We start from the raw sequence: 144,179 nt of genomic DNA on the forward strand, positions 1-144,179 counted from the left end.
CAATCTTGTCCCTGACATCCTTGGAGAGCTCTTTGGTCTTGGCCATGGTGGAGATTTTGGAATCTGATTGATTGATTGCTTCTGTGGACAGGTGTCTTTTATACAGGTAACAAGCTGAGATTAGGAGCACTCCCTTTAAGAGTGTGCTCCTAATCTCAGCTCGTTACCTGTATAAAAGACACCTGGGAGCCAGAAATCTTTCTGATTGAGAGGGGGTCAAATACTTATTTCCCTCATTAAAATGCAAATCAATGTATAACATTTTTGACATGCGTTTTCTGGATTTTTTTGTTGTTATTCTGTCTCTCACTGTTCAAATAAACCTACCATTAAAATTATAGACTGATTATTTATTTGTCAGTGGGCAAATGTACAAAATCAGCAGGGGATCAAATACTTGTTTCCCTCACTGTATATTTTAGAGTGACCTTATTGTCCCCAGCACAAGGTGCACCTGTGTAATGATCATGCTGTTTAATCAGCTTCTTGACATGCCACACCTGTCAGGTGGATGGATTATCTTGGCAAAAGGAGAAATGCTCACTAACAGTGTTATAAACAAATTTGTGAAAAACAATTGAGAGAAATAAGCTTTTTGAGCATATGGAACTTTCTGGGATCTTTTATTTCAGCTCATGAAACATGGGACCAACACTTTATATGTTGCGTTTATATTTTTCTTCAGTGTATAATGCAAGACAGTATTTCAATAACATACAGTGGGGAAAAAAAGTATTTAGTCAGCCACCAGTTGTGCAAGTTCTCCCACTTAAAAAGATGAGAGAGGTCTGTAATTTTCATCATAGGTACACGTCAACTATGACAGACAAAATGAGAAAAAAAAATCCAGAAAATCACATTGTAGGATTTTTAATGAATTTATTTGCAAATTATGGTGGAAAATAAGTATTTGGTCAATAACAAAAGTTTCTCAATACTTCGTTATATACCCTTTGTTGGCAATGACACAGGTCAAACGTTTTCTGTAAGTCTTCACAAGGTTTTCACACACTGTTGCTGGTATTTTGGCCCATTCCTCCATGCAGATCTCCTCTAGAGCAGTGATGTTTTGGGGCTGTCGCTGGGCAACACGGACTTTCAACTCCCTCCAAAGATTTTCTATGGGGTTGAGATCTGGAGACTGGCTAGGCCACTCCAGGACCTTGAAATGCTTCTTACGAAGCCACTCCTTCGTTGCCCGGGCGGTGTGTTTGGGATCATTGTAATGCTGAAAGACCCAGCCACGTTTCATCTTCAATGCCCTTGCTGATGGAAGGAGGTTTTCACTCAAAATCTCACGATACATGGCCCCATTCATTCTTTCCTTTACACGGATCAGTCGTCCTGGTCCCTTTGCAGAAAAACAGCCCCAAAGCATGATGTTTCCACCCCCATGCTTCACAGTAGGTATGGTGTTCCTTGGATGCAACTCAGCATTCTTTGTCCTCCAAACACGACGAGTTGAGTTTTTACCAAAAAGTTCTATTTTGGTTTCATCTGACCATATGACATTCTCCCAATTCTCTTCTGGATCATCCAAATGCACTCTAGCAAACTTCAGACGGGCCTGGACATGTACTGGCTTAAGCAGGGGGACACGTCTGGCACTGCAGGATTTGAGTCCCTGGCGGCGTAGTGTGTTACTGATGGTAGGCTTTGTTACTTTGGTCCCAGCTCTCTGCAGGTCATTCACTAGGTCCCCCCGTGTGGTTCTGGGATTTTTGCTCACCGTTCTTGTGATCATTTTGACCCCACGGGGTGAGATCTTGCATGGAGCCCCAGATCGAGGGAGATTATCAGTGGTCTTGTATGTCTTCCATTTCCTAATAATTGCTCCCACAGTTGATTTCTTCAAACCAAGCTGCTTACCTATTGCAGATTCAGTCTTCCCAGCCTGGTGCAGGTCTACAATTTTGTTTCTGGTGTCTTTTGACAGCTCTTTGGTCTTGGCCATATTGGAGTTTGGAGTGTGACTGTTTGAGGTTGTGGACAGGTGTCTTTTATACTGATAAGTTCAAACAGGTGCCATTAATACAGGTAACGAGTGGAGGACAGAGGAGCCTCTTAAAGAAGAAGTTACAGGTCTGTGAGAGCCAGAAATCTTGCTTGTTTGTAGGTGACCAAATACTTATTTTCCACCATAATTTGCAAATAAATTCATTAAAAATCCTACAATGTGATTTTCTGGATTTTTTTCTCTCGATTTGTCTGTCATAGTTGACGTGTACCTATGATGAAAATTACAGGCCTCTCTCATCTTTTTAAGTGGGAAAACTTGCACAATTGGTGGCTGACTAAATACTTTTTTCCCCCACTGTACATAAGAATTGGTGCCGGCACTTCAGTAGCTATAATTTTTCGCATTTAACAGGCATCACATTTTTTGTCTTTAATTAATAGAAAATGCATTGTAACTGTGTTTAAATGTACGCTATTCAGTTATTGATGTTGTCCTAATTGAAAGGCAGGTTGAAAATAAATAACATCAACGAGGCCTTATTTCACTAGATGTACATACAAAACAAATCGAAATAATAATAATACAAAAGCTTTATGTACAGCCCTCTAAAGAATCACAATCAGTAATATACAGTTGAGCGCTGCGCTAGTCTAGTACTGACAAATACTGAAGAGGACATATTGCTAGGCTAGCTACAATATTGTCTGACTAAATACGATCAACAATTAAATATTCTTAGAGCACTTCCTAATCTCTCATTGGTTAAAGTTTTTAAAGCAATTTTTATATATACAAAACTCGAATGTCTGGTGTACTTAGATCATCTTTACAATTTTGTCCCAAAAATGATTATCGATACCATAAAGTGATTTTTTCCCCCATAATAAACCAGTTACTGTTCTGGTCAGGTACAGATTAATTAATTGTATTATTTTGTCCATATCTATTCCCTGCATGTATTGATATATGTATTAATCTAGAAGTCATAGCCCTATTGCAAGCAGTACTTGCTATTTGAACAGAACACTGATTATAGGCAAGGGTTCAAAGGTTAAGCGTGTTTCTCCATTTGTACTGGTTTACAGCAGGTGCGCTTATGACGCATGCCCCTCCTTCTGCTAGTGTCTTATGCCAGGATGCCCTGTGGATCCATGGCCTGACACTGCCCCTCCTCAGCCCTGGCAGAGCCTGTGTCTAGCTGCAGGGTCAGCTGGAGCCTAGTCCAGGCCAGGGGGTCTCCACTGCCCAGGGCCTCCACAAACAGATCTGTCTGCTCCTGCAGCTGCTTCAGATGGCCCTGGGTGCGCCGGTTCTGCCTGATCAGCTCCTTGATGCGTAGCGTTATGCCCAGCAGGCCAGAGTTGTTGAGGATGTTGTAGGTGTTGCTGAAGCGTTTACCTTTGTTGTTGTCTGTGGAGAGGCCGTCTTGGCAGCTGTCGTTGTCGCCCTGGCAACTGCTCGCCTCTGACACAGATGCAAATTCATTGGAGATTAGAGCAGTGGCCTCAGTGCCCAGGGAGTGAGGCATGCCTAGGAACTGAGGTATTGGCAGCTTCTGAGAGCTGGCCAGCTGTGTTTGTTTGTCTACAACCTCTAAGCTGGCCACTGTTTGGAGGGGTGTCAGAGGCCTTGACTGGGGGCTATGGAGGCTGTTCAGCTTGTCGCCATGGTGATGATGCCTCCGGTTACGCCTCCCGTGATACCCAGTTGTGGAACTTCCCCTCTCAGCAGAATAGGCCCCCTGCTTCCTGGAGGAGCTCTCCCCAGGGTGTGGGGCGATTTTGGGATAAGATTTCAGTATGGGCAGGTAGTTATTCCTAGAGTCCCGGTGCTTGTCTGAGGAACTCTTTGGAGAGATGTTGTTACTGATGGTGTTGCTGCCGTTGGGGACCATGGGATGGAGGAGGACCACCTGGGACTGAGGGAGAATCTCCAGGGAGGAGGGGACGCCCCAGGGCTTTACTGCTGGAGACATTCGGCTTGGCTGGGGGCATCATAATATCATCTCACTCATTAGATCATACAGAAATGGAGTGCAAAAAGATCAGAATTGACAAAGAATAATAAAGTACTGTAATTTTTCACTGTATTAAAGGAATATAGGGCTCTACAGTGTTACCATTTTAGGGGCATATACTCCTAACTATTTGCTGTGCTGGAACCATTGCCCCTAGATTTAAAAGAAAATCACCAAGGTAATAACTGTTGTAATGATTTATTCGCTGTCCCTCAGCCTCAGTAGTACGCAAACATGTCGTAGGCACAGAAAGAAAGGAAAAGGTAGAGCTTCTTCAGGAGATCAGCTTCAAAAGTAGCTGGATTCATATAGGCCAAATGTAGGATATACAGTGGGGAGAACAAGTATTTGATACACTGCCGATTTTGCAGGTTTTGCTACTTACAAAGCATGTAGAGGTCTTTAATTTTTATCATAGGTACACTTCAACTGTGAGCGACGGAATCTAAAACAAAAATCTAGAAAATCACATTGTATGATTTTTAAGTAATTATTTTGCATTTTATTGCATGACATAAGTATTTGATCACCTACCAACCAGTAAGAATTCCGGCTCTCACAGACCTGTTAGTTTTTCTTTAAGAAGCCCTCTTGTTCTCCACTCATTACCTGTATTAACTGCACCTGTTTGAACTCGTTACCTGTATAAAAGACACCTGTCCACACACTCAATCAAACAGACTCCAACGTCTCCACAATGGCCAACACCAGAGAGCTGTGTAAGGACATCAGGGATACAATTGTAGACCTGCACAAGGCTGGGATGGGCTACAGGACAATAGGCAAGCAGCTTGGTGAGAAGGCAACAACTGTTGGCGCAATTATTAGAAAATGGAAGAAGTTCAAGATGACGGTCAATCACCCTCGGTCTGGGGCTCCATGCAAGATCTCACCTCGTGGGGCATCAATGATCATGAGGAAGGTGAGGGATCAGCCCAGAACTACACAGCAGGACCTGGCCAATGACCTGAAGAGAGCTGGGACCACAGTCTCAAAGAAAACCATTAGTAACACACTACACCGTCATGGATTAAAATCCTGCAGCGCACGCAAGGTCCCCCTGCTCAAGCCAGCGCATGTCCAGGCCCGTCTGAAGTTTGCCAATGACCATCTGGATGATCCAGAGGAGGAATGGGAGAAGGTCATGTGGTCTGATGAGACAGAAATATAGCTTTTTGGTCTAAACTCCACTCGCATTGTTTGGAGGAAGAAGAAGGATGAGTACAACCCCAAGAACACCATCCCAACCGTGAAGCATGGAGGTGGAAACATCATTCTTTGGGGATGCTTTTCTGCAAAGGGGACAGGACGACTGCACCGTATTGAGAGGAGGATGGATGGGGCCATGTATCGCGAGATCTTGGCCAACAACCTCCTTCCCTCAGTAAGAGCATTGAAGATGGGTCGTGGCTGGGTCTTCCAGCATGACAACGACCCGAAACACACAGCCAGGGCAACTAAGGAGTGGCTCCGTAAGAAGCATCTCAAGGTCCTGGAGTGGCCTAGCCAGTCTCCAGACCTGAACCCAATAGAAAATCTTTGGAGGGAGCTGAAAGTCCGTATTGCCCAGCGACAGCCCCGAAACCTGAAGGATCTGGAGAAGGTCTGTATGGAGGAGTGGGCTAAAATCCCTGCTGCAGTGTGTGCAAACCTGATCAAGACCTACAGGAAACGTATGATCTCTGTAATTGCAAACAAAGGTTTCTGTACCAAATATTAAGTTCTGCTTTTCTGATGTATCAAATACTTATGTCATGCAATAAAATGCAAATTAATTACTTAAAAATCATACAATGTGATTTTCTGGATTTTTGATTCTTGATTCCGTCTCTCACAGTTGAAGTGTACCTATGATAAAAATGACAGACCTCTACATGCTTTGTAAGTAGGAAAACCTGCAAAATCGGCAGCGTATCAAATACTTGTTCTCCCCACTGTATCTCAATTGTAAAAATCAAATTTTCTGGTGCTACTAACACTGTATGTTGTAATTGCTGGCAATTTTTATAATTAAAGGGGCAATCTGCACTTACTACATCCATTTTTGGACTTATATATTAATGATATAAACCCATTGATTCTTGAAGAACATAACTTATTAATGCCCCATGAGCTTAGTTCAACCGTCTTACCCAATCAGAAGCCAAATTATAAATGTGTTTTTCCAATGTTTGTAAACAAAGTAAATGTAAACAAACACCGTATAGCCTCAAAACATGGTTAAAACTATAATTTTGATATCATGTATGGTCAGTCCTGGCATTCATTGCTCTGTCTATGATTTTGAGGGTGGTTACACGTCTCCAGCCCCGTCCCTCAACCTTTTACCGAAACACTGGTGGGGAAAATGCTTTGCTATTGTTTCAACTATGGATTGCCGCTTTAATACCTCAAATATTTTTCATTGTGCTCCTAATTCTTTCTGGTGTGATCCTACAGTTTTACACTTAGGAGCACATGTGCTCCTTGTAAAAAAAGGTCACTGTAGAGCCCTGGAATATTGAAGCTAATAAACCCAACCACAGTACAATTGAACTACAAGCTAAGCAGAGAATAACAGCACATAGAGCACAAACAAGGCATAGTGTAGTGTACAGTACCTGATTTAGGATTATGTTGTTCATGATGATCATGGGGGAGAGGCCAGGGTAGGATCCTCTGGCTACAGCCACCTGGGGACCTGGGGCCCTCACCATGTCCTCAGAGTCGGTTTGGTCCATCGCACTCAGGTACCCAGAGCTGGCATCTGGAGAGGAGAAAAACAGATTGTCAGAATGGCCACCTAGAGGGAGCAGCAGACCAACGCCAAATGTAAAGTTAATAGAAACACCACCAATAGCTTTTGTTTTCTTTTGCGCTAAGACCTTGAAGAGCAATTTTGGAAACGTTTGCAAGGGTAACGGAGAGATAACAACTTGAGGTTATAACGCCACAGCCAAAGTAAAGATTCCATGGGAATCATGCCCTGACCTAGTCATAGCGGAGTTAACCCACACCAGAAAACCAGGTCAACACTCCTGGTGCTCAAAACAACCATTTTGTCAGGTTGCCATGTATACTGAAACTGAGGAAATGGTGGTGGCCTAGATTTCTGGATTTGAGTTGATAGAGAGGTAGAGTGTACATTTGTGTGTGTGTATGTGTGTGTGTGTGACACCTGAGAAACCGGAGTCCCTCTCAGACTCTGGCTTAGATGCTCTCAGGTGGTACATCATAGTGGATGAGGGCCTCCTGTGGCTCTGTGGTTTGCTCATCTTTGCTCTTCCTTGACAGGTGTAGGTTGCGTGGGACCTCTCAAACCAAACCATCTACAATGGGGTTGAATTGTCCTAATCATAGAAATAAAATAAGTTATAGTTAGAGCGGATAATCACAGTGTAGTAAGACTACACATCACATTAAACATTTAATCACAGTTACAACCTAGCTAGATAGCGGCATATGGAGTAAAATTCACTAGGCAAGCAATCAAGCTAACGTTAGCAGACAGTAACAAACAACAAACAGCTAGCCACAATAATCACGCTTTACCATTAGCTTACTAGCGATCCACCTCATTTTCGAACGTTGCAATGGGCAAAGCCAAACAACGGAAGTGATGCATTCGACTTCTGCTCTACTGCAGCACACCGATGGCAAACTTGCCAGAGTCAATTATTTAAAGGAGTCAATTTATAGAGTATAAAAGTCAAGTAAACAAGTATAAGTGTAATTATATATTTATTTCATTCAAATTTGCTAACTATAATGATAAACTATAGGTTACATAACTATAAAACATTGGTGAGCATCCACACTAGAGGAAAGTTTATAGTTTTACAGTCCTACACCTGTCAATCAACTGATCAAGGCATCCTACTGCACGCTGCCTATTAATAAGGTGGCAACACAAGACCATTCATGAGGTCTAACGCACAGATACTGGTTCAGACCATTCAGTGCATTCAAGGTGTGTTCATTGTCATAGTGACAACTGCAAGTAATACTTCAATGTACATGTAGGCCTAATGAAAAATAATAATGTAATTGCTCAAGTGGTTTGCAATTGATTACCATGTTTCTAATGGTATGTCAATTCCTTTGGGTCTTCGTTTTCACTGAGCTCATCTCTCTGTCTATCCTGTGCAACTATTTGCAATGCATCAGTGCAACAATGTTATCATAACAGGCCAAAAGTGATCACACCAATGCACTTTCTCTCCTAAACTTAACCCCAACATGCATTTTCTATGCTGTAGGCCTGTTTTACATTCAGCAATTAGCAAGAGCAAGCCTTCTTCTCTCCCTGAATAGACTATTAGGCCTAGTATAAAAAAATTATAAATGTCCTATAGCTTTTGCAGGCTATAGCTTTTCCTGGGATTTCATGAGAAGAGGCCTATAGTGGAGAGGCTTGCGTAGCCTGTTGCGCATGGGAAGCTGGAAGAGAGAGGCTATGATATGTAGTGTAGCTGAATTAAGAAGATACATATTATCTAGATATTAGGCTATTCATTAGCTAAATATTTGGGCTATAGGCTAAATATTTACCTGTCAAAGTCCCCCCCCCCTAAAAAAAGTTCACAGATTATTAAATGCAGATCTGTAGTGCGTTCCTCCAGTCTGCGCTCTGTGGTCCCCGTGAACGCAAAGCTTCACTATTGATTAGGCCTAGGCCTATGTTTTTAGACAAGAAAAGTATTATACCTGGGCTACAACAACAATGAGGAATTTATTGTTATCAAGTGAGTACACAATTATTGTCCAAAGGCTGTAAACTGCAGTGATTTAGACTACAGTGGCAAGAAAAAGTATGTGAACCCTTTGGAATTACCTGGATTTTTGCATAAATTGGTCATAAAATTTGATCTGATCTTCATCTAAGTCACAACAATAGACAAACACAGTGTGCTTAAACTAATAACATAAACAATTATACGTTTTCATGTCTTTATTGAACACACCGTGTAAACATTCACAGTGCAGGGTAGAAACAGTATGTGAACCCTTGGATTTAATAACTGCTTGACCCTCCTTTGGCAGAAATAACCTCAACCAAACGTTTTCTGTAGTTGCAGACCTGCACATCTGTCAGGAGGAATTTTGGACCATTCCTCTTTACAAAACTGTTTCAGGTCAGCAATATTCTTGGGATGTCTGGTGTGAACCGCTCTTGAGGTCATGCCACATCATCTCAATCGGGTTGAGGTCAGGACTCTGACTGGGCCACTCCAGAAGGCGTATTTTCTTCTGTTGAAGCTATTCTGTTGTTGATTTACTTCTGTGTTTTGGGTTGTTGTCCTGTTGCATCACCCAACGTCTGTTGAGCTTCAATTGGCGCACAGATACCCTTACATTCTCCTGCAAAATGTCTTGATAAACTTGGGAATTAATTTTTCCGTCGACGATAGCAAGCTTTCCAGGCCCTGAGGCAGCAAAGCAGCCCCACACCATGATGCTCCCTCCACCATACTTTACAGTTGGGAAGAGGTTTTGATGTTGGTGTGCTGTCTTTTCCTGGGACTCCACAAGATTTAAGAGGAATAGCCGTGGTAGCGGAGAGGCCAGGTGTGTAATTGCGCAGCAGAAGAATGATGACAGACAGGCTGGAGATGTAGCCTATAGCCTAAGAAGCGAATGCATATTTGCCATTAATTCAGAGTTCAACGTTAGGCTTAATACTGCAGTGAATATATCCAGTCAATTTACACAGCGCAAATAAAAAAAAGTTTATCAGATAATGAAATCATAGGTAGCCTCTACACTATGTGCGCTCCTGAGGCTGGGCTAAGTGCGCTCCCTCCCAGTCCCCGGATACGCATGCAGCTCGAAAAGCTACCCTATTGTTTCAGGGACAAGACATGTATCGTAACTAGGCTACAACACAATGTCATGAAGAACATTATTGTTTTCAAGTGAGTACAAAACTCTAGTCTAGGCTGTAAACTGCAGTGAATAGCCAATGTTATTTGAATAGCCAATGTTATTTGAATAACCGCTCAAAAGCCAGGCGTTTTGAATACATATTCATTGTGAAATAACTTAATCTAGCCTGCTTGATTGGGCAACCATTTGGGTCAGTTATGGGGGTTTTCTCAGCAATTTAGCCTACAAGGTCCAGGCACATTATCAGCAGTGGCGACCCGTCATTCAGGGTAGGTGGGGCAGAGCCACACCTGTTTTGAGCCCCACCTGCTTAGCAAAATAAATAAATATATATATAATATATACAGTACCAGTCAAAAGTTTGGACACACCTACTCATTCCAGGGTTATTCTTTATTTTTTTTACTATTTTCAACATTGTAGAATAATAGTGAAGACATCAAAACTATGAAATAACACATATGGAATCATGTAGTAACCAAAAAAGTGTTAAACAAATCAAAATACATTTTATATTTGAGATTCTTCAAAGTAGCCACCCTTTGCCTTGAGGACAGCTTTGCACACTCTTGGCATTCTCTCAACCAACTTCACCTGGAATGCTTTTCCAACAGTCTTGAAGGAGTTCCCACATATGCTGAGCACTTGTTGGCTGCTTTTCCTTCACTCTGCGGTCCAACTCATCCCAAACCATCTCAGTTGGGTTGAGGTCGGGTGATTGTGGAGGCCAGGTCATTTGATGCAGCACTCCATCACTCTCCTTCTTTGTAAAATAACCCTTACACAGCCTGGAGGTGTGTTGGGTCATTGTCCTGTTGAAAAACAAACGATAGTCCCACGAAGCGCAAACCAGATGGGATGGCGTATCGCTGCAGAATTCTGTGCTAGCCATGCTGGTTAAGTGTGCCTTGAATTCTAAATAAATCACAGACAGTGTCACGAGCAAAGCACCCCCACACTATCACACCTCCCCCTCCATGCTTCATGGTGGGAAACACACATGCGTCTCACAAAGACATGGCAGTTGGAACCCAAAATCTCACATTTGGACTCATCAGACCAAATGACAGATTTCCACCGGTCTAATGTCCATTGCTCGTGTTTCTTGGCCCAAGCAAGTCTCTTCTTCTTATTAGTGGCCTTTAGTAGTGGTTTCTTTGTAGCAATTCGACCATGAAGGCCTGATTCATTCAGTCTCCTCTGAACAGTTGATGTTGAGATTTGTCTGTTACTTGAACTCTGTGAAGCATTTATTTGGGCTCTTACACAGCCTGGAGGTGTGTTGGGTCATTGTCCTGTTGAAAAACAAATGATAGTCCCACTAAGCCCAAACCAGATGGGATGGCGTATCACTGCAGAATGCTGTGGTAGCCATGCTGGTTAAGTGTGCCTTGAATTCGAAATAAATCACAAACACAGTGTCACCAGCAAAGCACGGCCACACCATAACACCTCCTCCTCCATGCTTTATGGTGGGAAATACACATGCAGAGATCATCCGTTCACCCACACTGCGTCTCACAAAAGACAAATGGCGGTTGGAACCAAAAATCTCCAATTTGGACTCCAGACCAAAGGACAAGTTTCCACCGGTCTAATGTCCATTGCTCGTGTTTCTTGACCCAAGCAGCTCTCTTCTTCTTATTGGTGTCCTTTAGTACTGGTTTCTTTGCAGCAATTCGATCATGAAGGCCTGATTCACACAGTCCCCTCTGAACAGTTGATGTTAAGATGTGTCTGTTCCTTGAACTCTGTGAAGCATTTATTTGGGCTGCAATTTCTGAGGCTGGTAACTAATGAACTTATCCTCTGCAGCAGAGGTAACTCTGGGTCTTCCTTTCCTGTGCCGGTCCACATGAGAGCCAGTTTCATCATAGCGGTTGATGGTTTTTGCGACTGCCCTTAAAGAAACTTTCAAAGTTCTTGACATTTTCCAGATTGACTGACCTTCATGTCTTAAAGTAGTGATGTACTGTCGTTTCTCTTTGCTTATTTGAGCTGTTCTTGCCATAATATGGACTTGGTCTTTTACCAAATAGGGCTATCTTCTGTATACCCCCCCTACCTTGTCACAACACAACTGATTGGCTCAATGGCATTAAGAAGGAAAGAAATTCCACAAATTAACTTTTAACAAGGCACACCTGTTAATTGAAATGCATTCCTACCTCATGACGTTGGTTGAGAGAATGCCAAGAGTGTACAAAGCTGTCATCAAGGCAAAGGGTGGTACTTTGAAGAATCTCAAACATATTTTGATTTGTTTAACACTTTTTTGGTTACTACATGACTCCATATGTGTTATTTCATAGTTGTAGAAAATAGTACAAATAAAGAAAAACCCTTGAATGAGTAGGTGTGCCCAAACTTTTGACTGTTACTGTATATACAGTGGGGAGAACAAGTATTTGATACACTGTCGATTTTGCAGGTTTTCCTACTTACAAAGCATGTAGAGGTCTGTAATTTTTATCATAGGTACACTTCAACTGTGAAAGACGGAATCTAAAACCAAAATCCAGAAAATTACATTGTATGATTTTTAAGTAATTCATTTGCATTTTATTGCATGACATACAGTGAGGGAAAAAAGTATTTGATCCCCTGCTGATTTTGTACGTTTGCCCACTGACAAAGAAATGATCAGTCTATAATTTTAATGGTAGATTTATATGAACAGTGAGAGACAGAATAACAACAACAAAATCCAGAAAAACACATGTCAAAAATGTTATAAAATGATTTGCATTTTAATGAGGGAAATAAGTATTTGACCCCTCTGCAAAACATGACTTAGTACTTGGTGGCAAAACCCTTGTTGGCAATCACAGAGGTCAGACGTTTCTTGTAGTGGGCCACCCGGTTTGCACACATCTCAGGAGGGATTTTGTTCCACTCCTCTTTGCAGATCTTCTCCAAGTCATTAAGGTTTCGAGGCTGACGTTTGGCAACTCGAACCTTCAGCTCCCTCCACAGATATTCTATGGGATTAAGGTCTGGAGACTGGCTAGGCCACTCCAGGACCTTAATGTGCTTCTTCTTGAGCCACTCCTTTGTTGCCTTGGCCGTGTGTTTTGGGTCATTGTCATGCTGGAATACCCATCCACGACCCATTTTCAATGCCCTGGCTGAGGGAAGGAGGTTCTCACCCAAGATTTGACGGTACATGGCCCCGTCCATCGTCCATTTGATGCAGTGAAGTTGTCCTGTCCCCTTAGCAGAAAAACACCCCCAAAACATAATGTTTCCACCTCCATGTTTGACGGTGGGGATGGTGTTCTTGGGGTCATAGGCAGCATTCCTCCTCCTCCAAACACAGCGAGTTGAGTTGATGCCAAAGAGCTCAATTTTGGTCTCATCTGACCACAACACTTTCACCCAGTTCTCCTCTGAATCATTCAGATGTTCATTGGAAAACTTCAGACAGCCCTGTATATGTGCTTTCTTGAGCAGGGGGTCCTTGCGTGCGCTGCAGGATTTCAGTCCTTCACGGTGTAGTGTGTTACCAATTGTTTTCTTGGTGACTATGGTCCCAGCTGCCTTGAGATCATTGACAAGATCCTCCCGTGTAGTTCTGGGCTGATTCCTCACCGTTCTCATGATCATTGCAACTCCATGAGGTGAGATCTTGCATGGAGCCCCAGACCGAGGAGATTGACAGTTATTTTGTGTTTCTTCCATTTGCCAATAATCGCACCAACTGTTGTCACCTTCTCACCAAGCTGCTTGGCGATGGTCTTGTAGCCCATTCCAGCCTTGTGTAGGTCTACAATCTTGTCCCTGACATCCTTGGAGAGCTCTTTGGTCTTGGCCATGGTGGAGAGTTTGGAATCTGATTGATTGATTGCTTCTGTGGACAGGTGTCTTTTATACAGGTAACAAGCTGAGATTAGGAGCACTCCCTTTAAGAGTGTGCTCCTAATCTCAGCTCGTTACCTGTATAAAAGACACCTGGGAGCCAGAAATCTTTCTGATTGAGAGGGGGTCAAATACTTATTTCCCTCATTAAAATGCAAATTAATTTATAAAAATGTTTACATGCGTTTTTCTGGATTTTGTTGTTGTTATTCTGTCTCTCACTGTTCAAATAAACCTACCATTAAAATTATAGACTGATCATTTCTTTGTCAGTGGGCAAATGTACAAAATCAGCAGGGGATCAAATACTTTTTTCCCTCACTGTAAGTATTTGATACATCAGAAAATCAGAACGTATTATTTGGTACAGAAACCTTTGTTTGCAATTACAGAGATCATACGTTTCCTGTAGGTCTTGACCAGGTTTGCAAACACTGTAGCAGGGATTTTGGCCCACTCCTCCATACAGACCTTCTCCAGATCCTTCAGGTTTCGGGGCTGTCGCTGGGCAATACAGACTTTCAGCTCCCTCCAAAGATTTTCTATTGGGTTCAGGTCTGGAGACTGGCTAGGCCACTCCAGGACCTTGAGATGCTTCTTACGGAGCCACTCCTTAGTTGCACTGGCTGTGTGTTTCGGGTCGTTGTCATGCTGGAAGACCCAGCCACGACCCATCTTCAATGCTCTTACTGAGGGAAGGAGGTTGTTGGCCAAGATCTCGTGATACATGGCCCCATCCATCCTCCCCTCAATACGGTGCAGTCGTCTTGTCCCCTTTGCAGAAAAGCATCCCCAAAGAATGATGTTTCCACCTCCATGCTTCACGGTTGGGATGGTGTTCTTGGGGTTGTACTCATCCTTCTTCTTCCTCCAAACACGGTGAGTGGAGTTTAGACCAAAAAGCTCAATTTTTGTCTCATCAGACCACATGACCTTCTCCCATTCCTCCTCTAGATCATCCAGATGGTCATTGGCAAACTTCAGACGGGCCTGGACATGCGCTGGCTTGAGCAGGGGGACCTTGCGTGCGCTGCAGGATTTTAATCCATGACGGCGTAGTGTGTTACTAATGGTTTTCTTTGAGACTGTGGTCCCAGCTCTCTTCAGGTCATTGACCAGGTCCTGCCGTGTAGTTCTGGGCTGATCCCTCACCTTCCTCATGATCATTGATGCCCCACGAGGTGAGATCTTGCATGGAGCCCCAGACCGAGGGTGATTGACCGTCATCTTGAACTTCTTCCATTTTCTAATAATTGCGCCAACAGTTGTTGCCTTCTCACCAAGCTGCTTGCCTATTGTCCTGTAGCCCATCCCAGCCTTGTGCAGGTCTACAATTTTATCCCTGATGTCCTTACACAGCTCTCGGGTCTTGGCCATTGTGGAGAGGTTGGAGTCTGTTTGATTGAGTGTGTGGATAGGTGTCTTTTATACAGGTAACGAGTTCAAACAGGTGCAGTTAATACAGGTAATGAGTGGAGAACAGGAGGGCTTCTTAAAGAAAAACTAACAGGTCTGTGAGAGCCGGAATTCTTACTGGTTGGTAGGTGATCAAATACTTATGTCATTCAATAAAATGCAAATTAATTACTTACAAATCATACAATGTGATTTTCTGGATTTTTTTTTAGATTTCGTCTCTCACAGTTGAAGTGTACCTATGATAAAAATTACAGACCTCTACATGCTTTGTAAGTAGGAAAACCTGCAAAATCTGCAGTGTATCAAATACTTGTTCTCCCCACTGTATATATAAAAATGCCTGTTTTGCATGTTGTTTTGGCATTAATACGTGTCACATATCAGTTTGCAAACAATGTTTTTTTTTTTTTTTTTCAGTTAATAAAGCCGCATACAAACATGGTCTCTTTTTGCTTTCTTGAGTAAGGCAGCTCCAAAATGCTGCTGTTTCAGCCTAGCTCAGTGCTTTCTGTGGTAATGTTCTCTAGTTGCACCGTGATTGGCTCAGTTGTTCTGTCACTCATGGGGACACTACGTCACAGCAAAATCTATGGGGGGAGCTCTAAAATTCAAGCCGCTTGGGTGCTGCCATAGAGTTACATTAGAAGTGCCCATACAATAAGGCTTAAAGTCATCGGCCACAGATAAAATGACGTCAAATCACGTTATATCTCCAGTAGCTTTGATTGGACTGATCATGTCAACATCATACTTTCAAAATCTTAACTAGCAAGTTAGACAAGCAGTAATCATCATGAATCACGTCGACAATCTACTGGCAAATCCTTTTCAATCCTTGTCATATGAAGAAAAATTATAGATAAAACGTATCGGTGCTCATCGGCCATTGGACATAAACAACACGTTGGAACAACACGTTGGAAATCGCAAATTCAACACTGAGTGGTTTGGAAGGAATCAGTGGCTAACTGCAAATGTTGCAAAGCAATCACTAGCCTGCTATTCAGCGGAGTGTGGTCCAAGTCTGGGTTTAAGTCCTCTTTTCCAAGCTTAAAAGGATAATCATTCACATGCCATGGGCCAGAAAACTGTCAATCCAGCATGACATTTGCCGCATTCAAAACAACTGGAAACTCGGAACTGGGAAATCTGACTTTATATTTACATTTAAGTCATTTAGCAGACGCTCTTATCCAGAGCGACTTACAGTTAGTGAATGCATACATGTTTTTTTTTTTTTTTTTTTTCCCCATACTGGCCCCCCGTGGGAAACGAACCCACATCCCTGCCGGCCAAACCCTCCCCTACCTTGGACGACGCTGGACCAATTGTGCGCCGCCCATGGGTCTCCCGGTAAATTATGTAATATGCCAGGGAGATACAGTTGAAGTCGGAAGTTTACATAGTCATTAAAACTTGTTTTTCAACCACTCCACAAGTTTCTTGTTAACAAACTATAGTTTTAGCAAGTCGGTTAGGACATCTACTTTGTGCATGGCACAAGTAATTTTTCCAACAATTGTTTACAGACAGATTATTTTACTTATAATTCACTGTATCACAATTCCAGTGGGTTAGAAGTTTACATACACTAAGTTGACTGTGCCTTTAAACAGCTTGGAAAATTCCAGAAAATTATGTCATGGCTTTAGAAGCTTCTGATAGGCTAATTGACATCATTTGAGTCAATTGGAGGTGTACCTGTGGATGTATTTCAAGGCCTACCTTCAAACTCAGTGCCTCTTTGCTTGACATCATGGGAAAATCAAAAGAAATCAGCCAAGACCTCAGAAAAAAATGGTAGACCTCCACAAGTCTGGTTCATCCTTGGGAGCAATTTTCAAACGCCTGAAGGTTCCACGTTCATCTGTACAAACAATAGTACGCAAGTATAAACACCATGGGACCACGCAGCCGTCATATCGCTCAGGAAGGAGACGCGTTCTGTCTCCTAGGGATGAACGTACTTTGGTGTGAAACGTGCAAATCAATCCCAGAACAACAGCAAAGGACCTTGTGAATATGCTGTAGGAAACAGGTCCAAAATATCTATATCCACAGTAAAACTAGTCCTATATCGACCTAACCTGAAAGGCTGCTCAGCAAGGAAGAAGCCACTGCTCCAAAACCACCATAAAAAAGCCAGACTATGGTTTGCAACTGCACATGGGGACAAAACTCATACTTTTTGGAGAAATGTCCTCTGGTCTGATGAAACAAAAATATAACTGTTTGGCCATAATGACCATCGTTATGTTTGGAGGAAAAAGGGGGTGCCTTGCAAGCCGACGAACACCATCCCAACCGTGAAGCATGGGGGTGGCAGCATCATGCTGTGGGGGTGATTTGCTGCAGGAGGGTCTGGTGCACTTCACAAAATAGATGGCATCATGAGGAAGGAAAATGATGTGGATATATTGAAGCAACATCTCAAGACATCAGTCAGGAAGTTAAAGCTTGGTCGCAAATGGGTCTTCCAAATGGACAATGTTGCATTTTTTATTTTACCTTTATTTAACTAGGCAAGTCAGTTAAGAACAAATTCTTATTTACAATGATGGCCTACACCGGCCAAACCCGGTTGACGCTGGGCCAATTATGTGCCGCCCTATGGGACTCCCAACAGCCTGGAATCGAACCAGGGGGTCTGTAGTGACGCCTCAAGCCTTAGACCACTGCGCCACTCGGGAGCCCATACTTCCAAAGTTGTGGCAAAATGGCTTAAGGACAACAAAGTCAAGGTATTGGAGTGGCCATCACAAAGACCTCAATCCTATAGAAAATTTGTGGGCAGAACTGAAAAAGCGTGTGCGAGCAAGGAGGCCTACAAACCTGACTCAGTTACACCAGCTCTGTCAGGAGGAATGGGCCAAAATTCACCCAACTTATTGTGGGAAGCTTGTGGAAGGCTAACCGAAACGTTTGACCCAAGTTAAACAATTTAAAGGCAATGCTACCAAATACTAATTGAGTGTATGTACACTTCTGACCCACTGGACATGTGATGAAAGAAATAAAAGCTGAAATAAATCATTCTCTCCATTATTATTCTGACATTTCACATTCTTAAAATAAAGTGGTGATCCTAACTGACCTAAGACAGGGAATTTTTACTAGGATTAAAATGTCAGGAATTTTGAAAAACTGAGTTTAAATGTATTTGGCTAAGGTGTATGTAAACTTCCGACTTCAACATAAGTGTATGTTGTGTAGTAAGCTGTTAGTAGCCCATGTGCCTCACCCTAATACTTTGGTCCCTTTCCCCCTCATAACTTAGTCTACTGTTCTGACTTGGTGGTGCACATGTAGCCCATAGCCTGTTTTAGAGAAATGTAATCATCGAATATTGTAAGAGTTTTCATTGTCTGTTTATATGCCCCCTTTATGTATCCTACAGTTCTGACTTGGTGTACAGGGAGAATACTGTAAGAACGGCCCAGGTTCTGACTTGGTGTACAGGGAGAATACTGTAAGAACGGCCCAGGTTCTGACTTGGTGAGAATACTGTAAGAACAGCCCAGGTTCTGAATTCTGTCGCTGTACATTTAAAAAGTGCTGAACAAATAGTTATATTGACTACATCCATCCTAGCTCACTCATTAATGTCTTAATCGAAATTACGGATTGCCTCTTATCCGCTCGTTGTCCCCTTATGCCATGGTTTGTACATCTCAATTGTCAGTAGAAACCACATTTGTTTAAGCAAGTCAGCCATTTCAGCTATGTTTTTTTTAAAGGCAGTAAATGAGGCTGAATGAACTGCCAGACAAGGCTCCGCTGATAGCCATATGTAAGTAAGCCAGTGGTAAGGATTCACTCCATGGTGCTGAAAAGAAAGCTATGCTGTTGGGACAGCTTTATCTAGGCCCTAACAGTTTGTGGGCACCGTTTGTCACCGTTATAGTGCAATTAATGTATTGTTTAGTGTTGTGTAGTGGCTTTTTTGGCATGCATCTTTTAAAAAATGGTTGAGTTTGCCCCACTAAGATTTCCATGCTAAAATCGCCACTGATTTTCAGGCCAGTAATATGGTGTATTCTGTCAGGATTTATCAGCTAACAGAAACATGCTACTTCAGGGATTTCTAATGGCACGCATATTAATTATGATAATACGCGAGCACAAGGGGAAGTTGTATCCATAGTTTGCACGTTTGGCTTCCGTGTTTTAAAAGCGTTCGAAAATGAGGTGGATATCACACTCTATAGTTAGATACCTAGCTAACTGCAATAGTCAGCTGTCATCTGTTGTTACTAGCTAGTCGTTTACGCTGCGGCCCTTCGCCCGCCATGTCTGGACTGGTTGTACTGAGATCGTTGTTGTCCGGCTCTGCTCAGTCAAAACACGGTGCTGTGTAGGCTACATGGGACTTTGAAAGTGGCGGAGCACTGCCAATGCAATGCAATCACGAGATCACAAAATCAAAGATATCGTTTTGTACCTACTTTAAGTGTTGAGTCCTCTTGAAAATTGGACAACGTTGACGTGTTCACATTCGCAACTATTTAACAGAAAGAGCTCGCGATGCTTTCGCTTCGATGAAAAACCAAAACTTTTCAACTCAACACGGATCCACGACTTGTCAGCAGGCGTTGCTAAGGAAACTGTGAAAACGTCACTCCCTCGATTTTTTCAAGCGTTCCTATTGGTGTACAACATTGGCATTGCGACCAGAGCCATGTATTTAGGAAACGTGACCCACGTGATAGGGCTTGATCAGAACCAAGATGAACATCTGATCATAAATGCGATGTGTAGTATAAGATGGAACTGTCTGTGCCATTATTATCCTGTATACCGACCGATACCGGTAGGTATAATCCTAAACAGATTGAGCTGTGATCATATCTCTCTCTCTCTCTCGCTCTCTCTCTCTCTCTCTCTCTCTCTCTCACACACACACACCACCCTCCCAACAAATGGTTTCTCACGAAAATTATGATATTTGAGCCACATAAGACAATGATATATTTCTTTATTAACTGTTGCACACTCTTCACAGATATAATATATCTATATATATTTACAATATATAATATTCACTCAGATGTTTGGGCATATCCTTTATCATAATTTTATTTTGAGATAAAATAGGCATACACTTCTCCTGAACAAATGTGTTCTTAGTCATATTAATTGACATTGAAGATCTTAGTCCTCAAGCTGTCTAATAAATACACAACAAGCACAAATGATGAAACAATTGTCTACTCTTAAGTGTAAAACGTAATTCACATCAACCCACACATGTGCCACTTCTTTATTCAACAGATAATACACAAAAAGGCCAAAATGAAAGTAATGTTAAAAACAGACCCACCACAGGTGGAGGGCAATGTGATAATGTGCTGGATTAGTGTGTTGATTGTAAAATTACTTGAGGTGAGTGGATGACAGAGGGGAATAGAAAACATTGAAACCCTATGAGCAGCAACTCATTTTAATATTTGGTTCAGCTGTGAAATAATCAGAAACACAAACTAGTCTGAAAAAAGCACAATAACGCCATAAGTCAAGAAACAGAAATGAGGGCAGGAGTTATAGGCCTATAAATGAAATAGAGAAACAAGGAGCCCACCTAGTCTGAGGGTCTTGATCACCAAGTTAAAATGTTAACAGAGTTTATATGGTCCAATTAGCCCTTTTTACAGCAACCAGTCAGTTCAAGTTCCATGATTGTTCATAGCTTAAGTTGGTTGAACTCAGCTCTTTCTAACGCAGCTCCTTAAATTGATACTGGAGTATACGTCTACTTGCAGTGTAGGTCTACTTGCAGGTCTACTTGTAGGTCTACTTGCTTTGGAGTTATTTACTATTATGTTATATGGCCAATGACTTGTTGCCTGATTTTTTAACACTAAGATGAAAAATATGAGGTGCATGTTACAGTATATTGCATAGCCTACATGTATGTTCATTTTGTGGTTCTTTTATGATTGTTTCTATTTAATTCCATAAAAGTACACCAACACATTGTCCTATGAAAAAAGTATTATAGACATAACTGTACCTATTATATCAATAATATAATTCTATACTTCATCCTAAACAAACCTCTTTTAAATAAATTACTCTGAAAATGCCCTTTGTAACCACTGGAGGGAGATATTCTTCTAGTATAGTCCTGTTGCTGCTGCAGTGACTACTGAGCACTTAGTACATCCTAGTCTCCACATAAGGCTGAAAAGTCACTGACTGTACTAGTCCATAGTCCATGTATGACTATACAATGTTTTAAACCACAACACAAAAAGTGAAATATAACTCATTCAGTTTGGGAAAGGAGTTGCTAGTCTACTAATGAACCTACAGTCGTGGTCAAAAGTTTTGAGAATGACACAAATATTAATTTTCACAAAGTCTGCTGCCTCAGTTTTTATGATGGCAATTTGCATATACTCCAGAATGTTATGAAGAGTGATCAGATGAATTGCAATTAATTGCAAAGTCCCTCTTTGCCATGAAAATCAACTTAATCCCCCAAAAACATTTCCACTGCATTTCAGCCCTGCCACAAAAGGACCAGCTGACATCATGTCAGTGATTCTCCCGTTAACACAGGTGAGAGTGTTGACGAGGACAAGGCTGGAGATCACTCTGTCATGCTGATTGAGTTAGAATAACAGACTGGAAGCTTTAAAAGGAGGGTGGTGCTTGAAATCATTGTTCTTCCTCTGTTAACCATGGTTACCTGCAAGGAAACATGTGCCATCATCATTGCTTTGCACAAAAAGGGCTTCACAGGCAAGGATATTGCTGCTAGTAAGATTGCACCTAAATCAACCATTTATCGGATCATCAAGAACTTCAAGGAGAGAGGTTCAATTGTTGTGAAGAAGGCTTCAGGGCGCCCAAGAAAGTCCAGCAAGCACCAGGACCATCTCCTAAAGTTGATTCAGCTGCGGGATCGGGGCACCACCAGTGCAGAGCTTGCTCAGGAATGGCAGCAGGCAGGTGTGAATGCATCTGCACGTACAGTGAGGCGAAGACTTTTGGAGGATGGCCTGGTTTCAAGAAGGGCAGCGAGGAAGCCACTTCTCTCCAGGAAAAACATCAGCGACAGACTGATATTCTGCAAAAGGTACAGGGATTGGACTGCTGAGGACTGGGGTAAAGTCATTTTCTCTGATGAATCCCCTTTCCAATTGTTTGGGGCATCCGGAAAAAAGCTTGTCCGGAGAAGACAAGGTGAGCGCTACCATCAGTCCTGTGTCATGCCAACAGTAAAGCATCCTGAGACCATTCACGTGTGGGGTTGCTTCTCAGCCAAGGGAGTGGGATCACTCACAATTTTGCCTAAGAACACAGCCATGAATAAAGAATGGTACCAACACATCCTCCGAGAGCAACTTCTCCCAACCATCCAAGAACAGTTTGGTGACGAACAATGCCTTTTCCAGCATGATAGAGCACCTTGCCATGAGGCAAAAGTGATAACTAAGTGGCTCGGGGAACAAAACATCGAAATGTTGGGTCCATGGCCAGGAAACTCCTCAGACCTTAATCCCATTGAGAACTTGTGGTCAATCCTCAAGAGCCGGGTGGACAAACAAAAACCCACAAATTCTGACAAACTCCAAGCATTGATTATGCAAGAATGGGCTGCCATCAGTCAGGATGTGGCCCAGAAGTTAATTGACAGCATGCCAGGGCGGATTGCAGAGGTCTTGAAAAAGAAGGGTCAACACTGCAAATATTGACTCTTTGCATAAACTTAATGTAATTGTCAATAAAAGCCTTTGACACTTATGGAATGCTTGTAATTATACTTCAGTATACCATAGTAACATCTGACAAAAATATCTAAAAACACTGAAGCAGCAAACTTTTTGAAGACCAAAACTTGTGTCATTACATTTACATTTTAGTCATTTAGCAGACGCTCTTATCCAGAGCGACTTACAGTTAGTGAATACATATATATTTTTTTTATACTGTCCCCCTGTGGGAATCGAACCCACAACCCTGGCGTTGCAAACGCCATGCTCTATCAACTGAGCTACATCCCTGCCGGCCATTCCCTCCCCTACCCTGGACCAATTGTGCGCCGCCCATGAGTCTCCCGGTCACGGCCGGCTGCGACAGAGCCTGGATTCGAACCAGGATCTAGTGGCACAGTTAGCACTGCGATGCAGTGCCTTAGACCACTGCGCCACTCAGGAGACATTCTCAAAACTTTTGACCACGACTGTACTTGCCATGAGAGGACCACTAGTATTTGGTTAGTTAGTTAGTCCTAAAGATTTAATGAAACAACATTGCAATTTCATGAATGGACACATTTAACCATAAATATACCTATTCATGTTAAATGGGATAAGCAGCTAAAACAACCACAGCAAAATAATAAACACTAAACAATAATAATAATGTAATTATGCAAAACATACAACTTTTAAATGTTTGGTCTTCAATTGCACTGCTTCACAGAAATGTATGTCAGGTCAGTTGTCACCAAGGTGTTTTTTTCACCAAGCAACATGTGCTTCCTGTGGAACCTAAGTTAGAAACACTCCCCTACAGCAAGAGGGCCTGTCACCATAACAACCCAGCTGCTTGAGTCTCTAGGTGCATGGAGACACACAGTATTGATGCATTTGTTTTGAAGACTCTTGATACTGTTAGCGCTGGGCAGGGAATAAATAGAGATGCCGGTTGCAACAGGTGTAGGGCTGCTACTGCAGTTACCTGCGAGGTGGCTGACACCTTGGACACAAACGAGATAGATGACACATTAACATGTGGGGCATTTATACTTCACATAGAAAGATGTAATGTATGGTCGATGGACAAATGTTTTGCTTAATTTTCCAGACGTATTACTCACCTGTCACAATCTTTCACTCTCTGTCTCTCCTTTCTTTTCTTTCCTCTTCCTCTCTGTCTCCTTCTGCAGAAAGATATCAGCAATATGAGCTCAACTATGTATTATAGAGACAGCAACATTTCTGTCCCACTATCTAACTTTACAATGGACATTATGACAATTGATATGCTCACCTTTCACTTTTCACCACAGCCTTCCTGATTCTAGGAATTAAATATGAACAACACTGATTAATTATATAAAAGTCAGTCATATCATTAAGCATAATATCATATTACAATGCAACTGGTTTACAGTGACCAAACACATACTATCAAAGCATGAAGTCTTTTTTTCTCTTACCTACATTCACATGTCTGGTGCTCCACAAAAGTCATTTCAACGTATTCTTGACCCTGCTCCGCTGGCTTGATTTTCAACAGCTGAGAATGAACACGTTGTTGAACAAGTTGCAGGGGAAAAAGTAGAAAAAAGCATTTTCCTTGTCTTGGCATACAAATATCAAATACACTGACGACCTCACAACATGGCAGCCATCCTCAGAAGGGACGTGCCCTATTACCTGCATGGTGACATTAGAGGTCCGAGTCGGACGGCACTCCAGGTTCTCATCGCCACAGCAACCAGCACAGCGCACCAGGGGCACGCAGGAGGGGCTGTAGATGTGCTCCACCTCCCCTGGGTACTCTTGGACCACCTCCACCAGCTTCTCTATGGTCCGGCAGAAACTACGGCCCCACACGTCCTGGAACATTAACACTGGGGAAGAGGAGAGAGGAAAGGAGTGGAGAGGAGAGGAGAGGTGGTGATACAACTGTCCATCACAGGACATATGGATAGTGGCTCATAAAGCCATTGTACAGTTCCCTGGATGCCCCAACCACATCCACCCATGCCTCTTGGCAGCTCCCCAGCCTGATGGATCTGGACTGTAGGAGAGATGGCTGGTGTGATGGCTGGTGCTGAAACTGCACGTAGAAGGGATTACCCGTTTCAACCCTTCAGGCGAGAGAGACGCACACTTGCACAATTACAGTGGGCCTCATTAGCCTGGTCTGATATCATCTGTCACACTGTGCAATTCAACGAGCAGAGTTTTACACCAACCGGCTGAGGTTTGTGTGTGTGTGTGTGTTGTCTGCCAGCTTAATTCTGAGTTGGCACAACATCCTTCCTTAATATTTCCCAGTCTGCCTACTGTTTTTTCTCCATCATGTCTATGTTATCACAACCACTGGGCAAAAAACAGAGCCATCTGCAAATCAATTCAAAAAGACTTAGGACACTCATCAAATGTAGTTGCTAAAACATTTTTTTTAAACACTGTGATATGCCTGGTGTCTATCCTGTTTTCATTTTTAAGAAAAATCATGTGTAATAAGAGCTTTCCTGTGGGAGCATATGTGTGAAAGTGTCCCCATAACATTGTCAGTAAAGAAAAACAACGGCCAACTCTGCCCGAACAAACAGAGAGGAAAGAGAAAACAAACACTGGAAAATGTTTTCCATGAACAGAACCTGCCCGGAGCAGAGCTGAGCTGCCCCCCAGGCACCTCTGGGATCTGGCTGACCCTGGGGTCACCGCATGGAGCCCGGCACCACAACAGCTGTTTATAAAAGCAGACAGGTCAGTGGGAGCCAGGCCGGGCCAGGGAGGGGTGCAGGAGATGTTGTCTCAATCCTCCTAACAGGCTATAGGTGCACATTACATTAAGTCACACATTCCTTGTCTTTTTCACTGGTGTTGCAGTGATTTACAATATAGTGGGGAGAGAGGATGTGAGAGGAAGGGGTTTAAGGGTGTCCTCAGTACCTCATTTATCAGCCCCTGCATTACTCCTTCTGAGAGCTGGGGGAACACAGTGACCTTGGGTAATCCCTAGTTGCTTATCCTAATTTCCCCCTTCGACCCTGAAACCTCAACCCTCAGTGCGTATTAACTGACCTGACGTCCTCCTCTGTAATCAAGGATCATTCATTAATGCCTTTCAACCATATCTATATTTAAACTGCTAATAGATTAATCAATTCTGATTCAGAGGGTTCAGAGAAAACAAGCTACAGAGAGTGCTGTGGTACTTTGTGTATTTCAACATGGAAATATCTCACTGTACTAAATGGCTATGCAGCATGGGAGGAAGAGAAGGGAAAGCACCCATGGTTTAGGGCAGAAGGATGTAGACTGTAAAAATAGTGAGCTTCAGCCTCTCTTTCACCAATCTGTCTGTCTGTCAGCAAGACAAGCTGCATAGATGGGTCTCCTTCAGTGGAGGAAGGGGAGGACCATCCTCCTCAGTGAATTTCATAAAAATGGTAAAACATTAAAAAAGTTATCTTTTTAAGATAAAACTATACTAAATATATTCACGTCACCAAATAATTGATTAAAATACATTGCTTTGCAATGAAGGTCTACAGTAGCCTCAACAGCACTCTGTAGGGTAGCACCATGGTGTAGCCAGAGGACAGCTAGCTTCCCTCCTCCTCTGGGTACATTGACTTCAACACAAAACCTAGGAGGCTCATGGTTCTCACCCCCTTCCATAGACTTAAACAGTAATTATGACAACTTCTGGAGGACGTCCTCCAACCTATCAGAGCTCTTGGAGCATGAACTGACGTTATCCACCCAATCAAAGGATCAGAGAATGAATCTAGTACTGAAAGCTTAAGCTACAGCTAGCTAGCACTGCAGTGCATAACATGTGGTGAGTAGTTGACTCAAAGAGAGAGAAAGACAATAGTTTAACAGTTATGAACAAATTAATTTATTCCAAAATGAAGGAGAAGCAAGAGAGAGAGAAAGAGAGAGAGAGACAATACGTCCTTTTTTCACTTTCAGTTTCACTTTCTTAGCTAGCAAATGCAGCTAGCTAGCTAGCCTTCTCAAACACCCTGCTCAAAGAGAGGGATGCTATGTTAGCTAGCTGGCTATGACTATCCAACACAACACTGGAACTCTTCCAAGTCAAGGTAAGCTTTTGGTTTTACTAATTTATTGCCACGTGGCCCGCCGGTGTAAGTGCTAAACTGCTTACTGACTGTACACTGTAACGTTACTGTATGATTGTAGCGGGTTTACTAACGCGTTAGTTCTATTAGCTATGTTGACTATGACGTTACTTTAGCTAATATGGTGACAACGATGTAGGCTGTGTGTAGCGGTTATGATATGGTTTGGAAAGTTTTTTTTGCCTGGTCACATACAGCTGATGTGTTGTGCATTGAAGTCCATAAGCGAAGGGAAAAGGTGAGAGGAGGAGAGCGCGAGAAGGAATAAAATGTGGTTGCTATGAAAGTGGACTGTGTTTACGCGTGATCAGGGGTGTATTCATTCCGCCGATTCTGTTGAAAAACATTTCTTAAACAGAAGCAAAACGGGGATAAACATACCTGAATTTGTCCAATATAAACTCTAGTTTGCAACTGTTGGACTAATGATTACACCCTAGATCAGCTAGATGCAGGCAAGAGTGTGCAAGGCAGTATTGAATGTGTCACTGTCTGTCCATGTGTCACTGTCTGTCACCTCAAATTTGTCTCTCGACCTGTGTGCACCTACGTTGTAAACTTTCATCCATAGGCTAGGTTGTAGAAACTTCATGATGGGTATAGGGAAAATGTGAGTATCATGTCATAGCCTAAACCTATCGCTGTTACATTAAACTGGGTGAATAGAATATGATGACAGTCATCCAATATGCTGTAATTGAAATAAGGACATGCTCATGAGAAAAAAAAGTGTCCTCCCTCATCTTAAACGGCACCGACCGCCACTGGTCTCCTTGATTACCTAAGCTCTCTTTTGCCATACAGTACAACAGTGAGCAGGACATCAGCGGTATGGGATCCCAGAAATAAAATTTATGTGAACCAGAAATGGATATTCAGCATCACCTGTAGGCTAGCTACTCTTGTCAACAGAACACACACATAAATCAGGAAATATATGTTTCTTTTAAATATATATGATCAACATTATCTCATTTGTGCAGTAAAAATGCAGAAAAGATTCTTACCTCCAGTTGTGCTGTTTGCACTGGGTGAGAGAGTACTCTGCAAAACAAAACAGACAAGGACTTAAGGGTTTAAAAAAGCACCTGGACATGATCATTTATTTCAGACAAATAAAACCCTTTCCAGCCATCTCAGACAGTATATAGGGACTTGGAAGATCTACTGCGCTGCCAGAAGCTACATATACTATATGCTTGTCTTGGATAGTTATAGTTCTTGGAAAAGAGAGTGTCATACAGTAACATGCTAAATGTATTGGCCTGACTTTACTGTAATAAAGCTATGTTCTCTAGTGGTTAAGGTTGGAATTGCAAGGAGACAGGGACATCTTGCAGAAAGAGCATTTTTTTTGTGATTCCTTCAATGGAAAACTCTCTTTGACAAGCACCAGATCCAGAGTCTCTTATATACCACATTCCTCTCGGTGCCCAACTGTTTAGGTTCAAAACCTGTTTCCTGTGGTGTAAGATTCAGCTCTCTATTTATTTTCCCGTTGGCGGCTTCCCCCTCTGTCTTGATTTTTCCCATCGTCCAATGATAAACAGTATGCGTTTCTCATTGGGCTGAAATAACACAAAACCTCTGGGTGACTCCATCGCATGAGCTCAGGAAGAAAAACCTCTATTTGTTCAAATATCCTCCAGCAGGACCACTGGACAGACAGGCGACGATCAACTTGCTTCCTCATTCTGTCATCTACACCAGTGTTGAGTTTCACAGGCTGATTGTCTGTGATGAGTACCTGATGACAAGTATTTTGATACACTGTCTGGCAGTGGAGGCTCCTCAGAGGAGGAAGGGGAGGACTATCCTCCTCAGTCAATTTCACGAAAATTAAAAACATTTAAAAACTATACTAAATATAATCACGTCACCAAATAATTGATTAAAACACATTATGTTGCAAAGAAGGTCTACAGTAGCCTCAACAGCACTCTGTAGGGTAGCACCAGGGTGTAGCCGGAGGACAGCGAGCTTCTGTCCTCCTCTGAGTACATTGACTTCAATACAAAACCTAGGAGGCTCATGGTTCTCACCCCCTTCCATAGACTTACACAGTAATTATGACAACTTCCGGAAGACGTCCTCCAACCTATCAGAGCTCTTGCAGCATGAACTGACATGTTGTCCACCCAATCAAAATGTCAGAGAATTAATCTAGTACTGAAAGCATAAGCTACAGCTAACTAGCACTGCAGTGCATAACATGTGGTGAGTAGTTGACTCAAATAGAGAGAAAGAAAATAGTTGAACAGTTTTTAACAAATAAATGTCTTACTAAATGAAGGAGAAGCAAGAGAGAAATAGAGAGAGAGAGAGATTGTCATTTATTTTCACTTTCAGTTTCACTTACTTAGCTAGCAAATGCAGCTAGCTAGTTTAGCCTACTCAAACACCCTGTTCAAACAGAGGGATGCTATGTTAGCTAGCTGGCTATGATTATCCAACACAACACTGGAACTCTTCCAAGTCAAGGTAAGCTTTTGGTTTGATTAATTTATTGCCACCGGTGCACACCGGGTGTAACTGCTTACTGACTGTACACTGTAACATTACTGCATGATTGTAGCGGGTTTACTAACGCGTTAGTTCTATTATCTATAGTGACTATGACGTTACTTTAGCTAATATGGTGACAACGATGTAGGCTGTGTGTATCGGTTTGGCTTGGAAAGGTTTTTTCGCCTGGTCACATACAGCTGATGTGTTGTGCATTGAAGTCCACAAGCAAAGGGAAGAGGTGAAAGGAGGAGAGCGCATAACCTAGATGCGAGAAGGAATACAACGTGGCTGCTCTGAAACTGTGAACTGTGTTTACGCGTGATCAGGGGGGTATTCATTCCGCCGATTCTGTTGAAAAATGTTTCTTAAACAGAAGCAAACGGAACAAAACGGGGATAAACATACCTGAATTTGTCCAATAGACACTCTCGTTAGCAACTGTTGGATGAGGCCCTGGGTCTGAACCCCACCATGTCCTGGACTTCCCGACAGGCCGTCCCAGGTGGTGAAGGTAGGAAACAACATCTCCACTTCGCTGATCCTCAACACTGGGGCCCCACAAGGGTGCGTGCTCAGCCCCCTCCTGTACTCCCTGTTCACCCATGACTGCATGGCCAAGCACGCCTCCAACTCAATCATCAAGTTTGCAGACGACACAACAGTAGTAGGCTTGATTACCAACAATGACGAGACAGCCTACAGGGAGGAGGTGAGGGCTCTGGGAGTGTGGTGCCAGGAAAACAACCTCTCACTCAATGTCAACAAAACAAAGGAGATGATCGTGGACTTCAGGAAACAGCAGAGGGTGCACCCCCCTATCCAAATCGATGGGACCGCAGTGGAGAAGGTAAAAGCTTCAAGTTCCTTGGCGTACACATCACTGACAAACTGAAATGGTCCACCACGCAGACAGTGTTGTGAAGAAGGCGCAACAGAGCCTCTTCAACCTCAGGAGGCTGAATAAATTTGGCTTGGCACCTAAAACCCTCACAAACATTTACAGATGCACAATTGAGAGCATCCTGTCGGGCTGTATCACCGCCTGGTATGGCAACTGCACCGCCCGCAACCGCAGGGCTCTCCAGAGGGTGGTGCGGTCTGCCGAACGCATTACCGGGGGCAATCTACCTGCCCTCCAGGACACCTACAGCACCCGATGTCACAGGAAGGCCAAAAAGCTCATCAAGGACATCAACCACCCGAGCCACTGCCTGTTCACCCCGCTATCATCCAGAAGGCGAGGTCAGTACAGGTGCATCAAAGCTGGGACCGAGAGAATGAAAAACAGCTTCTATCTCAAGGCCATCAGACTGTTAAATAGCCATCACTAGCACATTAGAGGCTGCTGCTGCCTATTGAAATCACTAGTCACTTTAATCATGTTTACATATCTTGCACTACTCATCTCATATGTATATACTGTATTCTATAATATTCTACTGTATCTTAGTCCATGTCGCTCTGTCATTGCTTGTCCATATATGTATATATACTTAAATTCCATTATTTACTTAAATTTGTGTGTATTGGGTATATGTTGTGAAATTGTTAGATATTACTTGTTAGATATGACTGCACTGTCGGAGCTAGAAGCACAAGCATTTCGCTACACCCGCAATAACATCTGCTAAACACGTGTATGTGACAAATACAATTTGATTTGATTTGACTAATGATTACACCCACTATCAGCTAGATGCAGGCAAGAGTGTGCAAGGTGGTATTGCATGGCACTGTCTGTCCATGTGTCACTCTCTGCCACACCAAATTTGTCTCGCGACCTGTGTGCACCTATAGTACCAGTTAAAAGTTTGGACACACCTACTCAATCCAGGGTTTTTCTTTATTTTTACTATTTTCTACATTGTAGAATAATAGTGAAGACATCAAAACTATGAAATGACACATGGAATCCTGTGGTAACCAAAAAAGTGTTAAACAAATCAAAATACATTTCATATTTGAGAATCTTCAAATAGCCACACTTTGCCTTTATGGCAGCTTTGTTTGCACATTCTTGGCATTCTCTCAACCAGCTTCACCTGGAATACTTTTCCAACAGTCTTGAAGGAGTTCCCACATATGATGAGCACTTGGCTGCTTTTCCTTCACTCTGCTGTCCGACTCATCCCAAACCATCTCAATTGGGTTGAGGTCGGGGGATTGTGGAGGCCAGGTCATCTGATGCAGCTCTCCATCACTCTGCTTCTTGGTAAAATAGCCCTTACACAGCCTAGAGGTTTGTCGGGTCATTGTCCTGTTGAAAAACAAATGATAGTCCCACTAAGCCCAAACCAGATGGGATGGCGTATCGCTGCAGAATGCTGTGGTAGCCATGCTGGTTAAGTGTGCCTTGAATTCTAAATAAATCACAGACAGTGTCACCAGCAAAGCACCCCCACACCATAACACCTCCTCCTCCATGCTTTACGGTGGGAACTACACATGCAGAGATCATCCGTTCACCTACTCTGCGTCTCACAAAGACACGGCGGTTGGAACCAAAAATCTCAAATTTGGACTCCAGACCAAAGGACACATTTCCACCGGTCTAATGTCCATTGCTCGTTTCTTGGCCCAAGCAGGTCTCTTCTTCTTATTGGTGTCCTTTAGTAGTGGTTTCCTTGCAGCAATTCGACCATAAAGGCCTGATTCACACAGTCCCCTCTGAACAGTTAATGTTGAGATGTGTCTGTGACTTGAACTCTGTGAAGCATTTATTTTGGCTGCAATTTCTGAGGCTGGTAACTCTAATGAACTTATCCTCTGCAGCAGAGGTAACTCTGGGTCTTCCATTCCTGTGGCGGTCCTCATGAGAGCCAGTTTCATCATAGCGCTTGATGGTTTTTGCGACTGCACCTGAAGAAACTTTTAAAGTTCTTGAAATGTTCCGTATTGACTGACCTTCATGTCTTAAAAGTAATGATGGACTGTCGTTTCTCTTTGCTTATTTGAGCTGTTCTTGCCATAATATGGACTTTGTCTTTGACCAAATAGGGCCATCTTCTGTATACCACCCCTACCTTGTCACAACACAACTGATTGGCTCAAATGCATTAAGAAGGAATGAAATTCCACAAATTAACGTTTAACAAGGCACACCTGTTAATTGAAATGCATTCCAGGTGACTACCTCATGAAGCTGGTTGGGAGAATGCCAAGAGTGTGCAAAGCTGTCATCAAGGTAAAGGGTGGCTTATTCTACAATGTAAAATTTTTTATAAATAAAGAAAAACCCTTCAATGAGTAGGTGTGTCCAAACTTTTCACTGGTAGTGTACGTTGTAAACTTTCATTCATAGGGTAGGTTGTAGCAACCTCATGATGGGTATAGGGAAAATTAGTATCATGTAGTAGCCTAACCCTATCGCTGTTACATTTAACTGGGTGAATGGAATATGAATGACAGTCATCCAATATGCTGTTATAGAAATAAGGCCATGCTCATGAAAAAAAAAGTGTCCTCCCTTATCTGAAACGGCACTGATCGCCACTGCTGTCTGGGTATCCATCCAACTACTTTGAGTGTAACACTGGCCAACAGTTACCATTGCCTACAATGGAAAATAACGGCACACGAGCAAAGAGACAAAGGACAGGCAGATGGAATAAAGCTGAAGTCTGTTTAATACCCTGTTAAAACCATATATTAGAGGCCTCCCGAGTGGCGCAGCGGTCTAAGATACTGCATCGCAGTGCTTGAGGCATCACTACAGACCCGGGTTTGATCCCAGGCTGTGTCATAACCGGCCGTGACCGGGAGTCCCATAGGGCGGCGCACAATTGGCCCAGCGTCGTCCGGGTTAGGGCAGGTTTTGGGGCCGGGGGGGCTTTACTTGGCTCATCGTGCTCTAGTGACTCCTTGTGGTGGGCCGGGTGCCTGCAGGCTGACTTCGGTCGTCAGTTGAACGGTGTTTCCTCTGCACATTGGTGCTGCTGGCTTCCGGGTTAAGTGGGCGGGTGTTAAGAAGCACGATTAGGCGGGTCATGTTTCGGAGGATGCATGACTTGACCTTCACCTCTCCCGAGCCCGTTGGGGAGTTGCAGTGATGAGACAAGATCGCAGTTAAAGGGGTAAAAAAAAAACATATATTAGAAACATTGGGACTATACTTGCAGTTGCAAACAATCGAAAAAGTTTACGTTTAAGTTTAAGGATCAGCCAATTAAAATCGTCAATGTAGTTCCATGTGATCAAAGTCTACATGTTTGCTGTTTCCATTACATAACCTGTCACATTCAGCTCTATGCTAACCTCACCAGGTGGCCGTAAATATTTCCTGTAACAAATTCAGCTTTTTTTGTGATGCCGGACATCTCTTCTATGGCATGCAGGGCATTTCCCACCATGGATTAAAGATAGGCATCGGCCTCGGAATGATTGTTTCTGGGAGGTTGCTATGGTACCGTGAGTAACAGTGGGTTTTCCTATTCATTTGCTGAACCATTCCTCGTGCCTCCATTGAGATCAAACGCGCGCCAACGTTAGCTTGCAAGCTTGCTAGGTCGAACAAGTTCAGTGACTAAGTTTTAATAGTGCATTCTATACCCGCATTTCTATTTTATTTATATATTGTGACCAATATTCCCCACTAAGCTGTGCACGTGCGTGGGCACGCAGTTCCCCTGGGACTGCCACAGCAGAAGAAATATCAGCGCTCGCAGAGAAGCGCAAGATTGAACTTAAAATCAAATCAAATCACATTTTATTTGTCACATGCGCCGAATACAACAGGTGTAGACGGGGGGGGGGGTCAATGCAAATAGTCTGGGTAGCCATTTGGTTAGCTGTTCAGGAGTCTTATGGCTTGGGGGTAGAAGCTGTTAAGAAGCCTTTTGGACCTAGACTTGGCGCTCCAGTACCGCTTGCCATGCGGTAGCAGAGAGAACAGTCTATGACTAGGGTGGCTAGAGTCTTTGGCAATTTTTATGGCCTTCCTCTGACACTGTCTAGTATAGAGGTCCTGGATGGCAGGAAGCTTGGCCCCAGTGATGTACTGGGCCGAACGCACTACCCTCTGTAGTGCCTTGCGGTCGGAGGCCGAGAAGTTGCAATACCAGGCAGTGATGCAACCAGTCAGGATGCTCTCGATGGTGCAGCTGTATAACTTTTTGAGGATCTGAGGACACATGCCAAATCTTTTCAGTCTCCTGAGGGGGAATAGGCTTTGTTGTGCCCTATTCACGGCTGTCTTGGTGTGTTTGGAACATGATAATTTGTTGGTGATGTGGACACCAAGGTACTTGAAGCTCTCAACCTGCTCCACTACAGCCCAGTCGATGAGAATGGGGGCGTGCTCTGTCCTCCTTTGTCTTGATCACGTTAAGGGAGAGGTTGATATCTTATCACCACACGGCCAGGTCTCTGACCTCCTCCCTATAGGCTGTCTCATTGTTGTCGGTGATCAGGCCTACAACTGTTATGTCGTCGGCAAACTTATTGATGGTGTTGGAGTCGTGCCTGGCCATGCAGTCATGGGTGAACAGGGAGTACAGGAGGGGACTGAGCACGCACCCCTGATTGCCCCCCGTGTTGAGGATCAGCGTGGCAGATGTGTCGTTACCTACCCTTACCACCTGGGGGCGGCCCGCCAGGAAGTCCAGGATCCAGTTGCAGAGGGAGGTGTTTAGTCCCAGGGTTCTTAGCTTAGTGATGAGCTTTGAGGGCACTATGGTGTTGAACGCTGAGCTGTAGTCAATGAATAGCATTCTCATGTAGGTGTTCCTTTTGTCCAGGTGGAAAAGGGCAGTGTGGAGTGCAATAGAGATTGCATCATCTGTGGATCTGTTGGGGCGGTATGCAAATTGGAGTGGGTCTAGGGTATCTGGGATATTGGTGTTGATGTGAGCCATGACCAGCCTTTCAAAGCACTTGAAACCTGCCTAAATGTAGTCATTTGGGCAGGTTACCATAGTGTTCTTGGGCACAGGGACTATGGTGGTCTGCTTGGTATTACAGACTTAGTCAGGGACAGGTTGAAAATGTCAGTGAAGACACTTGCAAGCTGGTCAGCGCATGCTCAGAGTAAACGTCCTGGTAATCCGCCTGGCCTTGCGGCCTTGTGAATATTGACCTGTTTAAAGGTCTTACCCACATCGGCTACGGAGAGCGTGATCACACAGTCATTTGGAACAGCTGATGCTCTCATTCATGCTTCAGTGTTGCTTGCCTCGAAGCAAGCATAGAAGTAATTTAGCATGTCTGATAAGCTCGTGTCACTGGGAAGCTTGCGGCTGTGCTTCCCTTTGTAGTCTATAATAGTTTCCAAGCCCTGCCACATCCGACGAGCGTCAGAGCCGGTGTAGTATGATTCAATCTTAGTCCTGTATTGACGCTTCGCCTGTTTGATGGTTCGTCGGAGGGCATAGCGGGATTTCTTATAAGCGTCCGGGTTAGAGTCCCACTCCTTGAAAGCGGCAGTTTTTGCTTGTAAGCAGGAATCAGGAGGATAGAATTATGTTCAGATTTGCAAATGGAGGGTGAGGGAGAGTGTCGTACGCGTCTCTGTGTGTGGAGTAAAGGTGGTCTAGAGTTTTTTTCCTCATTTAACATGCTGGTAGAAAATAGGTAAAACGGGTTTAAGTTTGCCTGCATTAAAGTCCCCTGCTACTAGGAGCGCCGCCTCTGGGTGAGCGTTTTCCTGTTTGCTTATGGCCTTATACAGTTCATTGAGTGCGGTCTTAGTGCCAGCATCAGTTTGTAGTTGTAAATAGACAGCTATGAAAAATATAGATGAAAACTCTCTTGGTAAATTGTGTGGTCTACAGCTTATCATGAGATAGTCTACCTCAGGCAGGCAAAACCTTGAGACTTCCTTAATATTAGATTTCGTGCACCAGCTGTTGTTTACAAATATACACAGACCACCACCCCTTGTCTTACCAGAAGCGGCTGTTCTATCTTGCCAATGCAGCGTAAACCCCGCCAGCTGTATGTTATCCATGTCGTCGTTCAGCCACAACTCGGTGAAACATAAGGTATTACAGTTTTTAATGTCCCGTTGGTAGGATATTCGTGATCGTAGCTCTTCTATTTTGTTATCCAATGATTGTACATTGGCTAATAGGACTGATGGTAGAGGCAGATTACCCACTCGCTGTCGGATCCTTACAAGGCACCCCGACCTACGGCCCCGATATCTCTGTCTCTTTCTCCTGCGAATGACGGGGATTTGGGACTTGTCGGGTGTCTGAAGTAAATCCTTTGCGTCCAACTCGTGTGCTGATATCCAGAAGCTCTTTTCGGTCATAAGAGACGGTGGCAGAAACATTATGTACAAAATAAGTTACAAATAACGCGAAAAAACTCACACAATAGCAGAATTGGTTAGGAGCCCGTAAAACGGCAGCCATCTCCTCCGGCGCCATTTCTAGAGTTTTCCCCTTTAGTTTCCCCCTTTAGTTAACACTATCAACATATCACTATCAAGTTTTTTGTTGTTGTTGTCTTAAACAGGCAGTGTTGTATTTTGAGACAGGCTTGAATAAGTAGCCAATAGGCAGAGGGTAGCATAATTTGTCTGATTCTTTGTAATAATGCTATGGGTATAATTATCCATTTTATTTTGTAAAGTGGTTTCTTGATTCAAACAACACAACAACATTTTCAGTCACCTCCTTGTCTGAAGGACAAGTGGATAAACAGTTTAATGTCAACCGCTGCAGGTTTTTCTCTAAAGTCTCGTGGAATGTAGTCCTACATTGGACACAACACATTGGCTGCTACTGTAGGCTAAACGATAGAACAGCTATTTCCATGTTAAAATGTTATGGGATGCATTTTCTCCATTGTTTTTGATGGTAGGCCTCTCTGGTAGTCCTACATTATGATCAAATAGCCACGGTACCCTACCATTGTTAAAACTAACTTAAAGTGGGTACAACCTCAGTGGCACAGCATTTTCACAACGTTCAAGTTTGTGCTCAGTAGACCTGAAATTTGCTCAGTGACTAAAATAATTACAGGGAACATTGATTGATAAACATTGATTTATTACCTAGCTAATACATTCAAGTCAAATTGCATTCCGTGTGTGGTTGTATTTACAGTTGAAGTCGGAAGTTTACATACACCTTAGCCAAATACATTTAAACTCAGTTTTTCACAATTCCTGACATTTAATCCTAGTAAAAATTCCCTGTCTTAGGTCAGTTAGGATCACCACTTTATTTGAAGAATGTGAAATGTCAGAATAATAATAGAGATAATTATTTATTTCAGCTTTTATTTCTTTCATCACATTCCCAGTGGGTCAGAAGTTTACATACTGTCACGATCGTTCTGAAAAGCGGACCAAGGCGCAGCGTGATATGCGTACATACTTTTATTACAGTACACAACACGAACCAAAACAACAAAACAAACGGTACGTGAAGTCCTGGGTTGAACACAAACCTTCCGGAACAAGATCCCACAATAAACTGTGCCAAACAGGCTGCCTAAGTATGGTCCCCAATCAGAGACAACAAGCTACAGCTGCCTCTGATTGGGAACCACCCTGGCCAACATAGATATACACGAACTAGAACACAACATAGAAAACTATAACATAGAAAAATCCACACCCTGGCTCAACATATAAGAGTCCCCAGAGCCAGGGCGTGACAGTACCCCCCCCCAAAGGCGCGGACTGCGACTGCGCCACACAAACACAAGAGGGTAGGGGCCGGGTGGGCATTCCGCCTCGGAGGCGGATCCGGCTCCGGGCGTGACCACCCCTCTATCTCTACCCCTGTAGCGCCCCTGGTCTGGACCGGCCCCGCTGGAGCAGCTGACCGGTGCCGGACCAGACACCGGTGGAACAGGCACGGACCGTGCCGGACTGACGACGCGCACCACTGGCTTGGTGCGGGGAGCAGGAATGGGCCGGACCGGGCTGACGACGCGCACCACTGGCTTGGTGCGGGGAGCAGGAACGGACCGGACCGGGCTGACGACGCGCACCACTGGCTTGGTGCGGGGAGCAGGAACGGACCGGACCGGGCTGACGACGCGCACCATTGGCTTGGTGCGGGGAGCAGGAACAGGCCGGACCGGGCTGGCGACGCGCACCACTGGCTTGGTGCGGGGAGCAGGAACAGGCCGGACCGGGCTGGCGACGCGCACCACAGGCTTAGTGCGGGGAGCAGGAACGGGCCTGACCGTACTGGGAACACACACCACAGGCTTAGTGCGGGGAGCAGGAACGGGCCTGACCGTACTGGTGACACACACCACTTGCTTGGTGCGAGGATCGGGACTGGGACTCTGCTGCCTACTCAGTTCCTCTCGCCGTGCCTCCACACTCTCCTTCTCCCTCGTGACCAGTGGCCCCCGTAACCTAGCGGCCTCCTCTGCTAACCGGCTGAACCGCTCTATCGCGGCCTCCTGCTGCCTCGTCGTCCACGGCATGAGCCCCCCCCCTAAAATGTTTTGGGGCTTGTCTCTCCCCCGTGCTCATTGCCTCCATCCCTCTTGCCAGACTCTCACTCATCTCCTCCCAGGTCCATCCTCTCTCCTCGTCACGCTGCTTGATCCAGTCGAGGTGGGATCTTCTGTCACGATCGTTCTGAAAAGCGGACCAAGGCGCAGCGTGATATGCGTACATACTTTTATTACAGTACACAACACAAACCAAAACAACAAAACAAACGATACGTGAAGTCCTGGGTTGAACACAAACCTTCCGGAACAAGATCCCACAATAAACTGTGCCAAACAGGCTGCCTAAGTATGGTCCCCAATCAGAGACAACAAGCTACAGCTGCCTCTGATTGGGAACCACCCTGGCCAACATAGATATACACGAACTAGAACACAACATAGAAAACTATAACATAGAAAAATCCACACCCTGGCTCAACATATAAGAGTCCCCAGAGCCAGGGCGTGACAGTACCCCCCCCCAAAGGCGCGGACTGCGACCGCGCCACACAAACACAAGAGGGTAGGGGCCGGGTGGGCATTCCGCCTCGGAGGCGGATCCGGCTCCGGGCGTGACCACCCCTCCATCTCTACCCCCCTGTAGCGCCCCTGGTCTGGACCGGCCCCGCTGGAGCAGCTGACCGGTGCCGGACCAGACACCGGTGGAACAGGAACGGACCGGACCGGGCTGACGATGCGCACCAAAACAACAAAACAAACGATACGTGAAGTCCTGGGTTGAACACAAACCTTCCGGAACAAGATCCCACAATAAACTGTGCCAAACAGGCTGCCTAAGTATGGTCCCCAATCAGAGACAACAAGCTACAGCTTCCTCTGATTGGGAACCACCCTGGCCAACATAGATATACACGAACTAGAACACAACATAGAAAACTATAACATAGAAAAATCCACACCCTGGCTCAACATATAAGAGTCCCCAGAGCCAGGGCGTGACACATACACTCAATTAGTATTTGGTAGCATTGCCTTTAAATTGTTTAACTTGGATCAAACGTTTTGGGTAGCCTTCCACAAGCTTCCCACAATAAGTTGGGTGAATTTTGGCCCATTCCTCCTGACAGAGCTGGTGTAACTGAGTCAGGTTTGTAGGCCTCCTTGCTCACACACGCTTTTTCAGTTCTGCCCACAGATTTTCTATAGGATTGAGGTCAGGGCTTTGTGATGGCCACTCCAATACCTTGACTTTGTTGTCCTTAAGCCATTTTGCCACAACTTTGGAAGTATGCTTGGGGTCATTGTCCATTTGGAAGACCTGTTTCCGATCAAGCTTTAACCTCCTGACTGATGTCTTGAGATGTTGCTTCAATATATCCACATAATTCTCCTTCCTCATGATGCCATCTATTTTGTGAAGTGCACCAGTCCCTCCTGCAGCAAAGCACCCCCACAGCATGATGCTGCCACCCCCGTGCTTCACGGTTGGGATGGTGTTCTTCGGCTTGCAAGCCATCCCCCTTTTTCCTCCAAACATAACGATGGTCATTATGGCCAAACAGTTATATTTTTGTTTCATCAGACCAGAGGACATTTCTTCAAAAAGTACGATCTTTGTCCCCATGTGCAGTTGCAAACCGTAGTCTGGCTTTTTTATGGTGGTTTTGGAGCAGTGGCTTCTTCCTTGCTGAGCGGCCTTTCAGGTTATGTCGATATAGGACTCGCTTTACTGTGGATATAGATACTTTTGTACCTGTTTCCTCCAGCAAGGTCCTTTGCTGTTGTTCTGGGATTGATTAATATTTTTCGCACCAAAGTACGTTCATCTCTAGGAGACAGAACGTGTCTCCTTCCTGAGCAGTTTGACGGCTGCGTGGTCCCATGGTGTTTATACTTGCGTACTATTGTTTGTACAGAAGAACGTGGTACTTTCAGGCGTTTGGAAATTGCTCCCAAAGATGAACCAGACTTGTGGAGGTCTACACTTATTTTGCTGATTTCTTTTGATTTTCCCATGATGTCAAGCAAAGAGGCACTGAGTTTGAAGGTAGGCCTTGAAATACATCCACAGGTACACCTCCAATTGACTCAAATGATGTCAATTAGCTTATCAGAAGCTTCTAAAGCCATGACATCATTTTCTGGAATTTTCCAAGCTGTTTGAAGTCACAGTCAAATTACTGTATGTAAACTTCTGACCCACTGGAATTGTGATACCGTGAATTATAAGTGAAATATTCTGTCTGTAAACAATTGTTGGAAAAATTACTTGTGTCATGCACAAAGTAGATGTCCTAACCGACTTGCCAAAACTGTAGTTTGTTAACGAGAAATTTGTGGAGTGCTTGAAAAACGAGTTTTAATGACTCAAATCTAAGTGTATGTAAACTTCCGACTTCAACTGTATTGGTTCATTCTGATTTCATGGGAGAACATTGTGAAAAAAGTTATCTAAGTCTTTATATACAGTTCATTCAGAAAGTATTCATACCCCTTGACTTTTTCCACATTTTGTTGTGTTACGGCCTGAATTTAAAATAGATTAAATAAAGATTTTTCCTACAAACAATACCCCATAATGTCAAATTGTAATTATGTTTTTAGACATTTTTACAAATTAATTAAAAAGAAAAAGCTGAGTCAATAAGTATTCAACCCCTTTGTTATGGGAAGCCTAAATATGTTCAGGAGTAAGAAGTCACATAATAAGTTGCATGGACTCACTTTGTGTGCAATAATGGTTTTTAACATGATTTTTGAATGACTACCTCATCTCTGTACCCCACACATACAATTATCTATAAGGTCCCTCAGTCGAGCAGTGAATTTCAAACACAGATTCAACCACAAAGACCAGGGAGTTTTTCCAATGCCTCGCAAAGAAGGGCACCTATTGGTAGATGGGTAAAAATGAAGAAAACATTGAATATCCCTTTGAGCATGGTGAAGTTATTAATTACACTTTGGATGGTATATCAATACACCCAGCAGTGGAGTGTATTCATGGATGCCAAGGGAAGCCAGGCGTCCCAAAAAAATGGACAAAGAATTGACATTGTTTTTTAGAAAACACATATGAAATAATTATTATTTCGTCTCATTGTGTTTTCATAATTTTCCTTCAATTCACAAAAGGCTGAATGTACTGTATCTCACCGGAGAAAGCATCTGAGCGAGCGAAACAGCGCCCCTCTGTCTCTGTATGTGTAGGCCATCTATCTGATACTGTCTGGTCATAAAGAGTATGACATTGTTGCAGCCTGTAGCATTGAACACAAGGGAAGCCAGCGAGCATTTGGCCTCCCTTGATAAAAAAAGGTATAAAATAATAGCCAATCAATGTTGAGCTAAACTGAGTGAGTTCAACTCTGAATGGTCCTGGCGCACCAAAATAAAGTGTCAAGGGAAGACAGTTTGGATTGGGCTTCACTTCTATCACATCACATCAAGAGAAATACGTCATTGACAGAAACAACTTGAACTGTTGCATCTGGTTGTGTTGTTTTCCTCCAGTGGCTAGCTAGCTAGCAACATTTTTCCTTTTCCTAAATTAGCCATGGATGGAGATAGGTTTTTGGACTTGTGGTTTTACTTAATTTTCTGTACTGGCCAATGATTATAATGGCGATTCTGATCCAACCATAAATTCATACATTGTGCCCCTGGACTGAGAGGATGTAAGTTCAATATGTAGCTAGATGTAGAAGGCTAATGTTAACTAGCTAACGTTGCCCATGAAAGGAAGTTAGGCTAGCGAGCAAGCATTTTAGCCAGGTAGCCAGGGACAACAAAACATAAAAGTGTGTACTGTATGACAGTCATAGACCGTTTCGTCAACAAGAAAGAGAGGAGGATGGCATTGGCGTTTCTTTGCAAGTAAGGTGAGTCAGCATGTTTTTTCTACTTGCACGAACGCACGCATACACACACACGCACACGCGCACACGCGCACACACACACACAAATCAGTACCATGGACAGCCACATCATATTTAGCTTACGTTGATTGGACTAAATTGTTTTTGGTATCTTTTAGTTGTCACTGTATTAGACTAAGCATAGGTGATATGATGATGTTGAAATGTTGAAGTTGAAATGGTTCTGGAATAGTGGAAGCAGCTCCTGTTTTCTTTGTGACTCTCGGTAACTCTCCGTGGTTCCAAATCAATAGTTGTTTAGTAGTCCGAAAATGTCGGAAACATTAACTTGCTTGACCATGCTGTAGGTCATGTAACTGTTTGTTACATGCAATATGCTTTGTGGAATTCACTGTACAGAGGTTGCTCTCCGGTTTTGTGATGAAACAAAAGTGTGGGTGAATTTATTCTGCCACTGTGTCTTCTTATTGTCTCAGCCTTAGACCTATATATCATGGTCGTAAGGCATATTAACTAACAGGTTATAGAGCAAACAACGCAATTATCACCACGAGCACGCCCCCATTCTCATCGACGGGGCTGTAGTGGAGCAGGTTGAGAGCTTCAAGTTCCTTGGTGTCCACATCACCAACAAACTATCATGGTCCAAACACACCAAGACAGTCGTGAAGAGGGCATGACAATGCCTATTCCCCCTCAGGAGACAGAAAAGATTTGGCATGGGTCCTCAGATCCTCAAAACTTTCTACAGCTGCACCATCGAGAGCATCCTGACTGGTTGCATCACCGCCTGGTATGGCAACTGCTCGGCCTCCGACCGCAAGGCGCTACAGAGGGTAGTGCGTACGGCCCAATATATCACTGGAGCCAAGCTTCATGCCAACCAGGACCTCTATACCAGGCGGTGTCAGAGGAAGGCCCTCAAAATTGCCAAAGACTCCAGCCAACCTCTCTGCTACCGCACAGCAAGCGGTACCGGAGCGCCATGTCTAGGTCCAAAAGGCTTCTTAAAGTTTCTACCCCCAAGCCATAAAACTGCTGAACAGCTAATCAAATTGCTACCCGGACTATCTGCATTGACCCCCTCGACTAACCTGTACCCCCGCACATTGACTCGGTACCGGTACCGCCTGTATATAGCCTCGTTATTGTTATTTTATTGTTGCTCTTTTATTTTTAACTTCAGTTTATTTAGTAAATATTTTTCTTAACTCTTATTTTTCTTAAAACTGCATTGTTGGTTAAGGGCTTGTAAGTATGCATTTCACGGTAAGGTCTACACCTGTTGTATTCGGCGCATGTGACAAATAACATTTTATTTTATTTGATAGGTTTAAAATGGCTTTTGTTTGATTGCCCAGTGATTTTACCCAAGCACCGCTACTGACACCCAGTCCCTACAAAGATGCAGGCGTCCTTCGTAACTAAGTTGCCAGAGAGGATGGAAACCGCTTAGGGATTTCCCCATGAGGCCAATGGTGACATTAAAACAGTTACAGAGTTTAATGGCTGTGATAAGATAAAAATGTGGATGGATCAACAACATTGTAGTTTGTCCACAATACTAACCTAAATGGCAGAGTGAAAAGAAGGAAGCCTGTACAGAATAAAAATATTCCAAAACATGCATCCTGTTTGCAATAAGGCACTAAAGTAAAACTGCAAACAAATGTGGCAAATAAATTAATTTTATGTCCTGAATACAAAGTATTATGTTTGGGGAAAATCCAACACAACACATCACTGTCCCACTCTTCATATTTTCAAGCATGGTGGTGGCTGCATTATGTTATGGGTATGCTTGTAATTGGCAAGGGATTTTTTAGGATAAAAAGAAAAGGAATAGAGCTAAGCACAGGCAAAATCCTAGAGGAAAACCTGGTTCAGTCTGCTTTCCAACAAACACTGGGAGACAAATTCACCTTTCAGCAGGACAATAAGGCCAAATATACACTGGAGTTGCTTACCAAGACAACATTGAATGTTCCTGAGTGGCCTAGTTACGGTTTTGACTTAAATTGGCTTGAAAATCTATGGCAAGACTTAAATGGCTGTCTAGCAATGATCAACAACCAACTTGTCAGAGCTTGAAGACATTTTAAGAGAACAATGTTTTACAGATATTTTACAATCCATGTGTGCAACGCTCTTAGAGACTTACCCAGAAAGACTCACAGCTGTAATCGCTGCCAAAGGTGATTCTAACATGTATTGACTCAGGGGTGTGAATACTTATGTAAATAAGATATTTCTGTATTTAATTTTCAAAAATTCGCTAACATTTCTAAAACTTTATCATTATGGGGTACTATGTGTAGATGGGTGAGAAAAAATATATATATTTAATCCATTTGGAATTCAGGCTGTAACACAACAAAATGTGGAATAATTCAAGGGTTATGAGTACTTTCTGAATGCACTGTATATAGTAATAATATCCATAGCCTCTTGTTTCCCCCCTAGCGAGTCAATTTCATACAAGTTAATTTACTGAGATGTTATTTTCACCAGTATTCCCATGCTGATTTATCCACATTTTTGGTGAGATTTTTGACACTAACTGATCATCACAGAAATGCCTTCCTTCCTGTTGTGGACCAGAATAAGTCAGATAGGGAGGATAATAGCTGTCAGTGGTTCGCTGCGGTCAGCCAAATATGTCCAAACAATGTGAATGAAGAGGAATGTCCTGCTTTCATAATGATGATCCATCTGTTATCGTGACAGCAGACGCCTGACACACACACTTCCTCCTAAGTGCCTTTCATTTTCCTGTGGAAGCCAGGCCTTGGCTGAAGAGGGTTCAGGATATCTCTGCTCAACATCAGGAGACATTACAGAAATACAAGAGATATTACAAAGTCACAAGCAGGGAGCACAGAAACCACGAAACCTGCTAGTCCTCCCAATCTCTCCTGACATTCTGCACACCATGGTAAAGGCAGAGTTCACCAGCGTTTTTGTTCAAGTAATTTCCCACTCAGCGGGGTATTGATTAATGTCTTTATATGCTGAGGTCATAACATAAATTGTTTCCCAGTGTTAATTGGCATATGATTTTGGCCTCTTTTTTTCATGCGGTTTGGGAGGAGCTCCACTCCACCACATCACAAGGGCTTTTTGTCCAAGGTCTGGCATGCCTTTGGGTGTGTGATGGGGCGGGGAGGATTTGGTTTGGATTTTCCAAGCCTGGCGTAAGCCTGGAGTCTAGACATGACAAGGCAGCCTCTTGGCACCTTCTGTGGCCGTGAGCAGGGGAGCGAGGTTTTGGCAGATTAGCAAGGCTGCATGAAGATCCTCACGTAGCAACTCCTTACTCCTTGGATGTGTGAGTATGTGAGAAAGAGCAAGGTTTGGGAGATGATTCAGATCTAAGGAAAAACACTGTCCCACTGGTCTGATTCCGAAATGACTTAGTATAAACTGGGAAACTGTTATTAGTTTTGTCCCACTCTAGACTCTTGTCTCATTCCTTCAGCGTGTCTGAGACACATAGACAGACCCCCCTGGCGTAGAATAAGACCATAGCCCACATTTGTATGTGCTGTAGTAACAGGTATTGAACAGCTAACCTGTGCCCTATGAGGGTATCAGAAGAGAATTCAATATCAATTCCTTGGGGATTTCAGAAGCAGTAGGACTAATACAACACTAAAGGAGTCGGTCAATGGGCTGGATGAGGGAGAGGTCTGTCTGCCGGTCAATAGGCTGGTGTTGGGCCAGAGTGCTCCCAGAGAGAGGCAATTCTCACTGTCTGGTTAGCATGCTGGAGGAGAAGCAGGATTCAAGCTCCTCCATGCCTTTACCTGTATTCATTGGACAGGTTTGCATGGTAATCTCTTCACATCCGTTTCTCCAGGCCACTGTGCTGAGTGGTACTGTAGTCAATACTTAACTGCTCCCTCTGACAGGACACTAGTGCTCTTCACACATTACATCTGCTAATTTCCTTTGTTTGGAAACTCAGGTTTCGCTCAGATATTGTCACCCATTAAATAACTTTATAGTACACACAGATACTTTGAAATGATTCACATTCTCTTAGGGGAAAAAAATATATAAACTACTGGAACCAAGACTTAAGAACTGGTATTGGCAGAAGATGGAGGGAATGTTGGAACATAACTAACGAAATTACAGTTAACTAACATTTTTGCCTATGTTATTTTTGCTTATGTATATAATTTATTACACAAGAGACAAAATTCACAAATTCTACAGCCCAACAGCAGAGTCATGTCTGAAGTGTAAAACTAACAATAACTCGATAATTCATGCATTCTGGGAATGCTATAAAGTTCAAAAGTTATGTGAGGAGTTAGAAAGTTGGCTGTCAGAAGTATTACAATGTCAATTTACTTTTAATCCGTCTGTCTGCATATTTCAAGACATGGCATTTGAGGGTGCAGTGAGATACCCGATGGGTTGGATGATACTTTTCTTGTCAATCATCTTTAAAAAAATATATATTTAAAAACTGGATATCAACCAGTGCTCCATCGTTAACATAATGGAAAGGTCAAATGCTTTATTATCTAAATGTTGAAAGTGTGTCGGCGAAGGAGAGAAACAAATGGTGCCGTTTGAGGCCATGTGGAGCGGAGATTGATACGGGCTCTAGAGATGGGGGTGTGAGCAGGTGGGTTTGGGCATTGGTGATGTTGCGGATGTTTGTGTGTGTCTGTATGTTGTCGTTTGTACGTGTGTGTTTGTATAGATGTTATTTAAATCATAAAATAAATGATTCACTCTCTCTCCTGTGTCTGATTCACCCTCTCTCCTGTGTCTGATTCTCCCTCTCTCCTGTGTCTGATTCTCCCTCTCTCCTGTGTCTGATTCTCCCTCTCTCCTGTGTCTGATTCTCCCTCTCTCCTGTGTCTGATTCTCCCTCTCTCCTGTGTCTGATTCTCCCTCTCTCCTGTGTCTGATTCTCCCTCTCTCCTGTGTCTGATTCTCCCTCTTTCCTGTGTCTGATTCTCCCTCTCTCCTGTGTCTGATTCTCCCTCTCTCCTGTATCTGATTCTCCCTCTCTCCTGTGTCTGATTCACTCTCTCTCCTGTGTCTGATTCACTCTCTCTCCTGTGTCTGATTCACTCTCTCTCCTGTGTCTGATTCTCCCTCTCTCCTGTGTCTGATTCACTCTCTCTCCTGTATCTGATTCTCCCTCTCTCCTGCGTTAGGAACCAACTTTAACTGCTGGATGAGAGTGTGCTCCCTCCCTCCCTGTGTCAGATAGGAGGCCCTAGCTGGGCTGCATGCTCCGAGGCCCTGTGCTTGTGCGTCATGCTACTACAGGACTCCTCACTCCTGACTCCCACACAGCTGAGCTGCGTCATTGTTAACCTCCTCTCTCTTCACGCCGTCTGTGGGAGGCAGGGCAGGAAGTTTAAGGAGCAAAAATAAAACTAAATGGAGACCAAATAAAAATTGTCCTTCAGGACTTCTTGGATGTGAGTCTCAAATGTCAGCTGAGAGGCTGAGATGACCTGTTCGTTTATTGCAATGGCTATACTGCTAATTACCACAACATTAATCACAACACCCCAGTACATAACAACCGGACTACAGAGAAACACTACTTATTTGCCGTCTTGCCCTGAGTGGTCCAAGAGATGATGGGAGACTGTTGCAATAACTATGAAATTGAAAGATGAAAAGTCCCATGAAATTAGGATAATATTGTTCAGGAACAGCCCTGTGTATAACCTCTTATGAGTCCTGCAAGAGGTTTTGCCAAATCAAACATTCCTGTTCGTAACACACATCAAAGACTTAAAGGGATACTTTGCGATTTTGGCAATGAGGCCCTTTATCTACTTCCCCAGAGTCAGATTAACTTGTGGATACCATTTTTATGTCTCTGTGGGCAGTTTGAAGAAAGTTGCTAACTAGCGCTAGCGCAATTGCTAACTAGCATTAGCGCAATGATTGGAAGTCTATGGGTATCTGCTAGCATGCTAGTAGATACCATAGACTTCCAGTCATTGCGCTAACGCTAGTTAGCATTGGCTCACGAAACGACATCTAACTTCCTTCATACTTGACACAGACACATAAACATGGTATCCATGAGTTCATCTGACTTTGGGGAAGTAGATAAAGGGCCTCATTGCCTAAATCCAAAACTATCCCTTTAATAGCATAGCTGCATGGTCCAAATAGACAGGACTTTTTCTTTGCCTGAGTGGTTGTATTGGTGGAGGTTACACTGCACTTGATTACATTGTCTGTCTGTCTCCTTTCCTGTTGAACTGTCAAGCTGCTACAGTACAGTACAGTGTGAGCTGGCCAGTTATTACCGGACAGAGGAGACAGTTTTAGAAACTAGAGATGATAAGAACATCTTCAATCACTTGTTGATAGTGGAGTAAAAACAAAAAGGCAGTTGATATCCAACAGACACACACCAGCCCCAAAAGATCACTGTGATAGTGTGTCTCATTACAGTGTAGAAAATACACAGGACAGAAAGCATAATATTCTTTGTCTTTCACGTAAGCTTTTTCAGGGAAATGGAAAGGGACAGGGAAGGGGGAAAACACACACATAAATTAAGTTGGCCTGAATCTGTGGGTTGACAGGCCCTGGATGAGTTGCAGGTCAGTGAGTGAAGGGGTTAGGGGAGCTAAGGAAAAACCAGCCACCATCCCACCCCCACCTCAGGAGCCAATCCACTGGAGCACAGCAGCTCCCCTCCTCGGGTGCCCTGGCCCAAAACACAGTGGCCACTGGAACTGTGTCATGTTGTTGGTCTCCTGCTGAATGGTAAGCCTGGCTCTAAACTTGAGACCACACAGGGCAGTGGTCAGTCACTAGCAAAGACACACAACAGACGGACAAACAAAGAATTGACCTTTGAGTAATAATTCCCTTATTAACAGGGTATTTTTTCACATTGGATTCCAGCTCCACAAATCCATGACCATAACATTAACTACAAGGTTTTCAATGAGCCGGTGTAACGCCGTATCCATCGCCACTGTCTGAAAGGGAGAGCACCGCTGTTTTGTATACATTAGGTGAACATAGCCCCAATGACAGCAACCCAACCGTGGGTCTGACAGTGTCCATCTGGAGCTCCAGGGTGGTCATAGCTCCATGATCAGAGAGCATTCCCCAAATCCCACCAAACCAACGCCCACTGAACACACGCCTCATCAGTATACGCAGCATATTCAGGATACATTTGAGTATACAGGTGAAATATAAACATTGTAAGATCATTTAAAAACTAGATATAAAGCCACAAATCGACTCATAAAAGAGCAGTACTTCTTGGGCTTGGGTTAATGGAAGAGTAAAAGTGTATTAATGGTGGTATAGCAGCTGTGTTACTGCGTGTTTTAGGAACATAAACATCCAGTTAGGGAGAAACATAAAACCCTAGGTTCTGCTAATGGGTTGTGATGTATTCATTTGATGAAGGGTGGGATTACTGTCTGGAAGAACACAGCCCTGAAAACCAAAACCTGTCAAATGAAATCCGCTTTACAAAATAGCTATGTAGGTAAGGGCCTATTTAAATGTGTTAAATGCTATTTTAGATAGAGCTCATTTCCCCATATATGCGAGCACACACACACACACACTACTAGGGCCCTGGATTACACTGATGGCTGCTGAGGCTATCTTCTGACTAAAACTACATATACTGTAGTGACAAAGGACACACACACATCCACACAAACACGTCTTCAAATAAGGATGATCGGTGTAATTGTGGTCCTTGCTACAATAAATGCTGTACACCCTGTGTAAACCACAGTAAATTACAGCCAGATGGGAGATTAAAGCCTGGTGAGTGGACTGTTGCCCCGAGCGCCACCGCTCCCTAGTCCCCACCCCCGTAGGAGGAAGGAGAAATCCATATTTCCTGATTGTGATTGCACCTCTCCCCTGGGCCGGGGAATTACAACTAAAGAGGAGTAAAGGTGGGTTCTTTGTCACTATAACAACGTAACAACGACAACAAACTTGACAGCCAGCAGCTCCTTGCCATTGTCTCTTCAAACAGTCTGGCATGCTCATTCACCTCGTCTGGATCACATAAGACCAGCACTGAAATAGAGCTTCCCTGAGCATGAGGAGGAAGTTAAAGGTGGAATTGATCTCTGTGTGTGTGTGCGTGTGTGTACGTGTACGTGTGTAGGTGTGCATGTTTGTTTTTGTGTTTGTGATCATAGAGAGAGATTGTGACCAGTTGTCTGCTGTGTAACCTAAAGTGTCAGGTGTTTACTTTGAGGCCTGGCTGGATTGGCTACCACAGGGCCAGTGTATAAATAGATACATCTCTTCAGTATAGGCCAGGCCGGGGTAATTGGCTGTATGTGACACAGATGGTCGGACTCAAGTATTGTTTTGCTCTGAGTGTTGATGTAAAGGAAACACCTGTACAGAATCATCTCCTCACACACACAAACACAGCACCGGGCGTTGGAGGCTTTCCTCTGTGCACCAGCTCAGGGACGCTCAGGAAATGAATCAATTGTGAAATGTTATGATAAAGACCTTCACACATATCAGAGGATAGCACTCTCTCAGAGAGTCAAAGGAGGGAAATTATATTCCAACACAAACCCTCTTCTTGGAACGGAGACAGAGGAACAGTCTTCTACCCGTTCATTCATCATAGAGGCTTTCAATGCATAGATAATCCACTATAGAGGAGAACATGATGAGACAGCCACCACTGTTGTGAAATTCTTACTTACTCATCTACATCCACTCATCCTCGTAGTGAATCTGTTATAAGGAAAGCAACATCATTGAGACCATTCCCATGGTTTTGGTAGCAGGTGTTGGAAGCTGTCTTACTGTCAGGGCAGTGGGCCGATTGGAGTGGAGTCATTGGCCCTTAGTGTGAATGCAGCTAGTGCAGACAGGATGTCAACGCTGGTACACACACGGTGCTACATTCTTCATTTTACACACATGACCATCACTACCCTCACACCTCTGTGCCCAGGGCAGGAAGTGCTAAAAATACATAGAACAGGAAAGACAGAGCAGAAAATAAATGGAATGTGAGCAACACAATTGGTGAATGGCAAACATGGAGCATTTGTCTCTTATGAAAGATGGGGTTGGTGACTGGATGATCGTCAGACAGTGAGACAGCCAGGACACCATTGTTCTAAAGGGAAACCCAGGTGCTTCCTATCCTGACTGTATGGAGATAACCCATCTACGACCGTGACTGTCTCTAATGAACTGATCACTGACAAAAAATACACAGTCAGACATATGCATGTCTGCACACACAGAGATGCACAGACAGTCAGACACGCACACACACATGCACACACGCATGCATTCACACATACACTCTAAGATAAAAGGGTTCCAAAAGGGTTCTTTGGCTGTCCCCATAGGATAACCCTTTTTGGTTCCAGGTAGAACCCTTTTTGGTTCCAGGTAGAACCTTTTTTTCTAAGAGTGTACAGTCGTGGTCAAAGGTTTTGAGAATGACACAAGTATTGGTCTTCACAAAGTTTGCTGCTTCAGTGTTTTTAGATATTTGTCAGATGTTACTATGGTATACTGAAGTATAATTACAAGCATTCCATAAGTGTCAAAGTATTTTATTGACAATTACATTACGTTTATGCAAAGAGTCAATATTTGCAGTGTTGACCCTTCTTTTTCAAGACCTCTGCAATCTGCCCTGGCATGCTGTCAATTAACTTCTGGGCCACATCCTGACTGATGGCAGCCCATTCTTGCATAATCAATGCTTGGAGTTTGTCAGAATTTGTGGTTTTTTGTTTGTCCACCCACCTCTTGAGGATTGAGCACAAGTTCTCAATGGGATTAAGGTCTGGGGAGTTTCATGGCCATGGACCCAAAATGTCGATATTTTGTTCCCCGATCCACTTAGTTATCACTTTTGCCTTATGGCAAGGTGCTCCATCATGCTGGAAAAGGCAATGTTCGTCACAAAACTGTTCTTGGATGGTTGGGAAAAGTTGCTCTCGGAGGATGTGTTGGTACCATTCTTTATTCATGGCTATGTTCTTAGTCAAAATTGTGAGTGAGCCCACTCCCTTGGCTGAGAAGCAACCCCACACAGGAATGGTCTCAGGATGCTTTACTGTTGGCATGACACAGGACTGATGGTAGCGCTCACCTTGTCTTCTCCGGACAAGCTTTTTTTCGGGATGCCCCAAACAATCAGAAAGGGGATTCATTAGAGAAAATGACTTTACCCCAGTCCTCAGCAGTCCAATCCCTGTACCTTTTGCAGAATATCAGTCTGTCCCTGATGTTTTTCTTGGAGAGAAGTGGCTTCCTCGCTGCCCTTCTTGACACCAGGCCATCCTCCAAAAGTCTTCGCCTCACTGTGCGTGCAGATGCCCTCACACCTGCTTGCTGCCATTCCTGAGCAAGCTCTGCACTGGTGGTGCCCCGATCCCGCAGCTGAATCAACTTTAGGAGACGGTCCTGGCGCTTGCTGGACTTTCTTGGGCGCCCTGAAGCCTTCTTCACAACAATTGAACCTCTCTCCTTGAAGTTCTTGATGATCCGATAAATGGTTGATTTAGGTGCAATCTTACTAGCAGCAATATCCTTGCCTGTGAAGCCCTTTTTGTGCAAAGCAATGATGACGGCACGTGTTTCCTTGTAAGTAACCATGGTTAACAGAGGAAGAACAATGATTTCAAGCACCACCCTCCTTTTAAAGCTTCCAGTCTGTTATTCTAACTCAATCAGCATGACAGAGTGATCTCCAGCCTTGTCCTCGTCAACACTCTCACCTGTGTTAACGAGAGAATCACTGACATGATGTCAGCTGGTCCTTTTGTGGCAGGGCTGAAATGTTGGGATTAAGTTCATTTTCATGGCAAAGAGGGACTTTGCAATTATTTGCAATTCATCTGATAACTCTTCATAACATTCTGGAGTATATGCAAATTGCCATCATAAAAACTGAGGCAGCAGACTTTGTGAAAATTAATATTTGTGTCATTCTCAAAACTTTTGACCACGACTGTACACACACACACACGGCCCAGTCAGCCTGAACTCTCATCTTGGACAAGAGTCATAAAAAACGTGTGTCAACAGTGGCAGCAATGACACTGACGAGAAAACATCATCATCAATTAAAGGTGCATATTTCAGAGAGGAGAAACACTCCAACCTGAAAGAGCTAGAGCAGGAGAGGGACATTTATAAATGGTCTCCCCAACCACATAGCCAATGTTTGCTTTTCCATTCTGGTTGGCCTGTCTGCAGAATGGTTTACTGTGGGCCCAGCAGGGTAGATGCCTACAGTGAGGGAAACAAGTATTTGATCCCCTGCTGATTTTGTATGTTTGCCCACTGACAAAGAAATGATCCGTCTATAATTTTAATGGTAGGTTTATTTGAACAGTGAGAGACAGAATAACAACAAAAAAATCCAGAAAAACGCATGTCAAAAATGTTATAAATTGATTTGCATTTTAATTAGGGAAATAAGTATTTGACCCCCTCTCAATCAGAAAGATTTCTGGCTCCCAGGTGTCTTTTATACAGGTAACGAGCTGAGATTAGGAGCACACTCTTAAAGGGAGTGCTCCTAATCTCAGCTTGTTACCTGTATAAAAGACACCTGTCCACAGAAGCAATCAATCAATCAGATTCCAAACTCTCCACCATGGCCAAGACCAAAGAGCTCTCCAAGGATGTCAGGGACAAGATTGTAGACCTACACAAGGCTGGAATGGGCTACAAGACCATCGCCAAGCAGCTTGGTGAGAGGTGACAACAGTTGGTGCGATTATTCGCAAATGGAAGAAATACAAAATATCTGTCAATCTCCCTCGGCCTGGGGCTCCATGCAAGATCTCACCTCATGGAGTTGCAATGATCATGAGAACGGTGAGGAATCAGCCCAGAAATGCACGGGAGGATCTTGTCAATGATCTCAAGGTAGCTGGGACCATAGTCACCAAGAAAACAATGGTAACACACTACGCCGTGAAGGACTGAAATCCTGCAGCGCCCGCAAGGTCCCCCTGCAGTGCCCGTCTGATGTTTGCCAATGAACATCTGAATGATTCAGAGGAGAACTGGGTGAAAGTGTTGTGGTCAGAGGAGACCAAAATGGAGCTCTTTGGCATCAACTCAACTCACCGTGTTTGGAGGAGGAGGAATGCTGCCTATGACCCCAAGAACACCATCCCCACCGTCAAACATGGAGGTGGAAACATTATGCTTTGGGGGTGTTTTTCTGCTAAGGGGACAGGACAACTTCACCGCATCAAAGGGACGATGGACGGGGCCATGTACCGTCAAATCTTGGGTGAGAACCTCAGCCAGGGCATTGAAAATGGGTCGTGACAGCATGACAATGACCCAAAACACACGGCCAAGGCAACAAAGGAGTGACTCAAGAAGAAGCACATTAAGGTCCTGGAGTGGCCTAGCCAGTCTCCAGACCTTAATCCCATAGAAAATCTGTGGAGGGAGCTGAAGGTTCGAGTTGCCAAACGTCAGCCTCGAAACCTTAATGACTTGGAGAAGATCTGGGACAAAATCCCTCCTGAGATGTGTGCAAACCTGGTGGCCAACTACAAGAAACGTCTGACCTCTGTGATTGCCAACAAGGGTTTTGCCACCAAGTACTAAGTCATGTTTTGCAGAGGGGTCAAATACTTATTTCCCTCATTAAAATGCAAATCAATTTATAACATTTTTTACATGCATTTTTCTGGATTATTTTGTTGTTATTCTGTCTCTCATTGTTCAAATAAACCTACCATTAAAATGATAGACTGATCATTTCTTTGTCAGTGGGCAAACGTACAAAATCAGCAGGGGATCAAATACTTTTTTCCCTCACTGTACATCCCAGGCCTCCTCTTCACATAAGCAGAATGACTCTGAGCATTCAGTGTAACCTAGCTAACCCTCTTGAGGATGATCATACTGTGTCCAAAGCATCACTTTGTTTAAGTTTCGGTTCCTTGTTTAAGCTTGTTCAAAAAGGCCATTACCCAGAGCCCATCCAGACCTGGTATTCAAGTGACACCTCACGTGCAAAAATACAAATTATGATCTGATTGTGATCCTCAAAATTAACGCAGCGAGTTCCCCTGGAACGCTGCATATGATGAATTCATCATGAAGTGTGTGGGATTGGGAAAAAGGAGAAAACCCTGCATTGGATAAATCCTTTGGCTACTGTGTGAGACGTCCGGATATTATTTACTGTTGTATGTCAAAGCAGCATATCAAGACTCCTAAAAGGGAAAGTAAAATGTCTTTTCTTGGAATAACTGTAGGAAGATGGTTTTACAATCTTACGGTAATCTGGAAACATAACCTGGACCAACACTACAGCACTGAGGATAAACACGCAGAATACCCCGGCAGCCCCTATAACAGCATTGAGTATACAGTGGGGAAAAAAAGTATTTAGTCAGCCACCAATTGTGTAAGTTCTCCCACTTAAAAAGATGAGAGGCCTGTAATTTTCATCATAGGTACACGTCAACTATGACAGACAAATTGAGAATTTTTTTTCCAGAAAATCACATTGTAGGATTTTTTATGAATTTATTTGCAAATTATGGTGGAAAATAAGTATTTAGTCACCTACAAACAAGCAAGATTTCTGGCTCTCACAGACCTGTAACTTCTTCTTTAAGAGGCTCCTCTGTCCTCCACTCGTTACCTGTATTAATGGCACCTGTTTGAACTTGTTATCAGTATAAAAGACACCTGTCCACAACCTCAAACAGTCACACTCCAAACTCCACTATGGCCAAGACCAAAGAGCTGTCAAAGGACACCAGAAACAAAATTGTAGACCTGCACCAGGCTGGGAAGACTGAATCTGCAATAGGTAAGCAGCTTGGTTTGAAGAAATCAACTGTGGGAGCAATTATTTGGAAATGGAAGACATACAAGACCACTGATAATCTCCCTCGATCTGGGGCTCCACGCAAGATCTCACCCCGTGGGGTCAAAATGATCACAAGAACGGTGAGCAAAAATCCCAGAACCACACGGGGGAACCTAGTGAATGACCTGCAGAGAGCTGGGACCAAAGTAACAAAGCCTACCATCAGTAACACACTACGCCGCCAGGGACTCAAATCCTGCAGTGCCAGACGTGTCCCCCTGCTTAAGCCAGTACATGTCCAGGCCCGTCTGAAGTTTGCTAGAGTGCATTTGGATGATCCAGAAGAGGATTGGGAGAATGTCATATGGTCAGATGAAACCAAAATAGAACTTTTTGGTAAAAACTCAACTCGTCGTGTTTGGAGGACAAAGAATGCTGAGTTGCATCCAAAGAACACCATACCTACAGTGAAGCATGGGGGTGGAAACATCATGCTTTGGGGCTGTTTTTCTGCAAAGGGACCAGGACGATTGATCCGTGTAAAGGAAAGAATGAGTGGGGCCATGTATCGTGAGATTTTGAGTGAAAACCTCCTTCCATCAGCAAGGGCATTGAAGATTAAACGTGGCTGGGTCTTTCAGCATGACAATGATCCCAAACACACTGCCCGGGCAACGAAGGAGTGGCTTCGTAAGAAGCATTTCAAGGTCCTGGAGTGGCCTAGCCAGTCTCCAGATCTCAACCCCATAGAAAATCTTTAGAGGGAGTTGAAAGTCCGTGTTGCCCAGCGACAGCCCCAAAACATCACTGCTCTAGAGGAGATCTGCATGGAGGAATGGGCCAAATTACCAGCAACAGTGTGTGAAAACCTTGTGAAGACTTACAGAAAACGTTTGACCTGTGTCATTGCCAACAAAAGGTATATAACAAAGTATTGAGAAACTTTTGTTATTGACCAAATACTTATTTTCCACCATAATTTGCAAATAAATTCATTAAAAATCCTACAATGTGATTTTCCGTATTTTTTTTCCTCATTTTGTCTGTCATAGTTGACGTGTACCTATGATGAAAATTACAGGCCTCTCTCATCTTTTTAAGTGGGAGAACTTGCACAATTGGTGGCTGACTAAATACTTTTTTTCCCCACTGTATATTCAGTTTTAGCAGGGCAGCAGATAAAGAGCAGCATTCCATCCAGGCTCTCGCCCAGAAGAACACTGTTATAAAGTTGTAAAAAGACAATGTTGCAGCATATCAATGTGACATTTGAGAAGTGCGATATACAGTGAGCACCATAATTCATTGGACAGTGACAATTTTTTTGTTATTTTGGTTCTGTACTCTAGCACTTTGAGTTTGAAAGGATACAATGACACTGAGGGTGCAAACCACTGATAAGCCTGAAGAACAGAAAGGCGAGATTACAGTTTGCTAAAAAGCACCTAAAAGAGCCACAAGAGTTCTGGAAAAAAGTATTGTGGACAGATGAGACAAAGATTAACATGTACCAGAGTGATGGAAAGAGGAGAGTGTGGAGAAAAAAAAGAAATGCCCATGATCCAAAGCATATCACCTCATCCGTGAAACATGGTGGAGGGGGTATTATGGCTTGGACCTGTATGGCTGCCAGTGGAACATGCTCACTAGTCTTCATCGATGATGTGACTGCAGACAGAAGTAGAACAATGAATTCTGAAGTCTACAGAAATATTTTATCTGCTCAGATAAAACCAAATGCTCCAAACTCATTGGACGGCACTTCATCATGCAACAAGACAATGACCCTAAACATACTGCTAGAGCAACGAAGGGGTTTTTGATGGCCAAAAAGTGGAAAATCCTTGACTAGCCGAGTCAATCACCGGATCTGAATCCAATTGAACATGCATTTTACATGCTGAAGAAGAGACTGAAGCTTCTATAATTTCTAAACGGTTCATCTGATATGTATGAAAATACCCTCAAATTAAAGCTGACAGTCTGCACTTCACCCCCATTGTCATTGTATCCTTTCAAACTCAAAGTGCTAGAGTACAGAACCAAAATAACAAACAAATTGTCACTGTCCAATGAATTATGGTGCTCACTGTATATTTTAAAGGCCTCCTTTACTGTATGTTGTAGCTCAGGGTTGTGTAGTTTACATTCCCCATCCGTCTACAAACTGCGGACACCAGCTTAACCTGATACGTGTCAAGAAGAGCGCTGGATTTTCTCACCCCTCATGTTTTGACTAAGCAGGCCATGAGCTGATTATGTGGATTAGTATTAATGATGTGGCGGCCCCAGACCCTGCCTCTCCCCTCCCAGACTCCCACTCTCCTACTGACTCCTGTTCCTGTAGCAGCCAGCCAGCCTCTCCCTCTGAGCTTTGACCCAGGGCTCTGCTCTGCTTGGAAAACCCAGAGGAGTGTGCAGCTCTAGTCGCCTCATCCTTAGAGCTCAGCTGAGCCTCAGTGAAGTGGAACTCAAGTCTCCTCATTCACACAACGCCTACGGGCACAGGGCATCCACTGCAGTGCCATTCAGACCAATAGGCAGAATCAGTCTATGAACAGTGAGACAATGGTTGTGAATGGGCCCAGGGAGGAGAGCTGCTCTGCATTAAACATGAGTGGCAGGGACTAGCTGCAGTGTAGACAGAGCCAGCGATTACTCACCTTAAGAGAAAGAGAGAGACTGAATTGGTTCTCTCTGGTACTGCACTCACAGCAGACACATTTGCCAATGTCCGGTCGGTGGCACATCTACTTACAAGTGTTAGTACAGGATGGCACAAGACTTTGAATGGGGCCTCCCTCTCATTTCCGAGCAAACGTATTGCCAGTACGTTTTGGGACTAAGGCTAGCAATGACAAGGCACTGAGAACACAGACCAGCTTTGTCCTAATAGGGACCTGGATTACACTAATGGCTGCTGAGGCTAGCAACTGACTAAAACTACATATAGTGACGGAGGACACACACACGCATACACACACACACACACACACACACACACACACACACACACACGTTTTCAAGGTAGGAGAAAAGATGTGGAGAAAATTACAGCTTTTAGCAAGTGAGGTTGAAAAGTGCAGAGATGTGAATTTCTTGTTAGTGCACTTTCTTGCCAGTTTGACCAGATTGACGCTGCCAAGTCTGTAAGCGTCTAGCAGAATTACAAGGCTCTGATACTCTCCTGCCTTCCTGGAGACAATGGTTTTCTTTTCTAACTCTGAAATTCGCAGAATCAATTAGGGTTAGGGAAGGAGAGAGTGGTCAGAGGCAGGTCGAGTTTCACCTGAACAGTTCATAAAGAAATCAACGAATATATTGAAGATACCCATTAGTGCATATCATTCATAAAGTTCTTAAATTCCCCAAATGTTGCCTGGAAACCCTACGAAAACCTTTAACGGTCTGAGACAGAGGGATGCAGTTTGTCACGTTCCACCTCATAACGCAACTGTTTCAGTATGGCACGCGTTCAAAAAGGGATTATAGTATCATCAAGACACAATGAGAAAGCCACATAGCGCTCTGAAATGCTTTTTCTGAGTCAGTTAGAAAGACATCTTTGTGGTCTAATCTGATATGTCAATACCAGTGTAATACATTTATATTTATATTATTAATATTAGCATATTAATAATACGAATCACAATAATCATGTGTCATTATAATCATACAAATAATCATATTGATAATTTGTTATGACATTAGACGTATCTTCAAACATATAGGCCAATTATATGCCTTATTGGTATATCTCAATAAACTGGATATGAATTGTAGCTTGAATAAAAATGAAAATAAATATTTAATTTGCGCGGTGTTCTGTATAGCATATTGAAACATAACATACCTGAGCAGGTGAAAACTGAAGTTGGAGCGTCACTGCAATCTGGATGACAAACGCGGCAAAGGGTTTCATTTCGTGTTTCTTGTCAGATGGCCAGACGAGAAAGTTTTACAATGCAAGCGAAATCCACCAACGTGCAGATAAGCGTAGTAGTGATTCTTCTTCTCCAGTCCAGAGAAGAAATTGCAGCTGACAAACTTCTCCCTCGTTCCTTCTTCAATAACGGCGAGACAATGACTGCTCTCAAGTGTAATATGATGAAGTTGACCGAGCTACAGAAAAAGGCTCTCAGAACGTAAGTTGATATGAATTTGTATAATTTTATATGCAAAAATTAAATTAAATAAACAACTTAAACAAATATTGTTGCCTTTTGAAATAGGTTACAAAAACGTCAGAGTAATACTGCACATACAATCTCCCTTCTAAAGCAAACAATATTTTCACCAGAACGTGTCCAACAAATCAGCAAGTCGAAAAATAATCTATAAATATCTTTCCAAAAGTTGACATATGTTGCTTTCAAAAAGTGCACGAGGAGCCGCTGTCACACTTCGGTAACCTGGTGAATTAGAATGGTGGTATTTCGGTCTTGCTCTGTGCATTTCCTCGGTAAAGTGACATACTTGTCACTAATTGCCTCACTACCTCTCAACATGTTACCCATTTAAATCCCCTCCCCTCCAGTTTCCCTCCATCTCTCTCTAGCCGTGATACACTCCTCCTTCTCTCCTCGGGAAATACTTAATGGAACTCGTGGAGGTATATGCTGTGTTCTTATGGTGTAGAGTTTTTCATCCATATACCCAGCTTCTTGATAACTGTATGAATCCTTTGACATTTGTTGGACAGTTAAGGTTCTTCTCAACCATATATCACTGTTTAGGCCTGGAGACCAAAATGGTCCCCAATTGTCAAGCTGTTAGGATTTAGACATTACAAATGTGCCAACATACAGAATAATGAGTGTCACTGATGACATTGTCATTAGAAAGGATGATATACTATTTGGCAGTCACTGTCAAACTATATGATCCACTCCAATCCCCCCACTCCAACCCACACCATTTGTGCAGTGCCATCATATCTGATGCAAATAGTCTGATTTCGGGGAGACTGATTAGTACCACAATGCAAAAAAATAAATAATCATGCACCACCAAAGCAGCTTCAGTAAGAGCATCTTATTGTTGGTGTTGTACAGTTTATGCATTTTCAGCCTCTTATGTATGAGAATCCTATTACTTATGTGAAACACAGAAGGTTATTTTCTCCAACCATGACATGAGAAAGCGTTCTTGAAAGTACTCAGGACATACAAAGTCATTTGAGCAAAGCAAACATTTATATTCCCTTTTTAGCGGGAGCATTTAATACCCTTCTCCATGGGTAATTTTCAGGATCCAGGATGCATGGAGATTTTCTCTTTAAGAGAGATGGACTTTTCTATTTAGTTAAGTCTGAGAGAAAGAGAGATTCCTTGACTGTTGACACACAGAGTTAATCTTTTGTATGGGACTCCTGTGTTTGCAGTAGCACAGGAATGCAAGGATTCTTCACTTGGCTTCCACACATTCCTCCAGCAGCCCTGAATGATTCCACCGCCGTCCACTATTGTACAGACCACACGTAGGATGATTGTGTTTGTAAACATTTCCGACACTCTGAGGAGACCCAGCGATCCCCCCCTACCACCACCTACACACCCACCTCAGCTCTATGGACCATGGGTCAGTGCAAATGGACATGGATGATAAAGAACTCCTCTTCAAACAGTGCCATAGAATTACAACACAGATGTACATACAATATATAATCATGTTTATATGTGTATTTTAAAAACCTTTAAGGTAAACCACACATTTTGCTTCATATGATTGTGCGTATATGAGTAAGGTAGATTATTTCATGGATGCCATAGGTATGCATTTACGTAATAGGGAAGATATCTTCCACCCTCACGACCACCACTGGCCACTCCTGTTCAGACTGCCATATTCTTTCTTCATAGCAATAATAATCTTTATCTCTAGTTGTCCAAATATCCTCCCTTCATTACCTAAACAGCACCCTGGAGAGGATATACTCCCAGAGTCCAATACCTGCCAGAACATAATTATGGAAAAATTTAACTCAAAGATATTTTGTGCATCTTTAGTATTCATACATCCAAAATCAGAAACATAAATTATATATTGGTGCCAAATGTGTCTGAATTTCTCTATGGGGGGGGGGGGGGGGGGTTATCAAATTGAAGTGATTAGCTTTCTTTTTACAATTCATAAAAGTACAGATTCAGCGCTTCAAAATGGTGTATCATACACTTTACTTGGATGCTGCTTTGAAAGTTGCTAAATTTATAATCCCATTTAGGAGAAAATGGCATTTTAACATTTCTACACACTTGCTCTACATTAATCCTCGGGAAACATGCATTTAGAAAATTAATAATTTCACCAAACTGCCAAAATTGATTATCTGGACTGAACATTATCTCACCAAGTTCCACCATTAGGCAAAACATTAACAATATTTTTTTAAACTTTCATTCCAGACAAAGTGTAGGTGACTTGGTAGGAAGGGAACAAATGTATTATTAAGATCGGTCCCTTTTTTTCAATTTTCGCCTAAAATGACATACCCAAATCTAACTGCCTGTAGCTCAGGACCTGAAGCAAGGATATGCATATTCTTGATACCATTTGAAAGGAAACACTTTGTTTGTGGAAATGTTAAATTAATGTAGGAGAATATAACACATTAGATCTGGTAACAGCACCCTGGAGATCTGGTAAAAGATAATACAAACAAACATGCGTTTTCAAAAAAAAAAATTTCATCATCTTGAAATGCAAGAGAAAGGCCACAATATAATATTGCAGTTTAGGCGCAATTTAGATTTTGGCCACTAGATGGCAGCAGTGTGTGTGCAAAGTTCAGATTGATCCAGTGAAGCATTGCAATACTGGACTATTTTGTATCAAGTCTGCCCAAATGTGCCGAATTGGTCAATTGATACTTTTTCAAGTACATAACTACAGAGAACATACATAAATGATATGGTAATACAAAATGTAAGTTTACATTAGCTTATACACTAATTTTCACACATCTTGATGGCCGGGCGGGGATGGGTGTGGAGCCAGAGACAGCAGGGGTTCAAACTGTAGAACCCAGTTCCTACATTTGAATATAAAAATGGATTTTATCAAACAAAACTATGCTACATTTTATCTCTGGGACCCTTAGGATGACAAATCAGAGCAAGATTACTGAATGTAAGTACATTATTTACCTTCAGAAGTGAATGTATCAAACCAGTTGTCGTGATAATGTTGTTGTTGTTGTGCACTCTCCTCAAACAATAGCTTGGTATTTTTTCACTGTAATAGCTACTGTAAATTGGACAGTGCAGTTAGATTAACAAGAATTTAAGCTTTCTGTCCATATAAGACATGTCTATGTCCTGGAAAGTTTGCTGTTACTTACCACGGTCATGCTAATCACATTAGAGCACGTTAGCTCAACCGTCCCGTATACGGGACACCGATCCCGTAGAGGTTAATCAATGTCCTAAAATCATCCAATGCAATCACATTTACAATATCACAAATATCAGCACCATCAACCATGACTGTGGACTTTGTGTGTGTTTTCACAGACGTTTTGCATAAAAGGAAAGAAAAATAATTAAAACCTGTGAAAATTGAGGGCTAAAAAACCCAAGAGTGGTCATCTCCTACAACAACAGGGACCATGGGCTGTGTTTGTTCAGAGGACAGACTCAGACACTCAGTACAGAGCTATGCCTCTGCTGGCTCACCATCTGCCCAGTGATATATGCCTGTCTTTAAAGGTGCACTGTCTGATAGGAGCTAATTAGCTCCCTCAGTATGTTTGCAGTATAAATTTATGCTGACAGGACAAGCAAACGTGGTGAGAGTGACTGGGCTCTAAAGGAAGATTAATCTTTATGCTGTCCGTCGTCCCCTGAAACAACCCTGGGTCCTGCAGTGCTTTCGCTCAAAACATAGTGCTGGAGGTTCAATGTTATTCTTGTGTCCTCTTGTCCCATGTCAAACATTCTGACTCCTGTCCGTGTGTTTAGACAAGAGAACGTTTAATTCCTGCTCTGATCATACATTTGGTTTGAGTAAAATGGAACTGGGGTTTCTTTTCAAGAACTATTCAAAGAATGAATAGAAGTCAAGGACTGTCTGTAAGGACAAAACATATTTTAAGGTATCGTATCTGAAGATTATGCCTTTGTTAAATGTTTTTCATGACGAAATGGAATGTTGGTTGTTCAGGCCAAAGGGGGGATGTTTTATGATGTTATTTGAAATGTGCCGCTTGGAGGGTGACGCCCGAGGGGAGACTGGTGATTGGCCAGAAGAAGGGAGTAGCCCCTCCCTTTGCATTGTTTATAAATAGGGGGTAAACGATTAGACGGCAGAACGGCCATAGCAATCTGGGGAGCCGTTCTCCGGACATCGCGAGTCTGTATCTATGCTGTAGATTCGTGATTTTAATAAAAGCCTCTAACACGATGCAGTATGGCGAACTCTTTGTTGACAGCGATAATTGCCACCATTCATCATATACGACATAATGGCGCCCAACGTGGGGCTGGTTTGCGTCTCCTCTGTGTTTCAGTCAATCGCCGGGCTAACTCTCTCTGAGGGAAAAAAGGGTGAGTGTTCTTACCGCTTCGGAGTTTGTTAGATTGGATATGACTTGTGTACATTGAGGGGATGTTCCATTATCACCCGGCCTCGGTGGCGTTATTGCTGGTCAACTAGAGTCGGCTAAAATTTATCCCAGGGGAAACGGCAGATAATTGGGAGTTTTTAGAGCATGAAACGGTAGGATTTAAGTATTGAAGTGACGATTAAGGCAGATATGCGCATTCTTTAGGGCACTGTACCACTTAAGACCTCCAGGGGGGGCCATTTTAGATGTCGGGCCGACAAATCCGTTTACACGATAGAATGGGTGGACGGTGGGTTTCTTTTCTTAAAGAGAGCTCGGATTCATGGGGTTTATCTGATTGTAATTATGATTTGACTCTCGTCCGACGGGGCGTTTGATTGGGTCTGATTTCTCGGTGTAATGGTCATTAGTCCCGGTAGCAAAAACGGTAGGATAAATATGTTAAAATTGATAGGGCAGTGCAGGGTTTGTTACATGTTGTAGGCTGCCGTTAGCTAGAGGCTAAAGGCTAATTGTGTTGTGTGCTACATGCTAACGTATCCTTAGAGATTCCATTGCGATGGATTAAAGTCTCTTAAATTTGTCTCTGTCTGTAAGTCAGGTTATATGTTTTGTGAGCGCTGTTAAATGTTGTTTGACTATAAGGGGGAAATGGGAAATTACAGCTGGCTGTTATTCTGTCTGTTTGGGGAGAGAGAATAGAAAATCTTCCTTTCACGGTGAAAAGGGATTTTTGAATGGTTGTGCGCATGCGTTTAATTTTGCGATACTACCCTCCAGAAAGGGGGAGGTTATGACACGAGATTAGGACACGTGTTGGTTTCACGGGGCTAAAAACTACGAAATGAGGTTGGCTAAGCCTACAAAACAAAATGGTGGCTTAAGGTCATAGGTCCCATTTGGCGTTACCCTGCAAGGGAAAATAGACAGAGGAGAAATTTTAACACGATGATTCTAGTTTAAACTGTGATTGGTTAAAGATGAAACTTGTTTGGTAGCCTATGGAATTTATAAATTAGATATATGGTAGCGGATTATAATACATTTAATTAAAGAATTAAATAACGGATTAAAATAAAATAAAAGGTTTTTGAGCGATCTATTTAATTCTGAGTTTAGTCTTAGAGTGAATAATGTAGAACGAATGAATATTGAATGGTTGGAAATACTCAGTGATTGCATTAACTGCTGAAATCGTGTGTGTTTCTATGTTTTTGTGAAATATGAGAGGAACATGGAACGGCGAGATGAGAGAGAGAAGGGGCTGACGTGTGCGTCACGAACAAGGTGTGACGAGGCAGACGAGAGGATCGGATCAGGCTAGTATACAAAATCATCCTAACAGAATATGTGATGTTGTGACCATTTCGCATAGGCGTGGCAAACTGATTCATTAAAAATTGCATTTTGGAGGCTATGTGCATCACTGGGGTTTAATTACAGATGTGTTGGGAATCCAGGATGGATTGAGGATTCTTCTGTAAATTTATGATAATTAAAGCTAATAGAGCAAGGGGTTAAAGGCTTTGTTTAGGGGTATTTTAGTCTGAAGATGACTAACTTGCATTTATTTGCATTTGATGGGTTGTGGTAAGATATACTCAACACTAATTGATATTGGTGACATAGGAATAGGAATTGGGGTTAATTATTTAGGATGGTTAATGGATTTGTTTAGGGTATATTAAGAATTTTAGGGGGGAAGTCTATATAACTTAAATAGTCTAAAATAGGATAGTTCACAATAAAGGAATATAAAGGGCTTGATATAGGGGAAAATTGATTATAATAGTCATTTTTTAATCAAAGTAGGGTTAGAGTAGTGTTAGGAGAGACTAATGGCAGAAGTTAGTACACCTTTCTCACATACGGATTCAGCAGAAAGACATCATCCAGCAGGGTGATTATGGCATCAGAGATGAAGACGAATACGAGCAGAAACAACGATGAAGATGAATCCAGAAGACGGAAGAAAACCGAGATGTCTGGGAACTTAAGGAGATGACGATGATGACGATGAGAGTGATTGATGAGAGGCCATGGGTGGAGGTGACTCTGTGATCAGAAGGAAGTGGCAAGAGAGGAAAGAAGGATACTGGAGACTTGATCTCGGATGAAAGTTGAACGAAGAAGAAGACAAGATATTCGAGTTCTGATGAAGAAAAGTAAGAAGATGATGGAAGATGATATTTCAAGAACAGAACTTAGAAGATAACCTTTTGAAGAATACTGATAGGTCCACAACGAGAAGAACCGGACGAAGAAAACTCTATCAAATACAACTTATAACTGGTGGTGGAGAAGACGAAAAGAAGTGTTGGTTATGAAGAATCAGAGTGAATCAAATCAACAATCACTGTTACAGCTTTAACTGAACAATATCAAAGGCAATTGTACCAACCAAGGGGGGACCAGATGTTCCATATCGACTGTCAGTTTCTGGACAGACACAGAATTGGAGAAGAAGAAACAGAGGAAGATCAACGAGCAAGTGAAGATCACCGGTGCTTCAGGTGAACACTAAATATTCTAGAGTGCCGAGAATATCCGGAAGGGGTGCATTGCTGAGAGCCTTGATTAGAGAAGAAGAGAAAATAGCGAACAGTTGAAACAACCAACAATTAGAAGTGATAGTGAATAGGGGAAAACTTATCTGTGTTCAGCCTAAAGAGGTTAAACATCTCATTAATTGATAACTAATTAGGATAGGGATTTGAGGTAGTACTTACTCTTCAAGTACTAATATTAGAAGATACTGTTATTGTAGTGTTGGGAAGAGAATTGAAGCGTACAATAAAGATGTACACTAGACGACTGACTGTCTGGTAGCATATTTTAAAAAGTAGGGTTTTTGGGGAATCATTTGCTTAAAAGATAAATATCATAGGAAGGATGATAATGTATTAGATTGCCTGTTAGACAATCTGTCTGGGAAAAAACTTAATAGGGGTGACTGTTATTTTGGGTTACATTCTTACACTAAGAGATTTGAGGTTAGGCTAAAAGGTGTTTAGTCGGTTTTGCCAAGTCTGTGTGTAATGAGTCAGAAGCAGGTGGGGAACTTTCCCAATCACATATTCTAAAATTTGGTGGTAAGAGATTTTGTCAATAAGTCAGGGGAAAAGGTTTTAAATGTTATGAGAGAAAAGATTAGATTAAAATAAGTTAGGGGTAGGATAGGTTGAAAGAACTCTGAGACAGTAAGCTAAGTTTCAAAGTTAGTAGTAAGACAGAGAGAGAACAATGGTGAATGACACTGTCCAGTAGGGAGATCAAGGTCATTATAGGTGTATTTTGTTATAATCAGGAGGTTTAAAGTTTAGAGGTAGAACTGAAAGGGGGAAAAAGTGACACTAGGGGTGATGGATGGAAGTACAAGGAAAGAGTTCAGAGCTTAGGGGAAAACTAGGGATGAGGTAGTAAAAATAAGGACATTAACACTTCCGTCTATTAGAACAACAGGGAGAAGTAATTTAACTCTTTCAACATTGATAGTTATTAAAGCCATAAATATAGCGCAGTTGATTAAGGGTCCAGCATCAATTATAGGGGGAAAATACTGTTATGAGGGGTAGGAGAATAATAATTATAATATGCCATTTAGGATGATGACGGTTCTTTCACAGAGAGAGAGAGATAATTATGGAGAATAAGTATTGTTATCAGGACCAGGAGTAAAAGGAGGTATAGTTTAGAAGAGGGTTAGGAGTGACTGTTCACTTATGTTGCGTAATATTATAGAGAAAGTACTTATTTAGGGCAAGCATTAGAATTTATTTCGGTTAGGAATTATTGGTTAAAGGGCAATGTAATTCATGGTTAAAGGGCAATGTAATTCATAAAGTAACGCTTATAATGGAAGATTTGAAGTCTGTAGAAGTTTTCACAGTCATTGAGGGAGTTCAGGAGGAGTAGAACTGAAGGGACAGTAGTCACTCCAACAGTAGATAATACACAGAGGATAATGGGAAATTTTGCACTAGAAGTAATTAGGGTTGATACAGCAGCTAAATCAACTACTTTAAGGGTAACTTTGGAAGGGATTAATGATACTATGGCAATAGCAAATATAAGAGTATGATACTGACAACAACTTTTCTGAAATTAAAGGAGGCAGCAAGAGAGACTCAGGGGTTCAGGTTACTACGAATAGGGTTAAAATAGAGCAGATAGAAACAATATAGATTAATCTGAAATGGAGAATAGAGATTCATCATGGAAGCTGCAGTATGGGGTCTTTTGATTTTGATGACAGAGGGGGGGGGCATCTGATCAGTGCTGCTCGTTCCTCTGTTGTGGAAATTAGAGATAGATTAACTCATTCTGTAGGGTCAGTGAGGAATCTTGAGGGTCCATGTCTGTTGAGAATTCCATCCCGAACCTGTTAGACGGTTGCGCAGCCTCTGTCAGGTGTGGGTCAGTTTTGAGCTTTGTCATGACTGTGGAATTGGCAACAGTCATTGACAGATAAAATAATGTTGTTGTCAAAACAGTAGGGTTTAAGTGTTCTTGGGTGAAAAGATTACCCTATGAGCATTGGTTAGAGAGAAAGTAAAATCAGGTAATTGCAAACTCTGAAGTATTCAGGTGAAATATTGAGGGCTAAAAGTTGTGTTTGTTCTAATAAAACATATGAGGTAAGGGGTATGTTTATGGAAAGATCAGATTGGGATGTTAGATGATAACTTTGGATAAGCATGACCTTAAGGGTAGTAATGACAAATAATAGGTTACTTTTTATATATCAGGTAGTAAGAAGAGCAGGACTTTGATGGTTAAAAGATTAGCTTTTGACTGACAATGTGACTATGGGAATTTTAGAGGATAAGGGGAAATTATGATAGAGTATATTCTTACCCTATGGGGGATAGGATGTTGTTACAGGTCAACGTTGAAGCTTCCATATGAGGTTTTACCATTATAAGAGGGATAGCATTGGACACAGCTAACTCTAGGGTTAAAAGGGGGACATTACATTTACATTTTAGTCATTTAGCAGACACATGGCGACATGTCATAGTCTTCAAGCCTACCATTGGAGAATAAGTCTAAGGGAGAAGGGGGGACTTCTTCCATGGTATGGTGTAACATTTGGGAAGATCATATGGATAAATATTAGTTATACTTTGAGTCCAGATAGGTCAGATAATATCATTGGGGTTATAGATGCATTATAAGGGATGCATTTGAAAGGATTTGGTTGCAAGATCAATTAGGCCAGTAGGGGCAGTGATGGGTCAGATTCTAGTTTAAGCTTTGATAACACTGTGATGTTTGTACTGACTTTTGAGAAAGTTATGAGATTGAGATAGGTTGGAGAAGTGGTGCCTGGAGACAACACTCAGATGCCGGTGTTGACTGTTCCGGATCTGGACGAAGACGGACGAGGGGGTCTAGATGGACTACTGAATGGATAAATATCATTTTTGATTATTTGATCATTTTATTTTTATTGGTTCAAGGAAAACATTTTTTTAGCATGATTTTAGTATGATTTATGAATCAAGGGGGGGATAGGTTAATGTGATTCATACATCATTTATGCATCATTTATGTATCATTTTTAAAATTCTTAGGTGAAATGGAGGTTTAATTTGAAAGTGGTTGTTTTGCAAAGGATACTGTTTGGTCGTTTATTTTCTTGTCATTCCAGAAGCATGTGGGAGAACATGTGGAGATTGGAATACTCAAACAAAGACAATATGACTGGAGGAGATGAAACAAGGAGGGTGTGGCTGAGTCCATCATCAACAAGTCCATTGGAAGAGGACACTACAGGAAGAGGAAGTGTAGTGGACTACATTCCAGTGTCTGCAATGAAATATAGACATATTTGATGTGTAATACATAATTGTGTCATATTCTTAGGTATTGATTTTAGTAGAATGATGTTTGATGTTATTGAATGCAGATGAGGATCTTAGATGCTTTTGTTTGTTTCGATGGGGTTAGGGACAGAAGGTTTAAGCAGGGAGAGATTCCCTTTCAGGTCCTATGGGTTGACCAGCCTGAGAGTGGATATTTATGGATAGGATTTTGTTTACATGGGTATTTAATTACATCATAGTTTCAAATGCATTTACATGAGTTATGAGGTTATCTGGAGTACCGACGGTGGTTGCCTGGGGCAGAGGGACGGTGAGAGAATTTTACTGTCTTGATTGATATGGATGGATGGCTGCTGGACAGTTTTTCGCTCTCACACTCCATAGAGATTTCTTCATAGGTCATAGTAATGTATTCACACTTCATAAACATGTATTTCATAGAAAGGTATTTACACTCTAGAGGAGAATGTTTTTGGGTTTAATGTTAAAGATACTCAAGGAGATAAATGGTTAATAGTCATAATCTTATTCTGTTTGGTTTCGAGACGTTTATTTCGTCTCGAAAGGGGGGAATATCGTATCTGAAGATTATGCCTTTGTTAAATGTTTTTCATGACGAAATGGAATGTTGGTTGTTCAGGCCAAAGGGGGGATGTTTTATGATGTTATTTGAAATGTGCCGCTTGGAGGGTGACGCCCGAGGGGAGACTGGTGATTGGCCAGAAGAAGGGAGTAGCCCCTCCCTTTGCATTGTTTATAAATAGGGGGTAAACGATTAGACGGCAGAACGGCCATAGCAATCTGGGGAGCCGTTCTCCGGACATCGCGAGTCTGTATCTATGCTGTAGATTCGTGATTTTAATAAAAGCCTCTAACACGATGCAGTATGGCGAACTCTTTGTTGACAGCGATAATTGCCACCATTCATCATATACGACAAAGGCAAGTTCACATAAATCTTAACATGTTAAATTTGGGTGATAAACCTGTAAAATTGCCACAAACTGAGTAGTGAATGGAAAATGAGCTGCTTCCTCCCCACTGTATGGATGAGTGATAGATCATCTAGGAGACCATTAAGAGCAGAAAAGTTATTAATCATTCCCAATCTCAAAGATTAATTAAAGAAGATGTAACAAGTCCATTTTTATTTTGTCAAGGAATTTGGGGTAGTGATATAAAACAATTCCTAACCAAAACTCCATAATAATAGACCTTGTGACGAGTGCTCCAGTAGAAAGTATTGCAGAAGATCGTCAGGTCAATGTGAAGTTAATCAGTCCCCAGCACACTCTGCAGTGGCTATTGATGTTCTGAAGACCAAATTGGTGGCTTGCAGGAACTGGGGTGCCAAAGTAAGAACATTCAACCCCTCATTTTCCCAGATTGCAGAGAAAAAGGTAAACAGATTAACAACATTAATGACGACCATTCATCATTGTTAGGGCAGCTCTGGTTTCCTCCATGGTGGGCCCTTTAGGGGGGAGGTAGCCAGGGAACCCCTCCTGCCATTTCAGAGGACAGATTAATAGTACAGAGTTCTCCTCAGCTCCTGAGATATAGGATCAACCATTGGTAAGTCATTACAGTAACTCCTATGGTACATTGTGGTCTTTCGTTGATGATATGGCCCATCAACAACAAAAGGCTGAGGAATCCCTTATTATAGTATGGCACACTGAAGTTCTTGTTGGGTAAATGTGTTCTTCAATACCAAATACAGTATGAACTATAAAGAGAAGCAAAACCAGGGGAATGGTTACTCAAGATGACTCTCTGATGATTCAGAGTTGTATCATATCGTTGTGGCCTGACCGGGCCAACACTCGACCACCTGGCCAGCACCTCAACAGGATATGACATCATCCTATCACCAGACCCTGTCTTCCTGCCATTAATTGGCCCAGACACTCTTGACATATTTTGTCCCCCACACACTGTTGATAAACCATGATATAGTGGCAGGCGGGGAAATGCGCCAGTCCTGAGTAAAAAGCTGCTTATTGTTGCTTAAGGTGATTACCATTATATCACCACTAGCTCTTTCATTTGAACCACGTCAAATCCTGTTTACACTTCCGCGCCACATCTTCAATGTTGTCAGGCGTCATCCTGTTTTCATGCATGGTCTATTCTGTCCGAGTATTGTTTCCTTCATAAGGATGTCCGGCACAACACTTGTACAGTCAGTAGGAAGTTATTTTAGTCATAAGGTGTTATACAGCGGTAACCAAATAGAAAAATCTAAACAGGGTTTTTGCCGATTTGAGCTTTAACCTGATGATTATGTAACGTGATGCAGCTGTGACTTCGACAACAGAGCTCCAATCATCCACAGTGCACACAAGCCAAGAGGGAAGATGTTCAGTATTCTGGAAACATCCATATAAATATTGGCTCTGTTCATTCTTCATCTGAGGAGCAATTCTATGGACCTGCAGCTGTGCAATGCCTGTGCTGAACTAGCACTACTGGTGCGGGACACTGGCAAGAATCACAGAATTCACTATGTGCTTCCTAGAATCTATGAGCAGTTCAGTTCCTCTGATAACCCTCTCCACTCCAGCGAGCCCTCCTGTCTCCGCGAGGCTGTTCTCTCCATATGAGCCTGATGAGGACCTGCAGCATAGCAGAGGACATTTCAGAGGGAATCCCAAGTGTTTTTCTAAGATAGAGTTTCATGACTTGCACCAGCCAGCCATGGGGAAGAAATAAGCCTGTGGTTGGTCAGCCAGAGGAGGAGGAAAAACAGCATTAAGAGTGAGTTATCATGGCTCGTGTTGATGCGAGTGGTAAAAGCCGTTAGATTTATAAATGAGGAGCCAGTGGTGGATAGTTGCGGAAGCAATCCTAGTCTCCCACTGTCAAAGAGCAGATTATAAATCATCACGGCCATGATGAGATGCTAAACTCCATTAAGAGGTAACACATGTCCAGGACAGACAGGAGTCCATGTGGAGCAGTGTTTAATTTCCAACTGGGTTGGGGCCGCTGCTGAGTAAATTAGATGTTCTTAACATCATTCTTCTGCTATAACATTGTTATCAAAACATGTAATAAAACACCAGGTTCAAAATGTATAGACATTGTATACACAGTGTTGTTTGTACAACAGCAGGTGTACTGAGGAATATAGAATAAAGCTGTAGATTGCTTTATAAACATCAGCTCTATAACTTGAATGGAGGCAAAACAAACAAAAAAATTTTTTTGGGGGGGCAGTATGAATGTGTTGACATATGATAAGGATATGAGGAAGTAACTTTTTGATACTGGTGATTATACTGGGATTGATTGTCAATGAGATTAGATGTATTTCTAAATGTGAGAGACACTTAGAAAAACATGGAATTAATCAAAGAGCAGTTCGATTTAGTAGACCGCAGCCCCACTAGAGCACTGCTGTTTATTTTTACTGGGGAGAATTTTTTATTTATTTTTAAGCTCAAATAAGTTTATCCTCCCTCTGGGTTTCCTCAGAAACACACACATCTACCACATCCATAAAATAAACCTGAATGAATTAAAGGGGTAATCTGCAGTTGCTACATCCATTTCTGGACTTAATGATTCTTGAAAAATATAACCTATAAATGACTCATGAGCTTTAGTTCAACTGTCGTATCCCGGCAGAACCCAAAATGCAAGCTTGTTTTACTCCAATGTTTGCAAAAAAACCACACAAAAAAACCACACGCTATAGTCTCAAAACATGGTAATATATATATATATATATATGGAAATCATGTATGATCAGTCCTTGCATCTGAAACTAGAACATGTTACAATCCTTGACTAATGATGCTGATGTCTGTTCGTGGTTACAACATGTTCAACTGACCCTGTTCTAACTTACTATTTTCACATAACAGATAGCTGCACCAATAGCAGTGAACCTGACCTTAAAGACCATCATCAAGATAAGTGGTAAAGGTCAGATGACTTGGGACCTGATCAGTGAACATTTCAAGAGCTTACAGTATCATCATGAAAACCTATGGAGAGGCCTCTTACCCTGTCTCTAAGGAAGGGGTGTCCCTAATTCCTACATTAACACTGTGTGTTTATTGATGACATAAACTCTGTGGAGAGAAGTGCTGAAATGAGAGATAGACTATCCAACAGGAGCCTGAGGAGAGAAAGAGAGAGAGAGAGCAGAAAGTAGGACATGGCTTGAGCAAGTGTGAGGTGAAATCCATCCCTGAACCAGTGTTTACACAAACTGAAGCCAAGCAAAATTGTGCCTTAACAGTTATTTATGTGTGTGGAAATACATTCACTCAAATAGCTATAGCTTGTAGAACACAGCACATGGGTTAAGGGAAGAGGAGCAGGCAGAGGGTGGACGGGGGTCAAAGCTGGGGAAAGTTAATAACTTAGAATGATAAACTATATAACCAGGCTGATGGGAATTTGGTAGTAGTGCCATCTATTATCAGGACTCAATTCATGTACGCTTGCTGATCCACGGCTACTGTGCACTTGCTAGACAGTGGTTTTCATTACTCCTGACAATGTCTGTTTGTTGTTGTATCCCTGGTCGTAAGCGTCTGGTCGTGGAGCATGGAGCATGGCTGCCAGGCAGATAGTAGAGACAAGCAGTCCCAGATGGCTGTGTGCCCGGAGGGGACAGCTAAATGAAGACCACCAGGGTGGATAAAACAACAGGACAGCAACACAGGGCCGTTGAGCCGATGGGATGTACATGGCAGTATATGAACCAAGCTAAAGCAAACGCTAAGGGTGAAGATGTCAAATATTTGTGACTGCATATTTTCAGTGATTACAGGTGGGTTTTCTTCCACAAGTTCTGATTATCTGACAGAGGCAGCATGACTTCACGTTTGTCAGAAAACATTTTTTTGGTGACATTCCCCCGATATTAGATTTTCCATTCCCCTACAAAACAGTAAACAAATAAATAGGCTAGGTCCAGGATGGCGAGGCTGAGGAAGGCTGAGGAAGGCTGAGGAAGGCTGGGCTTGTGAGAAAGGAGGTTCTTACTGGCTCTCTGCTGGCCCAGCCTGGTCTCCTCTCTGACCTCTCTCTGTCTGACTCAGCTAAACAGGAAACACACATATAACACACATATTAGTTATTAGAAATTAATAAAATGTGAGTAAAATCACCCATGAAAGTCAATATAAATTAAACATGATTCATAAATCAAAATGATGCATGTTTCAAGGTGTGTTTGCCAAGAATGATAAAAAACGTGTCTGTTCCATATTGATACGTCAATTAAGTCATTGGATTAAACTGATTTGCAGTGGGGAACAGAAGCTGATCAATGTCACTAGGTCTAGGATATCACTCCCAATCCCTTATGAGCTATCAAAACCCTTCAGTTCCCTTATTACATTTGCAGAGATTTCAGTAATCCACAGTGCAGAGCTGAGGGATCTGATGTTGAGCTGGGTCTCTTTTCTTTGGCTGTGAGCGGACCAGCAGCCAACTGTGAGGATGCTGCATCATGAGCCTGCTGTTATGTAGGCCTACAACTGGGCAGCCATCTTATCTGTAAAAACCAGAACATCCCAGTAATCCCATGTGTTATTACAGATCATGAACTCCTTCAGACAGTGCAAGTCTGAGAGATACAGGGAGAGATACAGAGAGAATCACAAGCACTAGCGGTGGTGAGTGTTGAAATCGCATCACTGTTCTGTGCAACCTGAGCTGTCACTATGCTAAGAGAGAGCTTGTGGTTGATTGAAGCTAAGAAGGAGCTGTGTTTGACACTCCTTGCAGAGAGAGAGCGACAGGGCAACACTTGGGACATGAGTGTGTGTTTTGGGGGCAGTCAGAGTTTTGTTGGGGGGGGGGGGTGATATGCTGGGGACCACAGGGGGAGTGGACGGCATTGAATGGACGCAGGCTACAGCCCCCCACCTCCCGCCGCCTCTCACTCTTCCATGAGGAGTGTGTGAGAGAGTGAAAATAAGCAGTGCTAATCAGGAGAAAATAAACAGAGCAGCACCCCTGGGCGTCGTGGTAACAGGAGAGGGCTGAGGCCAAGTCAGGCAGAGTCAATGTGTCACACATGTTGAATGCTACATATGGCCACTTACCATACCACATAGTCAGTCCATTTATTCATCAATTCACTGACCTGGATTGTATCCTGGGATGCGTAGAGGAAGAGAATGCAAAGAACTGTACAATTCACAGTGCAAAGACATGATAGAAGACCAATACAATACTTAATGGTGTGATGAAGTTATAGAAAATCTAAATCAATCAACAAAACTGGTTTAAGAGTTGGAGTTAGGGTGTGAATAGCATAATAAGGCTTAAGTAAGTCTGGCAATGTTAAATTCAGGCAGCAGACAACGCAATAAAGGGTATGCATCAGATCATGCCGCCACTGTGCCTGCTGTCGCCAATACCCAACTCACAATTAGAGCTCACAATCAGCCAATACCTCTGCACATTATACCTTTGTGTCATTGTCTCACCCACACAGTGTCTATCCTAAGGAGTGTGTCACTACAGTCCTGGCTAGGGTTCCGTTCACCCTGGCGGAGGGGGTCACAGTGGAACTGGGCCAACAAGGCCTGAGGGAGCTCGCTTACGATGTCCGAGCCTCCGAGGAGCCAGGCTGCTATATCTGAGGGACTCCAGCCTAATCTCCAGGATCAGGGGAATTTTCCCATCGAGATGAGAAACAGATGTGTGTGTGTCTCTCTCTCTCCCTCTCTCTCCTCACAGCCGAACCTACTCTATCCTCCTCCATCCCCCCTCCACCCGACCCCATCCCCCTCTGTCCCCCTCCGTCCCCCTAGGCCCCAGGAGGGACATGGGAGGAACATGAGCACCATGGGAAGGCTGGTTGTCCCCAGACCCCGACACATGACGGAGGAGCCTTTCTGTGGGAGGCATGGACCTTTAGGTAGCTGTGAGCGCGTGGAGCCGGGCCAAAAGCGCCCTACTTTCTCATGGAAAACGCTGTTATATTAAACGTAATGTTTTGCAGATTCCCACTGAAGATGAATAAACTCTTGCTGGTTCTAGGTAGACAGGGTCTCCAAAATGCATCCCAGACTTCATTATTCAGTTTCCAGTATTGATCTAGCATGTGAACTCTGACCTCTGGCGGAATGGCCGCTGCTGTACCAGTCCCCTCACCCCCCTGACTCCTCATCCCCAGCGCCTGTACCACCACCACCCACTTCTAGAGTCTTTGGCCCCTTCCTGCACCTGCAGCCCCCCATGGGTCACGCCCCCTGCTCCCCTAGAGGCCATCCCCTAGGCTACAGCCTCTGTGTGACTGAGCAGTGACGTGCATGGCTGCTGTGGAGCCGTCCTCTGTGCAGCGGTCACAGAGTGTTGGACCAGGGTTTGTAAACAGAGCTGGAGGAGGAACAGGATCTCCCTGTGGAGTACAGACTCACAGACTAACAGACAGACAGAGAGACAGAAGTGTTGGAGGGAAAACAGAGGGATGAGATACTCTATAAATCCTATAATCAAATCTGCTTAATCTCCAAATTGCCATGTGGAATCAGGATAAGGAGTTTCCCTCATGAAAATGCTGCTTACAGATAACATGGGATTGTTTGGACAATAAGTATGGTACATGTTGTGTACTGTACATGTCCTGAGAATAGGAAAATCAAAATAAGAAGTCATCTATTTTTCTATAATTGATTCATACCCTATCATTACCACAACTCAATGTTATAAGGAACTGTTAGTTCTCATACAAGGCACAATAGAAGAGGTCAGAGGGTATTCTAGGGCAGCTCAGTTAGTTTATATGGCCAGAGTTCTAACTGACGTATCAGGAAACAGATGTAACATCTGGCCCACATCTGCAACACAACCAAACTTTGGGAACTACGAGAATGTACTGCAATCTGGAACAGGTGCCTTATGGTTGACTCCCAATGATATACAGTACATGGACACAACAGCACTGTTTAAAACACCAGCAGAATCATATGCATTTCAATTCCAGACAATCAGGACAAGACTGAAAGTAGAGCCCTTTTTAATGCAAATGTCAAATAATTTCATATTGACAAACATTCTTGAGCAGATTATTTGACAAATGAAAGTTCATAAATGCATCTGTTATCCAAAAGGGCATAACGTAATCCACTGTTGGTGTGAAATAACTGAAATATTGATAGTGGGAATACACTCAATACTCCAAGTAATGTTGGCCAACTTTCTCTGCTCCACTGGCTCCTCTCCTCAGAGCACTAGCTCCAAACGGGATGGGGTAGAGGGGGATAAACTCCAAGTCATGGTTGAGGGTTACTGAGGATTCCCATCTAAAGCCTTGCAGTGTGTTAATAAGGCTGTGCTTACACTGAGTCGCTCTGTGTTTAGGCAGAGTTGAATAGTCGGGATTAAGGAGAGGCTGGTGGTGTTTAGGTGCCCCCACACCCCTCCTCCGATCTGCACTCATACTGGTGCCGATAAGATAAGGGTTTGAAGGCACAAGCCCTGTTAGGCCAGCCTGCAGGAAGTGCTCAAGTGGCTTTCATGTCAACGTAACTGGCCGAGTCTAAATGGCACAATCAGTTACAGAGCAGAGCTGTGATTAAATAGGGGCCTGACAGACACTTCACAACGTCCACTTCCTCAAAGCCCCTGGCCTGCATGTATGGATTATTACACTGGATCATATCAAACATTTAGGAACAAGTTGCAGTGAGATTTTTATCATGATGCGAAAGTCACGTAGCTGTGCTTAGGAACAGTTTTGTGGAGCTGATAGAGAACAGGTGAACTTTGAGTACAAGCATCATCACATTGAAGCAAGGTAATTAGCAATCAAACCAACCACGGAAGAACAAGACGCAAAGCAAGGATAATAATTTCATTTACTGTAATATCAGAAAAATAACAATATATCCAGTGTTCCAAAATGATGAAGATTAATTGACCCTACTCCTTGCTGGCAGAAAGTGAATTGAAGTAATCTGAAACCTACACCTAATGACTATACCACATCTCAAAATCTTAGTTAGCTGTGCTTATGTCAAAACACGCACTGACTATGTCAGATACTAATACACAGTGTACATCTTTACCAAAGCTTCCCATGGTAACAATCTCCATCTCCCCGCCACTGATTGCTGGGTAAAGTAGTTCAGTGTAGTTCAATGTAGTGTAGTAGTCTTCACACCAAGAGCATGCAGCAGCTGGAGAATGTCAGGGCCAGGCTGCAGCGTCCTTGAGGACCATGTTAATGGGGCCTTAATCACCTTTACAGATGGGTCATAGAGGGACTTCCTCTGGGCTAACTCCACTCTCCAGCCTGTGGGCTCAGCACAAATGGTGGCACAGCATAGCTCTGAGAGAATCTACTACTGTATAGTATATACAGTTGAAGTCGGAAGTTTACATACACCTTAGCCAAGTACATTTAAACTCAGTTTTTCGCAATTCCTGACATTTAATCCTAGTAAGAATTCCCTGTCTTAGGTCAGTTAGGATCACCACTTTAATTTAAGAATGTGAAATGTCAGAATAATAGTAGAGAGAATGATTTCTTTCAGCTTTTATTTATTTCATAACATTCCCAGTGGGTCAGAAGTTTACATACACTCAATTAGTATTTGGTAGCATTGCCTTTAAATTGTTTAACTTGGGTTAAACGTTTCGGGTAGCCTTCCACAAGCTTCCCACAATAAGTTGGGTGAATTTTGGCCCATTCCTCCTGACAGCTGGTGTAACTGAGTCAGGTTTGTAGGCCTCCTTGCTCGCACACGCTTGTGCAGTTCTGGCCACAAATGTTCTATAGGATTGAAGTCAGGGCTTTGTGATGGCCACTCCAATACCTTGACTTTGATGTCCTTAAGCCATTTTGCCACAACTTTGGAAGTATGCTTGGGGTCATTGTCAGTTTGGAAGACCCATTTGCGACCAAGATTTAACTTTCTGACAGATGTCTTGAGATGTTGCTTCAATATATCCACATAATGTTCCTTCCTCATGATGCCATCTATTTTGTGAAGTGCACCAGTTCCTCCTGCAGCAAAGCACCCCCACAGCATGATGCTGCCACCCCAGTGCTTCACGGTTGGGATGGTGTTCTTCGGCTTGCAAGCTGCCCCCTTTTTCCTCCAAACATAACGATGGTCATTATGGCCAAACAGTTCTATTTTTGTTTCATCAGACCAAAGGACATTTCTCCAAAAAGTACGATCTTTGTCCCCATGTGCAGTTGCAAACCGTAGTCTGGCTTTTTTATGGTAGTTTTGGAGCAGTGGCTTCTTCCTTGCTGAGCGGCCTTTCAGGTTATGTCGATATAAGACTCGTTTTACTATGGATATAGATACTTTTGTACCTGTTTCCTCCAGCATCTTCACAAGGTCCTTTGCGGTTGTTCTGGGATTGATTTGCACTTTTCGTACCAAAGTACGTTGATCTCTAGGAGACAGAACACGTCTCCTTCCTGAGCGGTATGACGGCTGCGTGGTCCAATGGTGTTTATACTTGCATACTATTGTTTGTACAGATGAACGTGGTACCTTCAGGCGTTTGGAAATTGCTCCCAAGGATGAACCAGACTTGTGGAGGTCTACACATTTTTTTCTGAGGTCTTGGCTGATTTCTTTTGATTTTCCAATGATGTCAAGCAAAGAGGCACTGAGTTTGAAGGTAGGCCTTGAAATACATCCACAGGTACACCTCCAATTGACTCAAATGATGTCAATTAGCCTATCAGAAGCTTCTAAAGCCATGACATAATTTTCTGGAATTTTCCAAGCTGTTTAAAGGCACAGTCAACTTAGTGTATGTAAACTTCTCACCCACTGGAATTGTGATACAGTGAATTATAAGTGAAATGATCTGTCTGTAAACCATTGTTGGAAAAGTACTTGTGTCATGCACAAAGTAGATGTCCTAACCGACTTGCCAAAACTATAGATTGTTAACAAGAAACTTGTAGAGTGGTTGAAAAACACGTTTTAATGACTCCAACCTAAGTGTATGTAAACTTCCGACTTCAACTGTATGTAGTTTCATTGTATTAGTACTGTAAAAAAGCTTTAAATGTATGCCGGGTAGCAGGACAATTTTTACTATCAGTGCCATTCTTGCTGGGGATCTTATGTTGCACATGCGTGTGATAGATAGTGTCAATCACTAGAGCATAATTTGATCAGGCCCTTAGAATTGACGATGGTGTTATTTTTCTCTTACAGATGAAGACATTGCCCAAGATGATGATATCCAGATAAATGTCCAGCTGTGTTGCGCTACCGACAGCAATATGAAAAAAGGGGAAATATGGTATTATCTTTGTTTTTTTGACCATACAGAGACATCAGTTGGGATCAGAGGAGAGGCACTTCTCTCATATAGCTCCTTATATCTGATACTGTATCCATATCTCCAGTGAACAAAAGACAGACATTTTACACAGGACTCATCCATCATCATGACATATTTTGGAACAAGAAAATTGCCACTCTGATCTAATGTTTGGCTGGCCAACACTCTGGGGTCTTCCCGGTCCCAGCCTCACTCCTCTACACCTGGCTGTACAGGAACCCTAGTCTACTGGTACCTGTACTGTCAGGACAGCTCCAGATGGAGAGATTAATCATAGAGAGAATGAATGGGTGATTAATGGGAAACAGTGACAGCATGGTCATAACACACTGACATAGATGTGGGACTAAATTCAACTCCAGGGACACCAACTAAGGTGTTCCCCCTTTATGTGGAGGGGCGGCGGGACGAGGAAATTAAGTTGTCCCACATCTGCCCATTTGATGGTACAGCACAGTAAGAAAAATAGTCATTTGTCCATCCCTCTTCCTCCTTCTCCATATACATGTAAATATATTATTTTCAATGACGACCAGTCAAACACATCAATAAACAACAATGCCCGCTATGATAAACCGTGTCCAATGGCTTCAATACAGTGGCAGCTGCATTCATATACAGTGTAAAGTACTGTATTTCCACAGTGAGTCTGAGGCTCTGGGCCCTCTCTGTTGTGACTATGTCCACTTCCACCCCAGAGATAACCCAATGGGTTTATGACTCTAACAGCTGAGGAGGAAGGCTGTCCCAGAGGACCCACTGTCCCGCTCCTCACCTCTCCTCTGCATGCCACGATCTAATAGATAAGCCATAACAAATTACTTCTGGCAAGTGCATTTGCACACTCACGTGACACATTCTCGGGCACTCACCAATTATGCATCCCCCAGGTGCCTTCTGGGACGCTTCTTATCAATATGGGAGAAGGCACAAGAGGCAAGAGGAAATGCCTCCTTAACTGCAGGAGACTGCACACTGCTGTTTGTGTTGTGGGCTTAGTGCTCCCTCTGTCTACAGTGACAGAGGAGGATGGGGGGTTGATGATGTCTCGTAACTATTAGGCAGCATGCCTGGTGGCACTCCACTCCACTCCACTCCAGGATCTGCATAGTGGAGTCCATTAGGTCCAGTAGAAGGATCAGATTACAGAGCTCTGGGCTCGGAAGAGGGGGAGAGGAGAGGAGAGGTGTACTAGGGTACATAACAGGGAAGCAACAGGATCCTGCTAGGCACGTGATCATGGGATCGACAGGCTCTTTCACTCAGGGCAGGAAACACATATCTGCAGATGTTCAACAGCTGGGACACATCACTAACTATACCATGGGAACTAAATCAAATACACTATACTGTCTGTCTATATGCATCACTCTACTCTTTATCCACTATTTCATATACTTTAGTCATGGAGATTAATCATTTCATGAAGTGGACTAGTACATTAAACAGATACAAATAAATATAGATCTACAGTACCAGTCAAAAGTTTTGACACACCTACTCATTCAAGTGTTTTTCTTTATTTTTACAATTTTCTACATTGTAGAATAATAGTGAAGACATCAAAACTATGAAATGACACATATGGAATCAGTAGTAACCAAAAAGTGTTAAACACCCTTTGCCTTGATGACAGCTTTGCACACTCTTGGCATTCTCTAACCAGCGTCACCTGGAATGCTTTTCCAACAGTCTTGAAGGAGTTCCCACATATGCTGAGCACTTGTTGGCTGCTTTTGCTTCACTCTGCCGACCGACTCATCCCAAACCATCTCAACTGGGTTGAGGTCGGGGGATTGTGGAGGCCAGGTCATCTGATGCAGCACTCCATCACTATCCTTCTTGGTCAAATAGCCCTTACACAGCTTGGAGGTGTCATTGTCCTGTTGAAAAACAAATGATAGTCCCACTAAACCCAAACCAGATGGGATGGCGTATCGCTGCAGAATGCTGTGGTAGCCATACTGGTTAAGTGTGCCTTGAATTCTAAATAAATCACAAACAGTGTCACCAACAAAGCACCCCCACACCCTAACACCTCCTCCTCCATGCTTTACAGTGGGAACTACACATGCGGAGATCATCCGTTCACCCACAACACGTCTCACAAAGACACGGCGGTTGGAACCAAAAATCTCCAATTTGGATTCCAGACCAAAGGACACATTTCCACCGGTCTAATGTCCATTGCTCGTGTTTCTTGGCCCAAGCAGGTCTCTTCATATTGGTGTCCTTTAGTAGTGGTTTCTTTGCAGCAATTCGACCACGAAGGCCTGATTCACACAGTCCCCTCTGAACAGTTGATGTTGAGATATGTCTGTGACTTGAACTCTGTGAAGTATTTATTTGGGCTGCAATTTCTGAGGCTGGTAACTCTAATGAACTTATCCTCTGCAGCAGAGGTAACTCTGGGTCTTCCATTCCTGTGGCGGTCCTCATGAGAGCCAGTTTCATCACAGCGCTTGATGGTTTTTGCGACTGAACTTGAAAAAACGTATACAGTTCTTGAAATGTTCCGTATTGACTGACCTTGAAGTAATGATGGACTGTCGTTTCTCTTTGCTTATTTGAGCTGTTATTGCGATAATATGGACTCGGTCTTTTACCAAATAGGGCTATCTTCTGTATACCCCCCTACCTTGTCACAACACAACTGATTGGCTCAAACGCACTAAGAAGGAAAGAAATTCCACAAAATAACTTTTAAGAATGCACACGTGTTAATTGAAATGCATTCCAGGTGACTACCTCACGAAGCTGGTTGAGAGAATGCCAATAGTGTGCAAAGCTGTCATCAAGGCAAAGGGTGGCTATTTGAAGAATCTCAAATATAAAATATATTTTGATTTGTTTAACACTTTTTTAGTTACTACATGATTCTATATGTGTTATTTCATAGTTTTGATGTCTTCACTATTATTCTACAATGCAAAAAATTGTCAAAATAAAGAAAAACCCTTGAATGAGTAGGTGTGTCCAAACTTTTGACTGGTACTGTACATGCCAGCCAAATGGAAGTCCCCTGATGAAAGAGAAAATAGTGAAAAAGTTCAAATAAAGATGGACATTCCCATGGACAGGCTGGAGAGAGACTAGATGATGTTATACAATGCTTAGTTTTTTTTCCTGGCAGTTCTTGGCTCTAGCCATCACTCACAGCAACAAGCCTTCTCCATTAATGCAAATACGTTTAAAGAGATTCCTGGCATCTATAAACTCTGTCAGTCCATTAATTTCCGTGACAGCATTACAAAAACAGTCAAAACCACTCAGTGAAAAGTTGTGTCAAGTTATCTTAAAGAGATTGGATCCTATAAGGAGAGCATGTCAGTAAAGGTACACTTTATTGGATGACGATGACTTGTAAAATTGAGTTTAACTGACCCTGTCTCAATCACAACTTGTTCAACTTACACCACTTTCATTCTTCACATGAATCAAAATACCTTTCATGGCCGATAATGGAAAACAACAACCTTAAAACAAAAAACATCTGAGATTTTGTTCTACCTCTCGGCTAAATGGTTATAACCTGCTGTCAGTTCTGCTGACCTGGAACAGGGGATCTCATGGTGATAGGAGTCTGACTGGGCTCTAGGACACTGTTAGTGCACGCTATGCTAGAGCATCGGAGACAATCTGTTTTGGCTTCCATTGTTAAAGTCTAATTGCCCTGTCTGTGGCCAGTTAATAAATACTTGTTTAGCTGGCTCTGCAACACAATTGGACCTATTTTGTAGATTCAATTAAGATTTTTGTCATTTAGCAGACACTCTTATCCAAAGCAACTTACAGTAGTGAGTGCATACATTTTCATACTGTTTTAATACTTGATTGCTATTTACAGTGCATTCGGAAATTATTCAGACCCATTGACCTTTTCCACATTTGGTTATGTTACAGCCTTATTCAAAATTTTATTAAATTAATGTTTTTCCTCATCAATCTACACACAATGCCCCATAATGACAAAGCGAAAACAGGTTTTTAGAAAAAACAGAAATACCTTATTTACATAAGTATTCAGACCCTTTGCTATGAGACTCAAAATTGAGCTCAGGTGCATGCTGTTTCCACTGATCATCCTTGAGATGTTTCTACAACTTGATTGGAGTCCACCTGTGGTAATTCAAATTGATTGGACATGATTTGGAAAGGCACATACCTGTCAATATAAGGTCCCACAGTTGACAGTTCATGTCAGAGCAAAAGCCTTAAGGTCGAAGGAATTGTCCGTAGAGCTCCGAGACAGGATTGTGTCGAGGCACAGATCTGGGGAAGGAACCACCAAGACTCTTCCTAGAGCTGGCAGTCCAGCCAAACTGAGCAGAGTTATTCTTTGGAGATAGGAGAACCTTCCAGAAGAACAACCATCTCTGCAGCACTCCACCAATCAGGCCTTTATGGTAGTGTGGCCAGACGGAAGCCACTCCTCAGTAAAAGGCACATGCCAACCCGCTTGGAGTTTGCCAAAAGGCACCTAAAGGACTCAGACCATGAGAAACAAGATTCTCTGGTCTGATGAAACCAAGATTGAACTCTTTGGCCTGAATGCCAAGCATCACGTCTGGAGGAAACCTGGCACCATCCCTACGGTGAAGCATGGTGGTGGCAGCATCATGCTGTGGGGATGTTTTTCAGCGGCAGGGACACTAGTCAGGATCGAGGGAAAGATGAACAGAGTAAAGTACAGAGAGATCATTGATGAAAACCTGCTCCAGAGCACTCAGGACCTCAGACTGGGGCGAAGGTTCACCTTCCAACATGACAACAACCCTAAGCACACAACCAAGACAACGCAGGAGTAGCTTCGGGAAAAGTCTAAGAATGTTCTTGAGTGGCCCAGCCAAAGCCTGGACTTGAACCCGATTGAACATCTCTGGAGAGACCTGGAAATAGCTGTGCAGCGACGCTCCCCATCCAACCTGACAGAGCTTGAGAGGATCTGCAGAGAAGAATGCGAGAAACTCCCCAAATACAGGTGTGCCAAGCTTGTAGCGTCATACCCAAAAGACTCAAGGCTGTAATCGCTGCCAAAGGTGCTTCAACAAAGTACTGAGTAAAAGGTCTGAATACTTATGTAAATGTGATATTTCCGTTTTTTATTTTTAATACATTTGCTAAAACTTCTAAAAACCAGGTTTTGCTTCGTCATTATGGGGTATTGTGTGTAGATTGAAAAACATTTAATCAATTTTAGAATAAGGCTGTAACGTAACAAAATGTGGAAAAAGTCAAGGGGTCTGAATACTTTCCAAATGCACTGTATGCAGTAATTTAAGTAGTAATGAGTGGTAAATTGGGACATTTCACTACTGGTGAACACTACATATTTCCTATTCAAATCACTCCATAATTCTCCCTTAATGACCAATGTGTAATTACTGAGCTTTTGGGTATCTACTAATTAAAACCTACACATACCTACACAATTCCTACATGTTTCATTTTTGAATTACCACGTAATGCCTACACATTACTGATGTATGCCTACTCAATCCCTATTGAATTACTATTGCCATTTCTGTGTGTAGTGTTGTGTTACTACTGATCACTGCTGAATAGCTCCTGATCTTTTTTCATTTCCTACATAAACCGTTTTGAATTACTATTGAAAACTGACACACTCACTACTGTTTGCCTATTCAAAATCACTATTGACATCTTCTTGTTTCACTACTGTGCCACCACTAGACTAGTGCATGTGTTATTTCCTAATGCACTGTAGTTATATAATCAAAGAATAAATAATAAGCTTATACAAATGCATTTTTTTTATTTTTTTTTATTAATTACATATTAAAACCCTTTCCTGCAGTCAAATGACCTAGTGGCCTCATGGGTGGGAATGTTATTAATATTTTAAATACTTTAATAATCAATAAAATGATTTTAAAAAAACTGCTGATAAAATCTGGTGTTTCTATGTCAAACAGTTTTGTTATTTTTCAGTCTTCTGTGATGTATATAAAATGTAATATTGGGATGCAAACTCAAAATGGAATATATTTCAACACTATTTCTGACATGGTTCAGGTGTCTTCTTTTTTGTAAGCCCATAACCATGTGTGTGAAGTGTATACTTTTGTTTAACACTACCAAAAAACACTCTGTGTGACCCTTATTTAGCCTACAGTAGTAAAAGGTTAAATGACATATTTACACTTATATGAAGCCTTGTCTTCATTCAGCTATGACATAACTATCTTCAGATCCTCTTTTTGTTGCAGCCACATACCCTTTTAGAAAATAAAGACAAGCACAAGAGACAAACAATTATTAGTAATTATAAATCATCTGCTAACAGAGATCAAATAAGACAACACAGAAAAACATTTGATAAACAATGTTAATCTTATCAACAATGGCCTCCAGTCTTATTATGTCAAGGGCCTCCTTGGAAACAGGTCATAACAGGTAAGTAGAATGGTTAAATATACCAATATGAGCATACTGTACATTTGCATACAAACACACATACTTATTAGCTAGCATGACGAAAAGAGGCTACATAGCTACATTTCAATGGGGCTAGCAAACAGCTGATGTGGTAAAAAGTTATATAAACGGCTAAGCAATGACATGAAAGTATTCATAAAACATAAAGGAAAGTTAAACGTACAGATGGTGCTAGCATAAGGGCTATGAAAGACAGGATGACGAAGGATGGAAGATGATTACATTCTGGATTGTCAAAAACAGTAGCTAGCTAACAACAACCAACTACATCCTGTTTTGTATTTTTCTGCTGTCGCGAAAACGGTGTAGTCTGGCTGTTGTGTTGTGACTACATGTACTTATTTACTACCAACATGAACTAGTAAAAACTCTACATGACTATTATTGAAAAGCCTGTGTAGTAAAGCTGTTGTGTTTTGAGTACTTATTTACTACCAACATCAAGTAGGAAAACTCTACCTGATTACTATTGAAAAGCCTATGTACATTTTACCTGACACACTTATCCAGAGCAAGGAGAGTTAGGTGTCTTACTCAAGGCACATTGATAGTTTTTTCACCTAATCAGGTCAGGGATTCGAACCAACACTTTTAAACACTAGGCTACCTGCCATGTAGTAAAGCGGTGGTGTTTGGACTACTTATTTAGTAGGTTACTAGCAACATCAAGTAGTAAAACTCTCTACCTGGGGCCTCATTTACAGTATGACCATCAGATGCATTTTACACTAAATATCTGTGTGCGCCATTTCTGAAAAGACCACACATGCACAAATATATTGAGATTTATAAACTTGGCGCACGCCATACATACCCAAGTTTCCTGTTATAAATCAGACCTGTCGTAAAACTGTGCACGCGTGAACGAGCATCATAACTGGAAGTATTGGAATTAGGCCCAGACGGTATCTAAAGGAAATAGCAAAGGCAAACTTGATCAAATGTCTTTGGAGGTGTTGGGGGAATTTTTTATTTTGCAGTGACATTTGCTGTAACCTATCCGACCGCTTCTGAAAGACAAAAACAATTGCAAATAATTCTGGACCTGTAAACAGATCGTTTGAATTCAATACAGTTTTTTCCAAAACCTAAATATGCAACACTGCTCACGAATTCTGAAACATTGTCTACTCTTGTATTTGTTTTACTACAGTACTCTATACTTACAGTGGTAACCTGCAGACTTAAATGCAAAAGATCAACTGTCTGTTCAGCTGTTAAATTCTACTGTATGTTATAAACCGCGCTCCCTTTCATAGAGCAAGGAGAGCAAAAACGTCAAATTATAATAGCCTATGTAATAGGCCCAATTAAATGATAGATGTGCATGTTAACCTCATTTATTGTATGGCTACATCATGGCCATAAAAGGTGAGGAATTTATTATATATGTATGATGTATTATGTTTATAAATGAAATGTTGTCTACTTGAGACATTTGACATTACAGTATTCAGAGGTAGTCTACAAACATCAATTGAAAAGTTGAACCGTCTGTTCTACCGTTAAACTAAACTACACTATTTCAGCCACACCCGTTGCTGACAGGTGTATAAAATTGAGCACACAGCCATGCAATCTCCATAGACAAACATTGGCAGTAGAATGGCCTTACTGAAGAGCTCAGTGACTTTCAACGTCGCACCGTCATACAGTGGGGAAAAAAAGGATTTAGTCAGCCACCAATTGTGCAAGTTCTCCCACTTAAAAAGATGAGAGAGGCCTGTAATTTTCATCATAGGTACACGTCAACTATGACAGACAAATTGAGAAAAGAAAATCCAGAAAATCACATTGTAGGATTTTTTATGAATTTATTTGCAAATTATGGTGGAAATAAGTATTTGGTCACCTACAAACAAGCAAGATTTCTGGCTCTCACAGACCTGTAACTTCTTCTTTAAGAGGCTCCTCTGTCCTCCACTCGTTACCTGTATTAATGGCACCTGTTTGAACTTGTTATCAGTATAAAAGACACAACCTCAAACAGTCACACTCCAAACTCCACTATGGCCAAGACCAAAGAGCTGTCAAAGGACACCAGAAAAAAAATTGTAGACCTGCACCAGGCTGGGAAGACTGAATCTGCAATAGGTAAGCAGCTTGGTTTGAAGAAATCAACTGTGGGAGCAATTATTAGGAAATGGAAGACATACAAGACCACTGATAATCTCCCTCGATCTGGGGCTCCATGCAAGATCTCACCCCATGGGGTCAAAATGATCACAAGAACGGTGAGCAAAAATCCCAGAACCACACGGGGGGACCTAGTGAATGACCTGCAGAGAGCTGGGACCAAAGTAACAAAGCCTACCATCAGTAACACACTACGCCGCCAGGGACTCAAATCCTGCAGTGCCAGACGTGTCCCCCTGCTTAAGCCAGTACATGTCCAGGCCCGTCTGAAGTTTGCTAGAGTGCATTTGGATGATCCAGAAGAGGATTGGGAGAATGTCATATGGTCAGATGAAACCAAAATATAACTTTTTGGTAAAAACTCAACTCGTCGTGTTTGGAGGACAAAGAATGCTGAGTTGCATCCAAAGAACACCATACCTACTGTGAAGCATGGGGGTGGAAACATCATGCTTTGGGGCTGTTTTTCTGCAAAGGGACCAGGACGACTGATCCGTGTAAAGGAAAGAATGAATGGGGCCATGTATCGTGAGATTTTGAGTGAAAACCTCCTTCCATCAGCAAGGGCATTGAAGATGAAACGTGGCTGGGTCTTTCAGCATGACAATGATCCCAAACACACCGCCAGGCAACGAAGGAGTGGCTTCGTAAGAAGCATTTCAAGGTCCTGGAGTGGCCTAGCCAGTCTCCAGATCTCAACCCCATAGAAAATCTTTGGAGGGAGTTGAAAGTCCGTGTTGCCCAGCGACAGTCCCAAAACATCACTGCTCTAGAGGAGATCTGCATGGAGGAATGGGCCAAAATACCAGCAACAGTGTGTGAAAACCTTGTGAAGACTTACAGAAAACGTTTGAACTGTGTCATTGCCAACAAAGGGTATTTAACAAAGTATTGAGAAACTTTTGTTATTGACCAAATACTTATTTTCCACCATCATTTGCAAATAAATTCATTAAAAATCCTACAATGTGATTTTCTGGATTTTTTTCCCTCATTTTGTCTGTCATAGTTGACGTGTACCTATGATGAAAATTACAGGCCTCTGTCATCTTTTTAAGTGGGAGAACTTGCACAATTGGTGGCTGACTAAATACATTTTTTCCCCACTGAAGGATGCCATATTTCCAACAAGTCAGTTCATCAAATTTCTGCCCTGCTAGAGCTGCCCCGGTCAACTGTAAGTGCTGTTATTGTGAAGTGGAAACGTCTAGGAGCAACAACGGCTCAGTGGTAGGCCACACAAGCTCACAGAATGGGACCGCCAAGTGCTGAAGCGTGTAGTGCGTAAAAATCGTCTGTCATCAGTTGCAACACTCACTACCGAGTTCCAAACTGCCTCTGGAAGCAAAGTCAGCACAAGAACTGTTCGTCAGGAGCTTCATAAAATGGGTTTCCATGGCCGAGCAGCCGCACACAAGCCTAAGATTACCATGCGCAATGCCCAAATGCATAGTGCCAAAAGTTTGGTGGAGGAGGAATAATGTTCTGGGACTGTTGGTTCGGGCTAAGCCCCTTAGCTCCAGTGAAGGGAAATCTTAACGCTACAGCATACAATGACATTCTAGATGATTCTGTGCTTCCAACTTTGGGGCTAAAGTTTGGGGAAGGCCCTTTCCTGTTTCAGCATGACAATGCCCCCGTGCACAAAGCGAGGTCCATACAGAAATGGTTTGTCAAGATCGGTGTGGAAGAACTTGACTTGCTTGCACTGTGCCCTGACCTCAACCCCATCGAACACCTTTGGGATTAATTGGAACACCGACTGCGAGTCAGGCCTAATTTCGCGAGAATGAAACCAGCACAGTCAGAAAAGGTGAGGAATTTATTCTGCAATGATCATGGAAAGAAATAATAGAAAATAGATTAATTATTTTCAATGCAAAGATAAAATAAATAGATTGTAGCTGTTCTCACTAACGGCAAATAATTGCATCTTGTTATTATATTAAGCTACCAGTTTTTTTGTTATGAATAGGAGTGTCATCTTATAGTATATTCCCTATTTGCACAAGGCTACTAGGGCCTACTAGGCTTTTGCGTTCTTGCAATGTAATACTTCAACCACTAGAAACAGTGCGTATGCATGGTCTAAAGTTTGCGGAAGGATAAGCACATTGTCACGTCAAGTTCCGTTTTTATAAATACCAACTTTTGCATGAAAACTGGCTGCACAAATACGTTTTGTGTAAGAATTCAGTAGTTATTTTTCATAAGGGATATGACCCCTGACACTTTCCATTCAGATAACTGATCAGGTTAAGAGAGGTGTAATGCTGGAAGCCACACTCTGCCAAAGGATAAAATGCCCTGTAATGACAGATAGTCACATTGAGTCAACGAGAATTGGATGGTTTAAATGGTTAAATGTTAACCATTTAAAAATACTATTCTTACGTTCACTATCCCTTAAGTGAAGTTCAAAATATGTTTTAAAAGACTCTCTGGATTGTAATCTTAATTTTTAATGTTATGTTTTAAATAGAGAGACAAGAGAAGGAGTTCCTAATATTATCCACTTCTCCATCACATTTCAAAAACATATTTGAAAATGTTCTTGAGATAGAAACCATCCTTAAAGTCAAGCCTAACTTTCAAGCACATAAACTGTGGCTGACCTGTACAACAAACATTGGGTTTACATTGGCAGCATGCTGCAGTATGCAAACCTGTTGCTGGCAAAGCTGAACTAAAATTTATGGAGTTAAATGGGAGTAAGAACCAAACTACAACCTGTTGTTCCAACTGTTGAAGCCAGTTCAAAACTAGCAGTGCATAAGTTGTTATCTGCCTGTTTGATGCTGTTTCCACCATCCTAGGATACTTCCAAGCTATGCTATCCAGTCATATATTTTTTTCAATAATCCATGTAAACTGTGGGCATGCGTTTAGAGCAGGCCCGCAAACGGGTTTAATCCGGCCCGCGAGATGATTTCGAAAAAAAAAAAATATATATATATATATATATATATATTTTTTTTTGTAAAGTATACAAATGCGCTGCAATTTTTCAAGAACATAAACTGCTGTTCCAATTGCGTCCACTGGATGGCGCAATAGCAATTGTGTTAAGCAAGCAAACTGTTTATACCGGGGCAGAGCAAGTAGGTCAAGCACGTGCAGCCAATGAGCTACTTTGTTTTGCCCGCGATATTTATTACGGCTTCTACTTTTAACATTATGTGCTTTGGCACCCTCATTGCCCCAATATGTCTCTGTCAAAAAAGAGAAAAGTGGACGCAGAGTGCAGAGTGTTCCAAGAAAAATGGTCATCCTATTTATTCACGGAATTGAATGGGAAAGCTGTATGTTTGGTGTGTTCAGAGCATGTTGCAGTGCTGAAAGAATATAACCTTCGTCGCCACTATGTGAGTCTTCATGCCGACAAATATGACAACTTTCAAGGACAGCGGAGATGAGAGAAGGTGAATGAACTGTTGGCGGGTCTGAAGAAACAGCAGTCTGTGTTTACTCACAGCCGAGACATCAGTGACGCTGCATTGAAAGCTAGCTACCTCATTGCTAATGAAATCGCAGTGGCTTCAAAACCATTTAGTGAGGGTGAATTTGTAAAAACATGCATGATGAAGGCAGCGGAGATTGTGTGCCCTGAAAAGCGGCAGGCTTTTGCAAATATCAGCCTGACAAGAAACACAGTTGCAGACAGGATTTCCGATCTTTCAGTGGATTTGGACAGCCAGTTGAAGCAAAAAGTAAAGTCATTTATTGCGTTTTCGGTTGCAATTGATGAAAGCACGGACATTACAGATGTTGCACAACTGGCCATTTTCATCCGCGGAGTTGATGACACATTGACCGTCACCGAGGAGTTTGTGGAGTTGGTGCCGATGACAGATACAACGACAGCAGCTGATATTTTTACCGCACTCGTCGGCGCGCTGGACAGGGTCGGAGTGGACTGGTCCCGCGCTGTCAGCCTGGCTACAGATGGTGCGCCCTCAATGATCGGGAAAAAAGCAGGCGTTGTGACAAAGTTCAGAGAGAAAGTGCAATCTGCAAATGGAGGACGTGATTTTTTGACTTTTCACTGTATTTTGCACCAGGAGGCTTTGTGTTGCAAGTCATTAAAGATGGATAACGTCATGAAGGTGGTCATCCAAACTGTTAATTTAATCCGATCCAGAAGCCTGAATCACCGTCAGTTTGACAGCCTTCTCAGAGAGAAAGACCACATCTATGGCCTGCCATACCACACTGAGGTAAGATGGTTAAGCCGAGGTGCTGTGCTGAGGCGTTTCTTTGATTTACGAGAAGAAATTGAACAGTTCATGGAAGAAAAGGGCAAACCAGTGTTAGAATTTCATTCCGCAGAATGGATGCAGGACCTTGCATTTATGGTGGATGTTACAGAGCACCTGAATAACTTGAACAAACAGCTGCAAGGGCGCAACAAAGTTGTCACGCAGTATTATGACAGCATACGTTCTTTCAAGTTGAAGCTGTCATTGTGGGAGACGCAACTTGCCGGTGGTGATGCAGCTCACTTCCCCTGTCTGAAAAATGTGTGCGCGACCCAACATGTGGCAGACATGAAGCGGTTCAAAGATAAAATAACGGGACTGTTACGGGAGTTTGAGCAACGCTTTCAGATTTATGGTTATATGTTTTTATGTTGATGTGCTATTGTTTTTAATTGATTTTATTTTATTTGTATATTTAACCTATTCTTGACTCTGTGGTTCTTGCACTTGTTTGGGGAACAGGATTTCATTATTTTTATCTACATTTCTGCCTGAGAAATGACACCCTGATATAGTTCTGTGATCTGTGATATACTTCTGTGAATCACTGAGGCATTGTGTGTTTGTGTGTTCTTTGTCCTCAGAACTTTCAAATAACTTGAGGTGTTTTATGATTAATAGTGATGTTGTGCTTTTGGACACTGTCCTCAGGCTCCAGCTTTATGTTTATATGTTTTTATGTTGATGTGCTATTGTTTTTAATTGATTTTATTTTATTTGTATATTTAACCTATTCTTGACTCTGTGGTTCTTGCACTTGTTTGGGGAACAGGATTTCATTATTTTTATCTACATTTCTGCCTGAGAAATGACACCCTGATATAGTTCTGTGATCTGTGAAACAGTTCTGTTAATCACTGAGGCATTGTGTGTTTGTGTGTTCTTTTTCTTTAGAATTTTCAAATAAACTTGACGTGTTTTATGATTAATAGTGATGTTGTGCTTGTACTATTTTGGACACACTGTCCTCAGACTCCAGCTTTATGTTGTATGTTGATCGTATTAAAACAAAGAAAACAATCTGAAGTTGTTGTTTTTAAGTTATATATACCATGATTTTTCCGGTCCGGCCCACTTGGGAATAGATTTTCCTCCATGTGGCCCCTGAGCTAAAATGAGTTTGACACCTCTGGTTTAGAGTATAGAGTGCAGGATCAGCACTTCAAATGGCCATTTAATCTTTTAATGTTTTGAATGTCATACTAAGTATATATGATATCAGAGTTGGTCTCCAGACCACGACCCATTTGTACACTGCTCAAAAAAATTAAGGGAACACTAAAATAACACATCCTAGATCTGAATGAATGAAATAATCTTATTAAATAATTTTTTCTTTACATAGTTGAATGTGCTGACAACAAAATCACACAAAAATGATCAATGGAAATCAAATGTACAGTGGGGAAAAAAAGTATTTAGTCAGCCACCAATTGTGCAAGTTCTCCCACTTAAAAATATGAGAGAGGCCTGTAATTTTCATCATAGGTACACGTCAACTATGACAGACAAAATGAAGAAAATAAATCCAGAAAATCACATTGTAGGATTTTTTATGATTTTATTAGCAAATTATGGTGGAAAATAAGTATTTGGTCAATAACAAAAGTTTCTCAATACTTTGTTATATACCCTTTGTTGGCAATGACACAGGTCAAACGTTTTCTGTAAGTCTTCACAAGATTTTCACACACTGTTGCTGGTATTTTGGCCCATTCCTCCATGCAGATCTCCTCTAGAGCAGTGATGTTTTGGGGCTGTCGCTGGGCAACATGGACTTTCAACTCCCTCCAAAGATTTTCTATGGGGTTGAGATCTGGAGACTGGCTAGGCCACTCCAGGACCTTGAAATGCTTCTTACGAAGCCACTCCTTCGTTGCCCGGGCGGTGTGTTTGGGATCATTGTCATGCTGAAAGACCCAGCCACGTTTCATCTTCAATGCCCTTGCTGATGGAAGGAGGTTTTCACTCAAAATCTCACGATACATGGCCCCATTCATTCTTTCCTTTACACGGATCAGTCGTCCTGGTCCCTTTGCAGAAAAACAGCCCCAAAGCATGATGTTTCCACCCCCATGCTTCACAGTAGGTATGGTGTTCTTTGGATGCAACTCAGCATTCTTTGTCCTCCAAACACGACGAGTTGAGTTTTTACCAAAAAGTTATATTTTGGTTTCATCTGACCATATGACATTCTCCCAATCCTCTTCTGGATCATCCAAATGCACTCTAGCAAACTTCAGACGGGCCTGGACATGTACTGGCTTAAGCAGGGGGACACGTCTGGCACTGCAGGATTTGAGTCCCTGGCGGCGTAGTGTGTTACTGATGGTAGGCTTTGTTACTTTGGTCCCAGCTCTCTGCAGGTCATTCACTAGGTCCCCCCGTGTGGTTCTGGGATTTTTGCTCACCGTTCTTGTGATCATTTTGACCCCCATTTGAGATCTTGCGTGGAGCCCCAGATCGAGGGAGATTATCAGTGGTCTTGTATGTCTTCCATTTCCTAATAATTGCTCCCACAGTTGATTTCTTCAAACCAAGCTGCTTACCTATTGCAGATTCAGTCTTCCCAGCCTGGTGCAGGTCTACAATTTTGTTTCTGGTGTCCTTTGACAGCTCTTTGGTCTTGGCCATAGTGGAGTTTGGAGTGTGACTGTTTGAGGTTGTGGACAGGTGTCATTTATACTGATAACAAGTTCAAACAGGTGCCATTAATACAGGTAACGAGTGGAGGACAGAGGAGCCTCTTTAAGAAGAAGTTACAGGTCTGTGAGAGCCAGAAATCTTGCTTGTTTGTAGGTGACCAAATACTTATTTTCCACCATAATTTTCAAATAAATTCATAAAAAATCCTACAATGTGATTTTCTGGATTTTCTTTTCTCAATTTGTCTGTCATAGTTGACGTGTACCTATGATGAAAATTACAGGCCTCTCTCATCTTTTTAAGTGGGAGAACTTGCACAATTGGTGGCTGACTAAATACTTTTTTCTCCACTGTATCAACCCATGGAGGTCTGGATTTGGAGTCACCCTCAAAATTAAAGTGGAAAGCCACACTACAGGCTGATCCAACTTTGATGTAATGTCCTTAAAACAAGTCAAAATGAGGCTCAGTGGTGTGTGTGGCCTCCACGTGCCTGTATGACCTCCCTACAACGCCTGGGCATGCTCCTGATGAGGTGGCGGATGGTCTCCTGAGGGATCTCCTCCCAGACCTGGACTAAAGCATCCGCCAACTCCTGGACAGTCTGTGGTGCAACGTGGCGTTGGTGGATGGAGCGAGACATGATGTCCCAGATGTGCTCAATTGGATTCAGGTCTGGGGAACGGGTGGGCCAGTCCATAGCATCAATGCCTTCCTCTTGCAGGAACTGCTGACACACTCCAGCCACATGAGGTCTAGCATTGTCTTGCATTAGGAGGAACCCAGGGCCAACCGCACCAGCATATGGTCTCACAAGGGGTCTGAGGATCTCATCTCGGTACCTAATGGCAGTCAGGCTACCTCTGGCGAGCACATGGAGGGCTGTGCGGCCCCCCAAAGAAATGCCACCCCACACCATGACTGACCCACCGCCAAACCGGTCATGCTGGAGGATGTTGCAGGCAGCAGAACGTTCTCCACAGCATCTCCAGACTCTGTCATGTCTGTCACGTGCTCAGTGTGAACCTGCTTTCATCTGTGAAGAGCACAGGGCGCCACTGGTGAATTTGCCAATCTTGGTGTTCTCTGGCAAATGCCAAACGTCCTGCACGGTGTTGGGCTGTAAGCACAACCCCCACCTGTGGACGTCGGGCCCTCATACCACCCTCATGGAGTCTGTTTCTGACCGTTTGAGCAGACACATGCACATTTGTGGCCTGCTGGAGGTCATTTTGCAGGGCTCTGGCAGTGCTCCTCCTGCTCCTCCTTGCACAAAGGCGGAGGTAGCAGTCCTGCTGCTGGGTTGTTGCCCTCCTACGGCCTCCTCCACGTCTCCTGATGTACTAGCCTGTCTCCTGGTAGCGCCTCCATGCTCTGGACACTACGCTGACAGACATAGCAAACCTTGCCACAGCTCGCATTGATGTGCCATCCTGGATGAGCTGCACTACCTGAGCCACTTGTGTGGGTTGTAGACTCCGTCTTATGCTACCACTAGAGTGAAAGCACCGCCAGCATTCAAAAGTGACCAAAACATAAGCCAGGAAGCATAGGAACTGAGAAGTGGTCTGTGGTCACCACCTGCAAAACCAGTCCTTTATTGGGGGGTGTCTTGCTAATTGCCTATAATTTCCACCTGTTGTCTATTCCATTTGCACAACAGCATGTGAAATTTATTGTCAATCAGTGTTGCTTCCTAAGTGGACAGTTTGATTTCACAGAAGTGTGATTGACTTGGAGTTACATTGTGTTGTTTAAGTGTTCCCTTTTTTGAGCAGTGTATATTACTGAAATCTCCTAATGGGAGCTAAACTGAGGTCAATTAGACCTGTAGTTACGCTTAGTACAATCTATCCCCAAAGTACACAATTCATAACCTAACAGGCCATTTCATCTTTTTTGCCAACAGCGTATTGTTTCGTACAATGATATTGATCATTCAGTACAGATTAGTCTCTCAAAGTAAGGCCAAGTAATGACCATGGTGAAGTTAACTTATCTATGTGATTGACTTGGCTAGGCCTCGGACCTGACAGATTTGAGCTTTGATAGAGCTGGCAGTGGGTTGTGTTCTACAAACTACTCGCAATTTCCAGAAAACGATTGTGAAATATTAGAATCTTATAGTAGTTGAGTTCCCAGTCAGTGTCATCAGTAGGTCATTCTTCCACAGAAGTTTGTCTTTAATAAGATCCCGATGCATACAGTTGAAGTCGGAAATGTACATACACCTTAGCCAAATACATTTAAACTCAGTTTTTCACAATTCCTGACATTTAATCCTAGTAAAAATTCCCTGTCTTAGGTCAGTTAGGATCACCACTTTATTTGAGGAATGTGAAATGTCAGAATAATAGTAGAGAGAATGATTTATTTCAGCTTTTATTTCTTTCATCACATTCCCAGTGGGTCAGAAGTTTACATACACTCAATTAATATTTGGTAGCATTGCCTTTAAATTGTTTAACTTGGGTCAAACGTTTCAGGTAGCCTTCCACAAGCTTCCCACAATAAGTTGGGTGAATTGTGGCCCATTCCTCCTGACAGAGCCGGTGTAACTGAGTCAGGTTTGTAGGCCTCCTTGCTCGCACACGCTTGTTCAGTTCTGCCCACACATTTTCTATTGGATTGAGGTCAGGGCTTTGTGATGGCCACTCCAATACCTTGACTTTGATGTCCTTAAGCCATTTTGCCACAACTTTGGAAGTATGCTTGAGGTCATTGTCAGTTTGGAAGACCCATTTGCGACCAACCTTTAACTTTCTGACTGATGTCTTGAGATGTTGCTTCAATATATCCACATAATTTTCCTTCCTCATGATGCCATCTATTTTGTGAAGTGCACCAGTCCCTCCTGCAGCAAAGCACCCCCACAGCATGATGCTGCCACCCCAGTGCTTCACAGTTGGGATGGTGTTCTTCGGCTTGCAAGCTGCCCCCATTTTCCTCCAAACATAACGATGGTCATTATGGCCAAACAGTTCTATTTTTGTTTAATCAGACCAGAGGACATTTCTCCAAAAAGTACGATCTTTGTCCCCATGTGCAGCTGCAAACCGTAGTTTTGGAGCAGTGGCTTCTTCCTTGCTGAGCGGCCTTTCAGGTTATGTCGATATAAGACTTGTTTTACTATGGTTATAGATACTTTTGTACCTGTTTCCTCCAGCATCTTCACAAGGTCCTTTGCTGTTGTTCTGGGATTGATTTGCACTTTTCGTACCAAAGTACGTTGATCTCTAGGAGACAGAACGCGTCTCCTTCCTGAGCGGTATGATGGCTGCGTGGTCCAATGGTGTTTATACTTGCATACTATTGTTTGTACAGATGAACATGGTACCTTCAGGCGTTTGGAAATTGCTCCCAAGGATGAACCAGACTTGTGGTGGTCTACACATTTTTTTCTGAGGTCTTGGCTGATTTCTTTTGATTTTCCCATGATGTCAAGCAAAGAGGCACTGAGTTTGAAGGTAGGCCTTGAAATACATCCACAGGTACATCTCCAATTGACTCAAATTATGTCAATTAGCCTATCAGAAGCTTCTAAAGCCATGACATCATTTTCTGAAACTTTCCAAGCTGTTTAAAGGCACAGTCAACTTAGTGTATGTAAACTTCTCACCCACTGGAATTGTGATACAGTGAATTATAAGTGATATAATCTGTCTGTAAACAATTATTGGAAAAATAATGTCCTAACCGACTTGCCAAAACTATAGTTTGTTAACAAGAAATTTGTGGAGTGGTTGAAAAAAGAGTTTTAATGACTCCAACTTAAGTGTATGAAAACGTACGACTTCAACTGTAACTTTTGACAAAGTCTAGCCTGGTCTGTTCTGACTGAGCTCAGAGAGTAACACTGAGTGAGAGTGTCAGTGTTCATCATGTCTGCACTGACATTGATCATATATACTGTACCAGCAGCAGGGCCGGACAACTGCATTTGGGGCCCCGGGGCACATACCTCCAGGGGAAAACAGCTAACGTTTTTAGGAAAACAGCTAACTTCCTACATTTCAACACATTTTGCAATGGGGCAGAGAGAAAAATGTGCAATTTTATAATGCTATTCTACACATTTTGTCATGAGGCTGAGATATTTGTTTTTATAGTTTTGAAGGTAATTTCCTGCAATTCTTCGTATTTTGCCATGGGACAGAGAGAAAAAGTTGCTGTTTTATAGCTCATCTCATGCTTTTCTTCACATTTTGCCATGAGGATGAGAGAAAATGGTGTAGTTTTAAAGCAAATTTCCTGCTATTCTACACATTTTGGCTTGCGGCTGAGAGAAAACTGTGCAGATGTAAAGCTAATTTCCTGCAATTCTACACATTTTGCAATTGCTTATGACGTGTTTATATGCTATCTTGGGGCCCCTGGAGGTCGGGGGTCCCAGGGCAGTGCCCGTTCAATAAGCCGGCCCTGACCAGCAGGTCTGTTACAGGAGTGGGTCGCAGTTACAGGAGTGGGTCGCAGTTCCGGAGCGACCCACTAGGTCTCATCCTCCGACAACCTTAGGCACCTCCTCACTCACAGTCGGGACTATTTATCTGCCTATTGGTGTCACCTGTGATTATCTGATTCACCTATATATTTATGCCCTCACTTCCCTGTGATCCCTTGCTCAGTTTTCTCTGCTAGTTCCTTGATGTCAAGCAGTACCTATGTGCTCCTCATTTGTTTTCGTGTATATTCCGTTGTTTTGTATCCTGGTTTTTGGACCACCAGTAAAGATCCTTGTTTCACCATCCTTGCCTACTGCCTACTGTCTATCCTGCACCGCACCTGGGTCACACCTCACACCAACCCTTACACAGGCCATAAAATACTAGAGTATACCCAAGTGCTTTTGTAGAGGAGCCAATCATAAACATAAGGATATAAGGCAGTTTGATTATAAGTCATCATTAGGCAAGGATGGAGTGAGGCTGTTGTTTCTGGAAATACAAAATACCAAAGATTAAATTGAACAATTTAAATAACTTCCAAAGAAGTATGGGGAACATCTATGGACATTTAGGTCATACTGGCTGTCTTTAGCTACAGCTAAACTGTGTCATAAGTTTCCACGTGATCATCGTCATTCTCAAACCATTGGAGGAGGAGCCGGTTGGAAGGATGTTCCCAACTTTAACTCCTGTTTTATGCACCCTCTGGGCTTTGGTTGTAACTGATGGTTAAAGCAGTCTTCCAGGTGGAAACAGACTGGAAGCTTTAAACTTGTAACCTCAGAAAAGGTTTGTGAGAGTTTCTCTGAGCCCCAGCCACTGTGCTCCGCCTTGACGTCATACATACCCAGCACACAACCACCTGCTTAGATACAGGAACTAGCTAGGCAACGCAGAGTGCACAGTTTATGCAGAGTATTTCCTATCTAGACTTATGCTTCCTTTCAATTGTTCATTATCAGAACTCAGGATAAGACCCAAATGCAGACAGCTAGAATCACAGATGTTTATTGACCAAACAGGGGGCAGGCAAAAGACAGGTCAAGGGCAGGCAGAGGTCTGTAATCCAGGGCAGAGTCAGTAAGGTACAGAATGGCAGGCAGGCTCGGGGTCAGGGCAGGCAGAGGTTCGTAATCGGGTCAGAGTCAGGCAGGTACAGAACGGCAGGCAGGCTCGGGGTCAGGGCAGGCAGAGGTTCATAATCAGGTCAGAGTCAGGCAGGTACAGAACGGCAGGTAGACTCGGGGTCAGGGCAGGCAGAATGGTCAGAACCGGGGAAACTAGGAAATAGAAACTTGAGAAAACAGGAAGACGGGAAAGCATGCTGGTAAGACCTGACAAGACGAACTGGCAACAGACAAACAGAGAACACAGGTATAAATACACAGGGGATAATGGAGAAGATGGGCGACACCTGGAGGAGGGTGGAGACAAGCACAAAGACAGGTAAACCAATCAGGTTGTGAAAGTTCATGGTGGAAACCGTAACATGTTTAAATGCACAGAATGAAATTGTATCATCATGTAATCAGCTGTGTAATCAGCTGTATAATAAAGCTGTGGTTGACCATCCTTGCTTAGAACTGGTTTCGACAGTATTATTATGTGGTGGCAAAGGGACACCATTACATTATTGATCTAAACTGAATGATTTCACACAGGTTTCAAAGTGATTTACCCTTTCTACATACTATGCCCATTTGTAGGGATAGGGCAGAAACTGAAATCGGAGGCCTGGGATGCCTGTCCAGCCTGAATATGGTCTTAATGCTGAACATTAACAGGACCAAAGTCTTTTGCACTTCCCAACACCATGGCAACCCTGTGGAAATGGCTTTGCCCATTGACTCGAGTGCCTTAACACACACCCCAAGAGTGTTTGGTTAATGCTTTGTGCTCCCAAGGCTCCGGAGGAAAGGTCTTTGTGGGAAAGAAGAGGCTTTTGGGAATTATTGAGAGCATACACAGACTTAAGGTCACCTCAGAACTTAATCCTACTGGAACACGTAATCCTACTGGAAAATTGCAGCTCAAGTCCATCAACCTATTTGTGTTATGCAGCTCTATCTACACTGCAATTTACTATAATTATTGAACTGTCTACACAGTTCTTAAAAGAGGGGTAATGATGATTACAGAATAAGGTATTGACACAAGGCCTTGTAGGCAATTGCTTTTTTACTAACACCAGTTTAAGGAAATAAGCAACAAGACCAATCTATTCCTGAGTTCAACATGCCCATCACTGTAGACACAATTGTGTCCCCTAGTGCACTTACTCTGTATTACCTCAATAAACAAATACCTCTGTCCTCTATACTGTCTTGTTCATGCCTTTATTAAATATGTCTTTACTTGATTGTTGAAATATTTGATAAAGTAAAGAGGGATGATTGTACCTGTAAATAACAAAAACTGTAGATCTTATGGATAAATGCAAAGACCTAACCTAACGCAAGTTTGTGCTGCACAAATACTGAGATGATGAATGAGAATTAACCTTGTTAAATGCTGTTAGGCTACATTGGTTCTGGGCAGATAATCAGACTGACCTAACTCTCTACATCCTGAGAGTGATCATTCCCAGTGGCGTAAAGTACTTCAGTAGAAATACTTTAAAGTACTACTTAAGTAGTTTCTGGGGGTATTTGTACTTTACTTTACTATTTCTATTTTTGACAACTTTTACTTTTAGTTCACCACATTCCAAAATAAAATAATTTATCAAGAGAATACGTGGTCATCCCGACTGCCTCTGATCTGGCAAACTCACTAAACACAAATGCATGCGTTTGTAAATTATATCTGAGTGTTGGAGTGTGCCCCTGGTTATCCGTAAATTTTTAAAACAAGAAAATGGTGCTGTCTGCTTTGCTTAATTTAAGGAATTTGAAATTATTTATACTTTTACTTTTACTTTTGACACTTAAGTATATTTGATCAATTACATTTAGTTTTGATACTTAAGTATATTTAGAATAAAATACTTTAGACTTTTACTCAAGTAGTATTTTACTCTGTAACTTTCACTTTTACTTGAGTAACTTTCTATTAAGGTATCTATACTTTTACTCAAGTATGACAATTGGGTACTTTTTCCACCACTGATCATTCCACTGGATACTGTTTCTTTCCAGGAGGACATTCACTAGAACCACACCTCCCAATAGAGAACACATCAAGATAAATCTTCAACCATACAGTGGCTTGCGAAAGTATTCACCCTCCTTGACATTTTTCCTATTTTGTGGCCTTAAAACCTGGACTTAAAATGGATTTTGGGGGGGGGGGGGTTTGTTTCATTTGATTTACACAACATGCCTACCACTTTGAAGATGCAAAATATTTTTTTGGGTGAAACAAACAAGAAATAAGACAAAAAAACAGAAAACTTGAGCGTGCATAACTATTCACCCCCCCCCAAAGTCAATACATTGTAGAGCCACCTTTTGCAGCAATTACAGCTGCAAGTCTCTTGGGTTATGTCTCTATAAGCTTGGCACATCTAGCCACTGGGATTTTTGACCATTCTTCAAGGCAAAACTGCTCCAGCTCCTTCAAGTTGGATGGGTTCCGCTGGTGTACAGCAATCTTTAAGTCATACCACAGATTCTCAATTGGATTGAGGTCTGGGCTTTGACTAGGCCATTCCAAGACATTTAAATGTTTCCCCTTAAACCACTCAAGTGTTGCTTTAGCAGTATACTTAGGGTCATTGTCCTGCTGGAAGGTGAACCTCCGTCCCAGTCTCAAATCTCTGGAAGACTGAAATTCCCTGTATTTAGCACCATCCATCATTCAATTCTGACCAGTTTCCCAGTCCCTGCCGATGATAAACATCCCCACAGTATGATGCTGCCACCACCATGCTTCACTGTGGGGATTGTGTTCTCGGAGTGATGAGAGGTGTTGGGTGTGCGCCAGACATAGCATTTTCTTGATGGCCAAAAAGCTCAATTTTAGTCTCATCTGACCAGAGTACCTTCTTCCATATGTTTGGGGAGTCTCACACATGGCTTTTGGTGTTTGCTTATTTTTTTCTTTAAGCAATGGCTTTTTTCTGGTCACTCTTCCGTAAAGCCCAGCTCTGTGGAGTGTACGGCTTAAAGAGGTCCTATGGACAGATATTCCAATCTCCGCTGTGGAGCTTTGCAGCTCCTTCAGGGTTATCTTTGGTCTCTTTGTTGCCTCTCTGATTAATGCCCTCCTTGCCTGGTCCGTGAGTTTTGGTGGGCGGCCTTCTCTTGGCAGGTTTGTTGTGGTGCCATATTCTTTCAATTTTTTAATATAGGATTTAATGGTGCTCCGTGGGATGTTCAAAGTTTTGGATATTTTTTAAATAACACAACCCTGATCTGTACTTCTCCACAACTTTGTCCCTGACCTGTTTGGAGATCTCCTTGGTCTTCATGGTGCCGCTTGCTTGGTGGTGCCCCTTGCTTAGTGGTGTTGCAGACTCTGGGGCCTTTCAGAACAGGTGTATATATACTGAGATCATGTGACAGATCATGTGACACTTAGACTGCACACAGGTGGACTTTATTTAAATAATAATGTGACTTCTGAAGGTAATTGGTTGCACCAGACCTTATTTAGGGTCTTCATAGCAAAGGGGGTGAATACATATGCACGCACCACTTTTCCATTATTTATTTATTTGCATTTTTTTCATTTCACTTCACCAATTTGGACTATTTTGTGTATGTCCATTACATGAAATCCAAATAAAAATCAATTTAAATTACAGGTTGTAATGCAACAAAATAGGAAAAACGCCAAGGGGGATGAATACTTTTGCAAGGCACTGTATAGTGTCCTGTCAGTCCAAGTTAGGGGTGTGGTGGAAACTGTGGTTTATCCATTCCTTCTGTATGGTCTGGATACAGCATAACCTGTTATATGAAATAAAGAGAACTCAATTACATCTACAGTCAGGAAAACCACACATATGGGCACCCTATTATATTTGTCAGAATATAAGTCATTTTAACCATTGTTGCAATAGAGATTGCCATTTTGGTGGGCATATCAATCTTGTCAGTTGTCAGGAATGAAGATGATGTTTGAATTGAGTTGACATATACAGAGAACAAAGTCTTCCGAAAATACATTCTGAGCTTGACTGAAATGACTGAATCTCACTTTAATGTATTTTCTCCGCTACCTATCCTACTGATGAGGCCGCCATGGAAAATTTAATCTCCAGAAGACCCAAGAGCACAGATTTATCTAAAAATATTCATAGCCCTACTGAGTCCCAAGCCCAAGATATAGGGTGTAAACACAGACCAGGAGAGTGAATTAATGCTATCAAGAGGAACAACACATTAGCAAGAAGAGTAATATCATTTGATGATCCTTATAAACCACTAAGCACCATTCAAATCAAATCAAATGTTATTTGCCACATGCGCCGAATACAACAGGTGTAGGTAGACCTTACAGTGAAATGCTTACTTACAAGCCCTTAAACAATGCAGTTTTAAGAAAAGAAAAATAAGTGTTAAGTAAAAAATAAAAAATAAAAAATTAAAGAACAGCAGTAAAATAAAATAACAGTAGGGAGGCTGTATACAGGGGGTACCGGTACAGAGTTCCCAACAGAGATGGTATGCATCCTGATGAACAGCTACTTTCATGAATAGCTGCAAATGGGGCAAGTGCAAAACATACAGCGTAAACTCTCACAGTGTATCACACAATCCCAAAGTGAATATCTATTTGTACATCACTTGCTTGTGAAGGAAATTGTATTTTTTCCCCGTCTTTCCTCTGTAAGAACAAACTGTTGTAATTGTCCACATTGTGTTGTATACTGGTTGTCCATAGGGTGGCAGTCTAGTTATATCCCTAAAATCGATGTCAATAGGCAATGAAAATAATGCAAAATACCAGTGTAGGCTACTTCATACTCTCTCTATGCCTTTAGAAAGTATTTTTTATTTATTTTTTTATTTCACCTTTATTTAACCAGGTAAGCCAGTTGAGAACAAGTTCTCATTTACAACTGCGACCTGGCCAAGATAAAGCAAAGCAGTGCGATAAAAACAACACAGAGTTACATATGGGGTAAAAAAAACATAAAGTCAAAAATACAACAGAAAATATATATACAGTGGTGCAAATGTAGCAAGTTATGGAGGTAAGGCAATAAATAGGCTATAGTGCAAAATAATTACAATAGTATTAACACTGGAATGCTAGATGTGCAAGAGATTATGTGCAAATAGAGATACTGGGGTGCAAAAGAGCAAAATAAATAACAATATAGGGATGAGGTAGTTGGGTGGGCTAATTTCAGATGGGCTGTGTACAGGTGCAGTGATTGGTAAGGTGCTCTGACAACTGATTCTTAAAGTTAGTGAGGGAGATAAGAGTCTCCAGCTTCAGAGATTTTTGCAATTCGTTAGAAAGTATTTATACCCCTTGACTTATTCCAAATGTCGATCCGTGACCGGGAGTCCCATAGGGAGCCGCACAATTGGCCCAGCGTTGTCTGCGTTAAGGGAGGGTTTGGCTGGGAGGGGGGGCTTTACTTGGCTCATCGCACTCTAGTGACTCCTTGTGGCAGGCCGGCCGCCTGCAGGCTAACTTCGGTTGTCAGTTGAACAGTGTTTCCTCTGACACATTGGTGCAGCTGGCTTCCGGGTGTGGTTTGTCATGTCATGTTTAGGAGGACGCATGACTTGACCTTTGCCCGTTGGGGAGTTGCAGTGATGAGACAAGATCGTAATTGGGGAGAAAAGGGGAGTAAAATAGAAAAATCTTCAAGCTCTGTCAAATTGGTTGTTGATCATTGCTAGACAACCATTTTCAAGTCTTGCCATAGATTTTCAAGCAGATTTAAGTCAAAACTGTCACTCGGCCATTCAGGAACATTCACTGTCTTCTTGGTAAGCAACTCCTCTGTAGATTTGGCCTTGTATTTTAGGTTATTGTCCTGCTGGAAGGTGAATTCATCTCCCAGTGTCTGGTGGAAAGCAGACTGAACCAGGTTTTCCTTTAGGATTTTGCCTGTGCTTAGCTCCATTCCATTTATTTTTTAGTCCTTAACGATTACAAGCATACCCATAACATGATGTAGCCACCACTATGCTTGAAAATATGAAGTGAGTGTTACTCAGTATTGTGTTGTATTGGATTTTCCCCAAACATAACACTTTGTATTCAGGACAATACGTTAATTGCTTTGCTACATTAGTTCCTTGTTGCAAATAAGATGCATGTTTTGGAATATTTGTATTCTGTACAGGTTTCCTTCTTTTCACTCTGTAAATTATGTTAGTATTTTGGAGTAACTACAATATTATTGATCCATCCTCAGTTTTTTCCTGTCCCAACCATTAAACTCTGTAACTGTTTTAAAGTCACCATTGGCCTCATGGTGAAATCCCTGAGCGGTTTCCCTTCTCTCCAGCAACTGAGTTAGGAAGGACGCCTGTATCTTTGTAGTGACTGGGTGTATTGATACACCATCCAAAGTGTAATTAATAACTTCACCATGCTCAAGGGGATATTCAATACCCTTCTTTGCGAGGCATTGGAAAACCTCCATGATCTTTGTGGTTAAATCTGTGTTTAAAATTCACTGTTCTACTGAGGTAGCTTACAGATAATTGTATGTGTGGGGTACAGAAATGGGGTAGTTCAAAAATCATGTTAAACATTATTATTGCATATGGAATGAGTCCATGCAACTTATTATGTGACTTGTTAAGCACATTTTTACTCCTGAACTTATTTAGGCTTGCCATAACAAAGGGGTTGAATATTTATTGACTCAAGACATTTCAGCTTTTTATTTTAAATTCATTTGTAAAAGAAAATCAGAAAAACATAATTCCACTTTGACATTATGGGTTATTTTATGTATGCCAGTGACAACAAATTCAAATGTAATACATTTTAAATTCAGGCTGTAACACAACATTTGGAAAAAGTCAAGGGGTGTGAATACTTTCTGAAGGCACTGTATACAATAGTACTATTTCAAGCACTATGTGAAATACATAACATGTGAAATATACGACAGCCTAAGACAGAGCATTTCTATCAAATACAGGAGGCTGATGAGGGCTCAGTAATAGTTCAGCTCACTCAGATCAACAATAACAGTCAGATCTTGTTGTCTGAGGCAGCAGCAGTGTTGAGAGTGGTTCTGCTATAGAAGAACTCATGTGTCTCCCATGAATAGCCCAGAGTCCTTCTGAGGCTCCCTGGGGAGTACCTTGGCTATCTCTGACTGTACTGGAGTAGAGAGTAGACAGAGACCAGCCCGACTGCAACCACACCTCAACAACAACAGGGCCTTCAAGCTTTTATTTACTATAAGTCCACAGATGCAATCAATCATATCAGCCCATACATACATACACCATAATACAGATTCCTTAGCTAATTAATTAATAATACACAGAGGCTGATGCCATTTTTAACCAGTCATGGTCAGGTCATGCCATGTGTTAAGGTCTGGTAAGTAATGCATACTGGGTTGAGTTACAGAAATATCAATGTCCAATAACTCATACTGGAACCCAGAGGAGATATTATGAATGATCCATCAATAATCCTATCTGGCTGCCAATACCAGGCAGGACTGGTCAGTTGTTGGTCACAGAGGAAATTCTCGAGGCCAGTTCAAGCCGAGGGAACAACCTTGGGGTCGGGGAGGCATTTATCAGAGGGCATTGATTCCCTGTTAAGTTGTCCCTGGGTAGACAGTGATCATGGAAGAGAAAGCTCAGCCTTGTGCCTTAAAAGTTAGACTGGACAAATTGGCTCTCTCGGGAGGAGAGAGGGGCATTGTGGGTTATGTACAAGCATGCGTTGTGTCTTTTGTGTCAAGGCGGATCGATATGTGAAACAGGGAAGCTGTCAGACTGAGGTGGAGGGTGAGCGTGGTGCTGCATGCAAGAATAGGGAGATGGCTGACAGGTTTCATCAATGGAGTGCTTAGCAGTCATCTGGCATGTTAGTGGATTAACACTAAGCACAAGAAGCTTTGGTCGAATCAGAAGAATCAGAATTTTGCAGATGTTATCGCGGTTATAGCGAAATGCTTATGTTCCTAGCTCCAACGGTACAGTAATACCTAACAATACAAGACAATACACACAAATTACAAAACTAATATGGTGTGAATATGGGGTGTTACAGATCATAATGATTACACAATTAAGAGATTACACAATTAAGAGAATTGTAACCCATGGAAATCTCCACAGGTATTAGGTAATCCCAGCAGGGATCCAGTATTATAGGGGCCAGTATGGCAACCCTAAAGATGAGGACCCATGGACATAGAAACCCTTACAAAAATCACGTGAAAAAAATGAAAGAATATGCAGTTTCACATGTGACGTTTTTCAAGATTTGTTTATACGTGTACTCATACATGTCTGAAAACCACATATTTTTTGCTGTTTTTTCAAGTGATTTTTGTTGTTGTTGTAAGGGCAGTCTCAGAGGAGTCAAGGGCTCAGTGCTAAATCAGGCTTGGTTCCATTATAAAGACCTGAGGCCATACCACACTATGACCTTTCTATTACACAACAACACAGACATGGTCATTTTGAAAAACAGGCCAGGTCATCAAAGCCAATGTGGAAACCATCCTACGTGTTTCATCTACCATGTGACGTTAACTGTTCTCCCTCTCTAATTGTATGATAACAAATGGCTGCCATTGGCATGTTATATAGACACCATTTAGTGAGTGGTCAAGTAGGAGCTACTCATGACAACACTTATTCACTTGATCAGGGATTCTACATGCATGAGGAAATGAGCCAACCGTAAATAGCCAGAGTTTAATGAGCATGTGAAGCCAGTGGAGGAGGACTGAGCTGAGAGAGGCTGATTTAAAGCAACACTGGTCCTGACCTTGGAGTGCATCGTGCTCGGCCAACCATCTCCATACCACTCTGAGCACCAGCTAGTGGAGAAATCTTTGCTTTTAGATTGCCAATCTCCCAAACCATTTCTCTCATTACGGACAAATGACAGAGGCTGGTACAGAGGGCTCCTTTGAGACTTCCCAAATCCCTTCACTGGTCTCTCACTCTCTGGTGACGTCGACCTTGAATCACCAGAGTTAGTGGTGCCTCTCCCACTATCAGGGTTCAATTGGTTTTGGTCCGAGGAATGAACTCTCTTAATGACCCGTGGGGAAAGTGGCTGTAGGCTGCGTGGTAAATGTTGGGGTCATAAATCTAGCCAGGGAGTAGAGTGGAGACACCCACTACTACACTGACTCACAGTAAGGTAGGCCTCTCATAGTGCTGGTGTATTTCAGGGAGAAAACTGCAGTGTAACCATAAACTTCCAAAATGACTGTAAACAGATAATACAACTGGTGGGCTGTCTGTGGATAATGCATAGTCGTTTGAGTGTCTAGGTCTTCATTGATTGGTTCTTTTCTCAGGGCTGCAGTAGTAAGGTGGGGTTGATTAAGTGGCAGAACTCCCATAGGACCTGGTCATCAAAATGTGGTTTAGAGAAGACACCTGAAAGAATTCCATATCCGTCCACCTACAGTTGAAGTCGGATGTTTACATACACCTTAGCCAAATACATTTAAACTCAGTTTTTCACAATTCCTGACATTTAATCCTAGTAAAAATGCCCTGTTTTAGGTCAGTTAGGATCACCACTTTATTTTAAGAATGTGAAAATGTCAGAATAATAGTAGAAAGAATGATTTATTTCAGCTTTTATTTCTTTCATCACACTCCCAGTGGGTCAGAAGTTTACATACACTCAATTAGTATTTGGTAGCATTGCCTTTGAATTGTATAACTTGGGTCAAACGTTTTGGCTAGCCTTCCACAAGCTTCGCACAATAAGTTGGGTGAATTTTGGCCCATTCCTCCTGACAGAGCTGGTGTAACTGAGTCAGGTTTGTAGGCCTCCTTGCTCGCACACGCTTTTTCAGTTCTGCCCACACATTTTCTATAGGATTGCGGTCAGGGCTTTGTGATGGCCAGTCCAATACCTTGACTTTGTTATACTTAAGCCATTTTGCCACAACTTTGGAAGTATGCTTGGGGTCATTGTCCATTTGGAAGACCCATTTGTGACAGAGCTTTAACATCCTGACTGATGTCTTGAGATGTTGCTTCAATATATCCACATAATTTTCCTTCCTCATGATGCCATCTATTTTGTGAAGTGCACCAGTCCCTCCTGCAGGAAAACACCCCCACAGCATGATGCTGCCACCCCCGTGCTTCACGGTTGGGATGGTGTTCTTCGGCTTGCAAGCTACCCCTTTTTGCCTCCAAACATAACGATGGTCATTATGGCCAAACAGTTCTATTTTTGTTTCATCAGACCAGAAGACATTTCTCCAAAAAGTAAGATCTTTGTCCCCATGTGCAGTTGCAAACCGTAGTCTGGCTTTTTTATGGCTGTTTTAGAGCAGTGGCTTCTTCCTTGCTGAGCGGCCTTTCAGGTTATGTCGATATAGGACTTGTTTTTCTGTGGATATAGATACTTTTGTACCTGTTTCCTCCAGCATCTTCACAAGGTCCTTTGCTGTTGTTCTGGGATTGATTTGCACTTTTCGCACCAAAGTACGTTGATCTCTAGGAGACAGAACACGTCTTCTTCCTGAGCGGTATGACGGCTGCGTGGTCCCATGGTGTTTATACTTGCGTACTATTGTTTGTACAGATGAACATGGTACCTTCAGGCGTTTGGAAATTGCTTCCAAGGATGAACCAGACTTGTGGAAAAAACTAATTCTGAGGTCTTGGCTGATTTATTTTGATTTTCCCATGATGTCAAGCAAAGAGGCACTGAGTTTGAAGGTAGGCCTTGAAATACATCCATAGGTACACCTCCAATTGACTCAAATTATGTCAATTAGCCTATCAGAAGCTTCTAAAGCCATGACATCATTTTCTGGAATTTTCCAAGCTGTTCAAAGGCACAGTCAACTTAATGTATGTAAACTTCTGACCCACTGGAATTGTGATAAAGTGAATTATAAGTGATATAATCTGTCTGTAAACAATTGTTGGAAAAACTACTTGTGTCATGCACAAAGTAGATGTCCTAACCGACTTGCCAAAACTATAGTTTGTTAACAAGAAATTTGTGGAGTGGTTGAAAAACGAGTTTTAATGACTCCAACCTAAGTGTATGTAAACTTCCGACTTCAACTGTATATCTATCTCTTCTTTCAATCAATTATATTTTTATTTGGTAGCTGATAGAGCTGAAAGAGAAAAGGTGGTTCTATGAATTTCATCTTGTAGGTCTCCGTTTTTAGAGTGAAGCTTTATGGTGGAGGTGGTCAGTGAAGAATGGCTTGATCATTCTATGTTTTTCTATTTTGGGCACTCACCTGCATTTTATTCTCGCTTTACTCTTGCTTTCTTCAGATACTTTTTTCCCTCCTCATAACTGTCTTAATTTAATCTGGGAGAGTTATGTAAATCAATGCTGTCACGCCCTGGCTCTGGGGACTCTTATATGTTGAGCCAGGGTGTGGAGTTTCTATGTGTTATTTTCTATGTTGTGTTCTAGTTCGTGTTTTCTATGTTGGCCAGGGTGGTTCCCAATCAGAGGCAGCTGATTCTCATTGTCTCTGATTGGGAACCATACTTAGGCAGCCTGTTGGCACTTTTGTTTTGTGGGATCTTGTTCCGGAAGGTTTGTGTATTTAACCTAGGACTTCACGTATCGTTTATTGTTTTGGTTCGTTGTGAGTACGTTCAATAAAGTATGTACGCCTATCACGCTGCGCCTTGGTCCGCTTCATCATGTGTCAACGATCGTGACAAATGCAGGCTTTTCTCTCACAGCTACTTTGTAGATATATGATTTTTTTGGGTTGCCAAATGTGACTTTTTTAGATTGCATTAGAAGAATGCAGGGCGGCAGGTAGCTTAGTGGTTAAGAGCGTTGTGCCAGTAACCAAAAGGTCGCTGGTTCTAATCCCAGAGCCGACTAGGTGAAAAATCTGTCGATGTGCCCTTGAGCAAGGCACTTAACCCTAATTGCTCCTGTAAGTCGCTCTGGATAAGAGCGTCTGCTAAATGATTAATTATATTATATATTATATAAGAATGGGATCAGAATCGATAAGCAACAGACATAAAGTACTAACTTTGAGTGACACTTGTTATTGGCCTTTTTACGATGTGGTGCTTTTAAAAGGGGGTATTGAGTCAGCTTTACAGAGCCTTATTTATTTTATGTTGGTCATAACTTCATAGGGAAGACTGCAGCCAACTATCTCTTACCCACTTGATCACTAACTATGCAGTTTCTTTATATAAATTGTAGCATAGAGAGGCAGTGAAGACTCCAGAGAAAGCCCTTACTAATATGTATTCATAGAATTAAACATAATCTTTCCCCTAAAAGGACCCTTTGAGGAGACATCATGTACCATGTGACTTGGTTGGCACCGTGCCAGCCCCCCCTCCACCAGCACTGCCAGCCCCTCCTCCAGCACTGCCAGCCCCCTCCACTAGCACATTTTACATTTACATTTTAGTCATTTAGCAGACGCTCTTATCCAGAGTGACTTACAGTTAGAGTGTGCATACACTTTCATACTGGCCCTCCGTGGGAAACGAACCCACAACCCACCCCACAAAGCCACCACTAGTAGGGTTGCAAAGCTACCGGAATCTTCAGTAATTTTGGTAATTAACAGAAAATCTATGGCAATCTATCGTAACTTTGGTAATGTATACTTGAATAACTTTTTTAAAATGTATTTATATATATATATATATAGTACTCCTTTTTATGTCTATGTCCATATTGTTGATGAATGTCTAGTAGATAGACCATATGGTTCAAGAGAAAATTGCCTAATTAATTAAAATAGCATGTAATCAACAATGGCATTATTTTCAATGGACACTGCAACTCTTCCAACTATTTGACAACAAAACATTGACAACAAATACATACTGACATAGTACAATAAATAAAAGTATGTGAAAAAGAATATAAAGGACATTTCATGCTGAAAGCCTCTTATTAAACATCAATGGTATGCACTAAGTGTATGGTTTATACACAGAACAAAAATATAAACGCAACATTTAAAGTGTTGGTCCAATGTTTCATGAGCTGAAATAAAAGATCCAAGAAATTTTCCATACACACGAAAACCTTATTTTGCTCAAACTTTGGCAACAAATGTGTTTACATCCCTGTTAGTGAGCATTTCTCCTTTTCCAAGATAATCAATCATTCAATCAATCAAATGTATTTATAGAGCCCTTTTTACAACAGCAGTTGTCACAAAGTTCTTATTCAGAAACCAAGCCTAAAACCTCAGAGCAACCAATGCAGATGTAGAAAGTAAGGTGGCTAGGAAAACCTCCCTAGAAAGGCAGGAACCTAGGAAGAAACTTAGAGAAGAACCAGGCTCAGAGGGGTGACCAGTCGTCTTCTGGCTGTGTCAGGTGGAGATGAGAGTACATGGCCATTAAGGCCAGATCGTTCTTCAAGATGTTCAAACGTTCATAGAAGACCAGCAGGGTCAAATAATAATCACAGTGGCTGTAGAGAGGGCAAAAGGTCAGCATCTCGGGAGTTATTGTCAGTTGGCTTTTATAGCCGAGCAGAGGTCGAGACAGCAAGTGCTGGAGGGTGGGTCGGGGACACTGTGGCCCTGTCCAAAGTTACCCCCGGACAGGGACAACCAGGCTGGATATAACCCCACCCACTTTGGGAAAGCACAGCCCCCACACCACTAAAGGGATATCAACAGGCCACTAACTTACTACCCTAAGACAAGGCCGAGTATAGCCCACAAAGATCTCACAACCGCACGAGCCCGAAGACAGGAAGGATGGAAGAGCGCGAGCAAGCCAGTGACTCAGCCCCCATAATAGTGTCAGAGGCAGAGAATCCCTGTGGAGATAGGGGAGCCGGCCAGGCAGAGACCGCAAGGGTGGTTTTTCACTCCAGTATCTTGCCGTTCGCCTCAGCAGCCTGATAGTCCGCTCAGGGATTTGAACCAGCAACCTTTAATTTACTGGCCCAACGCTCTTCAACGCCACATATCATACACTGCAAATGAAATGTTCCAGTAACTCCTTCTTCTCCACTGTTATTGACATGGTTGTGCAGTGTTGCTTGTCAGGCTACTTTGCTGCAATTATGTTACCACTCTGGAGACCTTAACCACACATGGAGAATGCAGTTGGCTGATGAAATTTCCATGGGAATTTTATGGGAAAGTGAGCGATTGGCTCTTTCTAAGAATACGGCAGAAAGCCAGTTTAGACGGTACTAGAGCGCAGCACCAAGGTTGACGCCACGTGGTTTCCGTGTGGTGGCGACGTGATGGAATGAGAGACGACAACACCATCACCACCACAGACTTCCTCGAGTACTTGTCTCTGTAGTGAACCGTCTAACTGTCTCTCGCTAAAAGCGTGTTCAAACATGTATGAAACCAAACAGGATGGATAGAGTAGCTCAGCGCTGTACATCCTCTATTTTGTTGATGCAGTCTGGTTACTATATGTTTTATTCATTTACAGCAATTGCATTTTCTAGAGGCAAAACCAACCTTTGAAAGTCAATGGAGAGGAAGAAGAAATGTCATGGGGCAACCAGTTCACAGCAAGACCAAGTTACAGAAAAAAGCTGACTGTACTGTATGTTTGTGCTGCAGATCAAAACAACAAAGAAAGGTCATCATCAAATGGCATCTTGATATTTCATCTGGAGTGCATTGTCCATGGAGGTGGAGGCAATATAATTCCATAGATAGGCATTCTTGTTTCATTGATGAAGCAAAGCTCATAAAGCATATGACACATGTAAGAATGGCCCTATTATATTACTGTATATTATATTATATTATTTTAGGGCCTCAAAGAATACTCTGTACATTGGGGAATAATTCAGTGATCAGTCTCAGACTGCATGCACAGTTCCTTCTGTATTGGCTTAACTCCTGAAATTATATCTGGCAACTGCATGGCCAACATCAAAGGTTTTTGATCACACATAATAACTCCTCTCTGATTGGGTTGATGAGCCTGCTATAGTTTTCTTCCATCCATCCCAGTAGGTACTGACTCTTTACTTTCCCGACAGTGTTCTCAGTCCTGCCCCACCTCCACCCCCTTTAATTAAAGCTATACATCGCTACAGCGACCCGCTGTTCAAAGAGATCAAATATTTAGCAGCCTTTTAAAGCTGACCTTTAAGCAGGCCAACATGCCACAGCTGGCCTTGCTATATTCTAATGAGAAAACCTTTTCTACAACAGACTTCTTTCTCCACCACCACGGCACAAGCCATGCAGGTTATCTTTAGTGCACATTGAATAATTATATGGGCAAGAGGCTGGGAGCACCGTCACTGATCTCTAAGGTGACTTCTGGCTAGGGTTACAAAGGGAGGGTATATTAATTGAAATGTTCTAAGTTTACCAGTAAACTACCAGAATTGTAGTATCTTTACATCTAGTGGCCCTTTTGGGTACTTCAAATTATCACAGATATCTGTAATTATCTCTGGACCTCTGTGTGGCCTTTTCACATGTAAAAAAAATGAAATAATTCAACAAGATGATTTAAAAATAAAAAATAGAATGAGAAAGCTGTAAAACATTATCCTAAATACAAACCATAAACTTAGTGAATACCATTGGTGTTTAGTACCATACAGCAGGATTCCTAGCTGTTAAGAGGATAGGTAACAACACATCTGCTACTCTGCTCCTCAACACAGGGGCCCCTCAGGGGTGCGTGCTCAGTCCCCTCCTGTACTCCCTGTTCATGACTGCATGGCCAGGCACGACTCCAACACCATCATTAAGTTTGCAGACGACACAACAGTGGTAGGCCTGATCACCGACAACGATGAGACAGCCTATATGGGAGGAGGTCAGAAACCTGGCCATGTGGTGCCAGGATAACAACCTCTCCCTCAAAGTGACCAAGACAAAGGAGATGATTGTGGACTACAGGAAAAAAAAGAGGACTGAGCACGCCCCCATTCTCATCGACGGGGCTGTAGTGGAACAGCTTCAAGTTCCTTGGTGTCCACATCACCAACAAACTATCATGGTCCAAACACACCAAGACAGTCGTGAAGAGGGCACGACAAAGCCTATTCCCCCTCAGGAGACTGAAAAGATTTGGCATGGGTCCTCAGATCCTCAAAAAGTTCTACAGCTGCACCATCGAGAGCATCCTGACTGGTTGCATCACCACCTGGTATGGCAACTGCTCGGCCTCCGACCGCAAGGCACTACAGAGGGTAGTGCGTACGGCCCAGTACATCACTGGGGCCAAGCATCCTGCCATCCAGGACCTCTATACCAGGCGGTATCAGAGGAAGGCCCTCAAAATTGTCAAAGACTCCAGCCACCCTAGTCATAGACTGTTCTCTCTGCTTCTACCCCCAAGCCATAAGACTCCTGAACATGGGCGGTGTGTTCAATAGGGCGATATGGGCGACGCACTGCCAAACGGGAAAAGGAAGGGATTTTTTTTCTAATCAATTATATCATGGCAACAGTAGTTCAGTGTTCACGTCTGATCTGCCAGCCACTAAATGTCCAATCAGGCTAAAGTCGTGCTTCAAATGTCCCCGCCCGTTTTGGGGCGATTTCAGTCAGGTTGAAAATCGCCCAGAAGTCTCTCATAGCCTCTAATGTAAAATATATTTTTTTTAAATTTCTGAGCTTACAATACATTCTCTATGGGTGTCTGAGGGCTTGCACTTACGCGCTTTCGTCATACGTAACGTAACGTAACCATGAACGGCAGACAGCAACGCTTGGACAGCGACTGGTGTAACCGACATGCACCATCTTTCAGAAAAGATTAAGAAAAATGAGCTGTCAAAGACCCACATTGATAGCTGTTTGAGATTGTCTGCTTTGGTGAGAGTGAATATTGCCACTCAACTGGATGAGGGATACAGGCTAGCTGTCCGCCGCCACAACGATGAGGTTAGCAACAGCAGAGTCGTGAACACTGTCTACGAGAATCGAGACGACCTCATAGAATGTTTTGAAGCCATCCGGACGGGTTCATTGGGTTCATTTGACCAGCCCACCGTACCAGAAGCTACAGAATAAGGACATCGATGCTGTCTTTATCAAACGTGCCCTCGACAGCTTCGCAAGCAGTGTGCAGGCCATAAGGTAAGATAAAGATTAAACAATATCATTCGATCTTTCTCAAAGCAGAGCTTTATTTGAAAATGTATGCATGAAAGGAGACTGCATTTGTGTTTGAAATTACATTATTGTCATTATATATGGCCAGTGGTGTAATCTATCTTATTTTATATACTATGTGTACTGTACAGTGGTGCTCATAAGTGTATGAACACATTCTAAAGCTGACTAAAAAGAGGAATAAAAAAATAAAAAAATCATCTTTTGGAAATTGATCTTAATGACTTAATTAAAAAAGTTGGAAAATCCAACCTTTAAGGACACCAATTTTCTTTTCTTTTTTATTCCTCTTTTTAGTCAACTTTAGCATGGGATCATAAGCTTATGAGCACCACTTTATACTGTGCTGAACATCCAGGCTATGTGAGACACAAAGGCTAACTTAAACACTAAAGACTTTATGCATCCCTGCCCATTTTAAGTGGAACTGAAGTATTTGTACTATACATGGATACATTGCATATACCTGTGCATCACATAGACAACAATACTGTACAAAGCCAACAAACACATTGGTCTGTTTGCCTTCAGGGACTCCTCTCAACAGCAGCTGCAAGAAGCAACAGGAGCCAAAAGACCCAGAACAGCTTTGAGAGAAGAGGAGAAGCAGAGGCTGTCTGAAGAGGTCTGCAACACCATCCTGGATCACACCAAAGAAAGGTTCTCTTTCTCTGGCCACCTTGTGAGTGCTACCTTACTGCAAGCAGACATGTTTGAAAGGTACTGCCATTCAAAAAAATTAAAAATCTGTTCATGTTCATTTTTACAAATCTATACAATTGGCCAGAATATGGTTGTTCATATTTACAAATCTATACAATTGGCCAGAATATGGTTGTTCATTTTTACAAAGCCATACATATTGTTTATGTAGTGTTGAGGAATGTGAAAGAACACCCTTGATTATTTTTACTGTGATAACTTATTTTGCTTTTGTAAGCCAACACTTTTGAGATCAGTCAATAAATGCTTCTGGTATTGACTTATATGCTGCCCCTGTCTTCATGTTGTTGCTGGACATATCTTTTTAAAAATGTGTGTAGGTCACCTAAATCATCAGAAAAATTGCCCCTCCTGAGAATTTTTTCAGGAGCCGCCACTGCTCCTGAACAGCTAATAATGGCTACCCGGACTATTTGCACTGCCCCCCACCCCCACCCCATCTTTTTACGCTGCTGCTACTCTGTTAATTATTTATGCATAGTCACTTTAACTCTACCCACATGTACATATTACCTCAACTACCTCAACTACCTCAACTAGCCGGTGCCCCCGCACATTGACTCTGCACCGGTACCCCCCCTGTATATAGCCTCCCTACTGTTATTTTATTTTACTTCTGCTCTTTTTTTCTCAACACTTTTTTGTTATTGTTGTTTTATTTTACTTTTTTATTAAAAAATAAATGCATTGTTGGTTAAGGGCTGTAAGTAAGCATTTCACGTTAATGTCTACACCTGTTGTATTCGGCGCATGTGGCAAATAAAATGTTATTTTATTTTATTTTATTTTATTAAGAGTGTTGGGCCAGTAACCAAAAGGTTGCTGGTTCAAATCAACCGAGCTGACTAGGTGAACAATCTGTTGATGTGCCCTTGAGCAAGGCACTTCATCCTCTGCTAAAATGCAAATATGAGGGTTTCAGCATGAAATACTATTTGTATAGGTTTATTTATTTTACTATGTCAATATGTATTTTTTGTCAATGTTTTGGTGTCAAACTGGTGGCAGTTGTGAAAAAAGTAAATAGTTAGAAGAGTTGCAGAGTTCATCGAAAAGAATGCCAATAAATTACCAAAGTTACGATAGATTGCCATAGATTTTCTATTAATTACCAAAATTACTAAAGATTCCGGTAACATTGATAAATTACCGGTAGGTTTGCAACCCTACTTGTGATGGCTTTGCGGGGTATGCTGGTGGAGGGGGCTGGCTGTGCTGGTGGAGGGGGGCTGGCGGTGCTGGTGGAGGGGGGCTGGTGGAGGGGGGCTGGCACGGTGCCAACCAAGTCACATGGTACATGATGTCTCCTCAAAGGGTCCTTTTATTCCTTTTAGGGGAAGGATTATGTTTAATTATTGCTAGCTGTAGCTATTAGGAAGGGCTTTCTGGAGTCTTCACTGTACATTATAGAGAGAGTCTTTGCAGGGATGAGTGGATATATACATTGAGTGTACAAAACATTAGGAACACCTAAGACTGACCAGGTGACCAGGGCCACATAGACTGACCAGGTGAATCCAGGTGAAAGATATGATCCCAAGGTGAAACCGTCCTCCGTGCTGTAATGGTGATGTGAGGCAGAGTGGTAGGCCCCGTCATACAGTGACTCACAATCTGTCATCCAGACCCAACATTAGGAAAGCAATCATGCTGTGGGCTACAGAACATTTTAGCTGTGATAGTGTGTCTGTCTACAGGCGGAGTGATGTTATCTCTCCTGTACCTCGAAACATTTGGGAGGGAATTGCACTGGATGTACTTATTCGGAGGTTGAAAATAAATGTGATTTGTTAAATTAAATAGACCCTGCACATATATTGAGAGAGTGAGGCATTTCTGTCTACACTGTATACACTGAGTGTACGAAAAATTAGGAGCACCTGCTCTTTCCATGACCTAGACTGATCAGGTGAACCAGGTTGTCATGACTTCCTCCGAAACTGCCTCCTCTCCTTGTTCGGGCAGGCTTCGGCGTTCATCGTCACCGGCCTTCTAGCCACTGCCGCTCCTCATCTCATCATTCCATTTGTTTTGTCTTGTTTATTACACACACCTGGTTCATATCCCCTCATCAGTACCTGTATAAGTGTTCCCTCTGCCCCCTTGTCTTTGTGTGTGATTGTTTACTGTGGAGGTCAGAGAAGCTCGGTGGAGCTCCTTGTATTTTGTATCGCCGGGATATTTCCCTGTGTGCCTTGTGTTTTGACGCATTACTGCGTAACTCTGTGGTTTCAGGAATAAATCATGTTATTCTGTGATTTACCCTCCTGCGCCTGACTCCTTCGAAATCACTCATCACAGAATCACACACCAAGACATGGAGTCAGCAGGAGAGGAGCACATGCCTGCAGTCGTGGCTCGGGTCCAGGAGCATTCTACGATGCTAGCCAGCTTGGGAAAAGCGATGGATCAGGTTCTCAAGGTCGTCCAATGCCTGGAGAGGAAAGGACCCGATCTTTCGGGACCAGCTGAGTGACCGGATCCAGCCACCCACACCCCAGCACCCAGAGGGATTCATTTATCCTGACCTAGGGACTTTGACGGGACAGCTGCCCGCTGCCAGGGATTCCTCCTGTAACTGGATCTATACTTCTCGACCATCAGCCCGGCTCCATCGGAGCGGGAGAAGGTGACCGCCCTCGTCTCCTGCCTCTCGGGGAAAGCCCTGGAGTGGGCCAACGCAGTCTGGAGTGAAGGAGGAGCCGCGTTGGACAACTACGGGGAGTTCGCTCGCCTCTTCCGGGCCGTCTTCGATCACCCGCCCAAAAGTAGAGAGGCGGGCGAGCGGCTGGTCCACCTGAGGCAGGGAACGAGGACCGCACAGGACTTTGCCCTGGAGTTTCGTACTCTAGCGGCTGGGTCCGGGTGGAACGAGCGGGCCCTCATTGACTACTTCCGGTGCCACCTGCGAGAGGACGTCCGAAGGGAGCTAGCCTGCTGGGACACCACGTTGTCCTTCAATCAACTGGTGGACATGGCCATCCGGTTGGACAACGTGCATAGACAACACCCCCATACTCCTGGCTTCCTGCATTGTGGCGCCGGTAGTGTGGGCGATGGACGTGGACATCGAGCGGGCGTTACGCACAGAGCCATCTCCACCTCAGTGCCCAGCTGGGCTCCAGTACGTGCCGTCTCTTGTCCGTGACCGTCTGATCTATTGGGCACACACGTCCCCCTCCTCTGGTCACCCAGGTATCAGCCGTACAGTGCACTGCCTGACCGGAAAGTAGTGGTGGCCTACCTTGGCTAAGGACGTGAGGGTGTATGTCTCCTCCTGCTCGGTATGCGCCCAGAGTAAGGCACCTAGGCACCTCCCAGTGGGTAAGTTACAGACCTTACCAGTTCCACAACGGCCATGGTCCCACCTGTGTATTGACTTTCTCACTGATCTTCCCCTCACTCAGGGTAATACCACCATCCTGGTCGTTGTGGACCGCTTTTCAAAAGCTTGCCACGTCCTTCCTCTGCCCGGTCTCCCCACGGCCCTGCAGACTGCGGAGGCCTTGTTTACTCACATCTTCCGGCATTACGGGGTGCCAGAGGACATAGTGTCTGACCGGGGTCCCCAGTTTACATCCAGGGTCTGGAAGGCGTTCATGGAACATCTGGGGATCTCGGTCAGCCTGACCTCTGGGTTTCACCCCGAGAGTAATGGGCAGGTGGAACGGGTGAATCAGGATGTGGGTAGGTTCCTCTGGTCCTACTGCCAGGACTGGCTGGGGGAGTGGTCGGTGTTCTTGCCACGGGCAGAATATGCCCAGAACTCTTTCTGCCACTCCTCCACTAACCTATCGCCATTTCAATGTGTTGAAATGCTGAGCCCGCGGTTTGTAGGGCCGTTCAAAGTCGTTTGTGGGGCCGTTCAAAGTCCTGAGGAGGATAAACGAGGTTACATACAGGTTATTACTCCCTCCAGATTACCGTATTAACGCCTCGTTCCATGTGTCTCTCCTCAGGCCGGTGGTGGCTGGTCCGCTCCAGGAGTCTGAGGTGCGGGAGGACATCGAGGGAGCCCCGGCATACTCCGCCCGTTCCATGCTGGATTCGAGGCTTCGGGTGGGGGGCCTTCAGTACCTTGTGGAGTGGGAGGGGTCTGGAGGGATATCCTCGATCCCTCCCTATTGCGGGATTTCCACCGTCGCCATCCGGCTCGCCCTGCTCCGTGTCCTCCTGGCCATCCCCGAGGCCAGTGTCGGCGCGCTGCTGGATCTGCACGTGAAGGGGGGGTACTGTCACGACTTCCTCCGAAGCTGCCTCCTCTCCTTGTTCGGTCAGGCTTCGGCGTTCGTTGTCACCGGCCTTCTAGCCACTGACGCTCCTCATCTCATCATTCCATTTGTTTTGTCTTGTTTATTACACACACCTGGTTCATATCCCCTCATCAGTACCTGTATAAGTGTTCCCTCTGCCCCCTTGTCTTTGTGTGTGATTGTTTACTGTGGAGGTTAGTTTAGCTCGGTGGAGCTCCTTGTATTTTGTATCGCCGGGATATTTCCCTGTGTGGCTTGTTGTTTCCAGTGCGCCTGTTTTGCGCACTGGAGTGTTTTGACACATTACTGCGTAACTCTAGGGTTTCGTAATAAATCCTGTTATTCTGTGATTTACCCTCCTGTGCCTGACTCCTTCGAAATCACTCATCACACAGGTAAAAGCTATGATCCCTTATTGATGTCACTTGTTAAATCCACTTCAATCAGTGTAGACGAAGGGAGGAGACAGGTTAAAGAGCGGTTTTTAAGGCTTGAGACAATTGAGACATGAATTGTGTATGTGTGCCATTCAGAGGATGAATGGGCAAGACAAAATATTTAAGTGCCTTTGAACAGGGTATGGTAGTAGTTGCCAGGAGTGTGTCAACATCCGAAACGGTGCTTGGTTTTTCATGCTCAACAGTTTCCCATGTGAATCAAGAATGGTCCACCACCAAAGGACATCCACCCAACTTGACACAACTGTGGGAAGCATTGGAGTCAACATGGGCCAGCATCCCTGTGGAACCCTTTCGACACCTTGTAGAATCCATGCCCCGACGAACTGAGGCTGTTCTGAGGGCAAAAGGGGGTGCAACTCAATATTAGGAAGGTGTTCCTAATGTTTTGTACACTCAGGTTATGTCAATCTAAACTTTGATTATACAGCAGGTCTGACTGCCCCATCAAATCCAGCCTCTCTTTTAATACCACATCAAAAACCAGAAGCTAAAAATAGAAGCTTACCAGTGTAATTGGCCTATTTATAGGCATTAGCTGTCCAAACGCCTGAAAAACACATTACTGATAATAAGCATCAACTAACACTGCTGTCATGTAACCTCCTCTGATGATGACATGATACCTCATTAGAATAGGGTGGGGGATACAGGGTCAGAATGCTAATGACTTCAATTGATCGTAGGGCAAGAAGAGTAGGCCCTATAACACAGAGTTCAGATTCATTGACAAGACTAATAAAACCAGAGACCACATGGGTTAGCTGTGCCTGAGAAACATTAACTACAGTCATCTTCACAGAGACAAGATGTCAGGCTGAGAATGCTAATACTGAGCAGGAGGATGTAGAAGTGTCAGAATGCATCTTTATCCCTACGTCCTCATGTCCTCCTTATTACTGAGGGTGTCATATCACAGATTCGACAATTTATTTATTATGAATACATAATATTATGAATAAACAGGTCCCCATCCAAATCAAATCAAATCAAATTGTATTTGCCACATGCGCCGAATACAACAGCTGTAGACATTACCGTGAAATGCTTACGTACAGCCCTTGACCAACAGTGCATTTATTTTTTAATTAAATAGTACAATAAAACAACAACAAAAAAGTGTTGAGAAAAAAAGAGCAGAAGTAAAATAAAATAACAGTAGGGAGGCTATATACAGGGGGGTACCGGTGCAGAGTCAATGTGCGGGGGCACCGGCTAGTTGAGGTAGTTGAGGTAATATGTACATGTGGGTAGAGTTAAAGTGACTATGCATAAATAATTAACAGAATAGCAGCAGCGTAAAAAGATGGGGTGGGGGTGGGGGGGCAGTGCAAATAGTCCGGGTAGCCATGATTAGCTGTTCAGGAGTCTTATGGCTTGGGGGTAGTAGCTGTTGAGAAGCCTTTTGGACCTAGACTTGTCGTTCCGGTACCGCTTGCCATGCGGTAGCAGAGAGAACAGTCTATGACTAGGGTGGCTGGAGTCTTTCACAATTTTGAGGGTCTTCCTCTGACACCGCCTGGTATAGAGGTCCTGGATGGCAGGAAGCTTGGCCCCAGTGATGTACTGGGCCGTACGCACTACCTTCTGTAGTGCCTTGCGGTCGGAGGCCAAGCAGTTGCCATACCAGGTGGTGATGCAACCAGTCAGGATGCTCTCGATGGTGCAGCTGTAGAACTTTTTGAGGATCTGAGGACCCATGCCAAATCTTTTCAGTCTCCTGAGGGGGAATAGGCTTTGTCATGTCCTCTTCATGACTGTCTTGGTGTGTTTGGACCATGATAGTTTGTTGGTGATGTGGACACCAAGGAACTTGAAGCTCTCAACCTGTTCCACTACAGCCCTGTCGATGAGAATGGGGGCGTGCTCAGTCCTCTTTTTTTCCTGTAGTCCACAATCATCTCCTTTGTCTTGATCACGTTGAGGGAGAGGTTGTTATCCTGGCACCACACGGCCAGGTCTCTGACCTCCTCCCTATAGGCTGTCTCATCGTTGTCGGTGATCAGGCCTACCACTGTTGTGTCGTCTGCTAACTTAATGATGGTGTTGGAGTCGTGCCTGGCCATGCAGTCATGGGTGAACAGGGAGTACGCACCCCTGAGGGGCCCCCGTGTTGAGGATCAGCATGGCAGATGTGTTGTTACCTACCCTTACCACCTGGGGGCGGCCCGTCAGGAAGTCCAGGATCCAGTTGCAGAGGGAAGTGTTTAGTCCCAGGATCCTTAGCTTAGTGATGAGCTTTGAGGTCACTATGGTGTTGAACGCTGAGCTGTAGTCAATGAATAGTATTCTCACGTAGGTGTCCCTCTTGTCCAGGTGGGAAAGGGCAGTGTGGAGAGCAATAGAGATTGCATCATCTGTGGATCTGTTGGGGCGGTATGCAAATTGGAGTGGGTCTAGGGTTTCTGGGATAATGGTGTTGATGTGAGCCATGACCAGCCTTTCAAAGCACTTCATGGCTACAGACGTGAGTGCTACGGGTCGGTAGTCATTTAGGCAGGTTATCTTAGTGTCCTTCGGCACAAGGACTATGGTGGTCTGCTTGAAATATGTTGATATTACAGACTTATTACAGACTTAGTCAGGGACATGTTGAAAATGTCAGTGAAGACACTTGCCAGTTGGTCAGCACATGCTCGGAGTACACGTCCTGGTAATCCATCTGGCCTTGTGAATGTTGACCTGCTTAAAAGTCTTACTCACATCGGCTACGGAGAGTGTGATCACATAGTTATCCGGAACAGCTGGTGCTCTCATGCATGCTTCAGTGTTGCTTGCCTCGAAGCGAGCATAGAAGTGATTTAGCTCATCTGGTAGGCTTGTGTCACTGGGCAGCTTGCGGCTGTGCTTCCCTTTGTAGTCTGTAATAGTTTTCAAGCCCTGCCACATCCGACAAGCATCAGAGCCGGTGTAGTACGATTCAATCTTAGTCCTGTATTGACTCTTTGCCTGTTTGATGGTTCATCAGAGGGCATTGCGGGATTTCTTATAAGCGTCCGGGTTAGAGTCCCGCTCCTTGAAAGCGGCAGCTCTAGCCTTTAGTTCAGTGCGGATGTTGCCAGTAATCCATGGCTTCTGGTTGGGGTATGTACGTACGGTCACTGTGGGGACGACATCATCGATGCACTTATTGATGAAGCCAGTGACTGATGTGGCATACTCCTCAATGCTATCTGAAGAATCCCGGAACATATTCCAGTCTGTGCTAGCAAAACAGTTCTGTAGCTTAGCATCTGCATCATCTGACCACTTTTTTATTAACCGAGTGACTGGTGCTTCCTGCTTTAGTTTTTGCTTATAAGCAGGAATGAGGAGGATAGAGTTATGGTCAGATTTGCCAAATGGAGGGCGAGGGAGCGCGTTGTATGCGTCTCTGTGTGTGGAGTAAAGGTGGTCTAGAGTTTTTTTTCCTCTGGTTGCACATTTAACATGCTTGTAGAAATTAGGTAGAATGGATTTAAGTTTCCCTGCATTAAAGTCCCCGGCCACTAGGAGCGCTGCCTCTGGATGAGCGTTTTCCTGTTTACATATGGCGTTATACAGCTCATTGAGTGCAGTCTTAGTGCCAGCATTGGTTTGTGGTGGTATATAGACAGCTACGAAAAATATAGAAGAAAACTCTCTTGGTAAATAGTATGGTCTACAGCTTATCATGAGATAATCTACCTCAGGCGAGCAAAATCTTGAGACTTAGTATTAGATTTTTTGCACCAGCTGTTGTTTACAAATATACACAGACCGCCACCCCTTGTCTTACCGGAGTCAGCCGTTCTATCCTGACGATGTAGCGTATATCCCGCCAGCTGTATGTTATCAATGTCGTCGTTCAGCCACGACTCAGTGAAACATAAGATATTACAGTTTTTAATGTCCCGTTGGTAGGATAACCGTAATCTTAGGTCATCTACCTTATTTTCAAATGATTGAACATTGGCTAATAGGATTGATGGAAGAGGCAGTTTACTCGCTCGCCGTCGGATCCTTACAAGGCACCCCGACCTACGTCCACGATATCTCAGTCTCTTTCTCATGCAAATGACGGGGATTTGGGCCTTGTCGGGTGTCTGTAGGATATCCTTTGCGTCCGAATCGTTGAAGAAAAAATCTTAGTCCAATACGAGGTGAGTAATCGCTGTCCTGATATCCAGAAGCTCTTTTTGGTCATAACAGACAGTGGCAGAAACATTATGTACAGAATAAATTACAAATAACGCCAAAAAACACACATAATAGTAGAATTGGTTAGAGGGCTGTAAAACGGCAGCCATCTTCTCCGGCGACAAGAACTCAAACCTTTTTATGTACATAAAGTAGGCCTACATATCATTCAAAAAAATTATGACAGGCCGGATGTAAACAGAACATTTGTCGGTAAACTTTCCAAATGTCGACAAAACTAAATACGCTAGAGAAGGTGGGATCTTTTTATGTCGGTAAAATTAATTATGTGAGAAATGTCGGTGGAAACGCTTTTATGCGCAAATATTTATATATTAACCATCATATCAAAGTAAACTTGGAGTCACGCGATGACATGTTGTGTGGTCCTCCCACTACAACTCGTCGGGAAAGCATGACGTTTATTAGGCTACAGATGAAATAAGTTATGATGAACTTCACAGGGTGGTGAAAGTGCCAGGTGATGAGCTTGATCCTTTTTTCCAATCAATTTCGAGGGTCTTATTCTGGTGACATGATCATCGATGCTTGGCTGCCGTTTGACAAATAAAAATAATAGTCTTTTTTTTTGTCCATAATAATCTCATAATGTAGGTTACTCGATCTGCGAGCGTTTTGGGGGGTACATACAACATTGATGGGTATAAATAAATAAACAGGCTAAGGACAACCAGGAGGACACTACAGACAATGGAGCTGTAGATGTACACCAAAAGTGTTCAGATCACTAAATAGGATCTCTTTAGGATTTTGACATTCCAGAACTCCGTTTTAAAATTCTGCCTCACACTCACCACAGGCCTACAATTTATCTAGAGTTACTAACTTTTTTTTGCACTGTAGTTTGTGAAGACTGGACTCTGGTGGCCAATAAAAAATCACAGAAACAAAGCTCACAAAGCCTTTGGGGAAAACACTTCTGGGCACTGGCATCTCTATGTTGCTGCAGCCATGAAGCTATCATGTCCCTGCCAGGTAGTGGGGAGATAACTCTTCTGGAGAAAAACAACCAGAGACAATAGAACATGAGGTAGAGATTGGTTTAGTAAGTAAGAGAGGGAGATGAAACACTGCTGGCACCCAGGGGGATCATCACAACTCAGCGAGTGTCTGCACAACAATGCCAACAGGGGTGCAAATTCTCCACACTAGAAATCAATTTCACACAAAGTGCTGAGGACTTGGACAGAGGCGAATCAGAAAGACATTGAAATACTGCAGCTTGTGTTCTTGGATTTGAAGTCCAATAGTAAGCACTTTTTGGGCAGCATCCACAAACTGGGGGATCCCGTCAAGAGGAGCTTCCCTTCTTTCCAACGTCAGCCCTGGAACCTCTGGCGCTCCCTCAGCCAGCAGGAGAAAATAGATTGTTGGGGGTTTTACCTCAGATTTGAATTTAAAACGTTTTGGGTTGCTTATAGTTCCCATAATAGAGAGTATGACTACTAACCCTGTAAGTTATTCTATTGTAAACTGCATGCTTTAATGATCCCTGGCCTATGTTCATGTAAAATACCTTCTCCTGATGTAGGTCTAATAACCTGACAACTACCTTTGTCCTGCCACAAATCAACAACAACAATACCCACTTTCCCTTCAATAAACTGTATTTGCAGAATCCATTCAGTGCTCCCTGTAGGCTCACTAGTTTTCTACACTGCACATATGCTGTACTTTAAAGGTCCAATGCAGCTGTTTTTATCTCAATATCAAATCATTTTGGGGTAACAATTAAGTACCATACTGTGATTGTTTTGAATTAAAATGGTCAAAATGAAACTGAAATAGCTTCTTAGCAAAGAACAATTTCTCAAGCAAGAATTTTGCTAGGACTGTCTGGGAGTGGTTTGAGTGGGGAGGGAAAAACTGAAAAGTAGCTGTTATTGACAGAGAGGTTTGGACTTCTTTCTTATTGGTCTTATTGGTCTTATCAGGTGGACAGGTTGCATGTTTGAATCCAGGGATAGAAAGTTGTTTTTGAACCAGAGGCAGATGCTTACGCCCATCCTCCATCCCAGTCCACAATGCCTTAGCAAAACCAAAACCTACTTGAAGGTAACAGTTCTCACTGTTGCCCCTAGTGGCTGGTTTCCACATCATCTCCCGACGTCCTCAGACATTAATGGACGTTGAATACTGACATGTATCACGGCTGACCTGCCTGCCAAGACTCATGTATAGTGAAAACACTAAATATAAACATCACCTATTAAGTATTACAGGCTCAGTGCAATCAAAAACGTGATTTTCCTGTGTTTTATATATATATATTTCAACACTATGAAATTGTGAAAATTATGATAATACCCTTTTTAATGTAAGAGCTGTTTGAAAAGAGTGCCTGAAATTTCAGCCTGTTTTGGTTGGAAGGCGTTTTGGCCAACCATGGTTAAATCACCATGCGGTAAATGAGTTCATAGACCAATAAGAAAGAGAGATCCAAACCTCTCTGTCAATAACAGCTACTTTTCAGTTTTCCCCTCCCCACTCAAACCACTTCCAGACAGTCCTAGCAAAAAAATTCCTTGAGAAATTGCTCTTTGCTATAAGCTATTTTTGTTTATTTTGGACTATTTTAATTGAAAACAATCACAGTATGGTACTTAATTCTTACCCAGAAATTATTTGATATTGAAATAAAAACACGGCTGCATTGGACCTTTAAAGTACAGCATATGTGCAGTGTGGAAAACTAGTGAGCCTACAGGGAGCACTGAATGGATTCTGCAAATACAGTTCATTGAGGGAAAAGGGGGTATTGTTGTTGTTGATTTGTGGCAGGACAAAGGTAGTTGAGGGTATTAGGCCTACAATATGAGAAGGTATTTTACATGAACATACACCACCAGTCAAAAGTTTGGACACACCTACTCATTCAAGGGTTTTTCTTTATTTTTTACTATTTTTTACATTGTAGAATAATAGTGAAAACATCAAAACTATGAAATAACACATATGGAATCATGTAGTAAACAAAAAAGTGTTAAACAAGACTGTTGGAAAAGCATTCCAGGTGAAGCTGGTTGAGAGAATGCCAAGAGTGTGCAAAGCTGTCATCAAGGCAAATGGTGGCTATTTGAAGAATCTCAAATCTCAAATATATTTCTTATTTGTTTTACACTTTTTTGGTTAGTACATGATTCCATATGTGTTATTTCATAGTTTTGATGTCTTCACTATTATTCTACAATGTAGAAAATAGTAAAAAAAATAAAGAAAAACCCTTGAATGAATAGGTGTGTCCAAACTTTTGACTGGTACTGTAGGCCAGGGATAGTTAAAGAAAATATTAGAAAAAAAAAGACCAGGAATTCAGCTAAAAATGACTTTCATTTAGGAAATCTGTTCCCAAGTATTCCCACAAATTAAAAGAATGACATATGTGATCGTGTCTCAATGTAATCGAGGTATGAAATTATTGTTATTTTCACATTTTGACTTCGTGGCTGTGCTATCTAGTGGAAATCTTCTAAAAGAGAGAGATATCGAGATCCAATCCCAAACCGACCCTTAGACCCTATGCCTATACACTGAGATGATTTGATTGGTAGGCTATAAGCAATATGGTTAAACTACCATGTAGGCTATTAAAAGGGCAACGCATGGATCTATTACCATATTGATTGCACCTGTCAAACACTCTCAGATTTCCAAAATTGTATAGGTGTAGGGTTTGGGGTCCATTTGGGATCGGACCAGAGTCTAGCATACTACACCTGAATTTTGATGCGATAGTGACACGCCACCTGGTGTACGATGTCTGTCACGCTCGCCAAGTTCCAATAACCTTGCGCACAGCGTTATGGAACGCCACCTGGTGTACGATGTCTGTCACGCTCACCAAGTTCCAATAACCTTGCGCACAGTGTTATGGAATGTGAAATGTGAATGTCCTTCCATAGCTGTTGATTGATGCCATTGATACTATCTTTCGCATGGTGAGCGCGGAACACCCGAATGGTGAGCGCGGAACACCCGAATCCTTCCCTTCCGTTCGGACGATGATCAGTACCAAAGGTGCTGAAAGTGGAGGGGACCAGCCCTGCTTTCGGCTAGAACCGTTGAACACGCACCTACCGGACAAAGCGGGTGACAGCCACCTTCTCTTCCGGGACCCCTCCAAAGTGACAGACAACGGTGTGCAAGACATTGAGGATAGAATTCTGCGGATCACTGGTTATTACGGCTATTACCCGGGCTACTCCAGTCACAGAAGTAAGTCATGAAAACGATATACATATTTTTTTAAACAGTCAGAAAATAAAGTAGCCTACAGTAGCCAGCCTAAAAGTCAACTAAACGAAACGTAAACATTTTCACTATCTCTCCATCCAGGTAGAAACAATGGAACGGATAGTAGTAGCCTATGTGTGACCAGCATATTATAGAGGGGAAAATAAGCTTCGCTTCCACATATTAAATTCATGTTAACCATTTTTAGGGGATTGCAGGAATAGGCCAAAACATTATCTTCACTCACAAAATGAAATACAGTGATTGATGGGACATGTGATTTTCTATGGTTATTCTACTGGTTTCTACTGTTCTGTCAATTACGGAGGTTTGTATAATGTCAGAAGAGGGCATTTGTTTTTCATTCTAAGGTGACAGTCGCTGACACAGCTTTAGCTATGGCGACTAAGAGGAAGTAGTATGTTTCTCCTCACATCCCTATTGACTTTTGGTCTGAGACACAGACAGTCAGTCTCAATGCAATATCGTAATGGGATGCATAGCCTCAGACATATTTATTACACATTGTATAGTGACTTGATGTCTATGCAAACCATTGTGCCTGTTACCATGACTGTAAATTGTTTGTACTGTAGTGTTTACTTAATCATTTAACAATCTAAATGAGGAGGAGTCAACAGATGTTGAGGAGTGTATTAGATGTTGGATGCCTATTGAATTGTTTGTTGCTGGTCATGTTAATAGTTGGCACCCTATTAAAAGAATACATATTTTCTAGTAGACACCCCCACCATTGTGCATTGTGCATGCATTGCAGGATTCATTGGATATAATATACTTTGGTTTTCTTGCCACCTCACAGTGCTAGAAGAAGCTGCAAGCAGTATACCTGGGACACCCTTAATTGGATTGATTTGTAATAAATCTATGTTTGCTGTGGGGAAATCATGAGTTGAGATTAACTGAGATTGATTATATGGGTTGTTCACGAGGGATCTCAATCTAGGAGCTCTGCAAAGTGGCAAAATCACCATATACATCCCCTTCATCAATGACAGCAGGAAGAAAGAAAACCCTTTGGCACTCCACGATGCAATTACTGCCAGCAATAGCTATTACTGTATAAAGAACATAGCAGAGCCAGAGCACTCGTTTATAATGAACATTACATATAGCATATGGAGAATCTATATGAGATTAAGGCCAGTATTCTTCACATAAAATGCTATAGTGGTCAGAAATCCTATTCATTGTAGTATATGTGGGAGTAAATGTAAGGAAGATCTAATACTCTTGTTGAAGATGTCAGAGAAAAAGATCAAAGATTCAGTGTCCCTGAGCCTGTTGTGTTTCAAACTCTGAAAAAGACACTACTGAATTTAATTTGACTTGTCACACATGCTCCTTTGCATTTCCTAGATGTTATATAAAAGCTCATCTAAATGAATTAGTTGTGAAGTTACTCAGACCTAAAGAGCAATGGAAGTCAGTGACACGCAGTACCACTCTGGGTGAATAACAAGTCTTTACCAGGCTTTAGTGTATCATACAATATGTTTTGAGATCTTATTCAGTCATACGAGGTAATCAGCTTTCCAGGCAGAGGGGGAAATAACTTTCAGCATAGCTAGAGAATGTCTGAATTGATAAGATATTTTCTTTCACACTGTTAAAGCCACTCTGGAAGATGAGCATACCATGAAAGAGTGGGCCCACCAAAAAAATTCAAATAGAACTTGATTTCTATGGTATATCTGCTCAAGGAATGATATTCCATGAGAGCACCATAACTTATAGTGTTGGATACCTCACTGACTCTCTGGGTTCCTCTCCTGTAGCAGTAGCTGCATCTGGGGTGGAGCATTTATCTCTCTCTAATTATATGGCTTTATTATCTTTGCTTCTTGGCATCACTTTCAATAGTCTAACTGGGAATCTAATCAACCATGTTTAAATGGACATATTCCCACCTGTCCCATCTAATAAGATGAGAGAGAGAGCCCTCTCTAAACCAACAGTGGCATAATGAACTCTTTGGTAATATAGCCAAGGAAAATGAATGGATAGGATGCCATCTGTGATGAAATTACAGGTGCAAGGAGCAGGTGTTTTCAGTGTGTAGGGGAAGAGCACCCGCAGTCACTTTCTTATTACACTTCTTATGACAAACCAGATGTGGGTCTCACAAAGAAGATTGCTTTATTTGATGTGTGAGACACATCTAGTCTCTATGATGTTGATGTCTGAGGGCTGCCTGCCACTTGTTCGTCAGTTTTTGTTCCAATTTTGAATTCTCTTGAAATGTTGCATATCATTTAAAAAAAGGTTGCTGTTGGGATGAAGCAAAAATAGCACAGATATAGAACATTTGTTTAATCTTGCCAATGCCATTGGGTAATTATATTTTTGGCCATTTTCTGTTGACAATATACTTTTGTTGCCATCTGCAGTGAATTAATATATGCCTCCAAGGAGGATCATGGACAACATTTTCAGAAAGGGTGTTGGCTAAAGTTCACATGGTGGTTGTGATCACAGGGATATGACCAAAAATGTAAATGTTTTGCTGACATTAAGTGATAAGATAATTGCAAAACTGACTCAAGTTGGAGTATTGCTTTGAAGTTGTACAAATAATATAGCTCCCTCTTACCCCAGCCCTAGTTCTCAGATCAATTCTGGGGACTCGTCATTGGCCCTGCTCAGCCAAATTGCCTATCAGTGTCCCTTGAACAAGCATTAGTATAATATTGTGTAGTTCGTGGTGTACAGTATCATGCCTGTGAAGTGATGAGATGGAGCTGGCTGGCACTGGCACCCCACTGGGCAGACTGGCAGAGTAGAGAGGAAGTGAAATGAAAGGCCTTGGCAACGTCACTCAGCACCAGGCTAGGCTGGCAGCTCACATTAACGTTGACATTGGAATAAGAACTCTGTTTGGAAACGCCAGAGACTGGAGTGTTCTCAGAACAAATATGACAAGGCACACTATGATACTTATAGCGCTAAAAGTCTTCCCAGACAGCACATACAGACAACACATTCATGTTTCTATTGAATCATTTAAGATGTTCCCATCCCTAAATAATGTTCCATATCAGTGCTTGTTGACATCAAAATATGACAGAACAAACCGCTATGTTGAACATATTTGTATGGGCTGGTAGTCAACCTACTAGCAGCAGGTGAATTTAATTACATTTTCACTCAGACAATCTTCATGTAGGCCTATGTCTGCACTTACTTTCCCTTGTCCCACTCCCAGCCTCCCTCTCTCAGCCTGCTATTTTTAACTAGCGTCTAATGGGATGTGGGCTTTCTCTTGAACCACTAGCCCTCAGCTCTCTTGAGAGTGGGTAAAAACCAATTATTTGAATATACTATAGATCAGTGGTTTCCAAACTGTGGGGTGTGATGGGCCCCCCAAAAAATAATATATAAAAACATTATTCTTAAAGTATAATTTTTTGAAAGTTCTAATGTTACTGTCCCCACTACAACAACAAATATACATCAGAAAAACTGTAGAATTCCATTAATTCCTATTGAGGGCTGCTCCTTCTGAGGAGTGCCAATATGGCCGACCGGTGGCTTCAAAGGCTCTCACTGGCCAATACATAGCATCAGCAATCCAGGGTTTACATACATCATTGGTAAAAGCCCTACAATGTAATGGGTACAATATTTCTTCAAAATATTTTAAAGAATCCTGTGTGTGTGCCAATATAGCAAACATACAAACATGGGAGGCAAAGCAGGAATCTAGGTGCTTAGGATAGGTGATTAAGGCTAACTCAGCATACACTGCATCTTCTTAAAAGTGAGTTTGACCACATATTCTCAGTGTTTGTGAGAATTTAGCAACAGTATAGCACAGTATAAAACTGATGGAGGAAATGCATATATCTGCTATACCACCCTTAATTTACCTTTACTGTTAGAGGTGGGGGTTACCATGCATTGCCCCCTCTCTCCTGTGGTCAGTATTTTCCTTAGCTTTCTCCAAACAGCAGCATAGTACCTTTTCAGTACAGCCAGTCCCTCCAGCAGTCTCATAGTGCCCACTTGTGGTTTATCTGAACCTCAGCATAAAGTCTCCCTCAGTCCTCCAATGAAATTACAGCTAGTTAAAGGGGAGCTGTGACTGGAAGTGTAATTAGCCTTATTACTACTTGCATGTATAAATCAACATGGAGAGCTCCTTAAATCACACCCGCTCTGACATTCTTTATCTCCCTAGAAGAACCACTGAATGCACATAACATGGGCATATTTATGGCATATGGTGCTCCTTATTTGCATTAGTTAACAAATACTTAAGGTGACCAGAGTTATATTGATACACAGTTACAGTTACATCTTACAGAAAATAATCGGTAATGATCCTAACTAATGCTCCTAGTCTGCTACTCTCCCTTATGCCCACTAGATGTCCTCCTCTTAAGACTCGAGATTTCTTCACTGACAGGTGATGGGCATTGGTTTTAATCATCAATCTTAACTTCACAAAACTCACACTATTTTGTATAGTCCTGTAATGATTTAATATGTTTAAGAACAATGTAGATACAAATTATATGCTTTGTTATAATCATATGGGTAGTCAGAATACTATTACACCTCTCTCCTCTCTGTCCTCTCTGTCCTCTTGTCCTTTTCCTGCTCATCTCTGAGATGTACTGATTAACAGAGAGATGCATAAAGACAAAGGGCTGTACGGTGGCAGTGGGACACGGGATAATCTGAATGACAAAGGCCCTGAATGGGGCGACTGCGTCAGTGTACTGGGCCAGAGCACACTGGAGCAACACCGTTGCTATGGAGGAGTGCTGAGTTTTTTTGGGGACCTGTGCCCTGGTCCAAGATGCAACAGCAGCACTGTGTTGGCCATGGATAAACCCTGGTCGGGGGTCTGTGGGGTTGTGATGAGAGGGGGATGTGTTTGGTCAGTCTGAGGTGGAGATGTGTGTCATTGGAACACAGAGTGAGAGGGCTTGTCCCAGTCCTTATGGTCATCCCATCCCAGCACTAGGACTAAGAGTCACGCCAGATGTTCCATCTCACCAGCTGCTGTTGTTGCTCTACTCTGCCAACCTAACAAGTGGCTGAAAACAAACAACACACAGATGAATGTATGAGGATCAGTTAGATATGGATGGATGGTTTTCAGTTGTTTAGTACAGTAATTACAATGACCAAAATGGTAACCGTGTATGAAGGCTGGGAAGGCCATTTTGCCCCTTGTTATATTGTTGTGTGATTAGATATCATAACAGCACTATTTAATTTTTTATGCAATCAGTGCTGCAATCAAGTGTGAGTGTTCATGTGTGGGCGTGTACAATTGTGGATTTGTCTGTATGTGTTTGTTTGTTTGGGTGGGATAATCACCTTTCCAGCCTTTCATGATCTAGTAAACCTGAGTTTGGTCTCCATACCATGGCTCTATATCAATCCCCTAAACTCTCAGTGCAAACTGATTTAGCATCCTTGGGCAAAATGTGCTGACTATCTGCCTTTCTTTCCCCTCCCCGTCTAGCTGCTGGCTCCACTGTGGTTGAGTGGGGCTATTTTAAGTCTAGCCCCCCTTAGCCCCCTTCCTCAGGGAAGGGAACCATTCCAACCTCCCACCACCATCCATCCCATTCTCTGCTTACATACTGTACTGTACTGTACTGTACCCAACCTTACATCAACAGCATGACGGTGTCTTCTCTTTTACAACCCATCAAACAAGCACAAGGTGCAGCCAGACCCAGCTATCATATTTGATTCCTTGTGGGAATGTACGTTTTTGGTTTCCCATTTGTTCTGAGAACAAAGCCATAATTTTCCATACTGGTAAAACAGAACGTTTTTTAAACATTCTGAGAACAGAAGTGAAAACTTCATGTGTTCTGGTAACATTAATTTAGAGGTTGCAGGGAGGTTCTGAGAATGTTTTACCATGGTTCCCTGAAAGTTTTCCTGGGAGGTTTTATTAACATTCTGAGAGCAGAAACTATAGGTTATTTGAAGGTAATTAAATAACGTTCTGAGAACAATAAGACTTTTAATAACAATGCTAGCTTAGTTTAACTGTTTTGAATTCTAAGCACAGATAGGACCCATGGAAATTCATTTGCTCAGGCATTAATCATGCAAACACATAAATGTTTTATTGTGGCACGGAGTCAATGGGATTTAAACCTATTCTCTTCTGTATCTATGGAATTAGTCCACTGTGCCACCAAGATAGAGCTAGCATGCCATGTTTTTTTTTACTAATTCAAAGCTGTTCATTTTAGTCTATTCAAACAGACCGCATTTCAAAGGAAACAAGCAATCATTAAGATCATGTGTGGCCAATTAGTGGGCGCTGCAACACACCTGAACACACATAACAAGACAGAAGATAGAAAGAGTTTTGTTGATGCTGAAAGGAATGTATGTTTTTTAAAATAACATTCTTAGAACGTTCTCTGAACGTTACTAAAGTTTTCTTGTGGTTTTGATGGAAAGTTTTCTTAACATTCTCGGAACAATTTGAGAACATGACTTTAAATAGAATAATGAGGAAACCTGTAGGAAACATTATGCTGAAGTACTGAAATTCCCACAGAAGAACGCTGTTTGTTAACGTTCTCTGAACTATTTGAGAACATTCCCAATGTCAAACCAGTTGGAGAACATTCCTAGAACATTAAGAAATATGAAATGAAACGTAACCATGTTTGAACTTTTAGGAAACGTTCTGTTAAAGTAATGAAATACCAAGAAAAAATATTTTAAAAAATTGTCAAGTTCCTTAAAGGTACACTATGCAGAAATCACTCTCCTATTTCCTGGTTGCAAAAATTTGAATAGTTCGCCTTATTTCAGTTTATGTGACAAAACAAGCAAGTATAGTGTAGAGAGTCATTGTAACATCTAAACCGCTGTGAAATATATTTTCCATATCCCAAAATTTAGTATTTTCAGCTGTTTGAAGCTGGTGTACGGGGGTAGCATAGAAATAGTGCACATAGAACACCTTCTTAGACTTGCTTTCAATGAGAATGACCGATCTCTTTACTCACATTTTTATGTGAATTTGGTTGGGTCGCCCTAACAGTTACCTATTGCAACTTTAAATGTGCTGAGAATGTTCCAAAGCCAAGCAACTATCCTGCACCATTCCCAGAAAGTTGTGGGAAGGTTGTATGCAAAATAACCTTAGGAAAACCACGCTCTCACCAAGCTCTAAGAATGTTATGTGCAAGTTGGGGAGCCAGCTCTCCAGTCTCCACTGCCCTGCCCCACTCACTCTCAGACTTTAAGGAACAGTGAAGCACTGTGATCTGCCATGCTCTCTGTAGCCTTGCCAGGATTCTGACTGATGAGATTTGGAGAGGTGAGACAGGAGAGCGGTGAGGGGGGTCAGAGTGACACTGATATAGTGACAGAGAGAGGCTGGAGTACACATGATTGCAAAAACGCAGGGACAGCTGGTTTCCTGGTAACTGTAATTAGGGCTACACAATGGGAAGGTGCTGCAACACTGGTTCACTGTACTGTTGTTCATATTTCTGGTGAAATACTGCTGTTGCTCCCTTGAGCAATACATAACTCTCATCCCCGGTCGGCTTTGATTTTACTGGCATGAGAGTATGCAGGGTGGGGGATATATATTAAAAGGGTGCTGAACCTCTGTTCTGTGTCTCACCGCATGAATGCTGTTGTATGCTATTGATGTATAGGCCGAAGTGACGGCGAGGCCCATTACAATCTTTGATTATAAAAACCGCAGAGAGAGGCAGGATGACTGGGAGAGATGGCACTGTGAGATGGAAACTCCTGACCACACTCACATGGGCCATGGGTATGCCATGTGCTCACGCCTCTGCTGGGGCATACTGGGATACCTACAGGTGGTGTTTCTCCTCTCCTGTGCAGGATGAGCTTACTAAAATAGTTAGGCAGTGGGAACATTTTTAATTTCTGATACCCTGTTTTTCCCTATGATAATACTTTGTAGCTACAGTTTTTGTATCTGGTCCCTGCTCTCTCCAGCCCCCTTTCTGTGGGCATGACAGAGCACCATGAAGTGGGCTGAAAGTGAGGGTGTTGGAGAGAGGATGTGCAGCCAGACTCGCTTCTCCTTCTCATCTAGACTCTGGGAGCTCGTACTGCAGCAGATCTCCCTGTCGTGAGGTGTATTGAGGCAGCCTGGTCTCATAGACTAGACGTAACATAGTAAATGTAGATCCGGGACACTCTAATGAGTATGATATGTTATGCTTGGTATTATTTCATAAGACAGAAGGTTATTTAAGGCAAAAACAAATTGTAGGAATTGCAATAGAGCCTCATAATACCCATAAAACCTAGCGGTCAAACAGGGAAATGGTTCCAATCGTTTTTCCACCATACATTTTTCCCATAGGGGATTTTAGAAACACTTAAAATAAGGGCTGTGTTTCGTGTAGGCTTACCCTGGCATGACATTTTGATACCATGTAAATCTCTCTCGGACAAGGTGACTTTTATCGATATTTTCAGCTCTATTTACTCTCAGATTCGAAGAAATGCTAATTAGCATCAAAGTAGACATCATGCAAGACTACAAATTCCTGCAAACTCCCGCACATCCTCTCTAGCTGACACCTTTGCTAACAGGTATTGTGTCAATTTAAAACTTGCACAATTTAAATCCAATCAAATTGTATTTGTCACATGCGCCGAATACAGTGACCTTACAGTGAAATGCTTACCTACAAGCCCTCAACCAACAATGCAGTTTTAAGAAAAATAAGTGTTAAGAAAATATTTATTAAGTAAACTGAAGTAAAAAATAAAATAAAATAAAAATTAAGAAGAGAATAGTCCGGGTAGCCATTTTAGCCAATGTATTCATTGCTACAGTACTGTGGTACTCTATTCGTAACATATTGTACAAATTGCAATTTGTAACATGTCATTCGAAATGGATGATGGGCATCCACAAATGAATACATAACATACTAAACTTAACATATCATACTAATTGGAGTTTTACTATGTTACATCTACCCCAGGTTGAGTGAGTCCAGGATGAGTGAGGAATTAGGGGTGGTGTGGACTTAGGTAAGTCCCTTCCCCTTCTCAGTTAAATTCATTAGTGTTGCAGTGGCACAGACAACAGGACAGGACCTCTATAAATAATCTAAGACTGAAGGAGTAGTGAAGTAGGAGAGAAGTGCCAGCAGAGGAGGGGGGGGGCAGTAGCTGACACAGCATAATTAACTGTGGCTGCTTGGTTACCTTCCAAACAAAGCAGCTGATTTGCACAGCAAACGAAGAGGAGGGGAAAGCAAGGGAGGAGGAGGGGGAATTAAAGGAAAGAGATTAAGGGAGTGAATGCACAGTGCCACACACTTGAATCTCAGTCTACCTTGGAGACAGTGTAGCGTTGGATCACGGCATGACAGCGCAACAGTAGTCTCCACTCCACAGCACTTCTACTGAGCTCCACCACTGTCCAGAGGGAGAGACAACATCTGAGGAAGAAACAGTGAGGGAGTCAGCTCAACTGATTGAGAAGGAGGGAGAGACAGTGAGGGAGACAGCTCAACTGATTGAGAAGGAGGGAGAGACCGTGAGGGAGTCAGCTCAACTGATTGAGAAGGATGGAGCAACAGTGAGGGAGACAGCTCAACTGATTGAGAAGGAGGGAGAGACAGTGAGGGAGACAGCTCAACTGATTGAGAAGGAGCGAGAGACAGTGAGGGAGACAGCTCAACTGATTGAGAAGGAGGCAGAGACAGTGAGGGAGTCAGCTTAACTGATTGAGAAGGAGGGAGAGACAGAACTAAAGAAGAAGATAGAAGAAGATAAACATCAATTGACATTTAGAAAGAAGAGGCAGATAGAGAGCTAAAGCAAGCCGCCTGTGGATGAGCCTGAAGCCTGGGGATGCAGAGGGATTGCAGGAGGAGCGTAGCAGCAGCCTAGCCAGGCGGACAGATAACATACACACATCTCAGGGAGGGACTGTTGGCTCTGCCCCTACTGGAGGATGAAGAAGC

The 144,179-nt window shown here is 42.6% G+C and overlaps 3 protein-coding genes across 3 annotated transcripts in view; 1 reads left to right on the forward strand and 2 right to left on the reverse strand.

The window, feature by feature from the left end:
• Positions 1-606: 606 nt before the first annotated feature.
• Positions 607-19,647, reverse strand: cipca (CLOCK-interacting pacemaker a). The gene is made up of 4 exons (XM_084144082.1): positions 19,565-19,647; positions 7,135-7,306; positions 6,578-6,723; positions 607-3,944 (listed from the first exon to the last, which is right to left on the reverse strand). Exons 2-4 carry the CDS (start codon positions 7,283-7,285, stop codon positions 3,087-3,089), a joined length of 1,155 nt encoding a protein of 384 aa, XP_084000208.1. The 5' UTR covers positions 7,286-7,306; positions 19,565-19,647; the 3' UTR covers positions 607-3,086.
• A 4,156-nt stretch (positions 19,648-23,803) lies between these two features.
• LOC311102711 (snake venom vascular endothelial growth factor toxin-like) lies at positions 23,804-60,460 on the reverse strand (the record flags this gene model as incomplete). The annotated part of the gene is made up of 7 exons (XM_084144083.1): positions 23,804-23,825; positions 23,947-24,009; positions 24,120-24,149; positions 24,289-24,368; positions 24,509-24,705; positions 27,966-28,002; positions 60,392-60,460. The coding sequence occupies 7 exons, from the start codon at positions 60,458-60,460 to the stop codon at positions 23,804-23,806; spliced, it is 498 nt and encodes a 165-aa protein (XP_084000209.1).
• A 73,501-nt stretch (positions 60,461-133,961) lies between these two features.
• Positions 133,962-144,179, forward strand: part of LOC311102354 (solute carrier family 35 member F4-like) — a gene marked incomplete at both ends in the record, with an annotated part of 19,218 nt that continues 9,000 nt past the window's right edge. Inside the window, one exon of the mRNA XM_084143670.1 lies at positions 133,962-134,175. Coding sequence (XP_083999796.1) covers positions 133,962-134,175 — 214 coding nt within the window. The remainder of the gene's footprint in view (positions 134,176-144,179) is intronic.

This window comes from Coregonus lavaretus (genome assembly GCF_964263955.1).
Source record: "Coregonus lavaretus genome assembly, chromosome: 27".
Taxonomy (NCBI): domain Eukaryota; kingdom Metazoa; phylum Chordata; class Actinopteri; order Salmoniformes; family Salmonidae; genus Coregonus; species Coregonus lavaretus.

Bases quoted from the DNA above. Each gene is read 5' to 3' on its own strand.
- cipca (XM_084144082.1), bottom strand. From the start codon at position 7,285: ATGGTTTGGTTTGAGAGGTCCCACGCAACCTACACCTGTCAAGGAAGA. The intron at 6,724-7,134 runs GTGTCACACACA...TCTCCTCTCCAG, and splicing joins GAGGGACTCCGGTTTCTCAG to ATGCCAGCTCTGGGTACCTG. The intron at 3,945-6,577 runs GTACTGTACACT...TGATGCCCCCAG, and splicing joins ACAACATAATCCTAAATCAG to CCAAGCCGAATGTCTCCAGC.